The 144,179-nt window shown below is 34.8% G+C and overlaps 10 protein-coding genes and 1 long non-coding RNA gene across 19 annotated transcripts; 5 read left to right on the top strand and 6 right to left on the bottom strand.

The window, feature by feature from the left end:
• Positions 1 to 4,702: 4,702 nt before the first annotated feature.
• Positions 4,703 to 8,292, bottom strand: LOC141392071 (uncharacterized). Its single transcript, XM_073965028.1, has 3 exons — positions 8,285 to 8,292; positions 5,507 to 5,531; positions 4,703 to 5,439 (listed from the first exon to the last, which is right to left on the bottom strand). Exons 1-3 carry the CDS (start codon positions 8,290 to 8,292, stop codon positions 4,804 to 4,806), a joined length of 669 nt encoding a protein of 222 aa, XP_073821129.1. The 3' UTR covers positions 4,703 to 4,803.
• A 56,546-nt stretch (positions 8,293 to 64,838) lies between these two features.
• LOC141392143 (uncharacterized) lies at positions 64,839 to 66,142 on the top strand. The gene is made up of 4 exons (XR_012409786.1): positions 64,839 to 64,970; positions 65,050 to 65,107; positions 65,515 to 65,781; positions 65,845 to 66,142. It is a non-coding gene; the product is annotated as an uncharacterized lncRNA (long non-coding RNA).
• A 13,499-nt stretch (positions 66,143 to 79,641) lies between these two features.
• On the top strand, positions 79,642 to 82,807 carry Fkbp59 (FK506-binding protein 59kD). 2 transcript variants are annotated; one of them, XM_073967040.1, is made up of 8 exons: positions 79,642 to 80,027; positions 80,092 to 80,234; positions 80,304 to 80,424; positions 81,076 to 81,214; positions 81,288 to 81,544; positions 81,732 to 81,826; positions 81,889 to 82,137; positions 82,382 to 82,807. In XM_073967040.1, the coding sequence occupies exons 1-8, from the start codon at positions 79,823 to 79,825 to the stop codon at positions 82,541 to 82,543; spliced, it is 1,371 nt and encodes a 456-aa protein (XP_073823141.1). In that variant the 5' UTR covers positions 79,642 to 79,822; the 3' UTR covers positions 82,544 to 82,807. The 2 variants fall into 2 exon arrangements, with proteins under 2 accessions (XP_073823141.1, XP_073823140.1); XM_073967039.1 differs by having other exon boundaries at positions 82,379 to 82,807.
• LOC141393689 (putative RNA polymerase II subunit B1 CTD phosphatase RPAP2 homolog) lies at positions 82,201 to 84,584 on the bottom strand. Its single transcript, XM_073967044.1, has 4 exons — positions 84,433 to 84,584; positions 84,262 to 84,376; positions 84,082 to 84,179; positions 82,201 to 83,020 (listed from the first exon to the last, which is right to left on the bottom strand). The coding sequence occupies exons 1-4, from the start codon at positions 84,474 to 84,476 to the stop codon at positions 82,828 to 82,830; spliced, it is 450 nt and encodes a 149-aa protein (XP_073823145.1). The 5' UTR covers positions 84,477 to 84,584; the 3' UTR covers positions 82,201 to 82,827.
• Positions 84,585 to 87,065: 2,481 nt separating this feature from the next.
• On the top strand, positions 87,066 to 88,370 carry Polr1F (RNA polymerase I subunit F). The gene is made up of 2 exons (XM_073967043.1): positions 87,066 to 87,738; positions 87,800 to 88,370. Exons 1-2 carry the CDS (start codon positions 87,193 to 87,195, stop codon positions 88,187 to 88,189), a joined length of 936 nt encoding a protein of 311 aa, XP_073823144.1. The 5' UTR covers positions 87,066 to 87,192; the 3' UTR covers positions 88,190 to 88,370.
• Positions 88,371 to 90,486: 2,116 nt separating this feature from the next.
• Positions 90,487 to 96,890, bottom strand: swm (Zinc finger protein swm). Of its 5 annotated transcripts, none has more exons than XM_073967034.1 (5): positions 96,867 to 96,890; positions 95,857 to 96,105; positions 95,349 to 95,787; positions 92,149 to 94,767; positions 90,487 to 92,092 (listed from the first exon to the last, which is right to left on the bottom strand). In XM_073967034.1, exons 2-5 carry the CDS (start codon positions 95,913 to 95,915, stop codon positions 91,691 to 91,693), a joined length of 3,519 nt encoding a protein of 1,172 aa, XP_073823135.1. In that variant the 5' UTR covers positions 95,916 to 96,105; positions 96,867 to 96,890; the 3' UTR covers positions 90,487 to 91,690. The 5 variants fall into 5 exon arrangements, with proteins under 5 accessions (XP_073823135.1, XP_073823138.1, XP_073823136.1 ...); XM_073967037.1 differs by having other exon boundaries at positions 96,547 to 96,886; XM_073967035.1 differs by having other exon boundaries at positions 96,601 to 96,886.
• A 5,097-nt stretch (positions 96,891 to 101,987) lies between these two features.
• On the top strand, positions 101,988 to 103,328 carry Ctu2 (Cytosolic thiouridylase subunit 2). Its single transcript, XM_073967041.1, has one exon. The coding sequence runs from the start codon at positions 101,988 to 101,990 to the stop codon at positions 103,290 to 103,292; it is 1,305 nt and encodes a 434-aa protein (XP_073823142.1). The 3' UTR covers positions 103,293 to 103,328.
• Positions 103,329 to 103,413: 85 nt separating this feature from the next.
• LOC141393690 (zinc finger protein 830-like) lies at positions 103,414 to 104,478 on the bottom strand. Its single transcript, XM_073967045.1, has one exon. The coding sequence runs from the start codon at positions 104,324 to 104,326 to the stop codon at positions 103,505 to 103,507; it is 822 nt and encodes a 273-aa protein (XP_073823146.1). The 5' UTR covers positions 104,327 to 104,478; the 3' UTR covers positions 103,414 to 103,504.
• Positions 104,479 to 106,463: 1,985 nt separating this feature from the next.
• LOC141393683 (acyl-coenzyme A diphosphatase NUDT19-like) lies at positions 106,464 to 115,321 on the bottom strand. Of its 3 annotated transcripts, none has more exons than XM_073967032.1 (5): positions 109,903 to 115,321; positions 107,782 to 108,048; positions 107,158 to 107,718; positions 106,884 to 107,091; positions 106,464 to 106,818 (listed from the first exon to the last, which is right to left on the bottom strand). In XM_073967032.1, exons 2-5 carry the CDS (start codon positions 107,881 to 107,883, stop codon positions 106,604 to 106,606), a joined length of 1,086 nt encoding a protein of 361 aa, XP_073823133.1. In that variant the 5' UTR covers positions 107,884 to 108,048; positions 109,903 to 115,321; the 3' UTR covers positions 106,464 to 106,603. The 3 variants fall into 3 exon arrangements, with proteins under 3 accessions (XP_073823133.1, XP_073823132.1, XP_073823134.1); XM_073967031.1 differs by having other exon boundaries at positions 114,230 to 115,321; XM_073967033.1 differs by lacking the exon at positions 109,903 to 115,321 and adding an exon at positions 108,049 to 108,189 and having other exon boundaries at positions 107,782 to 107,907.
• On the top strand, positions 108,625 to 111,366 carry LOC141393682 (acyl-coenzyme A diphosphatase NUDT19). Of its 2 annotated transcripts, none has more exons than XM_073967029.1 (7): positions 108,625 to 108,793; positions 109,689 to 109,864; positions 109,923 to 110,170; positions 110,234 to 110,494; positions 110,557 to 110,638; positions 110,761 to 110,968; positions 111,034 to 111,366. In XM_073967029.1, the coding sequence occupies exons 2-7, from the start codon at positions 109,757 to 109,759 to the stop codon at positions 111,237 to 111,239; spliced, it is 1,113 nt and encodes a 370-aa protein (XP_073823130.1). In that variant the 5' UTR covers positions 108,625 to 108,793; positions 109,689 to 109,756; the 3' UTR covers positions 111,240 to 111,366. The 2 variants fall into 2 exon arrangements, with proteins under 2 accessions (XP_073823130.1, XP_073823131.1); XM_073967030.1 differs by lacking the exon at positions 108,625 to 108,793 and adding an exon at positions 108,841 to 109,619.
• A 21,751-nt stretch (positions 115,322 to 137,072) lies between the features above and the next one.
• Positions 137,073 to 138,999, bottom strand: GNBP3 (Gram-negative bacteria binding protein 3). Its single transcript, XM_073967027.1, has one exon. The coding sequence runs from the start codon at positions 138,638 to 138,640 to the stop codon at positions 137,138 to 137,140; it is 1,503 nt and encodes a 500-aa protein (XP_073823128.1). The 5' UTR covers positions 138,641 to 138,999; the 3' UTR covers positions 137,073 to 137,137.
• Positions 139,000 to 144,179: the final 5,180 nt, after the last annotated feature.

The following is a 144,179-nucleotide window of genomic DNA, read 5'->3' as shown; positions in this document are numbered from 1 at the left end:
TGTTGTTGGTGGTCGGCTGCTGGTTTCTGATGGTGGTGGCTTCTTCAATGTTGTTGGTGGTCGGCTGCCGGGTCAGTCTAGTATGGGTCGTAGATGTTGTTGTCGACCCATCCGCCCTTACCGTGGTGGTGGTCGTTGTGGTCGACCCATCTGCCCTCTGGATAGTAAAAGTATATTTTTCCTGAAAGTAAAAAAGAAGGAGATAAGGTACTTATCTTAATAAATAAATAAGTCATATTATTACTTACCGAGTTCTTTTTATCCGTAATGAAACTAACACCAATAAAATTAAAAATTTAATTAATTAATAACAACCACCACACGACACAATGACAGACGAGAATCGTATGTATCTAATTTTCTTTCATGGCATGCTTGAAATTTTAAATTTAAAAATTTAAAAAATCACTCACTGGGGAATGGTGCCCTTTTAAAATGTAACGCTAGCATGCCTAAATCCGTTCGTATTCCCAGATCAGGATTAGTTAGTAGTGTGTTAGTAGGTAGTTTTTATACCCTCCACCATAGTATGGAGGGTATATTAAGTTTGTTTTTCCGTTTGTAACGCATTGAAATACTCATTTGCGACCCTATAAAGTATATATATTCTTGATCAGGGTAAAATTCTAAGTCGATCTGAGCACGTCCGTCCGTCCGTCCGTCTGTGGTAATCATCCACAAAAATAGAGATAGGACGCTGAAATTTTGGCAAAATGCGTCTTTTGTTTGCAGGCAGGTCAAGTTCGATGATGGGCTATATCGGTCCACGTTTTGGTATAGCCCCCATATAACGGTACCCCCCGATTTACGGTATTTTGACGTTTTAAGCTACATTTTTAGACCGATTTAGCTATAATTTAAAATTTAGGGTTCTTAAGTGTCAATAAACTTATATAACAAAAGTTGTGGACATAGGTCCACGTTTTGGTATAGCCCCCATATAACGGTACCCCCGAATTTGCGGTATTTTGACGTTTTTAGCTACATTTTTAGACCGATTTAGCTATAATTTGAAATTTAGGGTTCTTAAGTATCAATAAACTTATATAACAAAAGTTGTGGACATAGGTCCACGTTTTGGTATAGCCCCCATATAACGGTACCCCCCGATATACGGTATTTTGACGTTTTTAGCTACATTATCAGACCGATTTAGCTATAAATTGACATTTAGGGTTCTTAAGTGTTAATAAACTTATATAACAAAAGTTGTGAACATAGGTCCACGTTTTGGTATAGCCCCCATATAACGGTACCCCCCGATTTGCGGTATTTTGACGTTTTTAGCTCCATTTTCAGACCGATTTAGCTATAATTTGACATTTAGGGTTCTTAAGTATCAATAAATATATATAACAAAAGTTGTGGACATAGGTCCACGTTTTGGTATAGCCCCCATATAACGGTACCCCCCGATATACGGTATTTTGACGTTTTTAGCTACATTATCAGACCGATGTAGCTATAATTTGACATTTAGGGTTTTTAAGTGTTAATAAACTTATATATTAGAAGTTGTGGACATAGGTCCACGTTTTGGTATAGCCCCCATATAACGGTACCTCCCGATTTACGGTATTTTGACGGTTTTAGCGACTTAGCTATATTTTGACATTTAGGGTTCTTAAGTGTCATTAAACTTATTTAACAAAACTTGTGGACATAGATCCACGTTTTGGTATAAACCCCATATAACTGTACCCCCCGATTTGCGGTATTTTGACGTTTGTAGCTACATTTTCAGACGATTTAGCTATAATTTGACATTTAAGGTTCTTAAATGTCAATAAACTTATATAACAAAAGTTGTGGACATAGGTCAACGTTTTGGTATAGCCCCCATATAACGGTACCTCCCGATTTACGGTATTTTGACGGTTTTAGCTACATTTTCAGACCGATTTATCTATAATTTGACATTTAGTGTTCTTAAGTATCAACAAACTTATACAGTTAGGCAAGAAATGTATTGCAAAAACCAAAATTGTAGAAAATTTCATATTAATTGTTCGTTTATGGCAAAAAATTATGTAAAAACTATACGGTTTTTTGTGCAAATCTTTTGCTATAGGTTCTTACAACAATATTCCGTCAAAATATGCAAAGGTTATTTGCGATTTATAACAAATACGGTCAAAAATAAGAATTAACTACTATTTGGGGGTGACAATAAAAGTATTGCAAAAATTGCCAAATCGAGGGTTTCTTCAAGAATTACCAAAGGTATGTTCCTTAATGCGTAGTCTATCCACTTTGGACATTCATTGGATCATTAATGAGCTTAGTTAAATAAAAAATTAAGGTTCGGTATGTTCCACCCTAAGGATACTGGTTCCCCAATTTTTAGTAAATCTTGATCCTTCGTTGGAGGATATTTTTGGAGTTTTTTGTTAAATTGGACCCAAACATTTTATGAGGATTGATATCAGGATGTTGGCCCGATGTATTTATGAGTTTTGTGTTCTTATATTACATCGGCAATTTACACAAATAAGATTAACATGTCATGATCTGGTCTTTGGAATGGTGGTAGTAGACTTTGTTTGAGCTTTCGGGATCGATTTTTCTGACTTTCAGACTAATGACTATTAAATATTTCTTAATGATGTCAGTGGGGATGTCTTCCCAATCATTATTATATCCGTGAACCCAATTTGGCATACTATTTTCCATGGTAAAGAATATAGTACCCAAATACTCGGTATTCCAGCTTCTCCAGTAGCTGTTTAATTTCCATATTTGATGGGTTTTATTGGATTTGGCGCAATTTCTTGGATTTATTATGATAGCAGAGGATAATATATATCCACTTAGTAAAAATTAAATCATATCAATACCATTGAGAGACGAACTAGTGCTCTGTCGTAGGTTGCTTCAAAATACTACACTGGTGTCATTTTTTTTCATATACTTTCCAGAGGTATTTCGATGTTCTCAAAGCCAAAATCGGACTGTTTTGCATTGTTCCATTATCCTACAATACATATTGAGTCAAATATTCATTCTTGGCATACTTGCCTGTGGCCAATGCGTCATTGTTTATTGTTAATATGGTCCCATGCGTTTTTTACCAGTCTGAAGACCCTCCATGACCGCATTTTTTATCACTGAACTTTATTACATTCAATACTATTAGTCTATTATTAGCCGCAAAAGTCATAAAAATGCATAATGACCGCAAAAAATTGCAAAAATTTTATAGTTTAAAGTTCTGATTTTCCCGTTGCAATACTTTTATTGTCACACCCAAGTAGTAGTTAATTCTTATTTTTGACCGTATTTGTTATAAATCGCAAATAACCTTTGAATTTTTTGATGCAATATTGTTGTAAGGACCTGTAGCAACACATTTGCACAAAAAACCGTAAAGTTTTTACATAATTTGTTGCCGTAAACGAACAATTGATATGAAATTTTCTACAATTTTGGTTTTTGCAATACTTTTCTTGCCTAACTGTATAACAAAAGTTGTGGACATAGGTCCTCATTTTGGTATAGCACCCATATAACGGTGCCCCCCGATTTACGGTATTTTGACGTTTTTAGCTACATTTTCAGACCGATTAAGCTATAATTTGATATTTAGGGTTCTTAAGTCTAAATAAACTTATATAACAAAAGTTGTGGACATTGGTCTACGTTTTGGTATAGCCCCCATATAACGGTACCCCGATTTACGGCATTTTGACGTTTTTATCTACATTTTCAGACCGATTTAGCTATCAGTTGACATTTAGGGTTCTTAAATGTCAATAAACTTATAGTAGGCATAGTTCCATGTTTTGGAATAGCCCCCATATAACGTTACCGCCCGATTTCAGGTATTTTGAGAATTTTACCAACAAGTTTTAACCGAATTATCTGTAATTTGAACATTTGACACCACACACACTTCTCCACCAAAAATTGTCAAGAAAGCCCCCATATAACGGTACCTCCCGATTTTCAGTTATTTGATGATTTTAGCTACAATATTAAACCGAACTAGCAGTAATTTGACACAACACCTCTCCATCAAAAATTGTCAACATAGGTCCATGTTCGGATATAGCTCCCATGTAACGGTATCTCCCAATTTTCAGTAATTTGGCAATTTTAGCTACAATTTTTAACAGAACTAACTGTAATTTGACATTTGAAGGTTGTAGTGGTCACCACACATCTGCATCAACAATTTTCAACATAGCCCCAATATAACGATACTTCCCGATTTTCGGTACTTTGACGATTTAACAAACCTCCCGATTTTCCGTACCTTAGCTTTATTTTTTGGACGAACTTTCTGTAATTTGAAATTTAAAAGTCAACAAAAATTCTGCAATAAAAATTGTTCATTTAAGTTCATATTTTCGTATAGCCCAGATACCTCCGAACTAGCTGTTAATGGCATTTGAAGTTTCCACGTTATGTACCGATTTTCGATATTTTGAGGATTCTAGCTAAATTTTTTAACCGAATTAGGAGTTATTTGACATTAAAAGCTCCCATCAAAAACTGTCAATATAGGCCCATGTTTTATTATAACCCCTATATAACGGTACCTCCCAATTTCTAGCCCACCAAAAATTGTCAACAGTTAGATATGGGCACCATAAAAAAGGGCCTCCCGAATGAAGCATTTTATGTACATTATCTGACATTTTAACGTACTCACTTAAAGTTGGGGACAGGAATGAATATTTTATGGTGGAGGGTATGAAAAGTTCGGCCCGGCCGAACTTAATGCTTTTTTACTTGTTTTAATTAATAAAGTGAACAAACAAAGAATTAATAATAATAAATAATAGTTAAAATTTATAATAATTAATTAATAAAGTAACAATGAATAAATAATAAAATTAATAATAAAAATTTAAATAAATTGTTTAAATTTATTACTGTGCCATCATCATCACTGGCAAAGTTGTCATCTTCCATGAGATCTTTTTCAGGATCAGGAGCACCACCACCAGCAGGGCCAGGAGCATTAGTAGTAGCACCACCAGCAGGACCAGTGGTGGTTTTGGCGATGCTTGAGTTTAGAATTGTAGAATTGTTTGTCACTTTACTGGTGCTCGGTTGCTGCTCCTTTTGGAGACGCTTGGCCGGCTGGGACGACGTTTGGTGGTGGTGGTGGTTCCGTTTTCCATTCCTGATGGCTTTGGTCGGCGGGTTCTGGTGCGGACCTCGAAGTCCACCTTGCATGCCTGCCTGTTGCATTTGCCCATACAACATGCCTTGCTGGTGCTGCTGGTTTCTGCTGGTGGTGGCTTCTTCAATGTTGTTGGTGGTCGGCTGCTGGTTTCTGATGGTGGTGGCTTCTTCAATGTTGTTGGTGGTCGGCTGCCGGGTCGGTCTAGTATGGGTCGTAGATGTTGTTGTCGACCCATCCGCCCTTACCGTGGTGGTGGTCGTTGTGGTCGACCCATCTGCCCTCTGGATAGTAAAAGTATATTTTTCCTGAAAGTAAAAAAGAAGGAGATAAGGTACTTATCTTAATAAATAAATAAGTCATATTATTACTTACCGAGTTCTTTTTATCCGTAATGAAACTAACACCAATAAAATTAAAAATTTAATTAATTAATTAATAACAACCACCACACGACACAATGACAGACGAGAATCGTATGTATCTAATTTAAAAATTTAAAAAATCACTCACTGGGAAATGGTGCCCTTTTAAAATGTAACGCTAGCATGCCTAAATCATAGCCGACCAAGAAGAGCGAGCGCTTAAATTGTTTATGTGTGGGTAAAATTACACTGACAGAACAGAACAGGGTGATGATTTTCATATTGAGTATGAAATGAAAAACACAGGAAAAAAGTTGTCACGGCGTGTTAGCGTTCAGAGCCAAACATAGTGGTGGGTGTGTGGGTTCGAATCGTCGGCTTTCCTTTTTCATTTGCATTATAGATCATAAAAAAAGCTCGATTAATAAATTAAAAAAAATTAATACTAAAAATGATCTTCGCCTAAAAAGGCAACATTTTCAAATTGAAAAAATATGTATATTGTTGGCGCGTTCGCTTTGTATGACTAAAATTAAAAATAATATACAGTGAATCACAGTCAAAAGTATCCACTTCAGTTTCTTTTATTAAAACTGCGATTGCTAAGAGTTAATTAATGATAGCGATTTCGTTCTTTTTTATATTTTTAAATTAGGGTCTTAACTTAAATATAATAAAATAAAATTAACGAAATTCGGGTAAATTTAGATAAAAAAAAATAATTTCTACCTCACAGTGAAAATTATCCACTCATATTATTTTTTTCGCACATTTCCCGTCATTAAATGATATTTTGTATGCGTATTATAATGACGCCTAAGGTAAGATGGATATACATTTTTTATTGTTGCATTGCAGACGAGGCATTCTGCGTCATTTAAAATATTAATAAAAAGCAAAAAATCATTTTCAAATTCTCCCCTCCACATATTTGCTGTACAACTGCAAAATCTTTTCAGTGTACCCAAAAAAAAAAAACAAATAAAGCGGCATCAACCTGCTTGCATGACATTCAGTACAAAACTGAAGTAAAAAAATCAAAACATTTGCTCTCTTACTTTGCGTTCGGGTCGCGTGTGTGTGATTTGCCGAAAAACTTCGTAAGCATATCAATACCAACAAACGGGTTTGATCTAAATGAGCGATATAAAAGAATGAGCTGGATACGGATCCGTTCGTTCTTTTCACGGAATCGTTCCTTTGAGCCGGTTCGCTCATGAACGACACAACTCTACTTAACAATCCTATAAGATAGCATCAGCATACCACAGTGAATTTTATCAACCACCAATCAGCATACCACAGTGAATTTTATCAACCACCAAACGTTTTTGATTTATTCACATGTGTTTAGTACCATTCCGTTTTCTATCTGCTCTTGTGGAGTTGAGTACTTTTCGCTTTTCGTTTTGTTCGCACTCACGAATATAAACAAAACAAAACCAAACAGCGTGCTCGGCCAACGAGGGTTATGTTTCGTTTTGTATTGTTCCTATGGAAAATACGAAACGAAACGATTGGAAATGTTATTTAAAGTATTTTTACGTACTCTGGTTTTCTTAATTGCAATGACAATTGAAAATTGAATTGACAATGCAATGACACAACAATATGGGTTGCTTTGTTTTTTTGAAATAATATAAAATTCTAGTCTGTCATGATGTTCGAAATTAAACTCCTCCGAAACGGGTGGACGTATGTGGAGTTTTTAGGTCTGAGAATAGGTTTGCTACAGTGAATCACAGTCAAAAGTATCCACTTCAGTTTCTTTCATTAAAAATGCGATTGCTAAGAATTGGTTAATGATAGCGAATTCATTATTTTTTATATTTTTACATTAGTGTCTTAACTTCTTAAATATAATAAAATAAAATTAACGAAATTCAAGTAAATTTAGATAAAAAAATAAAAATGGTTAAACATCGATTTGTACCTCACAGTGAAAAGTATCCACTCTAAAAGTTTCATGAAACAAAAAGATTTTTTTAGGGTTTCAGCCCTTGGTATGACATCCGTTGTTATCCTTTACAGCTTTTAGCCTTTTTGGAAAAATTTTACTAAATTTTCGGTGCACGATATCTGAATTTTTCCCCATCCTTCCTGCAAGGCATTTTCAGGGTTCCTATACTTTAGATGTTACGATTTTTTATATTTGTCTCCAAAATACTCCATAAAGAGGGGTTGGAATCACTTTTGGACAGTTACATAGCATCCATTTTGGAAAAATATGTGATTTGTGCTCGGGTTCATATATTCATAAAATTGGAATGTTGTCCCAAATCCCATTTTTCAGCCCCTAAATTTCAAATTATCCTTCAGAATGTTAAAATACATCTTATCCTTAATTCCTTCGATAAAGACACGATTTCCTACACCGGAAGTACTCATACAACGCCATACCACAACAGAGTCTTCTCTGTGCTTTACTTTTGAAATTGTGTGTTTGGGATCCAAGACGGTATTTGCCCTATGACATACCTTAATTGGTCCATGTGACCAAAACAGGCTGCCAATGAAAGCAATGAAGACAACTTTTGGTCATATGGACCAATTAAGGTATGTCATAGGGCAAATACCGCCTTGGATCCCAAACACACAATTCAAAAGTAAAGCACAGATTTAAATTTACCTGAATTTCGTTAATTTTATTTTATTATATTTAAGTTAAGACACTAATGTAACAATATAAAAAAGAATGAAATCGCTATCATTAATTAACTCTTAGAAATCGCAGTTTTAATGAAAGAAAGTGAAGTGGATACTTTTGACTGTGATTCACTGTACATACAGATACATCAATTCAAATCATTCTCAATGTGTCTGGTGAATTTAATTTTCCGGTGTGTTGGTTAATTATGGATTCTAAAAAGAACAACTCGGTAAGTAATAAAAAATTATTTTTTATTTGTCGGATAAGGCACTTACCCTTTCTTTTTGTACTTTCAGGCTGAAAAATATATTTTTACGGTGCAGAGGGCAGATGGTTCGACCACCACCACGGTAAGGGCGGATGGGTCACCAACAACTTCTACGACCCGTACTAGACCGACCCGGCAGCCGACCACCAACTTGATCTCTACAATTGAAGAAGCCACCACCAGCAGCAAACAGCAGTACCAGAACCCGGCAATCCCACGGCAGCGGGTTCTTACGTACCGGATTGACCCGAAACCAAAAGTGTTTCGGCCAGCGGCTGCCAACCCAGCATTATATGCTGCTACAACAACAACAACCAGAACCCGGCGACCAAAGCCAACAACGGAAAACGGAACCACCAAAGGTCGTCCCAGCCGGCCAAACGTTTCTATAAGGAGCAACCGAACACAAGTGAAGGAACCAACAACTCCACCACCACCAACAACTCAAGCACCGCCAAAACCAAAACGCAGGCCATAACCACCACTGGTGCTGGTACTACTGGTGCTGTTGGTACTACAACAAGTAGTACTGCTCCTGGTCCTGCTGGTGGTGCTACTACAACAAGTAGTACTGCTCCTGGTCCTGCTGGTGGTGAACAACTACAAACACTTCAATAAGTAGATGAAGATCTTCTCATGGAAGAAGAGGAGAACTTTGCCAATGATGGTGATGGCACCGTCAATTTAAAAAATTTATTTCAGTTTTAATTATTATTAATTTTAATTTTATTATTTTAAATTTTTATTATTCACTGTATTAATTAAAACAAGTAAAAAAGCATTAAGTTCGGCCGGGCCGAACTTTTCATACCCTCCACCATAAAATATTCATTCCTGTCCCCAACTTTAAGTGAGTACGTTAAAATGTCAGATAATGTACATAAAATGCTTCATTCGGGAGGCCCTTTTTTATGGTGCCTATATCTAACTGTTGACAATTTTTGGTGGGCTAGAAATTGGGAGGTACTGTTATATAGGGGTTATAATAAAACATGGGCCTATGTTGACAGTTTTTGATGGGAGCCTTTAATGTCAAATAACTCCTAATTCGGTTAAAAAATTTAGCTAGAATCCTCAAAATATCGAAAATCGGTACATAACGTGGGAACTTCAAATGTCATTAACAGCTAGTTCGGAGGTATCTGGGCTATACGAAAATATGAACTTAAATGAACAATTTTTGTTGCAGAATTTTTGTTGACTTTTAAATTTTGAATTACAGAAAGTTCGTCCAAAAAATAAAGCTAAGGTACGGAAAATCGGGAGTTTTGTTTTGGGGCTATACAAAAACATGGACCTACGTTCGGTTAAACATTTTAAGTAAAATCCTCAAAGTACCGAAAATGGGGAAGTATCGTTATATTGGGGCTATGTTGAAAATTGTTGCAAATGTCAAATTACAGTTAGTTCTGTTAAAAATTGTAGCTAAAATTGCCAAATTACTGAAAATTGGGAGGTACCGTTACATGGGAGCTATATCCGAACATGGACCTATGTTGACAATTTTTGATGGAGAGGTGTTGTGAATTGTGAATTACTGAAAATCGGGAGGTACCGTTATATGGGGGCTTTCTTGACAATTTTTGGTGGAGAGGTGTGGTGACCACTAAGAATTTCAAATGTCAAATGTTCAAATTACAGATAATTCGGTTAAAACTTGTTGGTAAAATTCTCAAAATACCTGAAATCGGGCGGTAACGTTATATGGGGGCTATTCCAAAACATGGACCTATGTCCACTAGTTATATAAGTTTATTGACATTTAAGAACCCTAAATGTCAATTGATAGCTAAATCGGTCTGAAAATGTGGATAAAAACGTCAAAATGCCGTAAATCGGGGGTACCGTTATATGGGGGCTATACCAAAACTTGGACCTAGGTCCACAACTTTTGTTATATAAGTTTATTTACACTTAAGAACCCTAAATGTCAAATTATAGCTATATCGGTCTGAAAATGTAGCTAAAAACGTCAAAATACCGTAAATCGTTGGGTACCGTTATATGGGGGCTATACCAAAACGTGGACCTATGTCCACAAGTTTTGTCACATAAGTTTATTGACATTTAAGAACTTCAAATGTCAAATTATAGCTAAATCGGTCTGAAAATGTAGCTAAACCGTCAAATACCGTAAATCGGGGGGTACCGTTATATGGGGGCTATACCAATACGTGGACCTATGTCCACAACTTTTGTTATATAAGTTTATTGACTTTTAAGAACCTCAAATGTCAAATTATAGCTACATCGGTCTGAAAATGTAGCTAAAAACGTCAAAATACCGCAAATCGGGGGGTACCGTTATATGGGGGCTATACCAAAACTTGGACCTATGTCCACAATTTCTAATTTATAAGTTTATTAACACTTAAGAACCCTAAATGTCAAATTATAGCTACATCGGTCTGATAATGTAGCTAAAAACGTCAAAATACCGTATATCGGGGGGTACCGTTATATGGGGGCTATACCAAAACGTGGACCTATGTCCACAACTTTTGTTATATAAGTTTATTGATACTAAAGAACCCTAAATTTCAAATTATAGCTAAATCGGTCTAAAAATGTAGCTAAAAACGTCAAAATACCGCAAATCGGGGGGTACCGTTATATGGGGGCTATACCAAAACGTGGACCTATGTCCACAAGTTTTGTTATATATATTTGTTGACACTCAAGAACCCTAAATGTCAAATTATAGCCATATCGGTCTGAAAATGTAGCTAAAAACGTCAAAATACCGTAAATCGGGGGGTACCGTTATATGGGGGCTATACCAAAACGTGGACCGATATAGCCCATCATCGAACTTGACCTGCCTGCAAACAAAAGACGCATTTTCCCAAAATTTCAGCGTCCTATCTCTATTTTTGTGGATGCTAGAGTGATTACCACAGACGGACGGACGGACGTGCTCAGATCGACTTAGAATTTTACCCTGATCAAGAATATATATACTTTATAGGGTCGCAAATGAGTATTTCAATGCGTTACAAACGGAAAAACAAACTTAATATACCCTCCATACTATGGTGGAGGGTATAAAAAAGAGTTACAGTTAGGCAACAAATGTATTGCAAAAACCAAATTTTTAGAAAATTTCATATTAGCTTTGTTCCTTTACTTTTTTAATGGTAAGAGTGGTAAAAGAGAAAAGTGTCAAAATTGCTCTCTCATGAACATTTTTACCAGAAAAGTAAAGGAACGGAAAAATGGTAGATCCGGCAGCAATGTCAGAAAAAAACATAAAAAATCAATTTTCGTCTTTTATTTCACAGTTTTTAATTTAGTGTTGTCAGTGTTCGACTTTTTCTTCGGTTTTTCGTCCATTTTGTGAAATAATCGTCAAACAAAAGTCGAAAAATCAGTTCTGCCATTTTCTGAAGAAATTTTGCTGGTAGCCTTCTACCTGCAGAAAATTTGCTGGTAGCCTGTGGTAGAAGAGAAAGCCATATTCGCTCTCTCTCCCCTCTCACTCTCTTAAAAATTGCATCCAGTTTTGCCACTTTTCGGGGTTAAGGAACGCTTTGCAGGTTAAAAATGGTTAAAATGGTAACCTCAGGTAAGTAAAGGAACACAGCTATTAATTGTTGGTTTATGGCAACAAATTATGTAAAAACTATACGGTTTTTTGTGCAAATCTCTTGCTATAGGTCCTTACAACAATATTCCGTCAAAATATGCAAAGGTTATTTGCGATTTATAACAAATACGGTCAAAAATAAGAATTAACTAATATTTGGGGGTGACAATAAAAGTATTGGAAAAATTACCAAATCGATGGTTTCTTCGAGAATTACCAAAGGTGTGTTCCTTAATGAGTTGTCTATCCACTTTGGACATTCATTGGAGCATTAATAAGCTTAGTTAAACCAAAAAGTAAGGCTCGGTATGTTCCACTCTAAGGATACTGGTTCCCCAATTTTTAGTAAATTTTGATCCTTCGTTGGAGGATGTTTTTGGAGTTTTTTGTTAAATTGGACCCAAACATTTTATGAGGGTTGATATCAGGATGTTGGCCCGATGTATTTAAGAGTTTTGTGTTGTTATATTACATCGGCAATTCACACAAATGAGATTAACATGTCATTATCTGGTCTTTGGAATGTTGGTAGTTGACTTTGTTTGAACTTTCGGGATCGACTTTTCTTTCAGACTAATGACTATTAAATATTTCTTAATGATGTCAGTGGTGATGTCTACCCAATTATTATTATATCCGTGAACCCAATTTCGCATACTATTTTCCGTCGTGAAGAATATAGTACCCAAATATTCGGTATTCCAGTTTCTCCAGTAGCGGTTTAATTTCCATATTTGATGGGTTTTATTGGATTTGGCGCAATTTTTTTGATTTATTATGATAGCAGAGGATAATATCTATCCACTTAGTAAAAATTAAATCATAACAATACCATTGAGAGACGAAATAGTGCTTTGTCCTAGGTCGTTTCAAAATACTAAACTGGTGTCAATTTTTTTTTCTTATACTTTCCAGAGGTATTTCGATGTTCTCAAAGCCAAAATCGGACTGTTTTGCATTATCATACAATACATATTGAGTCAAATATTCATTCTTGGCATACTTGCCTGTGGCCGATTCGTCATTTTTTATTGTTAATATGGTCCCAAGCGTTTTTTACCTGTCTGAAGACCCTCCATTACCGCATTTGTTATCACTGAACTTTATTACATTCAATACTGTTAGTCTATTATCAGCTAAAGTCATAAAAATGCATAATGACCGCAAAAATTTGCAAAAAATTTTATAGTTTTATAGTACTGCAATACTTTTATTGTCATCCCCAAGTAGTAGTTAATTCTTATTTTTGGCCGCATTTGTTATACACATAGCCCAGAAAGTCTGCGTTCACCTTACTAATTTTCAAAAATGATGCTAAAACTTTAATAAATAGGTAAATGAGATCAGTTTTTCTTTCATAAATATGTTATTGGCACTCTTTAGTACCAGAATAAAAAGAACAAGTAAGAAAAGCGTTAAGTTCGGTCGGGCCGAACCTTTTATACCCTCCACCACAAATTTCAGCCATCGGTGGATTAATGTGGCCACAACCTTCAAAATACCGAAATTCGGAAGGTACCGCTCTCTGGGAGCTATATGATGGCGTGGACCTATACCTACAAATTTCTGGGGGAAAGTTTTATACGCCTAAAGAAGACTAAATACCAAATTTCAGCCATACCGGTGTGATAATGAGGCTAAAACTTTCAAAATGTCGAAAATCGGGAGATATTGTATTATGGGGCTATATCAACACGTAGACCTATATTAACATTTTATGGTAGAAATGTTTCTTAGCCTCTGGAAACACAAAATACAAAGTTACAACCGGTTCTTTGGTCAAATGGGTCCAATACATTCAAAATATATTAAAATTACGCGTACTTTATAAGGGGTCTTATGTGGGGACTATACCAAAACGTAGACCTATATAACCCAACTTTGGTAGGAATGTTTTCTGGCCTCTGAAGACACAAAATACCAAATTACAACTAATTCTGTGGTCAAATGGGTCTAATACATTCAAAATATATTAAAATGACGCGTACTTTATATGGGGCCTTATATGGGGGCTATACCAAAACGTGGACCTATATAGCCCAACTTTGGTAGGAATATTTTTTGGCCTCTGGAGACACAAAGTACCAAATTACAACCAATTCGGTGGTAAAATGGGCCAAATATCTTAAAAATTCCTTAAAACGACGACGCGTCACGCGTCATTTTGTATGGGGGCTATACGAAAGCGTGGACCTACATAGCCCGCTTTCAATACCAAAAGTCCTACGTAAATACAACATATTTTCCCAAAATTTCATCAACCTACGTCAATCCGTTCGGACGCTAGAGTGATTTCCACAGACGGACAGACGGACGGACATGGCTATATCGATGTAGAATTGCACGCTGATCAAGAATATATATACTTTGTGGGGTCTACAATGATTATTTCGAGTAGTTACAAACGTAGTGACAAACTTAATATACCCCCACCTATGGTGGAGGGTATAAAAATTCCAGAAAATATATTATTATTACGAAGATAACGGTAAAAAAGTGTTACAACTGCTAAATTAGAGCCCCAAAAAGTCTGCGTTCACTTTGTACGTTGCAGTATGCTTTGAAACGTTATGTTGTTGCAACCAAAATTTCGTAGCTAAGCCAAGTTTTTCTGCATTTTGGTTCAAATAGCGCTTCATGATGTTTAGGTAACCATACTTGTCCATTGTCGATTCAATAAGTACAAGTTGGCCCACTTCAGAAGCTGCTACACACCCCAAACCAAAACAGCACCCTCGCCACTTTTTACTGTTAAAAAACAAGATTTTGTTTTTCATGCGCTGTTCGAGCTTTCTTCAAACAGTTTGAAGTCCTTTCATTGCAAACATATAGAACATGCTTTCGTCCGAAAATATGACTTGATTCCGGAATACTGGAGGCTTGTTTATGTATTCATTAGCAAATTCAATATGCTTCTGCCTGTTCACTAGTGATATGTACGGCTTTCGCCGTGCGACTATACCGTGATATCCAGCTTTATGCAGTATTTTCCTGGCGGTTTGTGCACAAATACTTTTTTTGGATGCCATTTTCACATTTTGAACAATTTTCGAAGTAATTATCGGACTGTTTGTTTTAACTATATTAGTTATGTTACGCTCCTCCCGTTCTGATCATATTTTTGACCGTCCAAAACTAAGCATAGACCATCCAGATCTGGGCTTTGACTTCAAAATTCCGATTTGTTTATAGTTAATTATCACTCTATGTATAGACTAATATGTTCTACCTACAGTTTCGCCAATATTTTGATAGCTTTTTCCATTATTTACCTAGAATTTTCCTTTTATCGATGCCAATTTCTTTGCCCTTGTTTCCCATTATTGAAATACTTTACTTTCTTAAGTTAAGTGTGCAAACGACCTCACAGAATGACCAGTTGCGACAATATTGATTAAAAATGGGAGAAAACTGCAAAAAAAATTAAAAAAAAAAAAAAACGAACGGTATTATTGCAACATACAAAGTGAACGCAGACTTTTTGGGCTCTAATTTAGCAGTTGTAACACTTTTTATACCCTCCACCATAGTATGGAGGGTATATTAAGTTTGTTTTTCCGTTTGTAACGCATTGAAATACTCATTTGCGACCCTATAAAGTATATATATTCTTGATCAGGGTAAAATTCTGAGTCGATCCGTGCACGTCCGTCCGTCCGTCTGTGGTAATCACTCTAGCATCCACAAAAATAGAGATAGGACGCTGAAATTTTGGGAAAAGGCTTCTTTTGTTTGCAGGCAGGTCAAGTTCGATGATGGGCTATATCGGTCCACGTTTTGGTATAGCCCCCATATAACGGTACCCCCCGATTTACGGTATTTTGACGTTTTTAGCTACATTTTAAGACCGATTTAGCTATAATTTGACATTTAGGGTTCTTAAGTGTCAATAAACTTATATAACAAAACTTGTGAACATAGGTCCACGTTTTGGTATATCCCCCATATAACGGTACCCCCCGATTTACGGTATTTTGACGTTTTTAGCTACATTTTCTGACCGATTTAGATATAATTTAACATTTAGGGTTCTTAAGTGTCAGTAAACTTATATAACAAAACTTGTGAACATAGGTCCACGTTTTGGTATAGCCCCCATATAACGGTACTCCCCGATGTACGGTATTTTGACGTTTTTAGCTCTATTTTTAGACCGATTTAGCTATAATTTGACATTGAGGGTTCTTAAGTGTCAGTAAACTTATATAACAAAACTAGTGGACATAGGTCCACGTTTTGGTATAGCCCCCATATAACGGTACCCCCCGATTTACGGTATTTTGACGTTTTTAGCTACATTTTCATACTGATTTAGATATAATTTGACATTTAGGGTTCTCAAGTGTCAATAAACTTATATAACGAAACTTGTGAACATAGGTCCACGTTTTGGTATAGCCCCCATATAACGGTACTCCCCGATGTACGGTATTTTGACGTTTTTAGCTACATTTTCAGACCGATTTAGCTATAATTTGACATTGAGGGTTCTTAAGTGTCAGTAAACTTATATAACAAAACTAGTGGACATAGGTCCACGTTTTGGTATAGCCCCCATATAACGGTACCCCCCGATTTACGGTATTTTGACGTTTTTAGCTACATTTTCAGACTCATTTAGATATAATTTGACATTTAGGGTTCTTAAGTGTCAATAAACTTATATAACGAAACTTGTGAACATAGGTCCACGTTTTGGTATAGCCCCCATATAACGGTACTCCCCGATTTACGGTATTTTGACGTTTTTAGCTCTATTTTTAGACCGATTTAGCTATAATTTGACATTTAGGGTTCTTAAGTGTCAATAAACTTATATAACGAAACTTGTGAACATAGGTCCACGTTTTGGTATAGCCCCCATATAACGGTACTCCCCGATTTACGGTATTTTGACGTTTTTAGCTCTATTTTTAGACCGATTTAGCTATAATTTGACATTTAGGGTTCTTAAGTGTCAATAAACTTATATAACGAAACTTGTGAACATAGGTCCACGTTTTGGTATAGCCCCCATATAACGGTACCCCCCGATTTACGGTATTTTGACGTTTTTAGCTACATTTTCAGACTGATTTAGATATAATTTGACATTTAGGGTTCTTAAGTGTCAATAAACTTATATAACGAAACTTGTGAACATAGGTCCACGTTTTGGTATAGCCCCCATATAACGGTACCCCCCGATTTACGGTATTTTGACGTTTTTAGCTACATTTTCAGACCGATTTAGCTATAATTTGACATTTAGGGTCCTTAAGTGTCAATAAACTTATATAACAACATTTGAAGTTCTTAGTGGTCACAACACCTCTCCATCAAAAATTGTCAACATAGGTCCATGTTTGGGTATAGCTCCCATATAACAGTACCCACCGTTTTTCAGTAATTTGGAAATTTTAGCTACAAGTTTTAACCGAACTAACTGTAATTTGACATTTGAAGGTTGTAGTGGTCACCACACATCTGCATCAACAATTTTCAACATAGCCCCAATATAACGATACCTCCCGATTTTCGGTACTTTGAGCATTTTACTTAAAATGTTTAACCGAACGTAGGTCCAAGTTTTGGTATAGCCTTAAAACAAACATCCCGATTTTCCGTACCTTAGCATTATTTTTGTGGACTAACTTTCTGTAATTTGAAATTTAAGAGCCAACAAAAATTGTTCATTTAAGTTCATATTTTCGTATAGCCCACATATAAGGGTACCTCCGAACTAGCTGTTAATGTAATTCGAAGTTCCCACTTTATGTACCGATTTTCGGTATTTTGAGGATTTTAGCTACAATTTTTAACAGAATTAGGAGTTATTTGACATTAAAGACTCCCATCAAAAACTGTCAACATAGGTCCATGTTTTATTATAACACCTAAATAACGGTACCTCCCAATTTCTAGCTCACCAAAAATTGTCAACATACATAGGCACCATAAAAAAGGGCCTCCCGAATGAATCATTTTATGTACATTATCTGACATTTTAACGTACCCACGTAAAGTTGAAGACAGGAATGAAAACTAAATATTCCATTTTAGTTCAGAATATTTTATGGTGGAGGGTATGAAAAGTTCGGCCCGGCCGAACTTAACGCTTTTTTACTTGTTTACCGTTATCTTCGTAATAATAACATATTTTCTGGAATTTTTCTTGTTATTCTGGTTCTAAAGGGTTCCAATAACATATTTCTGAAAGAAAAACTGATCTCATTTACCTATTTATTAAAATTTTAGCATCGTTTTTGAAAAGTAGTAAGGTGAACGCAGACTTTCTGGGCTATGTGTAAATCGCAAATAACCTTTCATATTTTGAAGGAATATTATTGTGAGGACCTATAGCAAGAGATTTGCATGATTTAAATGTGCGCTTCTTATCAACCAAACACACACCAAACACTGTTTACAAATGAATTGTGCAAAGTGAAGAAAAAAGAGGTTATTTTACCAGAGAATTTTTGAACAAGAAGAAAAAAACTATTTTAAACGGTAGCGCAGTTCGCAGCATACAAGTTGATACAAGTTATTAAAAGGAGACAAAACGTTTATTTTCATTGTGTATTTCGGTATTTAAATTTAAATCGCATTCCGGCAGAAACGTCAAGGGAATGAACGTCACAATGAGGGGGACAGAAGGTTCACCGTCAGACCTGATTCGTTCGATTCGTCGAAATGAGGTCTGACGGAAAGAGACGACCTAACTTTCGTCCCTTACCGTCAGACCTCGATTCGTTCGATTCGTCGAAATGAGGTCTGACGGAAAGAGACGACCTAACTTTCGTCCCTTACCGTCAGACCTCGATTCGTTCGATTCGTCGAAATGAGGTCTGACGGAAAGAGACGACCTAACTTTCGTCCCGTTCCGTCAAACCCCTCCGTAATGGAAGTCCCCACTATCCCCCCGCCCGCCTTGAATAATCCAACCCCGCTGGCTGGATTTGAATAGAAGACCCCAGGAGGCTTCTATAGAGTGAAGACGTCCTTAGGTGGCTTCTATAGAGTAGAAGACCTCCTTCGAGTCTATAAGGCACAAACAAACATACAAATTTCTTCTTTTTTTAGTAGTTTAAGACTATGTCTTATCGGGCTTTTTAGGTCGGGGTATTTTAAATGAAAATAAAAAAAACTATTTATTTCATTTTTTATCCAACGTTTCGTTGGGATTTTCCAACTTCTTCAGGGATAATTTTATTAAATAGATAATTTTTTCGTCAAGTTTTACATTTAGTTTTTGTCAAGTGAAGGTTTTGTAAAAAATATATATAAACACAACAATTAAACTAATGAATAAATGTAAAAATAATTAAAAAATCTTGTAAATATCACAGTGGTTGCTTAAGTGCTAGGGATCACAGATGTTTAGAATATGACTTTATATATATATATATATATATATATATATATATATATATATATATATATATATATATATATATAGATTTATTATAATATTAAAATATTATTAGTAAGTAGTGTGTTAGTAGGTAGTTTTTTTTTAATTAATAAAGTGAACAAACAAAGAATTAATAATAATAAATAATAGTTAAAATTTATAATAATTAATTAATAAAGTAAAAATGAATAAATAATAATAAAATTAATAATAATTAAATAAAATTAAAATTTAAATAAATTGTTTAATTTATTTAATTTATTACAGTGCCATCATCATCACTGGCAAAATTGTCTTCCATGAGATCTTCTTCAGGATCAGGAGCACCACCAGCAGGACCAGGATCAGGAGCACCACCACCAGCAGGACCAGGATCATTAGTAGTACCACCACCAGCAGGACCAGTGGTGGTTTTGGCGTTGCTTGAGTTGTTGGTGGTGGTGGAATTGTTTGTCACTTTACTGCTGCTCGGTTGCTTTTGGAGACGCTTGGCCGGCTGGGACGACGTTTGGTGGTGGTGGTGGTTCCGCTTTCCATTCCTGATGGCTTTGGTCGGCGGGTTGTGGTGCGGACCTTGCATGCCTGCGTGTTGCATTTGCCCATACAACAACATGCCTTGCTGGTGCTGCTGGTGGTGGCTTCTTCAATGTTGTTGGTGAGGTCTTCTTCAGGATCAGGAGCACCACCAGCAGGACCAGGATCAGGAGCACCACCACCAGCAGGACCAGGATCATTAGTAGTACCACCACCAGCAGGACCAGTGGTGGTTTTGGCGTTGCTTGAGTTGTTGGTGGTGGTGGAATTGTTTGTCACTTTACTGCTGCTCGGTTGCTTTTGGAGACGCTTGGCCGGCTGGGACGACGTTTGGTGGTGGTGGTGGTTCCGCTTTCCATTCCTGATGGCTTTGGTCGGCGGGTTGTGGTGCGGACCTTGCATGCCTGCGTGTTGCATTTGCCCATACAACAACATGCCTTGCTGGTGCTGCTGGTTTCTGCTGGCGGTGGCTTCTTCAATGTTGTTGGTGGTCGGATGCTGGTTTCTGCTGGTGGTGGCTTCTTCAATGTTGTTGGTGTTGTTGGTGGTCGGCTGCTGGTGGTGGCTTCTTCAATGTTGTTAATGTTGTTGGTGGTCGGCTGCCGGGTCGGTCTAGTATGGGTCGTTGCTGTTGTTGTCGACCCATCGGCCCTTACCGTGGTGGTGGTCGTTGTGGTCGAACCATCTGCCCTCTGGATAGAAAAAGTATATTTTTCCTGAAAGTAAAAAAGAAGGAGATAAGGTACTTATCTTAATAAATAAATAAGTCCATATTATTACTTACCCAGTTCTTTTTATCCATAATGAAACCAAAAAAAATTTAAAAATTTAATAATTAATTACCACCACACGACACAATGACACGAGAAAGAATGTATGTATGTATCTAATTTTCTTTCATGGCATGCTTGAAATTTTGAAAATTTAAAAAATCACTAGCATGCCTAAATACGTCGTATTCCCAGATCAGGATCAGGATTAAATCTGGTAACTCATTTTTAACACGGTTGCAGTTGACCAATCGAACTAAATCTTTGCACACTTTTAGATTTGGATGACAATACATGAATATGAAATCAAAATCAATATTGGTCCATTCTTACAGTGTTTTACGGTGTCTAACCCAGGGTTTCGGAGTCGAGGTATTTTTTGCTCGACTCCGACGAGTTTTTTTCACGACTCCGGCCCCGACTCCGAGACACTAAAAATTTTCAATTAATTTATCGTTGGAAATCGAGCTTAATGATCAATAATGCATCTGAAAAAGGAAAGCCGACGACTCGAAAGTTTTTTTCGGTTTTCCTTTTTTGCACGAGTATATTCTGGACGGAATTATTCTGCGTAAGAAAATCTTTAAGCATTCAAAATACAGTTAGTCAACTATATTATTGCAAACGATGAATTTTTAAGAATTTAGACGTTTAATTAGGAATTACTACTAGAAATTCTTTCAATAATGTTGGGCTTTTTGTAAATATCTGTTGATTAACCTGTTAATGACAACATCAAGCCAATAAATCCAGAAATCGGTTGGCAATAACAAAAACAACGGGCAAAAAGGATAGGTACCTGGTTTTTGTAGTGTCAACTAAATAATTGCAAAATGAATAAATGTGCAATTAAAATCGTGGAGTTTCCCCCGCGATTTTTTGCATTTAAGGATTTTTAAGATTTTTATGGTATGTGGACATGTAGATCCATAATTTTTGATCATAAATTAATTTTTGTGTGTGTAACATAGACGGTATATTCAGAAAAAGAGAAAGTCAGGTTAACGGTTTCGGAAAATGTGCTACATTTGGTCTATTCCAATTATAATAATGGTAAATCCGAAAGAGAAATCCCTAAAATCACCTCTCGTAAGCTAAGAAGTGTATACAACATCATATACCGCACCGAGAAAGAAGCCAGGTTCAAACTGAGGGCGATACAGGGCAGGTCCAAAATAGTAACCTCACGAATTGACTGTAGAATGATTGAAGAAATTAACGAAATATCTCAAAGCAGCACCAGAAAATAGCTTTTTCTAATTAAAAATGATTTTAAAGTAATGTTTGGTTTACATTCGGCGACATTTCGTGATTTCGAAGGCGTTTCGTGATTTCGCGCGGAATCAAGCTAAATTTATCATGATTTCGCATACAAAAATGAAATCATCTCATTTCGTGATTTCAGCGAAATCAACATCAACAGTACACATGATATACAACCCTGGTTTTGCCTTTTCACGTATCATAATAAATAAGGTAGATGGTCAATTGCTGCAACAAAAAATGTTTGTTAGTATAAAAATTTGTAAACAATGTGACAAAATTATTAAATAACTTTGTTAGTCCCGGTCCACACTAGAGTGATTTCATTGAAAAAATTGCATGAAATTATGCGTCTCTAGATCGACTTCCATAGTAGAGTAAAATCATAAAATTGCTGTAGTGGGGAATTCGATTTAAGAACGCCTAATTTCATGAAATTTTTTAATGAAATTCACGCTAGTGTGGACCGGGACTTACAATCATGGCAGAACTACCAGGTAGTGGTATCACACCAGCTGATCGAATATGAAAAGTCAAATCAAAATTATTTTTGTTGTAATTTCCCCAACAACATAAAGAAAGTTTTGACATAACATATTCAAAATTTTACGATGCCACTACCTGGGTAATTGTTCCATGGTTACAATGCTATTTTTTATTGTGTTCCCGTACTTTTTTAATGGCAATGTTAGAAAAAAGAGCGAATGGTCAAAAATTGCTTCCTCATACAAATTTCTTAAAAAATTCGGGAACGGAAAAATGACGGAAATTGCTATCAAAATTTATTATTATGATGTATCAACGATAAAATCATTTTTTTATTTTTCATTTGTTAGAATTAATACAATATATAGATAATTTTACGACAATTTTCCAAATAAAGTTGTAAAGTTCTATATTTTTATATTTTTGATGATTAATTCAATTTACAACAACTTGTGAAAATTCATGTTCGATCAGCTGCGCATATGCATCTACCTTGATCATTGTGATATGTTTGAAATCAACAAAAAATGAGTGTGAACACCGGGGTGTATTTCAGGATTTCGTGAAATCCAGTGGATTTTGGAGCGCTAGTGTAAACTTGGCATAAGTGTGTCACATGGAAAAGTCAGAAAAGTGGTACATAATAAGAAACACTCATCACGAGAGACTAGGTAAAAACCATTGCCCTCCTATCACAATATATAGAAACTATTCCGACTTGTTATAGACAACTTTTCACGCCATCTTTAGTATTGGGATGGTGTTATATTTTCTGATGAGACTAAAATTATGTTGTCCTATCACAATGAACTTCAATAAGTATTGGGAAAACCCTTGAAAGCCATGGAAAACAAAAATTTAATAAATACCGTAAAGTTCGGAAAACTGTCACTTATGGTATGGGGTTGTATACCAAGTAGTGACCTTGGTAAAATCCTGATTTTGGAAGAAACAATGACATAGGAGGTTTATTTAAATGCTTTAAGAAAATATTTAACCAAAAGCGTCAAGAAATTTGGACATCGACCATAAGCATAAATCTAATTTATGTAAGACTTGGTTGTTATACAACTGTACAAAAGTCATTTACACCCCGCTTACCCTTAACCCCCAGTTATAAAGCTCAAGAAAAGCCATTTTTCATGATTTTTCCGAGAAAACTACGTAACTTTTTGCATGATTTTTTTCTTCATCTGAAAGTGAAAAATATTACGAAGTTTTGAGACCGTCTACGAAACCCTGTTTTTATTATAGCATTTTGCGGCGCCAACCAACTATACCTCGAAAACTGATAAGCCAATTGTCATATATTTTGGTGGCCGATTTCGAGAAAAACTTTATAAATAGGGAAATTTATAAATAGGGATCACCCCTTATAAACCAAAATTCAGCGCTCACATTTTGAACTTTGGTGTGGAGTGGATAATTTTATTGAAATATTTGAGATATATTGTGTAAACAACCCATCACGTAGGCAGACAGATGTTTTCTGGAACTGAACAATTAGCACACGAAAAAATTAGCATGAAAATATTTTACAAAAATATTGCTAGGAAAATTTTATGTAGGGTCGGTCCACTAAGACAAGAAATCGATATTGTCATGTTTCCATTGTCCTTTATCACTTTTACCGGATCCTTTCTCATGGTTATGTATTTCATTGAATTTCGTATATGCCATTGATTGTGTAGAAAACTCGGATACACATGAACTATATCTGCTCCTCGCGGACAGATTCCATTATTTGAATGTCTACATTTAAAGCCCTCATTGAGTATATAATGAATCCTGGAAGAAAGATTCGCCGTTTGTCAGACAACAACAACGAATTTAATCTGAATTTCATATATAGTTAATAGATTATGCGAAATTTACCGAAATACATAAAGACCACAATGTCTTAATAGAGGACAAGGATGATTTCTCATAAAAAACAGGATGAGAATACCAATAGACCTTTGTGAGAAGACCAGTAAGACTTCTGACGAAAGAGGTTAAAGGTCCAATCGTAATTTTATTGTCATAGAACTTTACTTTTGTTTGCAAAAATGTAAAGAATCATTTGGATCAACAAAATAGGGATGAATAGACTACACTTCAGAGGATAGTAAATATCCTATGAATTGTCCTTTAAATTAGTATAAAATACCGTTTGCATATATGTTTTCTTATAATTATCTTTTAAAATAAATAATGATTTAAATGTTCTTGTTCCAAATTTAATCTTATGTTTCTATAACGTAAAAAATTTTGCCCGGAGTCGGAGTCGAGTTATTTTTTCCGACTCCGACTCCAGCAAAATTGCTCGACTCCGACTCGTAGACTCCGACTCCGAAACCCTGGTCTAACCTAAACCCCTTTTAAAATCTGGTAACTGATTTTTAACACGGTTGCAGTTGACCAATCGAACTAAAACTATGCACATTTTTCAGATTTAGATGACAAAACATGAATATGAAACCAAAACCAATATGGGTCCATTTTTTCCAATAGCCCCCATATAACGGTAATATCCGAATATTTTGAGGATTTTGTCTTCATTTTTAGCCCGAATTTGCTGTAACTTGGCATTTGGAGTTCTCAATGGTCCAGGAACTTCCCCATTAAAAATTGTTTGTGGACGTAGATCAAGGTTTAGTATAGCCTCCATATAACGGTACCACCCATTTCATACATTTTAATCTACATTTTCTGCTCAAATGGACTGTAATTATTACTAAAAATTTAAAAATAAAAAATAATTAAAACAAGTAAAAAAGCGTTAAGTTCGGCCGGGCCGAACTTTTCATACCCTCCACCATAAAATATTCTGAACTAAAATGGAATAATTAGTTTTCACTCCTGTCTTCAACTTTACGTGTGAACGTTAAAATGTCAGATAATGTACATAAAATGATTCATTCGGGAGGCCCTTTTTTATGGTGCCTATATCTAACTATGTATGTTGACAATTTTTGGTGAGCTAGAAATTGGGAGGTACCGTTATTTAGGGTTATAATAAAACATGGACCTATGTTGACAGTTTTTGATGGGAGTTTTTAATGTCAAATAACTCCTAATTCTGTTAAAAATTGTAGCTAAAATCCTCAAAATACCGAAAATCGGTACATAAAGTGGGAACTTCAAATTACATTAACAGCTAGTTCGGAGGTACCCTTATATGTGGGCTATACGAAAATATGAACATAAATGAACAATTTTTGTTGGCTCTTAAATTTCAAATTACAGAAAGTTCGTCCACAAAAATAAAGCTAAGGTACGGAAAATCGGGAGGTTTGTTTTGGGGCTATACCAAAACTTGGACCTACGTTCGGTTAAACATTTTAAGTAAAATGCTCAAAGTACCGAAAATCGGGAGGTATCGTTATATTGGGGCTATGTTGAAAATTGTTGATGCAGATGTGTGGTGACCACTACAACCTTCAAATGCAAATTACAGTTAGTTCGGTTAAAACTTGTAGCTAAAATTGCCAAATTACTGAAAATCGGTGGGTACTGTTATATGGGAGCTATATCCAAACATGGACCTATGTTGACAATTATTGATGGAGAGGTGTTGTGACCACTAAGAACTTCAAATGTCAAAATACTGCTAGTTCGGTTTAATATTATAGCTAAAATCATCAAATTACTGAAAATCGGGAGGTACCGTTATATGGGGGCTTTATCCATACATGGACCTTTCTTGACAATTTTTGGTGGAGAGGTGTGGTGACCACTAAGAACTTCAAATGTCAAATCTTCAAATTACAGCTAATTCGGTTAAAACTTGTAGGTAAAATTCTCAAAATACCGAAAATCGGGATGGTACAGTTATATGGGGCTATACCAAAACATGGACCTATGTTCATAATTTTTCGAATATAAGTTTTTTGGTTACCTGAAATCGGGCGTTAACGTTATATGGGGGCTATTCCAAAACATGGACCTATGTCCACTAGTTATACCCTCCACCATATGGAGGGTATAATTAAATTTGTCATTCCGTTTGTAACACATCGAAATATTCGTCGGAGACCCTATAAAGTATATATTATTGATCAGCATAAAATTCTATGTCGATTTGACCATGTCCGTCTGTCCGTCCGTCCGTCCGTCCGTCCGTCTGTCTGTCTGTTGAAATCAAGATACAGCTCGCATTTTTAAAGATAGAAAGTCCAAATTTGGCACAGAAGTTTTTATTACTTGCAGGATGGTTGGTATTGAAAATGGGATATATCGGTCCACGTTTTGATATAGCCCCCATAGAACGGTACCTCCCGATTTTCGGTATTTTTAAGGTTTTATCTTCATTATCCCACCAAAATGGCTGAAATTTGGTACGTAGTCTTCTTTAGGGGTATAAAACTTTTCCCTCGAATTTCGTCGTTATCGGTCCACACCTTCATATAGCCCCCATAGAACGGTACCTCCCGATTTTCGGTATTTTTAAGGTTTTAGCATCATTATCCTACCAAAATGGATGAAATTTGGTACGTAGTCTTCTTTGGGGGTATAAAACTTTTCCCTCGAATTTCGTCGTTATCGGTCCACACCTTCATATAGCCCCCATAGAACGGTACCTCCCGATTTTTGGTATTTTGAAGGTTTTAGCTTCATTATCCTACCAAAATGGCTGAAATTTGGTACGTAGTCTTCTTTGGGGGTATAAAACTTTCCCCCAGAATTTTGTCGGTATCGGTCCACACCTTCATATAGCCCCCATAGAACGGTACCTCCCGATTTTCGGTATTTTGAAGGTTTTAGCTTCATTATCACACCGAAATGGCTGAAATTTGGTACTTAGTCAACGTTGGTGGTATAAAACTTTCTCCCAGAACTTTGTCGGTATCGGTCCATGCCTTCATATAGCCCCCATAGAACGGTACCTCCCGATTTTCGGTATTTTGAACGTTGTGGCCTCAATATTCCACCGAAATGGCTGAAATTTGGTATTTAGACTTCGTTGGGGGTACTCAAGCTTCCCCTTTAAATTTGTCGGTATAGGTCCACGCCTTCATATAGCCCCCATGGAAAGGTACCTCCCAATTTTTCGTATTTTGAAGGTTGTGTCTTCAATATTCCACCAAAATGGCTGAAATTTGGTATTTAGTCTTCAATGTGATATAAAACTGTTCGCCAGAAATATGTCTGTACAGGTCCACGCTTTCATATTGCCCCATTTCTGACTAAAATTCGTCGGTATAGGTCCACGTTTCGATATAGCCCCCATAGAACGGTACCTCCCGATTTTCGTAATACTGAAGATTGTGACGTCAATATCCAACCGAAATGGCTGAAATTCGTTATTTCGTCTTCCAAGAGTTATAAAATATTCCAGAAGAGTATTATCAGTATAGGTCCACGTCTTCCTATATCCGCATAGAAGCTAACTTCTTGATTTTCGGTATTTTTTAAATTTTAGCCACATTCTCTTACCGTAATATAGGAAATTTGGTACTTAGTCTTCTTTGAGCCTAAAAACTTTCCGTCAGAAATTTGTCGGTATTGATCGACGTTTTGAAATAGCCCCCATAGAATGGTGCCTCACATTGTTTTACCGAAATTGCTGAAATTTAGTATTAAGTCTTCTTCATACATGAAAGAAAACTAATTATTCCATTTTATTTCAATACAACTTGTGGTGGAGGGTATAACAAGTTCGGCCCCGCCGAACTTAACGCCGTTCTTACTTGTTTTGTTATATAAGTTTATTGACACTTAAGAACCCTAAATATCAAATTATAGCTAATTTGGTCTAGAAATGTGACTTAAAACGTCAAAATACCTGAAATCGGGCGATAACGTTATATGGGGGCTATTCCAAAACATGGACCTATGTCCACTAGTTTTGTTATATAAGTTTATTGACACTTAAGAACCCTAAATGTCAATTTATAGCTTAATCGGTCTGAAAATGTAGCTAAAAACGTCAAAATACCGTAAATCGGGGGTCCCGTTATATAGGGGCTATACCAAAACGTGGACCTATGTCCACAAGTTTTGTTATATAAGTTTATTGACACTTAAGAACCCTAAATGTTAAATTATATCTAAATCGGTCTGAAAATGTAGCTAAAAACGTCAAAATACCGTAAATCGGGGGGTACCGTTATATGGGGGCTAACCAAAACGTGGACCGATATAGCCCATCATCGAACTTGACCTGCCTGCAAACAAAAGAAGCCTTTTTCCCAAAATTTCAGCGTCCTATCTCTATTTTTGTGGATGCTAGAGTGATTACCACAGACGGACGGACGTGCACAGATCGACTCCGAATTTTACCCTGATCAAGAATATATATACTTTAAAGGGTCGCAAATGAGTATTTCAATGCGTTACAAACGGAAAAACAAACTTAATATACCCTCCATACTATGGTGGAGGGTATAAAAAAGGCACATTGGCTTCAACCCATTTTTACCCATTTCTTAACATAGATATATCCACAGCTTCCACGCAAAACAACTTTGAAGGCCAATATTTTTTGCCAAGTCTAAACACATTTCATTTTATCCAAAAGCATTTAAATTGTACAATATACAACCACAATTCGCGAGTTATAAAGGGGTAAACCTTGGCTTCAACGATGTTAAATTTTCAATAATATTGCCCATATACCCTCGTTAGCATAAATGCTGAGGTTATAAAAAGACCGACTGACCTTTCCCTGATACAAATTGCAATAATGAGTTTGGTAAATAACCGAGCTAGTGTCTAATATAAAATGTGTTTTCTGTGGAGAACCACATTTTCCTACCATGCCATAAATTGTCTCTATCATGTCGCTTCGCCACCGTTTTTTCAAAATATACTCGGTGTCGCTACCGTTAATTTTTTTTAAATATTAATTTTGGTAAATCCTTGTGGGATGTTTGTGGAACAATTATTATACATATTACTATTTAAGCTTGATAAGCGTGATAACATGGCAGAATCCACACAGTTACTTCTAACAATAAGTTTATTTGTTCCATAAAGGAATTTTGATTTGCTGAAAGCTAATTCCCAGGGGGAGTGGTGTAGGGTATCGCATGGTCGGCCCTGTCCGACTATAGCCTTTGCTTACTAGTTTTGAAATGGAAAATACGATTTTAGAAATTTTTCCTAATATATGTATAAATATTTTGGTTTTAACATCGGAATTTTGGAAAACATTCGGGTTTCATGTCACAATGTATCCTTTAATATAATATGCTTTGAAAAACCTTTAAAAACTCAGATCTGAGATACATTTAAAACACGAAATCAAAAGTCGTTTATACGAAGAAGTACGATATTGCATTTATTATTTAAACAAAAGTCAACATATTTATATCCAGAAATCACTTCCTCTTATTAACCCATTTCGTACTTTTCAAAAAAATATTTATGGATGAAAAAGGTTAAATTTTAAACAAGTTTTGGTATATGTATAAAGTCTAATCTGTCAGCAAATAAAAAAAATTGTTCCCTTGAAAATCCCCTCCCCCTGCATGTTAAGGGTAGATTTTTAAAACCTATATTTTTTGATACTTTTTAAATTAATTTTAAAAAATTGTAAAAAAATTAAATTAAAAAAGTAGTCATGGGGAATTATTGCCAATATATGTAGCCGTTTCACAAAATATAGAGAACTTGATTTACATGCGCAAACGCGACGTTACAGATGTGCAAAGTTGACTATTCGAAAGGATATTGCGGCAAAAATCCTAAAATACCCTAAAATCGTTAGGTACCATTCAACGGAGGCAATATAAAACGTGGACCTATGCTGACAAATTTCTGGAGGAACGTTAAGTAGCCTCAAAAAAGACTAAATATGTATTAATTTACAACCATTTCTGTAGGATAATGCAGCTAAATTCTTGAAATCTCCCGAAAATCGGGCGGTACCGTTCTATGGGGGGCAATCCAAAACGTGGACCAGTGCTGACACATTTCGGGTAAAAGTTTTGTAGGTCCAAAAAAGTCTCAATACCAATCTTCAACCATTTTTTCAAACAAATATGGTGAAATAAATCAATAAAACGGCAAATAAAAATTTTATTTTACTTCTATTCATATAGCTTAAGCGCTAGTGTTCGAAATTTCGAACACCACTTTCGGGGAAAACGAAAAATCGGAAAAAATTTTCGAGTTGATTTTTGACATTAATGGATCCTAATTACCCCAAAAAAGTGCTTGGTTTTTAAAAAAATAAATAAAAAATTTGTCTCAGTACGATATGGGTTAATACCGTTTATAACGACTATCGCTTATAATAGTCCTAATTTCGTTGGTCCCTTGGCCGACGTTATAAGCGATATCTACTGTATTCTGAATTTTGGCATAATTATGTTGTTGCTTTAAGAAATGAATGAGTATTGTTGATTTTTCAAGACACGATATCTCTGGAACCGTTAGTTACAAAAAAAAATCTGAATTTTTTTGTAAACCTTACTTATTTTTTTTTCAAATATCATCTTAAAGGATACTAGAAAGTGAGAGTTTTTTGAAAAACACACTTACTTGCATATAATCCTATATAGCCCAGTCAAAACAGACCAATGTCCAAATAGCAAAAATTCCCACAAACAATGCAAAGGACTTTAGAAAACTAACTTTAGATCATTGCCAGGAAGTCTACTTTTAATATGTACAGTACCAATCCCAACATTTAGCACAAATAGCTAGCAAAAAATACCTTCAAATTTGTTCGCTTGACGTAGAGATTTGTCGACGCCATTGCCTACGGCGGCGTGGTCGAAGTCTTGACTATAAACATTTTTTGGAAAACTTCATATTTCCAGAGTAATGTGCCACGGAAATCCCCGAAACCCCGGCAGGCACCAACCACAATTGTGGTAACAATCACTCTAAAAGTTATAATATCACTGTCAACAGAACCACAAACAAAAAGTATAAACGGTATAAATTTCCAATGGATCTTCGAGCAGACTTATATGAAACGTTTTAGAAGTGAAACTAAATTTGGACAAAATATTTATTAGAATATCTAAATTTTGGACCAAATTGGTTGAACCATTTAAAAGATATCGAAGAAGGAAGAATGGTCTTTCCCCTAAAAACTGCGCTGTGGGAGGTAACGGAAGGAGTGGGCTGCATCTACGTCTGGAGAAATTTCACGAACTAAGTTTGAACAAAATATACTACGATACCCACAACTTGGTTCGAATCGGTTGATCCGTTCGCGACTTGTCGTGTTTACCAGCAGACATACAGACAGACGGACGGACATGGGTAAATCGATTCCTTGTCTGAAACATACTCCGTATGAAAGTGTGAGGTGGGTGGTGAGGGTATAAAAACTTAATTTTTTATGAAGTCAAAAACTCATCTTACCTTATGATGGGATGCGGTGATGGCTTTGGGCGACACTTCGACACTTAATAAGAACAAAAACACAAGAGCTGCTGCGGCTTCTTTTTTCTTTTTTTTCGTTTTTCTTTAATTGCAATGACCATTGAAAATTGAATTGACAATGCAATGACACAACAATATGGGTTGCTTTGTTTTTTTTTTTTTTTTTTTTGAAATAATAGAAAATTGTAGTCTGCCATGATGTTCGAAATTAAACTCCTCCGAAACGGGTGGACGTATGTCGATGGTCAGACTAGCACGATTTCAACATGGCGACGTCAAGTTTATGGGCGAGGGGTATGAAGTAGTGAAACCCATGTACATGGTTTTCTGTGTTTGTTGTGTTGCCTCTTCTTGTTATTCTTTGCAAGATTTTTTCTTCCATTTTCTTTCATTTTTATTTTCTCAAGCAAACGTTAACAACAAAACAAACATAAAAATACTTAATAAAAACATTTAATTAATGAAATACATAGTGAAAATTTAACTACTAATATAATTTAATTATTAATGTTAAATATTTTGTGTTGTTTTTGGTTTATTTATGTATTTTTTTGTTTTTATTAGGAGAAGCACAACAAACGCGAATGGTAAAATAAAGAGGACACGCAAAAATCTTAAATTTCACGTTAACGTGTGTAGACACTAACGAAACTTGAAAAGAAACTTTAACGAAATTTGTTTCAAGAAACCTTGCTAGTCTGACCATCGACTATGTGGAGTTTTTAGGTCTGAGAATAGGTTTGCTAGGTTTTATCTGGTCAGTGGTACCAAGGTACCTCCCCCACAAAATTCAATGCCAAACATGCTACGAGTAATAAATAGAAACCTCTGTACCAAATTGGAAAGCTCTATGTTAAATAACGCGAGCCTTAGGCCATGTTTATATTATAGCCTTTTGCAGGGTTAACCTTCTTTATGAGGATTTATTTGAATATTAGCAATGGAATTGATATTTGAAACCGAGTGGGTTTGTTAAATCCGGACGGACTTTAAAACTCAACGAGTTTGAAGACATCTTTGTTGGTGCTTGCTAGTGTGGCCATTATGTTATTTTTATCATTCATCATGCAACAGGCAAAATGTTTTGTGGGTATTGGGGCTGGATTCTTGTTCTATGAAAATTCTAAATGAAAATATTTCCTTTATAATTTTTTTCATTTGACATTTTTTTCCTTTATAAAATATTTCATTTCACATTTTCATAGAAACAGAATTGAGCCCCTGGAGTCCAGGGCCTGGACGGTTAAGTATAGTACACATTGACAAGCAAAACTGACAGTCATCGAGGTCTATTTCGTGAATATCAAAGCCTAACTGAAAAATTTCTTTTGTAATCTCTAAATAATACCGTAAATATTGTATTTCAAACGTTTTTAGCTAAATAAAAGTTGTTATTTGCCGGAAAATCGTCCTAAAAGTACGTTGACTGTCAGTTTTGAATGATAGTGTGTACTCCCCTTTAGACAGTTATCACAGTTATCGATAACTGCGACATTCAAAACTGGCAATGAGTACTGCTCTTTACTACGAGTTTCGCATAATTTCAACACAATAGTTTTTTGAGTTTATGAAGCACCGAAACATTTGAAATCATGCTAACTAATAGCTGTTTGCAAAAATATGGTCCACGTAGTTATTTTTTTAGTTTTTGGGGAAGTCAAATTTCATTCGCTTACTTAAAACGCGTTTTTCTCGAAAGTGGAGTTTTTGAAATGTGTCACTCTTTGAGTAAATGAGCGATATGTACTTTATAGATTTTCCGACGAAGATGCATATGAGTTGCAACAAAATCTTAAAGTTAATTATACCCTCCTCTTATGGTGGAGGTTATAATCAAGTGCTTTTCTATTTTACATGTGGAGATTCCATTGGACGAGGGCCCGATTTATTAGGAATCCCCAAAAAATAAAAAAAATATATTCTCTGATTCATCATACCTCCATGGGAGCTTAAATACCTCGGTAAGCTCATTCAAGTAAAGGAACACTACTAATATGACCTGTTCCAACACTGGTTTACCAATAAGAGATCTATCTCTGTGTAAACCATGGTACAAATACACAGGTAGCCGCATCGGCAATTGTTGGTAACATAAGGTGTCAAAATTTGACATCAATTCAATGCAGTTGACACATTATGTTACCATCAGCTGGCATGATAATGCTACCTGTATTATTGTACCATGTTTAATGGGCACCATTTCTCTCAGTGAAGATTGAAATTTTAAATTTACATTTTACATTACATTTACATTTTTTACATTTTTACATTAGGCGAGTTTACTTGCGGCAATTGTCAATTTGCAGGAGAGGGAGGTGAGGCATATGGTAACCCTTTGCCGCAAGGAAAATTGCCTAATGTAAATATGGAATTAGCAAGCTATGAAAAAGCTGCCGACATTCTATCGGCAGTAATAGGGTCGTTGAAAAACATAAATTTAAAATTTCATGAGTAAACCCTATTACATTTTGAAAACCAAATTTTGGTGGTCATAATGAATTACTCTGTAAAGGGTCTTCTACAACATCAAAGACAACAACGAAGACGCCGACACAATGGTGGAACGAAAAATAGAATTGGATAAAATTTGTCGAGTGTGCATTTGTGAGCGTAAAAGTATGCGACCGCTGTTTAGCGAAAAGGTGGCCGATATGCTAATGGAATGTACCAGTGTTTGTGTGGAGCCCACGGAAGGATGGCCCGATCAAATTTGTTTGCAGTGTGTGCATAATTTGTCGCGCTGTCATGCATTTAAAATGCAAGTGAAACGTTGCGATAAGGAGCTGAGGGAGTATATTGAATCGATTACGGTGAGGGCAATGGTTGATGAGAAGCCACAAATTGAAAGTCGGACAAGAGTACAACCGTCACCGCAGCAGCAACAGCAGTCGCAAATACAGTCACATCAGCAGCAACAGTACGCAGGAATGACCACAACAACGACAGCAAGAGTAGTTTTAGATGAAATGCAAGTTCTGAAGCTGCAACAGAGTCAGGTCAAGTTAATTGAAATGCAGCAGCAACAAAAGTTGCTATTGTTGCATGAGCATCAGGAAGTCTTATCAACAGCAACAACAGTTGTTGTTGTTACAACAGCAGCAGCAAGAAGAAGAAAAGAAAGAACAACAGCAACAATCCCTGCTCATACATAAGGCGGCAACCACCAGTACCACCACCACCTCCAGCTCATTGAAAAATTCGTCGTCCCAGCCAGCGACCAAGCAAGAGCAACTGAATTTAAATGAGACCACCGTCACACTACACCAACCGGATACCAGCAATCAACGTTTAACCAACACCCCGCAATTGGTGCCAATATCCTCCTCGAATACAAATCATCATGTGACCACCCAATCCACCAGCATCACCAATACCCTGCCCCAAGAAATATACTTTCCCGGCAACGTCTCCACAAATGATTTAATCCACACCAAGCCCATCAGCTACAACAACAACGGCGGCAATTCAAGACAGCTACAGGCCACCGCCTGCTCCATTGTCCCAGCAGCTGGTCAGGATGATGATTTTGAAATGAACTCCAAAATCATTTCTAAATTTACTGAGCAAGAATTACTCCTGCAACAACAACAACAAAGATAATTCCAACAACAATTTTATGGATTCCCCATTTTCGCTGAATTCCACCATCAGCTACAACAACAACGGCGGCAACAATCGCTCTGTGGTCAATTCGAGACAGTTACAGGCCACCGCCTGCTCCATTGTCCCAGCAGCTGGTCAGGATGATGATTTTGAAATGAACCCCAACATGAACTCGTACAGGCACATGAAGACCCATCAACCGCCCACCTGTAAGATTTGTAAGATGACTTTCAAATCGAAGGCATTATTTTACCGTCATCGCCAAGCCCATCAGCAGCGTTCATACTGTTGTGCTGTTTGTAGCAAACATTTCTCCACCGCGCTTACGCTCAAGTCCCACGGTAATCGGAAACATCCAAATTGTCCGAATATGCCACTATACAAATGCGGTGAATGTAAAATCGTTTTCAACGATATTGAAAGTTTAGAAGATCATATCCGAATAACTGGGCACAACAAAAATTAAACAATTTACTTGGATCAATTTACATTACAAATGGCGACCATATTAAGCTGAAAACAGATACAACGTTTGATTAAAGTTTTGTGTCGTTTTGGCCGTTTTTACACTGTTGGGCATGATGCCGAAAAATTCAAATTCATTTGAAATATATGCCGACAAACAGATAAACGCTGGACTTTGGTATCGTCGTCGCCCTGTTGTTGTTGTTTTTTCCTCGACGCCCAACGCAAAACTTTAATCAAACGTTGTATCTGTTTTCAGCTTTAAGCGGCAAGCGTTTCATTTGAGAGATTCCATCCTGAAGAATTATTTTTTAGATTTTAGTGTAATTATAAATAAAACACTGTAAATTAATTTTTATACCCTCCACCATAGTATGGAGGGTGTATTAAGTTTGTTTTTCCGTTTGTAACGCATTGAAATACTCATTTGCGACCCTATAAAGTATATATATTCTTGATCAGGGTAAAATTCTGAGTCGATCTGTGCATGTCCGCCCGTCCGTCCGTCTGTGGTAATCACTCTAGCATCCACAAAAATAGAGATAGGACGCTGAAATTTTGGGAAAAGGCTTCTTTTGTTTGCAGGCAGGTCAAGTTCGATGATGGGCTATATCGGTCCACGTTTTGGTATAGCCCCCATATAACGGTACCCCCCGATTTACGATATTTTGACGTTTTTAGCTACATTTTCAGACCGATTTAGATATAATTTAACATTTTCAGACCGATTAAGCTATAAATTGACATTTAGGGTTCTTAAGTGTCAATAAACTTATATAACAAAACTTGTGGACATAGGTCCACGTTTTGGTATAGCCCCCATATAACGGTACCCCCCGATTTACGGTATTTTGACGTTTTTAGCTACATTTTTAGACTGATTTAGATATAATTTGACATTTAGGATTCTTAAGTGTCAATAAACTTATATAACAAAACTAGTGGACATAGGTCCATGTTTTGGAATAGCCCCCATATAACGTTATCGCCCGATTTCAGGTATTTTGACGTTTTAAGTCACATTTCTAGACCAAATTAGCTATAATTTGATATTTAGGGTTCTTAAGTGTCAATAAACTTATATAACAAAACAAGTGGACATAGGTCCATGTTTTGGAATAGCCCCCATATAACGTTAACGCCCGATTTCAGGTAACCAAAAAACTTATATTCGAAAAATTATGAACATAGGTCCATGTTTTGGAATAGCCCCCATATAACGTTATCGCCCGATTTCAGGTATTTTGACGTTTTAAGTCACATTTCTAGACCAAATTAGCTATAATTTGATATTTAGGGTTCTTAAGTGTCAATAAACTTATATAACAAAACAAGTGGACATAGGTCCATGTTTTGGAATAGCCCCCATATAACGTTATCGCCCGATTTCAGGTATTTTGACGTTTTAAGTCACATTTCTAGACCAAATTAGCTATAATTTGATATTTAGGGTTCTTAAGTGTCAATAAACTTATATAACAAAACAAGTGGACATAGGTCCATGTTTTGGAATAGCCCCCATATAACGTTAACGCCCGATTTCAGGTAACCAAAAAACTTATATTCGAAAAATTATGAACATAGGTCCATGTTTTGGTATAGCCCCATATAACGGTACCTCCCGATTTTCAGTAATTTGATGATTTTAGCTATAATATTAAACCGAACTAGCAATATTTTGACATTTGAAGTTCATAGTGGTCACAACACCTCTCCATCAAAAATTGTCAACATAGGTCCATGTTTGGATATAGCTCCCATATAACAGTACCCACCGATTTTCAGTAATTTGGCAATTTTAGCTACAAGTTTTAACCGAACTAACTGTAATTTGCATTTGAAGGTTGTAGTGGTCACCACACATCTGCATCAACAATTTTCAACATAGCCCCAATATAACGATACCTCCCGATTTTCGGTACTTTCAGCATTTTACTTAAAATGTTTAACCGAACGTAGGTCCAAGTTTTGGTATAGCCCCAAAACAAACCTCCCGATTTTCCGTACCTTAGCTTTATTTTTGTGGACGAACTTTCTGTAATTTGAAATTTAAGAGCCAACAAAAATTGTTCATTTAACTTCATATTTTCGTATAGCCCACATATAAGGGTACCTCCGAACTAGCTGTTAATGTAATTTGAAGTTCCCACTTTATGTACCGATTTTCGGTATTTTGAGGATTTTAGCTACAATTTTTAACAGAATTAGGAGTTATTTGACATTAAAGACTCCCATCAAAAACTGTCAACATAGGTCCATGCAGCGTTGTCAGTATTGGGGATTTTTCCCCAAATTGGGGAATATTTATTTGCAATGGGGAAAAAATTTTCGACATGGGGAATTGGGAAAATGTTGAGGAAATCTGAAAAATATTTGGGGATTTTTGGGGAATTTCTTTTTTGTCTAATTACTTCAGATCATCTTTTAATTTCAGTACGTTAATAGTAGCAGCGCACGCGTGACGCACAAATAACATGCATCATATACTAACTGGTCGCAGCTGTAATAATTTATGACAGATTTGAAGTGTTATCATGCGGCTCGACGACTGACAGCGTACTAGAACAGTGGGTTGAATTAAAATAACATTTTCCATCATTTTTACTGATGAAGGGGACTTAACTGCAGAAATGATAACTGTATTGATGGGCAATGATTAAATTAAACTTTATTTAACATTCATGGCTCCAGTTATAAAAGAGATAAATATGCTAAGTCCAAAAAGGATATAATACTTTTTGTAGTTAAATGTTGGCCGATATCGGACAGATAACCCGTTTTTTTATTCCTACAAGTTTGCTTTAATAATAAGTGTCAGATAAATTAAAAGGAACTTTGTGTTTCTTTTATAATTTAAAGTGCGCCCAAAAACAAGAACAATTTGAGAGCAAATTCAAATTAACCAACCCAATTTGAGTAAATTTGATGTATACAGACGGTTTTGCTTGAAATGGAATGTAAGATGTAATAACAAATCCCTGGTAATGCGAACTTTATTCCTTTTTTTTCTTAAAGTAAAGTATAACAAAAAGGGATTTTAAAGAAAAGATGTAAGAATGGGCCTTAATCTAAGTTTTCAAACCGATGCACATTGCTAATATGCATTTTTCCCTGTGCACTCGAATATTGAAACCATTTATAAAAAGGAAGAAGATATTGAAAAAATATTTGCAGCAATTCACTGGGTCAACACAATTTAGCTCTATATAGAACCAGTCAACACAAAAATCTCCACGATTGTTTACGAATCGCAATGGAGATAGTTATCATTCGTAAATTGGAGATGGCATTAAATATGCTTTCCGTTCCAACAAGTGAAGGCCTGGGTACATAAGCTGCCTCGCCTGCTTACCTTGCTTGCTTCTGATAAAAGAATATAAAAGAAAAGGGCAACCCAGTTCGAAATTTGCTCGGCCTTCTTTATTCTCTTATTTTTGTTATGTCAGAAATGAAGTAATAAAGCCAGACAACTAGGCGAGGCAGCTTATGTACACAGGCCTTAATTCTTAAGTAGAAAGAGTCTTCTATTTTGAACCATATTCGGAAATAAAATGCAGTACGAGTTACTAGAATAAATAATCAATTTTCTAACAACTCCATTTGTTGTAGAATTTTTGACCCAGCTAAAGAAATGTTACAACTCTTTCATTATACAAATTTATATAAATCCAATGAGACTAATGATTCTGAATCACTTGAAAGTGAAGTTTTGAATATCGTTAATTTAATTCATATATAAGTGTATAGAATACTTTACAAGTTAAATGATATGAATTTTAATAGTAAAGTAAAACTAATTTTGATTTTTTTGTAATTATTTGTAAAAAAAAAATTGGGGATTTTTTTGAGGAAATTCAATAAAATCTGGGGAATTTTGGGGAAAAGTTTTGGACAAGTTGGGGAAATGAGTCTAAAAAATACTGGCAACGCTGGGTCCATGTTTTATTATAACACCTAAATAACGGTACCTCCCAATTTCTAGCTCACCAAAAATTGTCAACATACATAGTTAGATATAGGCACCATAAAAAAGGGCCTCCCGAATGAATCATTTTATCTACATTATCTGACATTTTAACGTACCCACGTAAAGTTGAAGACAGGAATGAAAACTAATTATTCCATTTTAGTTCAGAATATTTTATGGTGGAGGGTATGAAAAGTTCGGCACGGCCGAACTTAACGCTTTTTTACTTGTTTGTTTTCTCTTGATTTGTGATTAAACCACATTTTTCCCGATTTTCCTGTCAAAGTGAAAGTAGAAGCCAACTAAATAAGGATCATCCCACCAATGTATAACTTTTCAAAATTTGATCTGCATCTACCATTAAATTATGCTGACATTTTGAAGCCAGATTTTAAGTGTTTTTTGAAATTTTCTTATAATTTCGTTCCGCAAACAGGTTTTTGAAAAAATAATATGTAGGAATGAAGAACTCACTATTCTGATTTATTTGATATATGTGTCGTGAATGTAGCCTACACAGCTTCAGAGAAATCTGTATCCAAATACGACATTTTTTTGCGAACAAATTTCTAAAAATCATATATTTCGGGTCTAATTTGTACAATTGGCATTCTATTTACTCGTGTATGATTGCAAATTTTGGATTTTTACGTTGCAGATCTAATATGTAAATCATTATTCGTTAAAATCCATCTACTAAAACGCAAGATAGGAGAAATTCCAAGGTAGGAAAATCACCTAATATTGTTTTTGAAAATATCGCCAATTTTATCGCGTATTCTGTCTGCCGCTTGCACTACTATGAAAAAACTAGTGCAGCATCTTCCCTTTTGCGGAATCAGAGATTTAAAAACTTCACTGATAAGGGAACTACATTAATTTTATCCCAAAAATAGTGTGTGATGCTACATCCACGGTTCTTGACTGATTGCCTTGAAATAGGTATACATATGTATATCGATGCAGATTTTTATGGTGACACTAAAACCAGGTCAGGCAATGTGCGCCTGCTGAGAGCAAGTGAGCGAAAACTTCAATGTAAAATGCATTGAAGTTTTCGCTCACTTGCTCTCAGCAAGCGCACATTGCCTGACCTGGCACTAAAACCGGATGCAGAACGAAATTGTATGAACTTTGCGCAAATTAGCGATGTTTTATAGGTTTTTTTAATGCTAAGATGCAGTCGATGCTACATCTTAGCGTCCAAATTATATTTTGAAAAATATATACAAATTAAAAGATATGGTCTTGCTGTACATGAAAATCACATGCGGACAAAACGATTTTGATAATTACGCGATTTACACATATTTTAATAATGCATATAAGTTAAAGCGGTTTATTTGAACTCTATTTCCGTTTAAGAAGTCTAATGATTTATTTCAACGACCCGATAACTTTCCTTAATGGGAAACCTTCTATGTGAATGTAGATAAAGCAAAATCCGCCAATTTTCTTGTGGGTTTCAAGAAAAATAAAAGAAGTATCCTATAGAATTATTCCAACATTTTCAACTCTAGAATGCATGTGAAAACTATTATTCCAAACCAAAATTTGTTTTTTGTAACACAAATATGTGCTTATTTTGGCTATAATATCCTAACTACTATCCCGATGATTATAAGTTTGGTCTCATTCTTTAAAACTGTTACTTTTTTTGACGGGTAAATGGACCAATATTTTCTAAAAATTCGGATTACATTTAAAATTTTTCCAATTTTCGATTGTTTGAGTGGAGTATTCCCCCATTGGCTCAACTTCATTTATTACTTTCTATTACAGAGAGTAATGTTTTTCAAAACGAACTGACAGTGTTGCAAAATTTTACTGATCGCTACCAATATCATGATTTCATCCCGGCGAAGGGAATTATCAATTGGCTTCTCAGTTTTTGAAATGATGCCTTTTTAGAGAAAAACCGAACTCTTTAAGTGTCTAGTATTCTCATATGAATGAGAATCACACCCACTTTTCGGCTTTTCCAAAGAAACACCAAAATCAAAATATTTTGCAACATGTCAGCACGTATCAACTAAGAATTCTTCGAATTCTGTGAGTTGAAAAGAACACCAACACAGTTGCCTGTGAGGTTGTTATTGGAATTTTGTTTTTTTGTTTTTAACAAAGCTCCATTCATTCGCCCGTGCCTCGGCTGTTTTTTGTTTGTTTTGTTTATTGTTGAAGTTCAATCTCATTTTCGATTGTTTGAGTGGAGTATTCCCCCATTGGCTCAACTTCATTTATTACCCTCTATTTTTCCAATTTTTTGTAAATTCCGCGAATGCTGAGTAACATTTTACAAATATTATGCAATCTACTTAATGACGTCACTTCGTGATAACTTTTTAGTGACAATTGTGCTCAATAAAATAGTTAGCGTTTTTTTTATAAAATAGTTAGCAGAAGTAAAACCACGATAACATTTGTCCGCAACAACCAAAAATTTGCTCGCGAGCGGATTTGTACTGGGGAATTTTTTCTTAACCTATGTACCAAAAATCGTTAATGTAGCGCGAGAAGAAAAAATTCAATTTTTTGGAAATGGAATATGAAATAATTGGCAACATTTCCCATATACACTTTCATACGGGCAAAATGTGCCTCATCGAAATGATGTTTGGACGAAATGTGTTTCAGACAATTTGGAGTCGATTGAGCAATGTCCGTCCGTCTGGCTGGCTGGAGCGCACGATAACTCTCGAACAGATGAACCGATTCGTTTCAAATTTTGGCTTTCGTAATATTTTGTCCAAACTTAGTTTAAGTTCGAAGATGGGCTATATCGGTCCACTACTTCCGGTACCTCCCACACACAATTTCGGATAAGTTCACTTTAAGACCAGATATGGAATCACTTTGGCTTTTGTTGAAGCAACTTGCATTCGCTGCCTCAATAACGTTGGTAAACGATTTTTCAGGGGCAAGTCCATACTTCTTGACCAAACAGCCCGAAGCGTGTAAAAACCCCTATGGCGCCATATGTAGTGGCTGGAGGTCCATTCTTTTTAGCATCTCCTCCGCAAAACTTTTGATCTTTAATCCTAATCAACATTTTTGTCGGTTCAAACGCCCACAATACATACGATTTTTGGGAAAAAATTTTTTCAATATACACAGGCTGAGGGTATATCTCTGTCGGCAAAGCCGACTGATACTTTTTTACTTGTTTCATATGTAGTCCACTTTGGCGGTATATGGCCTCCAGTAATCAAAATATGGGCCAAATATAAAATTTTTATATCTATATATATAAAAGCAAATGGTGTTAGTTACTACGCTTATAACTTAAGAACCGCTGAACTGATTTTGACAATTCACACCAATTCAGAATGGTCTCATGGCAGAAAAGGATAAAACCTAAAAAATCGCTAAAATCTACGAAAATTTTTCAAAAAATATTTTTGAGAAAGTCAGTGTTTCCACACATTTCTCTCGAGCTTTGCATTCGGAGTATATCGTGTCACTTCTGTTTGGACAGTTTTTGGCGAAAATTGTATATGCATCACATTCTATTGACGTTTCCATGGATCTCTATGTCAATTTTTAAAAATTGTTTTATTTAATAATTGTGAGTTTTGATTTTATTCAAACAATTCTTTGTGGAAATTAATTGCGAAAAATAGTTTTATCTTTATTGTAAGAGGTTATTAGCAGCTTCAATTGATATTACCATTCTCTGCATGGTATTTTTGAAACGCTGAAACGATGGAAGAATATATTGGATTTTTTTTAAATGATAGCTTCGATGTCATTCATATTATTGAAGAACGCGGATTGAAAACCAAAATTGATAAATACATAAAAACTGGAAGTTCCTACATGTGGGGTATATACCAAGCTATGAACCTATATTGATCATTTTCTGCGTCGAGGTTTTCTACCCATTGGGAATCCGAAATACCAAGTTACAGTCACTACAATAGAAAAATATATTAAAAACTTCACAACGGGCCAGAAACGCGGACGGCAATTTTTCTAGTTTTTGGAAAAAGAGTTCGTTTTTTAGCGAAAGAAAAATGGGAAAAAGTACTTGGGAACAATTTACGATTCCAGGTTCTGGAATAGAAGTATACGTTTTGAATATCCACATATTTGATTTGAATATACTTTATAGTATTTAGTCTTTTATTCAGTATATACAGACATAAATTGGCAATTTTTATTCTTTGTGGTAAAAAATGCACTATCTGCCGCTTTAATATTGATGACATGGTTTTAGTTTAATGCACTAAAAATACATAATTTTATAATATCGATCTATATTGTACGCATTATTTTGCCACCAATTATTCTTTTTTGTAGGAAGTGACACTCTTTTATGTCTACACTAGTGCAACATATTTTTATTTATTACTTTTTAATTTTCAGATGCCTACTAACAAAGTATGTTGTGTCCCGCAGTGTGACAGTAAAGCACCCAACCCGTATGTGTTATTCCACTCAGTGAGAACTTCTTGGAAACAAATGCTTAAAGAAAAATATGATTTACTTGAAAATCAACTCAAATACATTTGTTCCAAGCATTTTCCCCTCTCAATGCGTTGCGGCGGAAACAACCTTTTTCGTCACGCAATGCCAATATACCACCTTCCAGAAGTTAATGTGGCACGAACAATTGCAGAGGGGGTTGAACCTGTTCAACAAAATGAAGGTCAAGACATGGGTGTAGAAATAATACAAGGGGAACAGATGCCAACCTCAAATGGGATTGTCATATATAATGAAATTGTACCAACCTACAGATGGGAGGAGGTGCAATTAGTTCCACAACAAAACGTTGAAGAGGAACAGATAATACCAACCTCATCTGGGGTTGTGGTATTATCTAACGAACTTATTGTACCAGCCTACCGATCGGAGGAGGCACAGCATATAGTTCCACAACATGACGAATACGTTGAGGTGGTACTTCAACAAAATGAGCCATATCTTCCCCATGACATGGGGTTATAAATAGTAGAAGAAATGGACCAAGGTGTTAATGAAGCTGCAAGTGTATTAAGTAGCAGTTTTCATTCTATCGAAAATAGTAGTAATGAGGGTGCGGGCAGGGAAAGGATGGCTACGCTAGGATCATTTCTAGCAGTGCTACTGGACCCTATTCGCCTGAGGACGAAAATTTACTTATAACGTTGGTACTTTCTTCCAGACTCACTTACAATTATACGAAGAATGAACTAAGTTTCACAATTCCCTCACCAGACATTTTAGAAGCAAAATTTCCGAAATGCCCTATAGATTTCGATGAACCAACAGCAGTAGTTTTGCGCAGAATTTTTAGTGAAATGTCCGAAAATGAACGAATTTGTTTTCTGACATTTGACGCAACGCCCGTTTCTTACAATGGTGATGCTCGTGACGGATTTGCTTTCCAGTTACATGGTCTTTTCTATGACTGGGAATTATTAATATTAATATGACCGAACTTTATACAGCGGACGATATCCGTTGTATTTTGCTGCAAGTATATCAAGCCGCTATTGATATAAATGCGAAGATAGTATTGAATCTTTGTGATGGGACGCCAGTCAATCAAAATGTAATGTCGGACATCTTAAGTACAGGTTTCACATGTGGTGAAATTGTGCCAAGGTACAATTTACCTTGTGCATTTGATTTAGTTCACCTCATGCACAACTTGCTTAAAGATTTCGCTAATAACTGTATAAACTATAAAGGTACAAGCATTGATTTCCAATATGTAAAAGATTTTGTATTTAATCGTAGCAAGTTGAAACTAACTTATGCATATGCAAGTTTCACTTTCGACGCTATGGAAGACATCTTTAATGATGATGTTGAAGAGTTATTGTACGGTACTAATCTTGAGAATGAGCCAGGATTTAAAGAAACAAGAGAGTTTGTCATTCGTTTAATACCTTTTGTTCAACTGTTAACAAATGAGCGTCGGAAATTTTAAAATTTAAGTGACATACGTTTCCCCTGTACTTATTCGTTTAAATTTCTTTAAGAACAGTGCTTCACATATTGGAAAAACATGGAGATGTTTTATAAGTTATTATTTATTTATATATTTATAATAATTTATTATTAGTAGCTTTAATGATTTAATTATTAAACATAAAACTCATTTTTTTAAATTAATAAAGTGAACAATATAATAATAAAATTTAAATGAATAATAATTAAAATTTATAATAATTAATTAATAAAGTGAACAATAGAATAATAAAATTGAAATGAATAATAATTAAAATTTAAATAAATTGTTTAAATTTACGGTGCCATCATCATCACTGGCAAAGTTATTATCTTTTTCCATGAGAAAATCTTCTTCAGGACCAGGAGCTGTAGTACCACCACCAGCAGGCCCAGGAGCAGTAGTACCACCACCACCAGTGGTGGTTTTGACCTGGGTTTTGGCGTTGCTTGAGTTGTTGGTTGTGGTGGAATTGTTTGTCCCTTTACTGATGCTCGGTTGCTCCTTATGGAGACGTTTGGCCCGCTGGGACGACGTTTGGTGGTGGTTCCGTTTTCCATTCTTGCTGTTGGCTTTGGTCGGCGGGTTCTGGTGCGGACCTCGAAGGCCCATAGCAACTTGTATTTCGCCACCTTGCATGCCTGACTGTTGCATTTGCCAATACATTTGACCCTGCATCATGCCTTGCTGCTGCTGCTGGTTTCTGCTGGTGGTGGGTTCTTCAATTGAAGAGAAAAAGTTGTTGGTGGTCGGCTGCCGGGTCGGTCTAGTATGGGTCGTAGAAGTTGCTGTTGACCCATCTGCCCTTACCGTGGTGGTCGTTGTGCTCGACCTATCTGCCCTCTGCACCGCGTAAAAATATATTTTTCAGCCTGAAAGTAACAAAAAGGAAGTAAGTACCTTATCCCGACAAATAAAAAAAAATGTGATGAAAACCGAATCGACTCGATTTTAATATTATAAAATCCATTTTCAATTTCAACCGCAATCGAAACGATTTCGATTTATGGGAAAAACGGAGTCGAATCACATACATATTCACATATACGAGTACATTAATTTAATTAATTTTACTTACCGAGTTCTTTTTAGAATCCATAATGGATAAACAACACACCAGAAATAATAATTTAATAATTAATTAATACAACACACCAGACACAATGAGAGACACGAGAATGATATGGAGATGATTGATTGATTGGTATGTATCTAATTTTCTTTTCATGGCATGCTTGAAATTTTAAATTTAAAAGTTTAAAAACAAAGACATAAAGTAATAAAGACCTGACAAAATGCATGCAACAAAAAAATGTTTACAAAACTATGTATAGAAACATTACCCTTAACAGGTTGCAGTTAATTCAAAATCGCAACCAAGGAGGAACATTTCATGTAATGGTATCAGAAACGAAATTTAAGAATTCAAGGATCTATTCAAGAATAATTCCATGTCAATTGGATCTGTAAATTCGGTTAAATACGTAAAAATGTATAAAAGAAAAAAATGTTATATCACCATATCGTAACATAACATTATGTTAAATTCAAAAGCCATTCACTGAAGTATGATAGCAAAAGAAATGTCTTATCTTGTTGTATTTATGTCTTTGTTAAAAAATCACACTCTCTGGGAAATGGTGCCCTTTTAAAAGGTAACTGCTATGCCTAAATACGTCCGTATTCCCAGGGCGCGTGTATTCTTATGAGAACTACCGAAATACGTATACGTTGAGCAAGTTTTTGTTGCGGTTTTTGTGTGTTTAAATGGGATTTCGGATTCAACGTATTTGGGTAATACGGACGCTCAGAGAGCGTTGTTGTGGTAGGTAGGTGAATATTTTTTGTACGTCACGACTTAAATTAGGTGTAGCTGTAAAGGCCTCGACACATGATTCATATGATTGGTCTGTTCCAGAACTGCAAGAATCTACTAATTTGTTTTTCCGATAACATAAAGAAAAAAATGTTATAGTAGCTTCTTGCATGTTTTGGAAAAGACCAGATTTGTTGCGTGGGATTGGACAGACATGACCAAATTTGACTATTAGAAGATTCAAAGTTTGGACCAAATTGGTTACCGTGTTCATACCATTTCATTGGCCATATGGACCAATTAAGGTATGTCATAGGGCAAATACCGCCTTGGACCCTAAACACACAATTTTAACAGTAAAGAACAGAGGAGACTCCGTTGTGGTATGGCGTTGTATGAGTGCTTCCGGTGTAGGAAATCGTGTCTTTATCGAAGGAATTAAGGATAAGATGTATTATTTAAACATTCTGAAAGGATAATTTGAAATTTAGGCGCTGAAAAAATGGGATTTGGGACAACATTCCAATTTTATCAATATATGAGCCCGAGCACAAATCACATACATATTTTTCCAAAATGGATGCTATGTAACTGTCCAAAACTGATTCAAACACCTGCCCGATCCCCGGATTTGAATCCTATAGATAATTTATCGAGTATTTTGGAGACAAATATAAGAATTTATAACATCTAAAGTATAGGAACCCTGAAATATGCCTTGCAAGAAGAATGGGGAAAATGTCCGATATCTTGCCCCGACAACTTAGTTAAATCTTTGCCAAAAAGGCTAAAAGCTGTAAAGGATAACAAAGGATGTCATACCAAGGGCTGAAACCCCAAAAAATCCTTTTTGTTTCATGAAACTTTTAGAGTGGATACTTTTCACTGTGAGGTAGAAATCGATGTTGTTTAACCATTTTTATTTTTTTATCTAAATTTACCTGAATTTTATTAATTTTATTTTATAATATTTAGGTTAAGACACTAATGTAACAATATAAAACAGAATGAAATCGCTATCATTAATTAACTCTTAGAAATCGCAGTTTTAATGAAAGAAAGTGAAGTGGATACTTTTGACTGTGATTCACTGTATGTATGCACATAACACTTTGATGCATTGAATTGTTCGTAAATAATTAGTACCGAACATAAAACTTACAGCCAAATTCTATTTTTCAGATTGAACATGTGTTTTTATCAAATTGAATGTCGAAACGAAATGTCAAACATGAAGCCAGGCGAAGAATTCGAAAGTCTCAAAAGCCTCGCTTCGTTGTGGTATGTCCTATTGAAAACAGTACAATTTCACTTTTGCGCTTTGAAGCGAGGCGACAAAAATAACTCTTGTGCCAGACACTGAAAATAACACATGAAAATATTTTAGCTTTTAGGAGAGTGGTGGTGAAGGAGCTCCCTTTCTCCCTTCTTACCCATAAGCTCAAAACATTTGCATGAAAATTTTCATAGTCTGGCACAAGACTAAGCAACAAAAACCTATGCCTTTAAAGGGGTGTTTACACAATCTATCAATGTCGTATGATATGTCAAATTTGCTACCTGTGACTGTAGTGTGACCACTATGAAAAATTGCATCTATCAAAAGAATGTGGCAACCCATACAGTGTTGCGCATATCAAAAGCAACAAATCCAGGATTTTGCATTAACTCAATTTTTTTGTGTCCAGTTGTTCTTTGTTATGTAGAGAGAGCTTTCAAAAAGTTGTTTCTGTACTTTGTAGTTGGATGGGATCACAACAACATTATTGACTGATCCTTGAGAATGGGGAGTGCAAAACAAAAGCAACAACGGTATATCATTAAAGATTGTAGTGTTATCGGTTTTATACTACATATGTTTACATTTACGAAATCCACTCGATTTCAACTGTCAATTCCATTGCTCAAACGTCAAATGAAATCCAATCAATTTCAGATGAGTTTTCATTTGACGTATACACAAAGGAATTGACAGATGAAATCGAGTGGATTTCGTAAATGTAAACATAGTATTAATTAGCTGTACTTTTGACTTAAATATGGTTTTTGGGACATGTTAGAGTAATTTTGGGAAGAATTTGGATTTGTTATCCTTAAGGCCTGCGTACATAAGCTGCTCTGCCTGATTGCCTTGCTTTCCTGCTTAATTTTTGACATAATAAAAATAAAAGAATAAAGAAGGCCGAGCAAATTTCGAACTGGGTTGCCCTTTTCTTTTTTAATCTTTTATCAGAAGTAACTAGGCGTTTACACACAGACCGTATTGGCAAGACAATAGCAAAGTTACAAACCATTTTCACCAATACATTCATACTTTTCTCTTTACATACAGTTAGGCAAGAAAAGTATTGCAAAACCAAAATTGTAGAAAATTTCATATTAATTGTTCGTTTATGGCAACAAATTATGTAAAAACTATACGGTTTTTTGTGCAAATATCTTGCTATAGGTCCTTACAACAATATTCCGTCAAAATATGCAAAGATTATTTGCGACTTATAACAAATACGGTCAAAAATAAGAATTAACTACTACTTGGGGGTGACAATAAAAGTATTGCAAAGGGAAAATCAGTACTATAAAACTATAAAATTTTTGCAAATTTTTGCGGTCATTATGCATTTTTATGACTTTTGCGGCTAATAATAGAATAACAGTATTGAATGTAATAAAGTTCAGTGATAAAAAATGCCGTCCTGGAGGGTCTTCAGACAGGTAAAAAACGCATGGGACCATATTAACAATAAACCATGACGAATAGGCCACAGGCAAGTAGGCAAAGAATGAATATTTGACTCAATATGTATTGTAGGATAATGGAACAATGCAAAACAGTCCGATTTTGGCTTTGAGAAAATCGAAATACCTCTGGAAAGTATATGGAAAAAATTTACACCAGTGTAGTATTTTGGAACGACCTACGACAGAGCACTATTTCGTCTCCCAATGGTATTGATATGATTTAATTTTTGCTAAGTTAATAGATATTATCCTCTGCTATCATAATAAATCCAAAAAATTGCGCCAAATCCAATAAAACCCATCAAATATGGAAATTAAGCCGCTACTGGAGAAGCTGGAATACCGAATATTTGCGTACTATATTCTTTAACATGGAAAATAGTATGCAAAATTGGGTTCACGGATATAGTAATGATTGGGAAGGCATTCCTACTGACATTATTAAGAAATATTTAATAGTCATTAGTCTGAAAGTCAGAAAAATCGATCCCGAATGCTCAAACAAAGTCTACTACCACCATTCCAAAGGCCACATAATTACATGTTAATCTTATTTGTGTAAATTGCCGATGTAATATAACGACACAAAACTCTTAAATGCATCGGACCAACATCCTGATATCAACCCTCATAAAATGTTTGGGTCCAATTTAAGAAAAAGCTCCAAAAACATCCTGCAACGAAGGATCAAGATTTACTAAAAATTGGGAACCAGTATCCTTAGAGTGGAACATACCAAGCCTTATTTTTTGGTTTAACTAAGCTCATTAATGCTCAAATGAATGTCCAAAGTGGATAGGCAACTCATTAAAGAACACATCTTTGGTAATTCTCGAAGAAACCATCGATTTGGTAATTTTTGCAATACTTTTATTGTCACCCCCAAATAGTAGTTAATTCTTATTTTTGACCGTATTTGTTATAAATCGCAAATAACCTTTGCATGTTTTGACGGAATATTCTTGTAAGGACCTATAGCAAGAAATTTGCACAAAAAACCGTATAGTTTTTACATAACTTGTTGCCATAAACGAACAAGTAATATGAAATATTCTACAATTTTGGTTTTTGCAATACATTTCTTGCCTAACTGTATTTAAAAATTTATAAATGTATTTGTGAAAAAGGTTTGTATTTTTGCTATTGTCTTGCCAATACTGGCGTTTGTAAACGCAGGGTAAGCAAGGTAAGCAGGCAAGCATGGTACAATAATACAGGTAGCATTATCATGCCAGCTGATGGTAACACAATGTGTCAACTGCATTGAATTGATGTCAAATATTGACACCTTATGTTATCAACAATTGCCGATGCGGCTACCTGTGTATTTGTACCATGCAGGCAAGGCAGGTTATGTCATGTTCACACGAGCGTTTCAATTACGTTGTTCGCCTGTCGAACGACGTACACGAATTAACCCGTTTCCACGACACCATTCGTAATTAACGAAACATAAACAAAATTTCCTTCATATTTGTTTCCTTGTTTTCACGAAAATTTGAACCGAAAACACATAAAATATACATTAAATGAATAGGAAAAACAGTAGACTTTCCTTCAAATGTATCTTTTATATTTATCTACACACATTTCATTCATTTTTTCCATAAATTCTGAATAATTTTGTATTTTCAATATATTTTTACATTTTTCTATTTTCATAATTAAAGAGAGAGAGACATGTCAAAACAATGTTTGTGTATACAGACTTTCAGTTATTTGTTTCCTTTTTGTTTCTGATTTTTTACGCGATTTTGAACAAATGGACAAGAAATGTGTGTGGAATTAAGAAGGAAACACAACCATCTTCCTTCTGCATCTATATAAAACGTTTAGTTCATTAATTTTCATTCATATTATTCCTTTGTTCTAAAAGTTTTTGTGTTTTCAACAAATTTTTCAATTTTGAATTTAGACATGTCATAATTATTATTTTCGATAAATTCTCTCATTTGTTAGGGATGGGACATATTTTATCGTTGTTCGGAGAGTATTTCTACTTGAACAACATAGAAAAATCTTCGTTCGTTCTCAGAATTTTGTATGGGGAATCAAGTAATTTATTCGTATTTGAGGGTCGAACGACGAATAGAGAACGAACGACGTACCGTGGAAACGGGCTATTATGTACGCAGGCCTTAACAGGGTTGTCATCTCCTACCATTTTTGCCATGGTCTGGGAAAAATATAATAATACCATCAAAAATTTTCCCCTTATATAAAAACTTAAATTGTAAAATATTCATTCGAAAACTGGATTAGTATCAACGTGGTTATGTTTGCCGTATAATAAAAAAAGTTAAACAACCGTATATTGGTGAAAGCAATACATCCTGGGGCTCAATTCTGTTTCTATGAAAATGTGAAATGAAAACTTTTATATGTAAAGGAGAAAACTGTCAAATGAAATAATTTATAAAGGAAATACAGCAGAGTGAGGCAGAGAACATTTTTGGGTCTCTCTTGTGCTCTCAATGAGCGTTAATTTGTTGTTGTTCACAACGTGTTAGCATCCACACAGGCTGTGAGCGATAAGAAATTTACGCTCACTTAGAGCACATGGGCTCTCTTGTGAGTCACAATGCCTCCTCCTGAAATACAGTGACACAGAAAAGTTTACATACACCTTACAAAAATGCAGTTTAGGCCAAATCGTTGGGTTTTTTACAGTAACAACTGCACTGTGTGGCTCCTTGGTGACAAAATAACCATAATTACACAAATTTATTTTAATCTAATACGTACATTTAATACAATTAAAGAAATTAAATTTTCACAACACAGAAAAGTATACATACACCCCAAGGAAATACGAGTATTATCGTAAAATTTATGGAATTAGTAGTAAAATTTATACATTTTTTAGTTTTGGCGTATGTCTCTGGTTGTCTGAGATATATTTTAGAGAAAAGAAAATAATTTTTGGTGGTCAAATGCCGTTATTTAGGGTCAAATTTCTTATATACCTCGTTAAAGCTGACCGTTGCTTAATTTTTTGCGTTTTTAGGTATTGTACTTTATAAAAAGCACAAAATTCGTTTCAGATTGCAAATCTTGAGACCCAAGAAAGCTTTGGAGTTGTTATTGAGCAAAATATTCCTTCCTGGACGTCGATTAATGCACGTTTTTCCTCAAATTTCTCAGGAAGTTAATATATTCCGCGGAATTCCTGGCGCAAATTACATACAAAATGCATTGAATTGCCTTGTAATATGGTCTGATACAATCCTTGGGCATTAATTGAATCAGAAATGTGACATCTTTTGTTACAAACCTGTTCCCAAAGCTTCTAAAGCAACAAAATATAAGCACTACCAAAAAAGCATGAAATTTGTACTGTGAACAACGTCGTTTTCGTATTGTGATCATTACCGTTACTATAGGCGCGAAACGTTTCGTATAATTGTACATTTCTGAGTCAATTGTTGCCCAAGGATTGTATCCGACAATATTACAAGGCAATTCAAGGCCATCTATATGTAATTTGCACTAATAATTCCGCGGAATCTATTCACTTCCTGAGAAATCTGAGGGAAAACGTGCATTTATCGACGTTCAGGAAGGTATATTATGCACAAAAACAACTTCAAAGCTTTCTAGGGTCTCAAGATTTGCCATCTGATACGAATTTTGTGCTTTTTATAAAGTACAATACCTAAAAACGCAAAAAATTAAGCAAGGGTCAGCTTTAACGAGGTATGTATATAAGAAATTTGACCCAAAATAACGGCATTTGACCCCCAAAAATTATTTTCTTTTCTCTAAAATATATCTCAGACACCCAGAGACATTCGCCAAAACTAAAAAATGTATAAATTTTGCTACTAATTCCATAAATTTTACGATAATGCTCGTATTTCCTTGGGATGTATGTATACTTTTCTGTGTTGTGAAAATTGAATTTCTTTAATTGTATTAAATATACGTATTACATTAAAATAAATTTGTATTATTATGGTTATTTTGTCACCAAGGAGCCACACAGTGCAGTTGTTGCTGTAAAAAACCCAACGATTTAGCCAAAACTGCGTTTTTGTAGGGTGTATGTATACTTTTCTGTGTCACTGTATGTTTCATTTCAAATTTTCATAGAACAAGAATTCAGCCCCTGGTGTAAACCCCTTGACAGCATTGTCAATATTGGAGATTATTCCCCAAATTGGGTTTTTTTTTTGAAATGGGGAAATATTGTTAGAATTGCGGAACTTTTGGGGAAATCTAAAAAATATTTGGAGATTTTTTCGGACAAATAACATGCGTTATTCCAACTGTGACCATTTAGTATATGAATGGTCACAGTTGGTATAATTTATAACAGCTTTGACGAGTTATCATGCGGTTCGGCATTTGATGGTGTACTAGAACAATGGGTTGAATTGAAATACAATTTCATACAAATCATAATTTCAATTGCTGAATGGGACTTAACTGCCAAATGATTTCTGGATTAATAAGCAATGACGAAATTAAACTTTAGTTAACTTTCATGGTTCTAATTATAAAAGAGATAACTATGCTCAATCTAAGTTTTCAAAGCGATAAAATGGGACCGGGAACAGCTTATAATAAATTGCACTGTCACGATAAAGCGGGCTACAGAGTATTGCTCAAATAATCGGTTACTTGATAGTGTGGTCGTTCATTTTTGACAGTCATCACGTAACCACAAAATATTTTACCATTGGGAGCCATGGATCTAGGCTTTACTTTTGAAAAAAAAAAAATAATGATTGGATTAGTCAACAATTATTAATGTTAAAAAGACCTGTGCGGAATAATACAAATTTCCCCCAATATTTGCTGCAATTCATTAGTTTTATAAGAACCTTTTTAGAAACAGTTGACAACACAAAAACCTCCATGGGTGTTTACAAATCACAATGGATAAAATTACCCTTGTAAACTGAAAAGACGTATTTGGAGATAATTTAAACACATTTTGGTGTAATATTTTTTATATAAAGATGCAGCAGCGTCATCTCCATTTCAAGAAATTACAAATGCATGTGTAGAAAGAGTTTTTTCTATTTTTTATTTTTGATTTTTACATGTATAACAAAGCATATAGGCCAATGAATGGAATACACTATACATAACACGGTGAATTTAACTACTCCAACTAAAGGATATAATGAACTAACAATTACGAACTCTAGCTTTGTTACTTTACTTTTTTAATGGTAAGAGTGGTAAAAGAGAAAGGTGTCAAAATTGCTCTCTCATGAACATTTTTACCAGAAAAGTAAAGGAACGGAAAAATGGTAGATCTGGCAGCAATGTCAAAAGGAAACATAAAAAAATCAATTTTCGTCTTTTATTTCACAGTTTTTAATTTAGTTTTGTCAGCGTTCGACTTTTTCTTCTGTTTTTCGTCCATTTTCTTCTTCATTGTGAAATAATCGTCAAACAAAAGTCGAAAAATCAGTTCTGCAATTTTTTACCTGTAGAAATTTTGCTGGTAGCCTGTGGTAGAAGAGAAAGCCATTTTCGTTCTCTCTCCCCTCTCACTCTCCAGTTTTGCCACTTTTCGGGGTTAAGGAACACTTGGCAGGTTAAAAATGGTAACCTCAGGTAAGTAAAGGAACACAGCTTCTATAAAAAGAATAAAGGCCTGCGTACATAAGCTGCCTTGGCTGATTGCCTTGCTTTCCTGCTTCATTTCTGACATAATAAAAAAAAAGAACAAAGAAGGCCGAGTAAATTTCGAACTGGGTTGCCTGTATCTTTTTTATTCTTTTATCAGAAGCAAGCAAAGGCAGCTTATGTACGCAGGCCTTAAGTACTTTATGAATGTGAAACCAATTTATGGGTCTATCTTGCATTGCCACTTAACTTGAGTTGAGTTGTCAGTTGTCTGCGCGACTGAGATGAAATGTTGTACCATTTAGGGATACGTAAAATCGATTTCGGTTAATCGATTAATCGATTATTAACCGTAAAATTTCCAAAAGTCGTAGTCGACTATTGACTGTGCGAAAACCGCATAATCGATTATTCTTAGTCGACTTTCGGAAGACAGAGTCAACTATTATTCGTAGTCAACCATTAGTCGTAGTCTATTATTATTCGTAGTCGGTTATTAATCGTGGTCGATTATTAGTCGTAGTTGACTATTGGGTCTGCTAAAACCGCATAATCGACGGTATTTTTTATACATATAACCATCACGTATCGCATCAACGAAAATGGTCGATTATATTCGATTATAATCGGTTTTCGGCGGTTAACGATTAATCGAAAGTCGAGTTTTATGTTTTTCACGAAAACCGAATAATCGAAAAATCGATTATTGCAATTCACTGCGTATCCCTAGTACCATTAATAAACATGTTATCGATCAGTGTTTTTTCAAACTTGTGACCTCTATTCGCCAAAAAAAAAAACTTTAAAAAATAATTTGCGCTTTGGATAACTCTTTTGTGTATTCTGGACAATATTTTAATATTTTGGCTGAGTTTTCGAGCAAATTTGGAAAACAACCCAAGATTGGAATATAACCTGGCCATTGAATCTTCGGATCGTCAAGTTTTATTTGCAAAAAATGATAAGTTCGGTGGAATTATTTTTTGATGTTGAAGAAAATGTGCAGGACATTGCATCTATTAGAAGAAATTTGAGGGACAAGTCGAATCCATTGGAATTGCCATCTGCACTGTAAGTTGATGTTCATGTGGAAAGAACTGTATAATCAGTAAATGATTTCAGGTTTAAGGCGTATTTTCGATTGCCAAAGGATGCCGTAGTTTACATTGTGGAAACGTTAAAGGATGACTTCAAAGTTACAGATCAACAGCAATACCCCCACTTTTAAAAGTGTGCGCAGCGTTGAGATTCTTTGCGGACGGAAGTTTCCAAAAGTCCCATGGCAATGATTTCAACAATTGCATGGGTCAATCTACATTGTCGAGCGTATTGAAGGAAGTTGTCCACTTGATAGAGGACAAATTGTGCCAAAATTGGATCTTTCGAAGTTGACGGAGGAGGAAAAAAGACATAATAAACCCCATTTTTATTCAAAAACGAAATTCCCTGGTGTAGTTGGCTGTATAGATGGAGGATGTTCCTCATTTGTACTTAAACTGAACCTACTGTATTTGTCACCAAATTCATTTGCAAAAGATTTGCTGCTGTCCGCACCAAAGGCGATAAATTCACTTATTGTGATGGACCACCACCAGTGTCGTTGAAGTTTATTTTATTTTGAGGCATTTTCTTTTTCAACTTTGCTTTAAAGTGAATCCAGACTCTGCCACTCTTCAGGTGTTCGTGTTGGAGGTTCATGGCTGTTTAAACTGTCCGAAATGGACCTCCACGCTTCATCCGCTGTGGCTTTGGTTTCACCAAAACTCCCGAACTCCTCGGGCTAAGTTTGGATTTTCACTCAGTTTATCAATTAATATTTCGAACGGCTGCTTTGTCGTTATTTTCACCATATTGATACACAAAATTAATTAATGATGCAAAGAATCAATAATTGTTGATAAAATGTTTATTTTTCCTTCTATTTTACTTCTTGTTTCTTCGAAAATGTTCACTGCAACTGAAAATTTGTGGCTGCTGAAAAACAGCCGCTTCGTCAACTGAGATTCGCAACTTCAGTTGAGAGTTGCCATACGTGGATCAATTTTGACAACTGGCAACGCCACTCAACGATAATTGTTATCGATGATCGACCCCTTAATTGAATTTCAATGTACAATTTTGAATGAAGTATTAGCTCTGTTCCTTTAGTCCCGGTCCACACTAGCGTGAATTTCATTACAAAATTTCATGAAATTAGGTGTTCTTAAATCGAATTCCCCACTACAGCAATTTTATGATTTTACTCTACTATGGAAGTCGATCTAGAGACGCATAATTTCATATCAAAATTTCAATGAAATTACTGTAGTGTGGCACGGGACTTACGTTCAAGAATCTTCAAGTTTTACCACTTTTTACTCGAAATTTTGGAGAAGTTGGGGAAAAGAGGCTGAAAATACTGGCACGCTACTTTGAGGCTATCGGCACATTGTGACTAAAAACGTTGGGGAAACTTTAAAAATAATGCAAACAGGATCATCCAAGAATTAGTTTGGGCTCTTAAGCTGAAAACACATCCAACGTTTGGGTAAAGTTTTTTGTCGTTTTGGCCGTTCAAATTCATTTGAAATATATGCCGGCAAACAGATCAAGGCTGGACTTTGGTGTCGGCGTCGCCCTATTGTTGTTGTTTTTTTCTCAACGCCCAACACAAAACTCTACTCAAACGTTGGATGTGTTTCCAGCTTTATTTTCGATATACGCCCTAGACTTGTTCGCAGAAGAAGTCTTGAAAATAATTTGAAGAGTTATACACTGGTCAAGAAACCGTTGTCATACCAAAAGGAAGACAATTTATGAAACTCTGGTATAAAATTCAATGTATTGTATGGTTTACTAGGCGTTTACACCAGACAGTTTGTCTTCAAATACAACTCTGATTTTCTAACACATACATACATTTGTCGGCTGTCTCCCAGCTGCCCCTCAGTTTTTCACAGACAGTATGGTTAACAAATTTTTGACATTTTTTTGTAAAAATGTGTGAGATAATCATTGAAATGTGTTGAGAACAAAAGAAGATGAACAAAAACAAAATTTGTGAACGGGAAACAAAATGAAATCGATGATTTGCATTCATAATTTTACAACTGTTTTTGCAGTTGTCGGGACGCCTACGTCACACAGGCAAGTTGTGGGATTTTGACAATCAATACATAAAGTCAACTGTCCTGTCATTTGTAAACGCAGGGTTAAACGACCCAATATGATTTTTTATTTTTAATAAATTATATTTAACATAAGATTTAATAACAACAATTTTAAAAAACTGATTCATTTAGTCATATGACTTTATGTTACCCACTGTTGTTTGAGTTGGGAGCTGTATAACTTTTCAAATTGTTTTCAAAACTTCATCTGCGAACAAGTCTAGGGCGTATATCGAAAAAAAAAGAGCCCCAACTAAGTCTTGGAAGTTCCTATTCGCATTATTTTTAAAGTTTCCCCAAAGTTTTTAGTCACAATGTGCCGATTGCCTCAAGGGGTTTTCACCAGGATGTATTGTATTCACCAATATACGGTTGTTTAACTTTTTATTATACGCCAAACATTAGAAGGGTTGATACCATGGCAGAACTACCAGGTAGTGGTATCACACCAGCTGATCGAATATGAAAAGTCAAATCCCTTTATAAAAAAAATTTTTTATTGTAATTTCCCCAACAACATAAAGAAAGTTTTGACATAACATATTCAAAATTTTACGATGCCACTACCTGGGTAATTGTGCTATGGTTGATACTAATCCCTTTGATTTTCCCCAGACCATGGCAAAAAGTGGTAGGAGATGGCAACCCTGTAAGGATAACAAATCCAAATTCTTCCCAAAATGACTAATAGTACGGTTAAACTATAGTTTTTTGTCGGGTTAACCCACTTCGAGAGGATTTATTTGACGTTTGCGCTATGGAATTGACATTTTAAATCGAAACCAACTGGGTTAATCCGGTTAAAGTGTAACCGGGGTATAACATGTCCCAAAAAACATATTTAAGTCAAAAGTACAGCCAATTAAAACCGATAGCACTACAGTCTTTAATGCAGGGTCGCGCTGTCTTTGCAAAGAAGTATAGTGAGGGCGCCCACTGAGTTGTTTTTGCATTTGCTTCTCTCTCTCACGTACAGTGTACGTGTAAATAAACAAACGATGAATATCATGTGGTTGTTGTTTTTTTCACCCATGCATACACATATGTTGTAGTATTGATGGAAATATTATGGGCGACGCTGCTTTATGGGTCTATCTTGTATTGCCACTAAACTTGAGTTGCGTTGTCAGTTGTCTGCGCGACTGAGACGAAATGTTGTACCATTAATGTCAACTCAACTGGGTGGTCGATAAACATGTTATCGATCAGTGTTTTTTCAAACTTGTGACCTCTATTCGCCAAAAAAAAAAAACATTTTAAAAATAATTGCGCTTTGGATAACTCTTTTGTGTATTCTGGACAATATTTTAATATTTTGGCTGAGTTTTCGAACAAATTTGGAAAACAACCAAAGATTGGAATATAACCTGCCCATTGAATCTTCGGATCGTCAAGTTTTATTTGCTGTCCCAAAAAATGATAAGTTCGGTGGAATTATTTTTTGATGATGAAGAAAATGTACAGGACATTGCATCTATAAGAAGAAATTTGAGGGACAAGTCGAATCCATTGGAATTGCCATCTGCACTGTAAGCTGATGATAATGTGGGAAGATCTATATAATCAGTTAATTATTTCAGGTTTAAGGCGTATTTTCGATTGCCAAAGGATGCCGTAGTTTACGTTGCGGAAACGTTAAAGGATGACTTCAAAGTAAGTTACAGATCAACAGCAATACCCCCACCCCCCAGGACGGAAGTTTCCAAAAGTCCCATGGCAATGATTTCAACAATTGCATGGCTCAATCTACATTGTCGAGAGTATTGAAGGAAGTTGTCCACTTGATAGAGGACAAATTGTGCCAAAATTGGATCGTTTCGAAGTTGACAGAGGAGGAAAAAAGGCAAAATAAAAACCATTTTTATTCAAAAACGAAATTCCCTGGTGTAGTTGGCTATATAGATGGAGCACATGTGCACATTATAGTCCAAAGGAGGATGTTCGTCATTTGTACTTAAACTGAACCTACTGTATTTGTCACCAAATTCATTTGCAAAAGATTTGCTGATGTCCGCTTCAAAGGCGATAAATTCCCTTATTGTGATGGACCACCACCAGTGTCGTTGAAGTTTATTTTATTTTGAGGCATTTTCTTTTTCAACTTTGCTTTAAAGTGAATCCAGACTCTGCCACTCTTCAGGTATTCGTGTTGGAGGTTCATGGCTGTTTAAACTGTCCGAAATGGACCTCCACGCTTCATCCGCTGTGGCTTTTGTTTCACCAAAACTCCCGAACTCCTCGGGCTAAGTTTGGATTTTCACTCAGTTTATCAATTAATATTTCGGAACTGTTGCTTTGTCGTTATTTTCACCATATTGATACACAAAATTAATTAATGATGCAAAGAATCAATAATTGTTAACAAAATGTTTATTTTTTCCTTCTATTTTACTTCTTGTTTCTTCGAAAATGTTCACTGCAACTGAAAATTGGTGGTTGCTGAAAAACAGCCGCTTCGTCAACTGAGATTCGCAACTTCAGTTGAGAGTTGCCATACGTGGATCAATTTTGACAACTAGCTACGCCACTCAACGATAATTGTTATCGATGATCGACCCCTTAATGATATACCGTTGTTGCTTTTGTTTTGCACTCCCCATTCTCAAGGATCAGTCAATAATGTTGTTGTTGTGCTCCCATCCAACTACAAAGTACAGAAACAGCTTTTTGAAAGCTCTCTCTGCATAACAAAGAACAACGGGACACAAAATAGGTCTGTCTGGTTACCCTAAAATTTGTAACAACTTGTACCAATTGTTGCTGGAAGTCGTCTGTTAACACAAAAAACCAGCAAAAGAGAGCGATTCGAGAGAGACATTTTGACAGTTCATTCACTGAGAGCCTGCAAATTCTTGCTGGACAAATTTCTTCTAGCAAGCACTAGCAAACTCTTCTTCTTCCTGAAAACAGTCAATCATCTGTTTTTAGTTTTTTGTTGATTTATGTTTGTGAACATTAAAAACAATTTTATTGTGGAAATAACATAGTCTAATTGTATTGTTTTATGGAGAACAAATTTGTAAAGTGGAAAAATACTTTTTTGTTTAATTTTCTTTTTTTATTTTCAATAAAATACAACGTGTTTGCTTCCTTTATTGGCGGACATATTGTTCTGTTTTGGCAAGCCAGCTGATTGCTTGCTGGTTTTTGCTGGGAAGGTGTCTGTTTACTTTTTACAATTTTCTAGCAAAAGAGAATAAAAACCCCTTACTCTCTGAGAAAGTTCTTGCTGGGAAAGTAACCAGACAGACTTAATATTACATTCAAAAAAATTGTAACGGATCGAAAAATCGAATTAATGCAAAATCCTGGATTTGTTGATTTTGATATGCGCAACACTGTATGATTTCTACATTTGTTGTCTAGATGTGGTCATAAACAGGTAAATCAACCCATATCTATAAAAACCCCGACATTATTCAAAGAATTGTTGTTGTAATTCCTAATTGAAAATCTAAAATCTTATAAATTCAGCGTATGCAATAATTAAGTTCACTAACTGCATTTACATACATATTTATAAAGTTTTAAAATGTATTTATTTTGGAAATTCCTTTTCGTTACAAAATAAGAAATTGGCTTGTTCGTAGTCAATACGGCACTCAATAGCCGCATCAAACCTCCTCTTGGCGTATAATAAAGTACGTGGAGTTGGAGTCCCCTCTAACACGTTTTCTAATGTAGCTAATAAAACGTTCCACTGAGTGATGAGTTGTCAATTTGTTGACATTTATATTTATATCACGGTTGTTGTTCAGAATTCTTTCCCATGCTGTTAGTGTTGCAAAAAATCTTTTTCTACTGTAAAAGTTAGATTCATTTACAAATTGCTTCAGCTCGTTAATTATATCCATTTTCTCGAAAAAATCTAAATCCGCTATTGTCAGAATTCTGATGAGTCCTGTCATGGCTGAAACAAATATAATTGTTTTATACAAGACCAGTATGTCGTCTGCATCCGCGAACATCTCCGACAGATCAATTAAATCGTCTATAACTTGTTGTGAGATTTGTTCATATCTTTCCATGTAGAAGTTATCGTAGTCATATTTGCATCTAAAGTAATTTCTGTTATCGCTGTAGACATCCACAAAGGCGAAATCCAGAGTAGTTTCTAGGTGGGTTAAGTTTTCATTTTTAAATTGAAAAACAATATTGACAAAATAGTGATATACATCATAGCACCAAAGCATGCATTGACGATAAATGCTACCTTGCCCGTAATTTGGCAACAAATGTAAATGTATTGAATCGGAATCACAAACGTTGAAGATGATGTTAGCGCCGATGGTTGCAGCGGTAGCTTGCATTCTTTCTACCATATCTACGATATGTGGTGAATAATGCCGATGGCCTTCTGTGCCAATGAAAAGGGTCCAGTCTTCATGTAAGCCATATAAGAGGAAACTGTACTGCGTCTTTAGTACTGCGTCGCGGATGTTTTGAGCGTCAAAACTCATGACGCATTCTCTGCCCTTTCTGTTCTTATTTCGAAAAATTCTCTTAGTTTTATTACAGTTGAATTGGGGAATCCCATTGGAGAATTGGGAATACCAACTCTCCACAATACGGATAGCCGGTGTTTTAGATCCTAGGATCAGCTGATCACTTAGGTATGACCTCCTGCCCTCCTGCAATGCTTTGCACATTAGGACCCGTCTGTGTGCTTCATCATATGGAGGACGGGCGATTCCAGCAACAATGTTTGCGTATATTCGGCGATTTTCCATTTTGTGGTTATTTTCTAAAATTGTAATTATCTGTTATTTTTATTTTCAATTTATTTTTAAAACGTTTGATTTAAATGCATGAATTAAAACTACTCCAGTAGTGCGATCTGCCCGTATGGATGTGTATATACCCTCGTTTGCATAAATGCTGAGGGTATAACGAGAATATATGGAGATGATGTTTGATAAAATATAAATAAAAATATGTTCAATCCTTTCAAAATGTATAATTCGGGCCAGTCTGGTTGCAATATATGTCTAAAATTTTCGAAAAAACTTGACTGTACCTCTGTATGGGGGTTGTACAAAAACATTGACCTATATTGACAAATTTTCGCACGATGAATTCTTAGGCATTCGGAACTATAAATCCTAATTTACAGATAGATATACTAAAAGAACAGGAGTAGTTTATTGTAGTTGCTGTTATTTGCTTAACTTAGATAAAATAATTATTATTGAATTATATTTTTCAGAATATTCTACAACCGGCGGCGCCGTCACAACAACAACACAACTTGAAAAACACACTAAGACTGTAAATGTTGAAGTTCAAACTGACTATTCAACCGATACTAGATGTACACAGACACAACCTGATGAAGCTGAGCAACCATTACCTAAAACAACACAACTTGAAAAAACACTAAGACTGTAAATGTTGAAGTTCAAACGGACTATTCAACCGATACTAAATGTACATAGACACAACCTGATGAACCTGAGCAACCATTACCTAAAAAACCTAATGTCGATAAATGTACACAGACACAACCAATATTTGTAAATTACAAACCACCAATACGAATTGTATTAATGCGACCAAATTCAAAAAATCCAGAAATAGAATCGTGAAAATCGTCAAATTCTCCACAGTCACAGTCAAATAAAAGTAGTGAAATCCAATCAACGAATTCTTCACAGCCAGAATAAGAATCGTCAAATTCTCCACAGTCACAGTCAAATAAAAGTAGTGAAATCCAATCAACGAATTCTTCACAGCAAGAAATAGAATCGTCAAATTCTCCACAGTCACAAATTCCTGAAAATGAAATTAGTGAAATTGGAGTAAGTGACGACGAAAAAGGTATTTTAGAAACTTTTGAAGAAGTCGTTAAAGAAAGTGGTGATACGACGGCAATAGTGGCAAAATCAATTAATAATATATGAAAAGCGGAAAAACGAGAAATTTCAATGCCCTACTGTAAGTTTTTTAAACGACTATGACTATTTAAACATAAACAAATCATCGAAATATGTTATTTTATTTTATTCATTTTCAGTGCAGTAAAATGTACTCCTCAAGACATTCATTACAGAGACACCTCAAAATACACACAGGTGAAAAACGATTCAAATGTGCAAAGTGCCTCAAATTATTCTCGAGAAGTAGAGTTGGGCAATCTCGTTCCTTTTACGGTTCGATCTTTTCCGTTCCGTTCCGCAAAAGGAACTAGGTCGTTCAGTTAGTTCCATAGTTCCTTTTAGTACCAACCTTTATATGTATACCCACACTCATACTCGTTCACTCAGTTCATATCGTTCCTGCTTCTTCTACGTCAAAACAAAAGAAAAAAAATTTTTTCGGCTTTCTTCATGGTAGTTTACAAATATTTAAAACAAATTTACAATCGTTTTGTTAATTAAAAATACTTCAATTGCTTTTTTTTAATTCGGCAAAGATCAGTTTAGAAGAAATGGAAAACGAAATGACACTATGAGATTTCTTATTCACTAATAGAAGACAGGGAGAGGAGAGAGAGACAACTGATGTTAAATTGAACTGATGGAACTAACTGAAAGAGAAGAGCAAAAAGAATCGGAGAAAAACGAACGAGGGAGCAAAAGGAACTAGCTGAATCGCATAGTCGGACCTAGTACTGGTCGTTCCTTTGAACTAGTTCGTTCCGGAACGACACAACTCTATCGAGAAGTGATACACTTGTTACACATTTAAAACACACCGAACCTTACGAATGCCCAGATTGTCAAGAAACTTTTATATCCCTTGCGCAGTAAGATAACACATTTTTCTAATTATTAAAATTTATTTATATATAATCTCTTTACTTTTACAGATTTTTTAACCATGTTAAAATATACCACACAAATCAACCAATTTGGAGTCATTAAGAACAAAAGCGGAAAGTCATAATTTGGTCGTCATATGATATATTATAATAAGTGTGTCTGCGTAATTTATCGATATTTTGTCGATAATTTGTAATAATTTAGCCGTAATTTTTCAGGAGTTTCCTCTATCTACCTCCCAGTTCTTGGTTTTGGCTGGCTTATGTGTTTCACAAAATCGATTATTTCCATATTTTCGTAACTTTTGCACATTATTTCCACTATATTCGACTAAATATTCAAAAATAAGCAAAATTTCCTTTTATTTCTGCTGTTTCTATAATGAAATATGACCAGTTTTCTCTTTTCTGGGATAGCGTTCTTCCTTAGCGCTAAATTTTAATAATTTTCTATAAAATACAGTCAACCAAAAAAGTCTACATACACCCTATAAATCTCGAGTTTTAAGGGTAAGGAAGCATTTTTATCGAAATCCAAGTACATAGATCTATTTCATATCTCTAATAAACAATATTACATACAACAAAAATATATTCCATAATATGAATAACGGTAAATTCTATAAAAATTAAAAAAAACTAATAGGGAAAAAGTGTACATACACCCAATGAAATATTAAGATTACCGTAAAATTTATGGAATAAGCAATACAAATTTTACATTTTATTGCTTTATCGAATATCTCTGGTTGCCTATGATATATTTTAGACAAAATATTAACATATTTTTGCATTAATTGCCGTCATTTAATGTCAGACTTCGCGTATAGCTCGTTAAGGCGGACCCTTGCATATTTCTTTGAGTTTTTCAGTCTGGTAGTTTATGAAACCTCAGGAAATACAGTGGGACTAATTATTTTGAGATCCTAGAGCGCTTTGAAGTTGTTCTTATGGATAATATATGCTCCTGAGCTTCGCTAAATATGCGAATTCCTGAGTTTTTTATAACTTTTATAGTTTTCACAGCATTCCAAGGGTCAAATTACAAGAAAGAACCTTGGAATTACCTTGTAATAAATTTTTGGACATTAACTCAATCAGAATTGTACAACATTATTCTACAAACCCGCTCCTAAAGTTTCCAAAGCATCAAAATAAAAGCAACACCAAAGAATGTATGAAATTTGTATGAAATTTGTATGAAATTTACACTGTTAACGAGTATGCCCTCGTATTATAATCATTAGGGTCACTTGAAGCTCTATAAATGTCGGATACTTTTACATTGCTGATTCAGGGGATGCTCGAGGATTGTACCAGACCTTATTACAAGGTAATTCGAAGGCTTCTGCATGTAATTTGCCCCTTGGAATGTTGTGAAAACTATAAAATTTATGAACAACTCAGGAATTCACATATTTAGCAAAGCTCAGGAGCGTATATTATCCATAAGAAAAACTTCAAAGCGCTCTAGGATCTCAAAATAATTAGTCCCACTGTATTTCCTGAGGTTTCATAAAATACCAGACTGAAAAACTCAAAGAAATATGCAAGGGTCCGCCTTAACGAGCTATACGCGAAGTCTGACATTAAATGACGGCAATTAATGCACAAATATGTTAATATTTTGTCTAAAATATATCATAGGCAACCAGAGATATTGGATAAAGCAATAAAATGTAAAATTTGTATTGCTTATTCCATAAATTTTACGGTAATCTTAATATTTCATTGGGTGTATGTACACTTTTTCCCTATTAGTTTTTTAATTTTTATAGAATTTACCGTTATTCATATTATGGAATATATTTTTGTTGTATGTAATATTGTTTATTAGAGATATGAGATAGAACTATGTACTTGGATTTTCATAAAAATGCTTCCTTACCCTTAAAACCCGAGATTTATAGGGTGTATGTAGACTTTTTTGGTTGACTGTATAATATTTTTGCGCACAGGAACAAGGATTCTGTTCGCAATTATTAAAATGTACACTAATATTGCAGAAAAAGTTCGATAATGACCTGTTTTTTGGCAAAATATTTAACAAAAGTCACAAAAACCGAATATTTTTGACGCATAGAAAACAGGGTTAACAACGTTTTCTTTGTTATTCTCGCTTATAGGGTTGCCATGGATCCATGTTACATACACTTTTTAATTGCCATAGGACCAACATATTTTTAAGTATTTGGTTTTATGGATATTGGGCATGGGCTTCTAAAATACTGAAGTGTTATTATTGGTGAAATTTAAAACCGAATATTTTTGACACTCACTGTAATTAATGATAGCGATTTCATTCTTTTTTATATTTTTACATTAGGGTCTTAACTTAAATATAATAAAATAAAATTTACGAAATTCGGGTAAATTTAGATAAAAAAAATTGTTAAACAACATCGATTTCTACCTCACAGTGAAAAGTATCAAGTTTCGCCTTGATGTACCTTTAAAGTTCGATGTACATCTGAAATTTGGTGAAATGGAGTTAGTTTTGAATGCCTAAGCAGGAAAAACAGTATACCACCAAGTTTCCGACCTTTCTGTGTACTCCAACACAAAAAGTACGAAGTAGCTTCCAGGAGACATGTATTTATCAATGAATTATGATGTGTTACAAGGCCATGAAAGGCTTTATCCTTACGATTTTTTTGGAAAGTAAGTGCATATTTTCTATCTTCTGAAAGTTATTTAGGACTCAGTGACCAATTTCAAGAAAATTAAGGGTGGTTTAGCCGTAATTTTTCAGGAGATTCCTCTACCTTCTCTCCCACATCTGGGTTTTGGCTAGCTTATGTGTTTCACGAAATCGATTATTTCTATACTTTCGAGACTTTTGCACATTATTGCAACTATATTCGACTAAATATTCAAAAATAAGCAAAATTTCCTTTTATTTCTACTGTTTTTATAATGAAATACGACCAGTTTTTCCCATTTCTGGGATAGCGTTTTTCCTTAGCCCTAAATTTTAATAATTTGCTATAAAATATAATATTTTTGCACACAGGAACAAATACTCTGTTCGCAGTTATTAAAATTTATACTAATATTGCAGAAAAAGTTCGATAATGACCTGTTTTTTGGCAAAATATTTAACAAAAGTTACAAAAACCGAATATTTTTGACGCATAGAAAACAGGCTTAACAACGTTTTCTTTGTTATTCTCGCTTATAGGGTTGCCATGGATCCATGTTACATACACTTTTTAATTGCCATAGGACCAACATATTTTTAAGTATTTGGTTTTATGGATATTGGGCATGGGCTTCTACAATACTGAAGTGTTATTATTGGTGAAATTTAAAACCGAATTAATTAATGATAGCGATTTCATTCTTTTTTATATTTTTACATTAGGGTCTTAACTTAAATATAATAAAATAAAATTTACGAAATTCGGGTAAATTTAAATAAAAAAATAAAAATTGTTAAACATCGATTTCTACCTCACAGTGAAAAGTATCAACTCTAAAAGTTTTATAAAACAAAAAGGATTTCTTAGGGTTTTAGCACTTGGTATGACATCCTTTGTTATCCTTTATAGCTTTTAGCCTTTTTGGCAAAGATTTAACTAAATTTTCGGTGCAAGATATCTGCATTTTTCCCCATTCTCCTTGCAAGGTATTTTTTAGGGTTCCTGTACGTTAGATGTTATGACTTCTTATATTTGTCTCCAAAATACTCCAAAAATTGCCCATAGGATTCAAATCCGTGGATCGGGGAGGTGTTTGAATCACTTTGGGCAGTTACAGTAAATCACAGTCAAAAGTATCCACTTCAGTTTCTTTCATTAAAACTGCGGTTGCGGTTAATGATAACGATTTCATTCCTTTTTATATTTTTACATTAGTGTCTTAACTTAAATATAATAAAATAAAATTAACGAAATTCAGGTAAATTTAGATAAAAAAAATAAAAATGGATAAGCAACATCGATTTCTACCTCACAGTAAAAAGTATGCAATCTAAAAGTTTCATGAAACAAAAAAGATTTTTTTAGGGTTTCAGCCCTTGGTATGACATCCTTTTGTTATCCTTTACAGCTTTTTGGCAAAGATTTATCTAAGTTTTCGGGGCAAGATATCGGAATTTTTCCCCATTCTTCTTGCAAGGCATATTTCAGGGTTCCTATACTTTAGATGTTACGATTTTTTATATTTGTCTCCAAAATACTCCATACATTATTTATAGAATTCAAATCCTGAATCACTTTTGCACAGTTACATAGCATCCATTTTGGAAAAATATGTGATTTGTGCTCGGGGTCATATATTGATAAAATTGGAATGTTGTCCAAAATCCCATTTTTCAGCGCCTAAATTTCAAATTATCTTTCCAGAATGTTTAAATAATACATCTTAACCTTAATTCCTTCGATAAAGACACGATTTCCTACACCGGAAGCACTCATACAACGCCATACCACAACAGAATCTCATCTGTGCTTTACTGTTGAAATTGTGTGTTTGGGGTCCAAGGCGGTATTCGCCCTATGACATACCTTAATTGGTCCATATGACCAAAACAGGCTGACAATGAAAGCAATTAATTTTATTATTATTTATTCATTGTTACTTTATTAATTAATTATTATAAATTTTAACTATTATTTATTATTATTAATTCTTTGTTTGTTCACTTTATTAATTAAAAAAAACTACCTACTAACACACTACTAACTAATCCTGATCTGGGAATACGGACGGATTTAGGCATGCTAGCGTTACATTTTAAAAGGGCACCATTTCCCAGTGAGTGATTTTTTAAATTTTTAAATTTAAAATTTCAAGCATGCCATGAAAGAAAATTAGATACATACGATTCTCGTCTGTCATTGTATCGTGTGGTGGTTGTTATTAATTAATTAATTAAATTTTTAATTTTATTGGTGTTAGTTTCATTACGGATAAAAAGAACTCGGTAAGTAATAATATGCCCTTTTTGTTTATTAAGATAAGTACCTTATCTCCTTCTTTTTTACTTTCAGGAAAAATATACTTTTACTATCCAGAGGGCAGATGGGTCGACCACAACGACCACCACCACGGTAAGGGCGGATGGGTCGACAACAACATCTACGACCCATACTAGACCGACCCGGCAGCCGACCACCAACAACATTGAAGAAGCCACCACCATCAGAAACCAGCAGCCGACCACCAACAACATTGAAGAAGCCACCACCATCAGAAACCAGCAGCCGACCACCAACAACATTGAAGAAGCCACCACCAGCAGAAACCAGCAGCACCAGCAAGGCATGTTGAATGGGCTAATGCAACAGGCAGGCATGCAAGGTGGGCAAGGTGGCCTTCGAGGTCCGCACCAGAACCCGCCGACCAAAGCCATCAGGAATGGAAAACGGAACCACCACCACCACCAAACGTCGTCCCAGCCGGCCAAGCGTCTCCAAAAGGAGCAGCAACCGAGCACCAGTAAAGTGACAAACAATTCTACAATTCTAAACTCAAGCATCGCCAAAACCACCACTGGTCCTGCTGGTGGTGCTACTACTGGTGCTCCTGATCCTGAAGAAGATCTCATGGAAGATGACAACTTTGCCAGTGATGATGATGGCACAGTAGTAAATTTAAACAATTTATTTAAATTTCTATTATTAATTTTATTATTATTTATTATCATTGTGTCGTGTGGTGGTAATTAATTTATTAAATTTTTAAATTTTTTTGGTTTCATTATGGATAAAAAGAACTGGGTAAGTAATAATATGACTTATTTATTTATTAAGATAAGTACCTTATCTCCTTCTTTTTTACTTTCAGGAAAAATATACTTTTACTATCCAGAGGGCAGATGGGTCGACCACAACGACCACCACCACGGTAAGGGCGGATGGGTCGACAACAACATCTACGACCCATACTAGACCGACCCGGCAGCCGACCACCAACAACATTGAAGAAGCCACCACCATCAGAAACCAGCAGCCGAACACCAACAACATTGAAGAAGCCACCACCAGCAGAAATTAGCAGCACCAGCAAGGCATGTTGAATGGGCAAATGCAACAGGCAGGCATGCAAGGTGGGCAAGGTGGCCTTCGAGGTCCGCACCAGAACCCGCCGACCAAAGCCATCAGGAATGGAAAACGGAACCACCACCAAACGTCGTCCCAGCCGGCCAAGCGTCTCCAAAAGGAGCAGCAACCGAGCACCAGTAAAGTGACAAACAATTCTACAATTCTAAACTCAAGCATCGCCAAAACCACCACTGGTCCTGCTGGTGGTGCTACTACTAATGCTCCTGGCCCTGCTGGTTGTGGTGCTCCTGATCCTGAAGAAGATCTCATGGAAGATGACAACTTTGCCAGTGATGATGATGGCACAGTAGTAAATTTAAACAATTTATTTAAATTTCTATTATTATTTATTATCATTGTGTCGTGTGGTGGTAATTAATTTATTAAATTTTTAAATTTTTTGGTTTCATTATGGATAAAAAGAACTGGGTAAGTAATAATATGACTTTTTTATTTATTAAGATAAGTACCTTATCTCCTTCTTTTTTACTTTCAGGAAAAATATACTTTTACTATCCAGAGGGCAGATGGGTCGACCACAACGACCACCACCACGGTAAGGGCGGATGGGTCGACAACAACATCTACGACCCATACTAGACCGACCCGGCAGCCGACCACCAACAACATTGAAGAAGCCACCACCAGCAGCACCAGCAAGGCATGTTGTATGGGCAAATGCAACAGGCAGGCATGCAAGGTGGGCAAGGTGGCCTTCGAGGTCCGCACCAGAACCCGCCGACCAAAGCCATCAGGAATGGAAAACGGAACCACCACCAAACGTCGTCCCAGCCGGCCAAGCGTCTCCAAAAGGAGCAGCAACCGAGCACCAGTAAAGTGACAAACAATTCTACAATTCTAAACTCAAGCATCGCCAAAACCCAGGTCAAAACCACCACTGGTGGTGGTACTACTGCTCCTGGTCCTGCTGGTGGTGGTACTAATGCTCCTGAAGAAGATCTTCTCATGGAAAAAGATGATAACTTTGCCAGTGATGATGATGGCACCGTAATTTTTTTTATTTTATTCGATTTCAATACATAGAAAGCCTTCATGGCCAATTATACATGTACTATGAGTTTCCAATTAAAATACAGATACTATGATAGAAAGTTATTTTAAAAAGGAATAAGCTCAAAAACCTAACTTCACGGCCCCCAGGCCAAATGAATATTGTAATAATAAGAAGGAAATAATAAGTAGTCCTGTAGCAATTTGTAATAATTGAATTGAAAGCAAAAATACACAATTAAGTAAAATTTAAACAATTTATTTACATTTTAATTATTATTCATTTCAATTTTATTATTCTATTGTTCACTTTATTAAATAATTATTATAAATTTTAATTATTATATTTCAATTTTATTATTCTATTGTTCACTTTATTAATTAAAAAAATGAGTTTTATTATTAATAATTAAATCATTAATACTACTAATAATAAATAATTATAAATACAGTTGAACCTCGATTATCCGTGAATCGATTATCCGGGAACCTCCATTATCCGGGATTGAAAAGAAATGTTGGTCTTTTTTCCATTTCCTATATTTTTCGTTATAAACTTTATTATCCGGAAGTAAAATCACACTTTCCAATAAATTTGATTAAGCAAGCAAAAGGTAAACAAAAGAAAACTGGAAATTCTACCATATTACACAATTTGTATGTTAATGGTACCACAAAAACCATGGGACAAAGTCAGTTCAGATGAATCTGATGATGGTATTATGTATCCTTCTAAAATTTTGTAGATTACCTTTAGAAATATAACAAAAATTACTGACTCTATTATTATTGTACAATACTATGCCATTTTTACTTAAAAATATGTTCAAAAACTGCATAAAAACATTGCCTCCATTATCCGTGAAAATCGATTATCCGTAATGCCTCCGGTCCCGACCATCACGGATAATAGAGGTCTGACTGTATATAAATAAATAATAACTTACAAAACATCTCCATGTTTTTCCAATATGCGAAGCACTGTTTTTAAAGAAATTGAAAACGGATAAGTACAGGGGAAACGTATGTCACTTAAAATTTCCGCACATTCCCTTAAAATTGTCTTTTTTCGTCAAGAGAAAATGGATGCTCATTTGTTAACAATTGAACAAAAGGCATTAAACGAATGACAAACTCTCTTGTTTCTTTAAATCCTGGCCCATTTTCAAGATTAGTACCGTACAGTAACTCTTCAACATCATCATTGAAGATGTCTTCCATAGCGTCAAAAGTGATACATGCATATTCATAAGTTAGTTTCAACTTGCTACGATTAAATGCAAAATCTTTTACATATTGGAAATCAATGCTTGTACCTTTATAGCTTATACAGTTATTAGCGAAATCTTTAAGCAAGTTGTGTATGAGGTGAACTAAATCAAATGCACAAGGTAAATTGTACCCTGGCACAATTTCACCACATATGGAACCTGTACTTATGATGTCCGACATTTCATTTTGATTGACTGACGCCCCATCACAAAGGTTCAATACTATCTCTGCATTTATATCATTAGCGGCTTGGTATACTTGCAACAAAACACAACGGATATCGTCCGCTGTATAAAGTTCGGTCATAGCCTTTACCGCTATTAATAATTCCCAGTCATAGAAAAGAGTATGTAACTGGAAAGCAAATCCGTCGCAAGCATCACCATTGTGAGAAACGGGCGTTGCTTCAAATGTCAGAACACAAATTCGTTCATTTTCTGACATTCACTAAAAATTCTGCGCAAAACTACTCCTGTTGGTTCATCGAAACCTATAGGGCATTTCGGAAATTTTGCTTCTAAAATGTCTGGTGAGGGAATTGTGAAACTTAGTTCATTCTTCGTATAATTGTAAGTGAGTCTGGAAGAAAGTACCAACGTTGTAAGTAAATTTTCGTCTTCAGGCGAATAGGGTCCAGTAGCACTGCTAGAAATAATCCTAGCGTAAGCCATCCTTTCCCTGCTCGCACCCTCATTACTACTATTTTCGATAGAATGAAAACTGCTACCTAATACAATTGCATCTTCATTAACACCTTGGTCCATTTCTTCCACTATTTCTAACCCCATGTCATGGGGAAGATATGGCTCATTTTGTTGAAGTACCTCAACGTATTCATCATTTTGTGGAACTATATACTGTGCCTCCTCCGATCGGTAGGCTGGTACAATAAGTTCGTTAGATAATACCACAACCCCAGATGAGGTTGGTATTATCTGTTCCTCTTCAACGTTTTGTTGTGGAACTAATTGCACCTCCTCCGATCTGTAGGTTGGTACAATTTCATTATACATATGTGACAATCCCATTTGAGGTTGGCATCTGTTCCCCTTGTATTATTTCTACACCCATGTCTTGACCTTCATTTTGTTGAACAGGTTCAACCCCCTCTGCAATTGTTCGTGCCACATGAACTTCTGGAAGGTGGTATATTGGGATTGCAAGACGAAAAAGGTTGTTTCCGCCGGAACGCATTGAGAGGGGAAAATGCTTGGAACAAATGTATTTGAGTTGATTTTCAAGTAAATCATATTTTTCTTTAAGCATTTGTTTCCAAGGAGTTCTCACTGAATGGAATAATGCTTGGTTTACATTTACGAAATCCACTCGATTTCAACTGTCAAATCCTTTGCTTAAACGTCAAATGAAATCCAATCGATTTCAGATGAGTTTTCATTTGACGCATACGCAAAGGAATTGACAGTTGAAATCGAATGGATTTCGTAAGTGTAAACCAAGCATAACACATGCGGGTTGGGTGCTTTACTGTCACACAGCGGGACACAACATACTTTGTTAGTAGGCATCTGAAAATTAAAAAGTAATAATTAAAAATATGTTGCAGGTTAAAGTTTCATTGGCAGCCTGTTTTGGTCATATGGACCAATTAAGGTATGTCATAGGGCAAATACCGCCTTGGACCCTAAACACACAATTTCAACAGTAAAGAACATATGTATGTTCTCTTTATTCTCATCTGTCGTGGTTAAGTAAAGGAAAGACACACTCAGAGAGACTAATGCGCAAAATATTTTGAGCACCACCGACTTACAAGTTTTTGCAAGCAAAATGTTCCTTGTAAGAATTTGCAAGTGTGATCAGCTGATTTAAATTCAAATGTTTTGTGGCGGACTTTGCAATTCTTGCAAAAACATAAACAAACATTTGGTTATTAAAATAATTACAAGATAAAAAAGAGAAGAGATAACTACATAAATAAATTATGGAAAACGACTTATTTTGTAAAATATCTTATTTTGTAGTTTGTGATGATTGTTTTATTTCTAAGGTATCAAATCCCAGCAAAAAGCGGCGCATCCATGGAGTAGGAGGAACACTATGTGGACGGCCAGTCGTTAATTTATGATATGGAAAGATAATTATTTTTGTAGTAATTGATAATCAAACAATTTTCGTAAACAATCTTCGATTGTTAAATTAAATCTTATCCGCCACACTTCTTGTTTGTCAAATCAGCTGACTTCTTTCAAGTTTTTTGCAAATTGTTGTTCTGCAAATTTTTAGCTTCGAGTGAGTTAAATTCATTGAGAGAAGTTACTGAGAATTTGCCGAGTACTTGGAAGTAATTTTTACTTGCGAAGTTATCGTACAGACCAAGATCTATTTAACAGGTCACGTAAGTAGCACAACAACAACTCTATTTTGGCCGAAAATTCTTCAATATGTCAAAATGTTTGTTTACGTTTTCATACAATTTATTCACAATAACATAATATTTGACAGATTGAAACCAATCAGCTGGCCGTTTTACGCCACCTTATAATTTCATCATGGTACAGACCTAATAACAATAAATGTGCCATTTACCATACCAAACGTCAAATTTGTTCACAATAACTCATTACTCTGAATTACTTGTATGTGATTTTATTCACAATAATAAGTCTGTCTGGTTACATTCCCAGCAAGAATTGTCCAGCAAGAACTTTCTCAGAGAGTAAGGGTTTTTATTCTCTTTTGCTAGAAAATTTTAAAAAGTAAACAGACACCTTCCCTGCAAAAACCAGCAAGCAATCAGCTGACTTGCCAAAACAGAACAATTTGTCCGCCAACAAAGGAAGCAACACGTTGTATTTTATTAAAAATAAAAAAGAAAATGAAACAAAAAAGTATTTTTCCACTTTACAAATTTGTTCTCCATAAAACAATGCAATTAGACTATGTTATTTCCACAATAAAATAGTTTTTAATGTTCACAAACATAAATCAACAAAAAACTAAAAACGGCTGATTGATTGTTTTCAGGAAGAAGAAGAGCTTGCAAGTGCTTGCTAGAAGAAATTTGTCCAGCAAGAATTTGCAAGCTCTCAGTGAAAGAACTGTCAAAATGTCTCTCTCGAATCGCTCTCTTTTGCTGGTTTTTTGTGTTAACAGACGACTTCCAGCAACAATTGGTACAAATTGTTACAAATTTTAGGGTAACCAGACACAGCTAATGACAACTAGTGTGATAATCAGCTGTTTTGCCGTTTTACCTGTATTATCGTGCCATGCTGGATAGTGAACTATGAACTAGATTACTGAACTAGTTCAGTTAAAAAAGCTGGGGCTCAATTCTGTTTCTGTGAAAATGTGAAATGAAAACTTTTATAAAGGAGAAAACTGTCAAACGAAAAAATTATATAAATTATATAAATATTTTTCATTTCAAATTTTCATAGAACAAGAATCTAGCCGCTGAGCTATTGAACTAGATCTTTCAAATGAACTAGATTGTATTGCTCACGTCGGAATGAGAAGGTGTTATATCGATAACAATAACCGGGCCATTTACCACACCAAACGTCAACATTTGTTCGCAAATTTTGACGTTTGGTCCGGTAAATGGTCCAATTATTGTTATCGATGTAACACCTTATTATTCCACCGTGGTACAACTCTAAAGCTGGGTACACATTGTCAGTTTTGAATGACAGCTTTGTTGTTGCTTGCTAGTGTGGCCGTTCATTTTTGATCAGGCAACCACAAAATATTTTGTGGTTGCTGGACAGTTTGACATTTATCGATATTTCCAAAAAATCGACAGCCAAAGCTGATCGTGTAAGAGCAGTACACATTACACTATTGGTCTGTTCCTTTACTTTTGAAAATAGTAAAACCGGCAAAAGTAGTAAAAGTTGTAAACAGCTCCCATATGAATTGTATTGTGTCTGAAGTAAAGGAACGCTTTTCGAGTAAAAAGTGGTAAAACTTGAAGATTCTTGCACGTAAAGGAACAGAGCTTATGTTTATATATACGAAATCCACTCGATTTCAACTGTCAATTCCATTGCTCAAACGTCAAATGAAATCTCATCTGAAATCCATTGGATTTCATTTGACGCCACAGCCACATAGGTCTGCAGCGATTTTTACCTTAAAACAGTTGAAATTCCTGCTTAAAAAGTGGTGTTTGTACGTCAGAAATCACCACAAGTAGCGGGAAAACCACCAACTTGGCACCCCTGGTTTTCTGTTTTTCTTTCTAATGTTTAGAAAGAAAAACAGATAAATTACTAAAAATTGCTTTATGGTTTTCAATTATGCTTACAGATGACAACGCTCAAATGAAATCTCATCTGAAATCCATTGGATTTCATTTGACGTTTGAGCAATGGAATTGACAGTTGAAATCGAGTGGATTTCGTAAATGTAAACCAAGCATTAGCTTCGTTCCAGTACTTTTGAATGGTAAAATGTGCAAAAGAGAAAACTGTCAAAAATTAGTTCAACGCACTCATTTTTCCCAAATGTACGGGAACGGAAAAATGGCAGAAACGTCAAAAAATCTGGAACAAATGTCAAAGTCGGCTTATCAGCTAATCAGAAGGCGGCAAACATGTTGCACATTTTTGCTCGCTCAAATTTATCGTGTAAAAAGTTTTTAAAGAGAAACCTATTCCGCGCCATTTTTGTTCAAAGAGATGTGACCATTTTGCAACTTTTTTGGTTTACGGGAACGCATTTCGGGCAAAAATGTGCAAAATGTGTTAAATGTGTAAAAACTTTTTAGTTCTGGAACGAAGCTATTGTCAGTTTGGAATGTCGATATTTCTCAAGCCTTTACCTAATTAACTGCGTGTGCGTTCAAAAACACAAAAACAAAATACATGTACTTGTTGTTGTTTTCAATTTGAAATACATGTATTTTGTTTTTGTATTTTTGAACGCACACGCAACACGCAGTTAATTAGGTAAAGGTTTCAAGAATCGACAATAGAGCTGGGATGGCACTATCGATAATATCGATTGTTTTTTAAAAGTCAATATCGATAGATAGTTTTGCCTATCGATATTATCGGAACAAAAAGACCCAACCTAAAATTCATTGAAATAAATAGAAATTTCGCTGTTTTTCAGTTTTGTGTGTGTGAGAAAGTACGTAGTCACACGTACACATTTTTCGGAAGTAAAATGTAGTTTTTATATTTTTACAAAATAAAAGCAATTGTTTATTCTCCTTTACATTTCTGTGAACTACTTGTGCAAAATGTCAAGAAAAGCATTGACATTTCCGCCATTTTCATCTCCAAAGTAATGGTGTTGATAACTTAACGATAATATCGATAGCAATCGATATTTTAAAATATTATATCGAAAATATCTAATGTTGGGAATATCGATGGTTTGCCAGCTCTAATCGACAACTGTCCAACCATCATGTTGAATGATAAAAATGAACGCCCACACTAGCAAGCAACAACAAAGCTGTCATTCAGAACTGACAATGTGTATCCAGCTTAAACATAATGACGTCAACTACATGAACTTATGGAACTACACAAATGAAACAACTGCACATTGTTCCGATAGTTCACTTCACAGAATGAACGATTTGAACTGCTTCGTTCCGCAAAGAACTCGGTATAGCGAATTCGTTCGACAATTTTTCATCATTTCATTGTGAGTACTTCAAGGAACAAATACAAGTTGATTGCAAAATCTAAAAATCAAATTAAGTTAAAGAAAACACAAAAATGACTGCTGGAGAAGTCTTGGAAAAAATTACCATTACTGAAGATGGTGGTGTACAGAAGGAAATCTTGAAATATGGTACTGGTGATGAAACGCCAGAAAATGGGTGCAAAGTCTCATTGCATTATACGGGGCGTCTTACTGATGGCACAATTTTTGATTCCAGCGTTGATCGAGGAGAACCCTTTGAATTTGAGCTGGGTGCAAGTAAGTACAAGGTTTATTTGTTTGGAAGAATTACCTTTAATCCAATTAATTTCTCCCTGTTTAGGAAGTGTTATAAAAGCCTTCGATTTGGGCGTCTTGACTATGAAACTGGGTGAAAGATGTAATTTAATTTGTGCTCCAGAATATGCATATGGCGAAAGTGGTAGTCCACCAAGTATACCACCTAATGCTACATTAATTTTTGAGGTAAATTAGATGGGATTTATTGTTTGTGTTTTAGATTTTCATTTAAGATTGTTCATTTTTTTCCTTTAGCTTGAAATGTTGGGTTGGATGGGGGCTGACATTAGTCCAAATAAAGATGGTAGCATTGAACGTTTTACCATTGCAAGCAGTGATAAAAGACGTGGTCCCAATGATGGCTCCCTGTGCAAAGGTAGGTTGTGTTTTCCAATACGGATATCACTTAATTTGAATATGCATATCTGTGGGGATATGCGGTTTAGCAAATCTAATTTATGCCGAACCAAAATGTTGGTAGAATAATCGAATTTTCTGGAAGTGTGTGGTTGTTGTTGTTTTTTCGTGGTGGCGTTGTGCGTGTGTGTTTATGGTTTGTTATCGATAATGCTTTTGCGGTGTTTTGTTTTTTAGCAACAGAACAGCATGGAATTCGAAATTTAAAATTCAAATATTTAATTTAAAATTTTAAGTGGAATTGATTTATTTATTTTAGCTTCAAATGCAAAACAAATAAATAAAATAAAACTATTTCTGCTTAAATTTTTATTTAGAACTAGCGGACCCGGCGAACTTCGTTTCGCTATTAAGGAATAAAATTTCATACAAAAACTCAATTTTCGATTTTTCCAATTTTCCGACTTTTCCAGAGAGATTTTCCAAAATTTTCTTCCGTAAAGACCTTCTCCTCGAAAATACGAATAACTGACAAAAAATTTTACGGAAATCGGCCTAGCCGTTCTCATTTTATGAATTACTATACATTTTTTACACCATTTTTATATATATAGATTAAATTTTCCATTTCAATTTTTGTTTAATTAATAAAATTACTTTAATATTCCAGCCCACATTATTGGCAAATACGATGGCAAAGTATTCGAGGAACGTGATGTTGAATTTAATTTGGGTGAAGGCAGCGACATTGGCTTGATTGAAGGCGTTGAAATTGCCATCGAAAAAATGGTAATTGGAGAGGAATCAAGGTGGGTTTAATTTTTTCAGAAAATGTGTTAGGTGCGTATGAAATTTAACTTGAATTCATCATGTCTTTACTAGGTTTAAAATTAAACCCAAATATGCCTTTGGTACCAAGGGAAATGAACAATTCAATATACCACCAAATGCCACTGTAGAATATATCATTAAATTAAATGATTGTGAAAAGGGTATTGAAGATTGGAAGTTCACCGAAGAAGAGCGTATTGAACATTCGAAGATTTACAAAGAAAAGGGCACTAAGTACTTCAAGAAGGAGAACTATGCATTGGCTTTGAAGATGTACAAGAAGTGTGTGGATATTTTGGATAATAATAGTAAGTATTTGATGATAAAAAAAAAAATGGCATAACAAAGTGATAGGACTCACTTTGGTCGTAGGTTTTATTAATGAAGTTTACTCAACTTGTCTAGTTATGGTATCGATCACTGCAAAATTTGCAACTATCATTGCGACATTCTTTTACAAAATTATTTCCAAATTTTTATATTCATTCTTTATAGGTGATGAAGAAAGCAATAAGCTGAAGGCAGCTGCTTACAGTAATCAGGCTTTGTGTCATCAAAAGTTAAATGAACATTTTGAGGCTAAACAAGCCGTAAGTAGACTATTTAAAATTACCGTCTCCGAAGTTGTTCCATGTCGTTTTTCCCCTTCTAGTGTAATGAAACCCTCAAATTGGAACCCAATAACATAAAAGCTCTCTACCGTCGTGGCCAATGTAATGTAACCGTGGCTGAATATGATGAAGCCTTGGTTGACTTCCAGAAAGTACTCGAATTGGAACCTAGCAATAAAGCTGCTCAAAACCAAATTCAGATCTGTAAACACAAAATCAAGGAGGCCAAGGATAAAGAGAAGCGTATCTATGCCAATATGTTTACAAAACTGGCAGCTGCCGATAAAGAGGTATAAGTCCGAACTGTTTTATACAAATTTCACTTTTTTGATATTTGAAGCAATAATTAGAAATTAGTTTAACTGTGACTATTTATTTAACATTTTTTGTTAAATTTTCATTCTATGTAGTTATAATAAAAACGAATAAATTATACCTTAAAATAGTTTGTGTATGTGCGTGTAGTTTTTCACATTTAAACAAAAACCCCTCGTTTACACATTTGAATTTTTGTTGCCACTCTATTCCCAGCAGGATGAGAAACCTGAAGATGATGTCTTAGCCAAATGTGGTGAATGGAAAGATGAAGATGCCCAAGCAGCCAGTGAACGAAAATCTGGTGATGAATGGACAGATGAAGATACCAAACGAGAAGCAGATTATGCCTTAGAAAGGGATAATATTGTTATGATATAAAACAATAACAGCAACAACATAAACCCACAAAAATGCGAAACATCCCAATTTAAACCATAAATTCCTGTTCCTTCAAATCTCACCTTCCCCTATATAACATGTATATCATTGCTTGGATTTGTGTATAATCTGCCATACATTCATTATTAACGATAAATCTCCATATTATGTTTTAGTAATATAAAAAAGAAATAAATATAATTTTATTTGATTTCGAATTGAGCTATAAATATTAAATCACAAATAAATGCCTAAAAAATCATACCGATTTGTGTGTACATCAATCAATCATCCAGTTTTAACAATTTGAATTCAGGTATAATCTCTTGCTGTCTCATCCACAACGGACTGGTTAACATTTGCGATTTGACATATTCGGAAGCCTTAAAACATTTTGTACTGCAGAATTTTTTACGATCTGTAATGTCATAGACTTTGTTGGTCGTTGTGGAGATTTGATACTGTTTTGCGGGGACACTGAAAAGAGAAAAAAAAAAAACAATACGATCAAAAGGACAGTAAACTGACAAATTTGGTGCCACCATGGTATGCACACACGCCTTGCACGCAGAAGGTCGTGGGTTCGATTCCCCGTCTAGGCAACATCAAATTTTCAACGGTGGCAAAATACTCTTCAGTAATGTTGGCAACATTTCCTGAGTATTTCAGACGTGAACAACTTCTCTTAGGACACGCCGTTCGGACTCGGCGATAAACTGTAGGTCCCATATCATTGAGCTAATATGCACTGATTGATATGTGAGAAGTCTCCCTTGTCCCGCCTGGGATGTTTGTAAAATAATTATATATTAAATTGACAATTTCAAACGGCAAAATGTGTATGGAACCATGACGGGCAGTACATCTACATTTAAAAGACTTCGGTAATATTGTTTTTATTACAAAATGTCCGAATATTGGTGACTAACCCTAACTTCGGTGCAGGGATGACAAAACGGCTGCCACATTGCAGAGTAAAACGCTACAGCATTAATGGATTTTCGAGCCCATACTGTACTGGTCAGATATTTGAGCACTTAATTATGAAGTGCTGGTCTTGGAGTAATATTCCTACAGGTAGATCTCGGAATGCTGATTACGGCAATATATCTAGTGGTTATTCTGAATAAAAACTCCCAGAGTTTTATCTTTCTGCCGTTTCAACTTAAAGGGGAAAATGAGAAAACTCACGGGGAGTTGACATTCACCCCTCATTCGGGCTAATGGCTGCGTAAGTTCTAAATGAACATATGATTATGACAAAAATCTAATTTTGGAAAAATTTCTTCCTAACCGAGTTTTGCATCCGTTCATAGGAGAAAGCTTTAAATCGCCATTCAGCTATTTTCTGAGGAAAAATTCAAAAAATCCGAGTTCAGTCACTTTATAGGAGCAGGCGATCCTAATTTCGTTTCTCGCAATACGTCTAGTCTTCATATTACATCTTCTGAGCAATGATCACTATATTGCATGTCATCGTAGTAGAAAATATTAGCTTCTTGCAGGTTCTGGGGGAACAGAGCAATAATTATACTTACTTTTTCAAAACCTTGTCACAAAGTGGATACGAACAAAGTTGCAAAATATTCCTTTCATCCACAATATCGTCGTAGTGACATTGATTTATATCCTTAAGCTAAAGCCGCCGCCGCCCAAAATGAGAAAAGAAAATCAACATTTATTGTAGAGTAATTGGCAGAAAACTTACTGGTGCCCACCTTTCTAAGAAACGCATCTTCATCTATGTTACGTTCCAACAGAGATTCCACAATGGCCTGGGCACGAGCATTACATTCCTTTTTCTTCCGAATAGCTTCAATCAATTGTTCTTTGCTAAAAAATGAACAGTTAAAGGCAATAGATTTGAATGTAAGTCTGTAGATGCTCACCTTAGGTGTTGAGTTTTAGAAGATTTTGTGGTTGTTTTGCTCATGTTTGTTGTATGTTTTGAAAATATGTTTATTTTAATTGTTTATTTCTATAAAAGTCCTCCACGGCCAATTTTATCTTAATAAAAACACTCTGAAAATGGGAACTAGAGTTGTGTAGTTCCGTAACGAACTAGTTCCAAGGAACTATTCCGAACAAGGAACTATTGGAACTATATCCGACTGTTGCATTCATATAGTTCCTTTACTTCATATAGTTCCAGTCGCCCTTTAATGCCACACTCCCAGGTAGTGGCATCCACATATTTGTAATATGTTAATTGCAATTTTTCTTTATGTTGTTGGGGAAATTACAACAATTGCTCTGTTCCAGAACCTGCAAGAAGCTACTACTTTTTACTACGATAACATTTTTTCCTTTATGTTATCGAAAGAAATAGTAAATATTAGTAGATTCTTGCAGTACTGGAACATACCATATAATAATCATTTTTTTATAAAGGGATTTGACATTTCATATTCGAACAACTACCTTGGTAATTGTGCCATGCTCACTTCGTTCTTTCTCGTTCGCTTTGTTCATTATTCAGAAATGGAATTCTGTAACTAATTTTTTGAGGTACCAACAAAAATCGGTAACATTAGGTGTGTTCGTTTACTTACAATTTGTACAAATTGTTACTGGATGTTGTTCGTTTACTCTACAGTACCATGCAAAAGACATTAGTCGATTACAACAAGTTACTGGACTTGTACAAATTTGTACAAATTATTGAGTAAACGAACAGACCTATTGTCAGTTTTGAATGTCGATATTTCTCAAGTATCGATAACTGTCCAACCATCCAGCAACCACAAAACATTTTGCGGTTGCATGATGAATGATAAAAAGCAAGCAACTAGCAAGCAACAACAAAGCTGTCGTTCAGAACTGACAATGTGTACCCAGCTTAAAACGCTAAATTATGAATGTAAAGTATCAATAAAAGTCGACAGCACTGTTGCTATCGGTAGGATTTAGCAACAGCTTTATTTTGGTTGTTAACTTACCAATTTATACACTTGAATAAACCTAATTTACACTACCATCAAAAAAACGAGGTTTAATGCCAAGTTTATACTTGCGCTCCAAAATCCACTGGATTTCGTGAAATCCTGAAATACACAACGGTGTTTACTCTGTTCCAGAACCTGCAAGAATCTACTTTTTTTTACTACGATAACATTTTTTCCTTTATGTTATCGAAGAAAATAGTAAAAACTAGTAGATTCTTGCAGTACTGGAACAAACCAACTTATTTTTTTTTTTTTGTTGATTTCAAACCATGGCACAATTACCCAGGTAGTGGCATCGTAAAATTTTGAATATGTTATGTCAAAACTTTCTTTATGTTGTTGGGGAAATTACAACAAAAATATTTTTTTTATAAAGGGATTTGACTTTTCATATTCGATCAGCTGGTGTGATACCACTACCTGGTAGTTCTGCCATGTTTCAAACATATCACAATAATCAAGGTAGATGCATATGCGCAGCAGATTGAACATGAATTTTCAAAACAAGTTGTTGTAAATTGAATTATTCATCAAAAATATACGACAATATAGGACTTTACAACTTTATTTCGAAAATTATCGTAAAATTATCTATATATCGTATTAATTGTGTATAGTACTAACAAATGAAAAATAAAAAATGATTTTATTCTTTTACTTTTCTTATGTCAGAAACGAAGCAGCAAAGCAAAGCAAGCAGGCTAGGTAGCTATGTACCCAGACCTTAAAAATAATAATACATAATTACTTTAGCTAGACTCCAGAATATTGTTGCTAGAAAAGTGTTTCAAAAATAAAAAAAGTTGTACCCAAACTTATGACAGTAAAAAATGTCATTCTCTTATTTTCTACTTGACAAGTGATTGATGGCGTCCGATTTTCGGCTAGAATTTTTACAATGTTTGTAATTTTTCCATTCCCGTACTTTTGGAACAAATTTCAATTTATATCAATATTTCCTCTATTGCAAGTATTTATTACTATTAAAATTAACAATTTAATTTTGCCATGCAAATAAAAATTGTTTTTAATTTTAAGGTATAGTGTTGCAGAAGTTTTTTGTTGAAGCAATTCACCGATGCATCTTTATTATTGCATAATGTCAACAACAATAAAAAATTTCAACCCTATTTTTTGACAGAATAGGCCGTAATAAGAAAAAAATTGTAACAGCTGGCCTACCTTATAACTATTCTACCATGTCTATAGCTTCGTTCCAGAACTAAAAAGATTTTACACATTTTTCTCCGAAATGCGTTCCGGTACACCAAAAAAGTTGCAAAATGATCACTTCTCTTTGAACAAGAATGGCGCTGAATGGCTCCCTCTTTAGAAACTTTTTATACGACAAATTTGAGCGTGCAAAAAAAAACGCCGACTTTGACATTTGTTCTAGATTTTTTGACGTTTCTGCCATTTTTTCGTTCCCGTACATTTTGGAAAAATGTGTGTGTTTGACTCATTTTCGATTGTTTGCTCTTTTGACACTTTTATCATTAAAAAAGTACTGGAACGAAGCTTATGTCACTAATCGATTTATATTTCCCTACATTTAGTGATAACCATCAGCTGTTCGTTTTTCGACCTGGGAAACCCTGGAAAACTCCACATGCTCTTGTTGTGAGCGTAATTTTTTGATAAACTTTTTTCATTTCACCAATTTAATAATATATTCTGCATGTTATTCAAAGAAATTTATTTATAATGGCTAAAAGACTGCAAGAATATGTTAAATATACCGTTAAAGAATTGGATGAGTACGTTCAGACGGAAGGATCGTGCGTTCATAAAATAAATACCAACTTGCATCTGTCTATGGGACCATTCTGCTTGGCAGACTTTAAGCATGTCCTTATGGCCCACATTGTGAGAAATAAAGTAGGCAGTTATGATGTCCAACTAGATGGCATTGTATTGGATGTAAAGAAGGTGAAAGTACTGGGTCATACAGGTGCCCTACGAGCCGATGATCCGCGAATACATGTAAACATTAATGCTGATGTTTATGTCTTTAAACCCACGGAAGGTGCTGTGCTGACAGGTGTTGTAAAACATATTGCTGCCCAACACGTTGGTGTGGTCCTATACAGAGTTTTCAATGCCAATCTGAGAGTTAGCCACAAAGTTAACAAAGATGAAATACAAATGGAGCAGGAAGTTAAATTTCGCATAAATAAATATAATTTACAAAATGTTTTCCCATACATTGATGGAGAACTGCTGACGGCCGAGGGAGAAGTCATGAAGGGGGTAAGTTTTCGAATGTATTGAATGAGAGATGGATATTAATTTGAGTTCTTTGCCATTGCAGAGGAAAATCAATTTCAAAGATGATTATGAAAACACTGACAATGGTGATTCAGGTATAGAAGAAAAGGAAGGCATACAAGAACTGGATGAGCTCATATCTCTAATAAAAACCGAAGAACCCGGGATTATGGAACAATCGGTGGTGGCTGCAAAGAAATCTTCCAAAAAGTCAAAAAAGGCTGAAAAAGAAAGTACAGAAACACCTGGTAAAAAGTCTTCAAAGAAGCGAAAAATCTCTAACTCAGTAAGCAACTCCTCCACCGCGACCGAATCAAATTCAGAAGAAACACCTGTAATAACACCAAAAAAGATTAAAAAAGAAAAGGTGAAAAGTGAAGATGAAACACCAACCCCAGTAAAATCGTCATCCGTCCACATTAAACATTATTAGTTTTATTTTAACCTTTCTTAAGCAACTTTATTAAGTTTTACAATAACTTGTAAATGTTTTAAATATCAACATATTTTTTTTAGAATTTTTTGCATTGCATTGAGTACAAAAAGAGTTTATAAAATGTATGAATGCCATCATACATATTTGGAATAATAAAGTTAACTCCAAGAACATGTTATGATGACTTCTTTAAAGGGGATATAACACATGGAAGAGTAAGCAGAAATCTATGATCAAGCACTATTATAATCAGCCTTATTACGATTGGCGTAGTCGTATCCAAAATTGCAAGTTGACGTTTCGAAACGACTGATTAGTGTTATGAATATATTCGTATTTAAAAACAAAATTATCAAATTTTAAATATTTCTTTTGCTAACAAAAATTAATAGAAGTGTTAGTAGAACAAAATTAAACTTTTAATCCAGAAGAAAAACCAAACCTACAGTTTTTACAATCCAAATAATTGGTTGGCGTAGACGTTTTTGTAGTCGTCGTAGGGTTATTTTTTGATATCACGAAAAATGTACGACAATTTTGTTGTCTTACAAAATTAAAAAAAAAATATTTTTTAATAGTAAAATATTCGTTTGAAATCATCTTTTGAACAAGAACTAAGAAATTGGCATTGCTTGAATCGTTATACAAGGACTCTAACAGATTTTCAATAGAAAGTTTGTCATCTGATAAAAACACGAAATTTGTCATACGAAAGGAATAAAGGAAGTAAAAGTTTTATTTATTTTAGTTATTTTCCAATAAATTTCATTAATCATTGCCAAAAAATTCGTTTGAAATTGATTTGTTTTTATTTCTATATGCTGTCGTTGGGCACGACTCTTTTATCGTATTTCAACGCCATACGTAAAACCGATTTGTCGTATCAAAAAATAAATGTTATTTATAACCCAAGAAATCCGTCCAGGGAATAATGAATGTGTCTTTCGATATTTTATGGATCTATGATGCAATAAAATAAAAAAAGGTTCGTAGTATAAAATTTTTCATCATATAAAAAATGTAAACTACGCCTACAACACCTGAACGCATGCGACTACGCCAATCGTAATAAGGGTGATTATTTAATAATCCGGGAACAAATTGAATACTTTCCCAACTGCCGGAAAATCTTAGGGGTCGATTATGGATAGCAACCCAACTCCAGTTGCGTTGCCGAAAGCAAATTTAAAAATAAAAATGTCCATTTCCTCATTGAAATTCATACTTTTTTACAATTAGATTAATAGCTGAAGGTTCAAAACACTGACTGAATTTCTGTCGTTTCAGTTATTTTAATTGTATGATTTTCTCATCTGGCAACGCAACTACAGTTGAGTTGCTATCCATAATCGACCCCTTAATTTTTTACCGCGGGTAGATCTTTTCCTCCTGTAGTGCGATTCTCTAACACATTTTTGAGTTACCGACAAAAATCGGTAAAATTAAAACGCAAAATTATGAATGAAAAGCTCAAATAAAATTTGGCAACTCTCTTGCTATCGGTAGAACTTTACGACTACTTTTTTTTCGTCACTATCTTACCGAAAAACATCGTCAATTACCGAAATTATAAGGATTTTAATTTTACCGACAATTGTCGGTAACTCAAAAAATGAGTTAGAGAACCGCACTACTGATTATAAAAAAACATAAATAAAATTCTTTGGGGGCAAGCCCATACTTCCCCAGATATGGGCCTATGAATTTCCAAAAATTCCCTTTTTTATAACTTCGTCATTTTTGAACGGATAATGATGACCAATGTGTCTCAAAAAGCCTTCGGCCAGAGATTTAAGACTTTCTCCTATGGACAGGTGCAAATCTGACACACGGGACCAAATTTTATTTTAAAGTAGCCGGCGTTTAAACAAGGAATTTTAGAAGCTCATATTTCGGGAAATATGGACTTCCCCCAAAGAACTTTATATTTTTGTAATCAGGACAAAAATATCTACCTGTGGTAAGAATTTCAGATTTTTCTGCCAGCTGGGAGAGTATTCAATTTATTTATAATCTCTGCAGTTCCTTTAAATATGTTCTTAAAAAATCGAAGCAGGAAGTTCTAATAAAAAATTGTTTAAAATTATTTGAAAGTCTGTTAAAGTATTTTTTACAATATCTTAGACTTTCGCGCCAAACACCCACCCCAAAAAATCAAAGCTGGAAGTTCTAATAAAAAATGTTTAAAAATTATTTGAAGGTCTGTTAGTTAAACTATTTTTTGCACTATCCCAGACTTTCGCGCCAAACACCCACCCCAACCCCTTCGATATACAAAGTAAAACAACTGGAGATTTATGAGAAATTTTAATAGCAAATAATATTCTATATAGTTTCATTTATTTTTCACTTATTCTTTGCAAATATTAGTGATATTTTTGTTTTGTTCTTCATTTTAAATATTTCTCTTTCGTTTTTTTTGCTTGTTTGTTGTTGTTGGTTGATCATGGTAATTTTTCTTCATTTTTTTTACAATTTTTTACTCTTTTTTTGTTTGAATTTCTTTTTTTATTTTTTTTGCAAAAAATCACTTCATTTTATTTTATTATTAATAATAAGTCTGTGTGTTTTTTGTTTATTATTATTAGTAATGTAGGTGTGTAGTATTCTATTATTATTTTTTAATTAGATTATATTCAATTAATATAAAAAATGTGTAAAATAATTCAACATAAAAACGTTTAACTAAACAACTTGAATTTGATAAAAAAAATAAAAATAAATGAAAGTGCCGCGTAATTTGAAGAAATATAGAAAATACAAATAGTTTGTATAGGGGTAATTAGTTGTAGTAGTAGCGGTTGTAGAAGAAGAGATAAATATTCAAATAATAAAACAAATAAAACATTTAAGCCTAGCATTCATATATATGAAGGAAATATTGTTTTAGGGTTTTAGTTTACAATAAACCATTTGATGTGGTTATCATTAAATGATGCGATTACATATTTTCAAAAATAAATTTTGCAAGAGGATGTGTTTTGTTTGTGTAGTAGTAAAGTTGTGTAAAATCTGAAAACAATAATGAAAACCTGTAACAAATCGCAATATTCATGTTTAAGATTTGTTTTAGAGGTTTTTGTTTTTGTTGTGGTGAGAAACAAAAGCTTTCGTTTCTTTTTCTGCAGAGAAAGAAGCCCCCTTTTAGCTTAGCATATAAAATTAGGATAATTCATTCCTTTCTTTCATCATCTTCCTAGTATACAAAAATTTGCTTATTCGACTACAAAAGTTATGTGCTATTTTATAACAACAATTATCAACGTTTCACATTCTATCTTATGATGCACCGACGACGACGACAACAATCTTGCACCATGGATCCGTTATCCACAATGTAAGACAAGACAAATCCTCTTCTCTCTATTTCTAAGTAAAAGTTTTTTGTTTTTTAGGATTCTAGACTCTACATCTCAGACTCTGATTACGATTGGTATGGCTGCTGTTTGCTGTTCTTGTTGATGGGTTGAGGATATTTTCTTCTTGTTGTACCGCAAATCAACGACGCCAAGAACGATCTTCTGACTCTTCGTCTTCCTCCTCATCTTCGAGTCTTAGCTCGGGTAATGTATCAGTGTTGTTAGCATCTGTTTCACTATTTGTTTGGCTGGGATTTGGTGAGGAAATGGCGGTAGTTGCCTCCTGGGGTTGATTTTTGTTAGCATCGGTACCACTCGTTTTGTTGTCCGCCGACGAGTTGGGTGCTGTCACGGTTTTGTTGCCTGCCGTTGGGGCAATGGATGGTGTGTTTACAACAGGAGCCCAGGCAATTTGTAGGCGGGTATCCTTGAATATTTTACCCCTCACGACAGCTTGTTCGGCATTAATGCGTGTGGCATATGACAATATCAACTGTGGCTTTTCCAAATCCATATCATGTTTAGTAATCTCACCAAAATGCTAAAAACAACAACCATTAACTCTTAAGTACTTTTATTTTACTTAATTTCACTTACCTTAAAGTGACCCAGCACAAAATCTGCTTCTTCACTGGCAAAGCCCGTAACAATAATTGTCTTGGGACGACGATCAACGCGTGTAGATCCCTCTGGATAGCTGGCTCTTCCTCTGGGTATTGGCCTACCGCCTGGTATATAATGTGGCGATTTACCAATACCAGGTGACCCACTCAAGACCGCATTGGCTGCTGCTCCTGGTACAATACCAATACTACGTTGTAATTCTTCCAAGCGTTTTTGTATAGCCGTGGTATCATTACCCTCCTGCTGTTGGGCAAATAGTTCCAACTCAATATCCAGCAATTCTTTCTTTTGCTGCTCCTTGGACTTTTTGATTGGAGTTGGTGGTTGTTGATTTTGTATTTGTGCCTGTATTTGTTCCTGATCTGCAGCAATCTCTTTACGCAATTTATCAATTGTTTCTTGCAGCACTTTAATAGTCTCCAGAGTTTTGCCTCTTTGTGGATCCGTAGGTTCACAACGTTCAACTAGCTCCAGAGCAGATTTCATTTGTTTCACATAGCTTTGTAGGAGTTCTTGTTTACGTTTTCTCAATCCATTGGCTAGTTGGGCTACCGCCTTAACCTGTTCTTCTTGTTTCTTGCGGAACATGGCTGTGTTGACTACGGCACCTGGTGTTCTTGGCGGTATATTGTTTTTCAAACGTAATGATGGTGGCGGAACATGTGTGGCTGCAACTGGAGTTGTGGGTGTAGCTGTGGTGGTGGTGGTCGTTGTGTCCTGTGATGATGTTGTGCTTGTTGTACTGGTATTATTTGTTCCTGCCGTCTGAGATTGACTAGTGTTTGCAGTTTTGGCAGAATCGGCTGTTGGTGTGGGTACTGCGGGTATGTTGTTCAAATGATATTGACTATTTTTACGTATACCAGGCTGTTGTGTGACCATGGGATTTACATCACCAGCTGCATTAGGATCGGGAGTATGCCAAAAGACCTTAATAAATCGATTGTTGAGGACAGCTTCTGTGCTACGATAGGCCACATTCGCCTCGGCATGGGTGGAAAAGGTGATAATAGCTGCTTCTGGATCACCATCGTAGGATATTTGAATGTTGACAATTTTGCCAAATTTGGCAAAGTGATTATTTAAATGAGCAATGGTGTTTAGACCACGTGGAACTTTACGTAGTTCCAAGGAGCAATTTTGTAAACTAGGCACTCGTGGTCCCAAACGGCTATGGGCTGGTATTTTACGTTTTGTTGGACCGTCGGCTATGGCAACAGAATCTTCAAGTTCATAACGCCGTTTACTTTGGGCTTGTAGGGCAGCGCTGACATCACCACCGGCAGCGGGTGCTCCACCACTGGCATCTACTACGGGTATGGGTATCAGTTCACGTTGTAGGGGTGTTGCTACGGCGGCTGGATTGAATGGGAACGGCATCATAGGTGTTGCTGCACGGAAACCTGCTCCAGCAGCGGCAGCAGCAGTACGGGCATATTCGGCAGCTGCTAATGAACCAGCGCCATTACTGCTTTTATCCGCTCCAGGAACATGAGGAAAACCAACGGGTCCTGTTGGTCCACCCATAATTACAGCACCTGGGCGAGCGGTACCAGTAAAAGGATTAATACCCGCTGCACCAGCTATCATAGCTCCAGGTGTGGCAGCGCCCACTATTGGTCCAGCGGCAGGTGCAGAACGGGACCATAGATCAGGAGCATCAGGATTGTATTCACGTATAGACATGCCTATCAATGCAGGGTTATTTAAGCCTTCAAATACAACGGGATTGACACCATGATCCCAAGGACAAGTTTCACCTCTTACGCAGTATCCTTTTTCATCGAAATCACGGCATCTTTGTCTCTTTTCACTGTCATGATGATGACGTTCGGGAGATGAGTTACCACCAGTATTGCTACTATTACCAGCTCCACCACGGTTTTGAGAACGACCAAGTGAGGGAGACTGTTGTTTTCTTCCGCCTCGTTCCAGCGATGGCGAACGACTACGTGGCGAATTCGAAGAGTGATTTGTAGAACGTCCTCCAGAAATGCCACCACTGCCTCTGCGATCATTAAATCTTGGTGAACGATCATCAGGACCACCGCTATTTCCACCACCCATATTATTCGACATCATACGGCGTCTGTCACCGCCACCTCCAATACCACGTCTACGATCATGACGTGTATCGCCACCGCCACCAATTGGTGGGGATTTATTGCGGAATTGACGTTGGGCCTTTTCACGTTCATTAATGCGACGGTCACGCGAGCGAGAACGACGAGACAAACGTTCATTGGAACGAGAGCGGGAACGTGAACGGGATCTGGAGCGTAAGGAGGCACGTCTTCGGCGACTTTCACGTGGTTGATTTTCTTTATCAGCAGGATTTGTACGGGCAGCAGGTGGACTGGCACTACGATGATGATGGCGATCATTATTGAAATGTACGGCACCGCCGCCTCCACCACCACCTCCACCATATGCATGTGTTTCATTGCGATTTGATGACGAATTGTGGTGATGATGATGTGATGATGACACTGAACCAGATTGATGATGATGAGTTGTTGATGAGGTTGATGGTGCTGCTACTGCTGAGGTACGTTCTGTCGTAGTATTGCTGTGGTTATCTTTGGTTTTGCTCTGTGAGAATGAAAAGAAACAATGATTAGAAAACAAGTATTTGTTTCATTTCTAAATTAATAAGTCCTGTGTGGATGGATATTTTACACCCCAGACGTTGCCAGGGCCGCAAACCCCCCGAAATGGTCACTTTTATGATATTTTTTACTCGCAAAAGTTCTAATATTGCACGAAATGGTGTCGAGTTGTATTTCTGTCTACGTCTCTGGCCCAGAGTGATTAACACGTTCGCAGACGTGAATGCCATAGTGTTCATTTTCATGGAGTTGCAAAATAACTATTTGCAAACCATTTTTTATTTCTATGCTTGTATACAATCATACATTTTTGTGAGTAGTATACATAATACGACCTATAAAATAATGAAAGTTTAAAAAATTGGGCGTATTTTTGCACCTATAGTTATTTCCTAAGACTGCACAACATAGTAATTAAGGACAAGTTCTACTCAATTTCAGACTTTAAATCAGTTCAATGTGAAACGCAGGAGGCGAGGCGTAGACAAAAACAGTCCGCAGAGATATTTAAATTTGTAGCATGCAAAATAAAATTACAACTACTATTGAAATCTTTTTACTCACATCATCAATTGGTGGTGTATTAATTCTTTCCGCAGTATACGAGCCACTTGAAGCAGCTGTATCATCTGGTTTGGCGGTTACACTAGTGATTGTATCGTTATCATTTTGATTTATCACATTTGATGATGATGCTGACGACGATGACGTCGGCAATGTTGAAGCATCGCTGGCAGCAGTTTTAGTACCCTCCACTGCAATGGAGGTATCTTCATCCTCATTGTCTGTTGTTGACGACTTTGGATTGGCAGTTGGCGGGGGAGTTTTTAAATATTCCTCACTATTTATGGCCTCAAATAAACGTTCCACAAATGGTTTCGTTTCTTCAGCTAAAAATACATCCAATTGTTCTATCATAACACGTTTTAGTTCTTTTTCGGGTTTATCCTTTTTTAGTAGAGCTAACACATAACGTGCCAAGGCAGAAGAATCAGCATCACATCTAAAAAGAAATACAAAATAACAATTAAATTAATAACTAATAACATTGTATTAAGTAGTTTTTACTTACAATGGCTCTAGTATGACTACCAGCCAACTTTTTAAAGCTTCTGTATTATTTATCAACATCTTTGCGTTGAACGACTGTTTGCTACTGATTAGCTTCACAGAGTAAACGTAGGGGGTTGGTCTGAATTTCGCCTTGCCTTTTGCGCTATACGATACGACCAAATTCGCTGCTTGTTTTTTTCTCGGTGTGTGGTATACAACAACAATTCACGTATTTTCTTTTTTTTTCAATATAATTTCTTCTTAGAATCTGCAAAAGCAAGTGAAATAATTAAATATTGAACATCAGTTCTCTGTGATTTTGTAATTTTTCTTTAAAAACTACATTCAAATTAATTTACAAACAAAATTGCGCAAATTTATGTTTTATGAATAGTAAATTTCTTTGCATGTGACGTCTATACTTGTATCGTAAACGTCAAATCGACTGATTATGGTGTCAAAACCAGCCAGTAAGTAATATCGTAAACAGGAGAAGCAAAAACACTCTCCCCGTCTCTTTTACTCCTGCACACCAAGGGGATAATGCAAGCAATCTTTTATCTCATTCGTGGAACTAAAAAAACAACAATAACTCAATAACTATATGAACCACAAATGAATTTACATCTTTTGGCAAGAATCTTTTCTTTAAAATACTTCAAATTTCATTGATTTTGCAATAAAACATCCACAAAACAAAACCACGCACGATTCATTTTGTTTGTCCAGTGATTTATTGTGTGTTATCAACGAGTTACGCTACCACACGACGAACACTGTTTCACTAAACGAGTAGATTTTCCTCGATCTCTAACTCGTTTTTCGTTGTGTAAATTAACAGTACTGGCGAAAAATACTGGCAATTTTTTAGACACGTTTTTCAGTTTTATAACATGAATTCCGTATGGAATTTCATTAAAATCGTAAAGCCAGCAGTCGATTTAACACGTTTACACATTTTTTAAATAGTTTTTTGCACTTTAAACTCGGAAAATACAACAAATTAACTCTGAACGTCAAGCCACTTACATTGTTCTTCAACGAATAACAAATATAGCGAATTGACATATGGCATGTTGCCAGATTGCTTGTTTATTGTTAGTGATTACTCGATTGTGGTTACTTCTTGTGTGGTTCGTTTGAAAGTACTTGTACTTCAATTTATTAGAGAAAATCATGTGGTTGTAGTAACGCAACGCCCAACGCGCCGTATATGCAGCGGCCTTAAAGCCCGAAACACATCCAACGTTTGAGTAAAGTTTTGTTTCATTTCTGGTAGATGAATAAAAGACAAAGTGCTGCCAAGTTTCATTTTTTCTTTATTCTTCTACCAGGAATGACACAAAACTTTACTCAAACGTTTTACAACAACCACAGGAAAACTTCAGGTACAAACTTGGAATAACTTACATATTTTTTATGTGGTTGTTGTTTTTAAAGCGTGACGCGACTCACAACGGACCGTATGTGCCGCGGCCTTCATAATGCTTGGTTTACATTTACGAAATCCACTCGATTTCAACTGTCAATTCCTTTCAACTGTCAATACGTCAAATGAAAACTCATCTGAAATCCATTGGATTTCGTTTGACGTTTAAGCAATGGAATTGACATATGAAATCGAGTGGATTTCTTAAATGTAAACAAAGCATAATGGTCGTTTTCCTTTACTTCTTACCATTTTTAACCTGCAAAGAATTCCTTAACCCCAAAAAGTGGTAAAAATGATAGCAATTTTTAACAGCGTGTTTTTGTAAAAGGTTTTTGTCCATTCGTTCGTCGATTTCATAAACGAAGACACAATTTGGTTTTCATAGCGGTATACTTTTGTATTCGTGTGACAAACAAATGAAAGCTTTTTATTTTCGTAATTTTTTTGGTTTTCGTATGTCCCTATTTACATTAGGCGAGTTTACTTGCGGCAATTGTCAGTTTGTAGGTGAGAGAGGGTGCTGAGAGGCAAAGGGTTACCATATGCCTCACCTCTCTCTCCTACAAAATGACAATTGCCGCAAGTAAACTCGCCCAATGTAAATTGGGACTAACAAAATCAGACGAACGAATACGTCAAAAATAAACGAATGGAAAAGACCCATCGTTTTGAATGAAAATTAAATAATTTGAGTAATAAATGGCACAAAGCACACGAAAACTGGAGGAGAATGCAATTTTATTTATTTCCATGGAATCACACGCGTATATGCACATCCGTTTCTTCATATTACCGCAATTATTTTTGGAAAATTTGTTTACATTTTTTTTTATTTTTTGTTTGTCATCTGTTTATCGGGGATGCCATCAAGTAACACATTTTATGTGCATATGCCTATGCAAAATTCACAAAATAAGTATGATGGAAACCCTGAAATATAAAAGCTTTTATGAAATAGACGAAAGCTTTTAGATAAAAACGAATGGTTCGTAAAATTTTACAAGGACCAAATTTTGAGCGTATACGTTTTAGTCCGAACGGTTCGTGTGACAGGCAAGCAATTTTACAAAAACACCCTGTAAGAGAGAAGAAAAATGGCGTTGTCTTTTATCACAGGCTACAAGACAAATTTCTTCGGGCAACAAATGGTAGAAATAATTTTTCAACATTGGTTTGACGATTATTTCCCTGTCTAGTCTTCCCTGCTTTACCCTTTGGCGAACAATGTCAAACCTTCTCCACTAATAAATTAAGGCCTGGTTACATAAGCTACCTCGCCTGCTTACCTTGCTTGCTTCTGATAAAAGAATAAAAAAAGAAAGGGGCAACCCAGTTCGAAATTTGCTCGGCCTTCCTTATGGCCCCGGCACATACAGTCCGTTGTGCGTCGCGTCACACGTTGAAAACGACAACCACATTAAAATAGTGTAAGTGGTGCTAAGTTCGTTCTTGAAGTTTTCATGTGGTTGTTGTAACGCATCGCTCGACGGACCGTATGTGCCACGGCCTTTAAGGTGAGAACACAGTCAGCTCTTAGCTTATTTCTTCACTAGGCCGCTTATTTCTTGGTATCACACATCGAAGCGTAAAATTCATGGGCGCTATAACCATAATTATTTCAATAAATCAAATAAAATTCAATTTATTAATATGAATTGTTCGTAAATAATTAGTACCGAACATAAAAATTACAGCCAAATTCTATTTTTCAGAATAAACGCGTGTTTATATCGAATTGAATGTCAAAACGAAATGTCAAAAAATGAAGCCAGGTGAAGAATTCAAAAGTTCAACAATTTTCAACTTGTGGCCTGAAGCCTCGCTTCGTTGTGGTCTGTCCTATTGAAAACAGCACAATTTCACTTTTGCGCTTTGAAGCGAGGCGGAAAAAATAAGCAACAAAAATCCATTGTGTTCTCACCTTTAGTCCATATTTACATTAGGCAATTTTCCTTGCGACAATTGTCAGTTTGTCGATAAGAGAGGATGTTGAGAGGCAAAGGGTTACCACATGCCTCACGTCTCTCTCCTTAAAACTGACAATTGCCGCAAGGAAAATTGCTTAATTTAAATAGCTCTGTTCCTTTACGTTCAAGAATCTTCAAGTTTTTCAGACACAATACAATTCATATGGGAGCATTTTCAACTTTTACTACTTTTGCCGGTTTTACCATTTTTAAAAGTAAAGGAACAGACCAAATATGGACTTACCCCCTGTTTTTGTAACTATTTTTTGTTCGTTCGTCTATATTCGTAATAATTCAGGCATCCATAGCTCAGCCCCCAGATGACATACGAACCTAATTTTTTGTAAACGCGTTCCATATATAGTTAAGAATTCCTCTTTTAAAAATCAGAGCTCTACATTTGCGCTGAGGCGAGTAAATCGATCTACAAATTTTGACAGTTCGTGTGAGAAGAATAAAAACTTTTACAAAAACAGGGGGTTATTCTTTTAAGTTTATTATAGCTCTGTTCCAGAACTAAAAAGTTTTTACAATTTTTACCACTTTTACGTTCCCGTACACAAAATTTATATGAAAATCGTTTACGACTTTTACCACTTTATAAAGTACGGGAACAGGCCATATGTCAGAAATGAAGCAGGAAAGCAAGGCAATCAGGCGAGGTAGCTTATGTACCCAGCCCTTTAGTTGTTTTAAATATTAAAACAACAATGGGATTACGCCAGATTATTTTGAAAAAGAGAAACCAGAAAAAAATTAAAACAGAGAAATAAAAAAGAAAATTGATTTTTTTCTTTTTGACATTGTTACCAGATCTACCATTTTTCCGTTTCTTTAAGCGCTCGGCACATACGATGCGTTGAGCGTCGCGGTACAACAACCACATGAAAACTTTAACTTTAACTTTAATGCGCCAGCCATGTTGTTGTTTTTCAAAAAACTTGGCATCACTTACACATTTTTCATGTGGTTGTTGTAGCGCGACGCACAACGCACCGTATGTGCCGAGCGCTTATGTGCCGAGGGCTTTACTTTTGTGGTAAAACTGGTCATGAGAGGGCAATTTTGACAGTTTACCTTAAAATACCTTAAAAGACAATCCCAAAGGGTTAGTTAAATGCAGTGCTAATGGAGTGCATCTTTCAGTAGTCACGCTCTTGTAAAAATTATGAGTGAAAATGCATAATTTGATGCACTTCCGATTTTACCATTTTCAAAAGTAAAGGGGTATAGCAATTTTTGTGGTGTTCCAGAACTAAAAAGTTTTTATAATTTTTACCACTTTTAAACACTTTTTACCACAAAGCTTTTCCGTACACCAAAAAGTAGTAAAATGTTCAGTTCTATTTTAACAAAAAAGGCACTGAAGTCCTGCGTACATAAGCTGCTCTGCCTGATTGCCTTGCTTTCCTGCTTCATTTTTGACATAATAAAAATAAAAGAATAAAGAAGGCCGAGGAAATTTCGAACTGGGTTGCCCTTTTCTTTTTTAATCTTTTATCAGAAGTAAGCAAGGTAAGCAGGCAAGGCAGCTTATGTACGCAGGCCTTGAAAGACGATCTCTTTAAAAGCTTTTTACTCAACAAATTTGAGCGTGTAAAATATGCTCTGTTCCAGAATCTGCAAAAAGCTACTACTTTTTACTACTATAACGATTTTTCCTTTATGTTATCGAAAAAATAGTAAAAATTAGTAGATTCTTGCAGTACTGGAACAGAGCAAAAGTAACATGGTAGCCGGCTTCTAATTGGCTGGTATGCCGACTTTGATATTTGTTCCAGTTTTTTGACGTTTTTTTCCATTTTTCCGTTCCCGTACATTTTGAATAATGTTGTATGCATATCTCATTTTTCACACTTCTCTCTTTTACTACTTTTACCCATGGTAGAACAAGAAAAGGTAGCAGCAATACCCAGCTGACTGAACTGGGCTATAGTGTTAGTGTCAAATTCCATACGACATTTTATATATTTATTTCTATGTTCGATGTATATTAGGGATATATATTTTTCGAAGAAAAAAATTATTCATCTGAAATAAAAACAATTTCCAATAAAGACTCCTTCATATCATTGACATGTAACCTCCTCCAGGTCCGAACGACATGTCGCACACTAAAACACCACTTATAGAGGCGGTACAATATTTGTTAATATGTGTGGTATTCTGTTAAACTTGAAAATAATAAAGCCCTAATAAACATGTGCTTTTTGTTTTCAAAAACAAAATATTGAAACAGCTTCTCTTTTTTCAATGAATTACGAGCGACCCCAAACATTTTTGCAAGAATTCTACTTCCTGCGTGATATTGTGCATTTAGTGGAATGATATGAAAACATTCAAACTGAAAATCTAACGAGTTTTCATTCATGTTTTTCAAAATAATGAATCAAATGTGAAAAATTATTAGTTTTCTAAATTCCAATAATTTATAGACATTTCCTTATTTTGTTTACATTTATATTTGACACTAACGTTCCAAACAAAAACAAATTCCTATGTGGTTGTTGTTGAGTTGTATTTGTTGTAGTATTAACTTTACCTTATATTTGTTCTACCATGACTTTTACCATTAAAAAAGTACGGGAATACACATTTTGTTTATGTGTGGCCATGTCACTTCATAGATTATCTTTCTATTTAGCGAGTATGGCAACGCTAATACACACTTCATTCAAAAGCATGCTGTAGTTTATTTGTTAGTTATTTCACGATAATTAAATAATTTAATCTAGAAAAATAAAAAACAACATGTGTAGCATTGGAGAAGATGACTTTGGTGATGAGGGAGGAGTCCATTCCATGGTACCTGATGTAAAGCCCACCAATCCCATACTCATTGAAAGTGAAGTAGTTTTGTGCAATAAATGTAAACAACCTGCTGAAGAGGTGTATAAACTTCCATTCCGAGAAGCCGAATGCAAGGAGTGTTTCCTCAATTATGTGCGTCATAAATTCCGTGCTGCATTGGGTTCATCTAAAGTTCTGCCGAAAAATGCAAATATTTTGTTAATATTTGATGGAAGTGTGCAGTCTTTAGTGTTGATGGATATGCTACATAATGCCCAAACTCAAAATACGTTCAAGAGGCTACATTGTAATGCTACAGTTCTTTATATAGATGATCATCAGTTGAACAATGTGAGCGAGTATTCTTCCGCGGAATATAAGAAATTTATACAAGATATACAAAGTGCGTGCAGTAACTATGAACAATTTGAGAGTTACATCCTGCCATTGACGAAAGCTGACAAAGTTAGTGATTTAATATATAATTTGAAGTCACTACCAGGACATTACATTGAGTCTACAAGTAAAATAAAGTCAGACTTTAAGCAAGCTGTTGATTGCATGAAATCTCTGACATCTCGCCAGGATTTCATCAAACACTATCGCAGTAAAATTACATCACTGGCTGCCAAGCATTTTAACAGTCAATTTGCCTTCAAAGCCGATATTAGCTCAGATTTAGCTTCGGATCTGTTGTCGGCCATAGCATTGGGAAGAGGAGGCAGTGCTGCCCTGGACGTTGCCTTAGTGGATAATCGTTTAGACGACAATGTAAAGATTGTGAGACCGCTTAAGGACCTAACAGAAGAAGAAATCAATTTATATGTCAAGGCTCAAAGTTTACAATTGTTGGAAAATCATAATAGCTATGGCAATGATTTTGGATCCACAGCGAGTTTACAAAATCTCACCAAGGCATTTGTAAAAGATTTGCAACAAAATTACTCTTCGACAGTTTCAACAGTCTTTCGTACAGGCTCGAAAATAGCCTCACAAATGGATGGTGATAGTAGTAGGAAATGTGAAAAGTGTTGTGTGTTTTGCAAATCTCCCTTGGATTACAAAGACTCCACCACGTTGTTGGCCATTGAATTTTCTCGTATTGTCTCTGAATGTGGTATTAAAACTGAGGATACCTCAGAGCTAAGTATGGAGGCGCAAAAACATGTTGACGGCGATATTGAGGGATGTGATTTGACACAGGTCTGTCATGGCTGTCGTAATATCTATGCTGATTCCAGTAATAAGGACATTTTGCTACAATAACAAATTTTAATAAAGAAATTGACTTTAGAAAATGTATTTGGTATTTGAATACTTTATCTAATTCTCGGTTCATAAACCATATGAACTCGAAAATGGAAAGGACTACTTTAAGAACTCACCATTTTTGTATCGATTGTAACAAGTATTTTATTTTACACAGTAAACAAATTCATAGTTATCCAAGTACACAAATTCTTTTGATATTGGTGCCGTTATTTAAACCCCTTTGCTCTCCAATCGGTGTATTCATCGAAATCCTCCGTTTCAGATACCTCTTCACTGGATTCATCTGAATCGTGCTGAGATTTATTTTTCTCCATAACTTTACTCAGTTTTTTTCTTTTCTCTTCCAGTTCCAAAACTTTTGACCAATGATGGATTTGTTCATCAATTTCCACAAGTTCCTTTTCCACTGCCAATTCCTTCTGATCGGCAACAAATATCTCATATGAAGCTTCGGCAACTTCTTTTATTTCTTTTTGAAACAATTCCCATTCGGCATCTTTGTTTTCAGCATCCTTGGCTTTGTTTTCTGCAGTGTTGCTATCAAAGAACTCAGCTGGAAGTGGATCATTTGAAGTCTTCTGTTGGGGCTCGGCACTTTTGCTGTTATCCACGACGGCAGGTGTTGCAGTTGGTTTGATGGGATTTGAATCTGCTGCTGATGTGGGCTTTGTTTTATCGGATAATGTTTCCTTTGTTGTTTTAGCTTTAACCGGGCCAACAACTTTTGAAGAGTTTGTGGTGGTGGTGATATTAGGTTTTAATGTTGTCCCAGCATTTAGCAACGTTGTTTTTAGTTCCTTGGCAGCTTGTACATTGTTTTTATGAGCTTTAGAATTAACATGAACTTTCCAAATGTTGGCGGATTTCAGAGGTGTTCGACAAATGACACAAATTAATTGTCCTTTAGAATCAACTTTCATCAGCGGGGACTCAATCTTTTCCGTGGTGCTGCTAGCCTCCTTCATGCCATGTTTAACGGCTAGCGCCCGTAATTGTTTTTGGGTTACATTTGTACTGAGTCTTTTCATTTTACAGAGGAATTTTCTTGAGGAATTTTTTTTCCGATTTATTCGTTCAGCTCTTAAAATTATTGTTTGTTTATAAATGACCAGGGGTGCCAAGTTGGTGGTTTTCCCGCTACTTGTGGTGATTCTTGACGTACAAAAAACACTGTTTAAGCTGGAATGTCAACTGTTATAAGGTAAAAATCGCTACAGACCTAGGCTGCGTATGTGGCTGTAGCGATTTTTGCCTCGGAACAGTTGGCATCCCTGTAAATGACTGCTGTTTGTCTGTCAACATGACACAAACAATGTTGGGTTCTCTTTGGTGAATAAAGAGTTCAACAAACGAAACGAATGAGTGACAAAATACATTAAACGATAAAAAAACAAAATAAAAAACTAGTATGTCCATATTTACATTAGGCAATTTTTCTTGCGGCAACTGTCTGTTTGTTGGTGAGAGAGGGTGTTGAGAGGCAAAGTTCCGGGCCACACTACCGTAATTTCATTGAAATTTTGATATGAAATTATGCGTCTCTAGATCGACGTCCATAGTAGAGTAAAATCATAAAATTGCTGTAGTGGGGAATTCGATTTAAGAACACCTAATTTCATGAAATTTTTAAATGAAATTCACGCTAGTGTGGCCCGGCGCAAAGGGTTGCCATATACCTCGCCTCTCTCCCCCTCAAACTGACAATTGCCGCAAGGAAAATTGCCTAATGTAAATATGGACTAAGAATGAGGTGAAGGCAGATATTTATTGGATATATATGGTATGTTCCTTTACTTTTGAAAATAGTAAAACCGGCAAAAGTAGTAAAAGTTGTAAACTGCTCACATATGAATTGTATGGTGTCAGAAGTAAAGGAACGCTTTTCGAGTAAAAAGTGGCAAAACTTGAAGATTCTTGCACGTAAAGGAACAGTGCTATAAATTTATATCCAACGTTTGAGTAAAGTTTTGTGTCATTTATGGTAGAAGAATAAAGAAAAATTGAAACTTGGCAGCACTTTGTCTTTTATTCATCTACCAGAAATGACACAAAACTTTACTCAAACGTTGGATGTGTTTCAGCTAAGTCTTATGCCAGACTATGAACATTTTCATTGAAAACATTTTGCAATTTTCTTCCAAATTTTCATTGACGTCTACACACATATATGGAATCATATTAAAATTTTGATATTTTCATTGCTTTGCATTGGTTTAAGAGTTACGAATTTAAACACAAAGAATAATTACAGATTACAGAACCTTGTGTACACAGTTTCACCCCCTTCACACCTCTTGCCTATGACCTCATTTTCACGTTAATGAAAATTTTCATAGTCTGGCATAAGACTAATGTAGAAACACAATAGCTCTGTTCCTTTACGTTCAAGAATCTTCAAGTTTTACCACTTTTTACACGAAAAGCGTTCCTTTACTTCAGACACAATACAATACACCTTTGACTCTAAAGCCACACGTTGAAACTTTCATACGAAACTTTCACAGCTTTTAGGAGATGAATGAGCTCCTTCACCTCTCTTCCAAAAGCTGTAAAAGTTTTGTATGAAAGTTTCAAAGAGAGAGAGACGTTATGTAAATATATTTAAAAGACTAATAGGCTGTTTATATTATAGGGTTTTGTCGGGTTAAACTTGCTTACGAGGATTGGTTTGACGTACATATATGCAATGGTATTGACATTTGTTGAATCCGGTTATACATAAACGGACTATTAGGGATGCTCACTGTAGTTGTGTTCCAAAACATGCAATATGCTACTCATTTTTCTTTTTACTCCAAAAATTAGCAGCAATTGAACATTTATTTAAGAGAAAATAAGCAAAAATAGCCTGGACGGGCTTCAACACAAAGCTTTCTAAAATCGTTTATAAATCTGCTCCACAACATACAAGAATGTACTATTTCGAAAAGTGGTAAAAATTTCAAGAATCTAAAATTGTTACTACGATAACAATTTTTCCTTTATGTTATCGAAAATAGAGTAGAAATTAGAAGATTCCTGCAGTTCTGGAATAAACCAATTACATATGTACATATGTATTTACTATATTAGACTCTTGCAGTTTCTGGAACAGATCAAATATTCAGCATAAATGTTTCCAAAATAATACGTCTCACTTCTAGAAATTAAGGAAGAGGATGCTGATTAAGTAAATTGCACTTTATTATAAATATAAAAAAATAAATAAATACAACAATTTTCCCATTAATAGCCTACAACAGGTACCATTTACATATAAGGATATCGAAATACATATGTATTTATACTACAACTCTTTGTGTACTTCACAACTTGCTTTTTTCAATCTCCACTTCTAAACGTTTGTTCGGGCTAAGATGTCCATCTAAGCCAGGAATGTTGCACACAATTGACATCTCGTACATATCTTTGTAGACCAAACGATGGAGGTTTTTAGCTTTGGCATGGAATTCCTCAGGTTCCTCATCCAATTGTACAGTTTCTCGATGATCTATGGCATTTGGAGGATAGAAATCATCATCTAAAATATAGGAGGGGATTTTAGATAAACATTTGATGAAGCTATTCAGATGTGTATTCACATACTTGGCAATGTTCCCACCAGCGTATCATTACAACGATAATAAGCCAACACCAGTAAAGAACTTCCTTTGCTGCTTCTATTTTTAACAAAATCTCTAAGTTCGGACCAATTTAGCGCATTGGTTAAGCGGGAAATTTCATAAAACTGTAGTGGAGGCAACCATATTGTGCGCTCAGCAAATAATTTTAAGGCCAACGATGGAGAAGCCCACTGGAATAAGAACAATGATGGGTTTGAAACACTTTCAAAGAATTTGATGATGCCCGCTGTACTTACCAATTCCTCCTCCACCTCACTGGGTTCCAGTAGCAATTGAGGTTGCTTATCTAATGCCACAAAATATAAAATGGTATCATATTTCTTCATGGCAGCCGGTGGGCTTCTCCATATGCTCCATTCATGTAATGACCACAAGTCAGGAATTACATTTAAATGTTTACACAAATTAAGAAATTCCAGGGAATTGTTATGGACTCTTTTCTGCCAAGTGGCCTTATCGAAGCCATCCAAATATCTTCCATGCCCTAGATTTCCAGCTTTAAATTCCTCCTTTGTCACGCATAGCAATAGACCAACTTCTTCGAATGCCTCTCTAATTGCTGTGATACGCAATGAAATGTCACGGGAAAAGAATTTCTTATTTGTCATCAAAGGTCGCGGTCTGTTTGGTAAATGTTCTAAGCTCAATCTTTGTAAATCACTGGATGTTACACCATTATTTTCGAAGTGGTTTAACCATTCTACATCTTCATCTGCTTTGCGGTCAAAAACTCCACCCGGAAAAACATAATGATCTGGAGCAAAGGCGGTTTTGTAATTCCTTTTGGCAAGTAGAATCTAAAAATGGTTAAATTTGAATATTCCAATTACTTGTTTTGTAGGTATTTAAAAATTACTTACCCTATAATTATATCCTCTCTCCTTGCTGTTACTTTTGGTAGCTATTATAATTGTGGCTGAAGGTCTGTAGGTTTTTTCACATTCGTCTTCCTGGGATGTCATATTTCTTACTGCTATTGGGAATTACTAATAAAATATTAGATTTGGTTTGGTATCAGCTAGCGATGATCAATGGTAGTTTGAACTTTGCACAGTTTCTATTTTTGGTGGTCTAATTTATGATTGAAGCGAAGTGAAGAATTGCAACTCCACTTCCAGTTACAATACCTGCAGTCAAATAGTTAGTATATTGTATTTTTAATCTGATGCTTTAATACACTTAAATGTTATTCGTTTAATAAATTGCAAAATAAAATAAATAAAACAGGTTGTTTTGATGCATTTTGTTGTTGTTTGGCTTTGATAAACAACAGCTGATCATGTACTCTATGAAGAGATTAATAATAACAAGAGACATTGGGTTATTCATTCAGCAGTTTATTAATTATTTATAACTTTTTATTAATATACATAATAACAAAATGTGTTCATATGTATCTATATAATTTCACCCATTAACAGTAGTTTGAAAACAGTTGATAGAATATTTAGTGGAATATTAAGAGAAAGGCCTGAAGAAAACTCTCTGTAGAGAGAGACACAGATTACTCTCAGAAATTGAAATACATACTTTCCAATTGATGCATAGATTTAAATTTTTAAAAATTTGTCAAAACAACTTAATTCTTTATATTAATGCAAAAAATGTAAATAATAGTTATAAAGATTAATTTAAATATTAAGTCTATTGAAATTGAGAGTAGAGTGCCGTCACTTGCCATTCTTATTATTCTTCTAACAATCAGATCAGCTGTTGTGATTGGTGGCAGAGTGCAGAACTCAACGTAGCTTTGGAAGTTAACATACATTACATACATTAATCGTACCCCATATTCCACAATAATGGTCCAAAGGGTACCTAACATCAACTGATTACAGTCTTTTTGACAATTGTCATCAAAACGGAACACAGGTAATATTGTCCACATATCTACGAACCGAGCTTATAATAACAAACAGTTTTCAGTATTATTTAGGGGCTTAATTGTACGGTTACACTAGAGTTTTTTGCCGGGTTAACGCACTTCGAGAGGATTTATTTGACGTTTGCGCTATGGGTTAATCCGGTTAAGTGTAACCGGGGTATAAGTGTTATATTAAATCAGATTGATCTATGACGAGGCCGGTTTTTTAACTTCTTTTTATTAAACCAACTTGTGATACTCTTAGTATACACACTTCTATTAAAAGATATTTTGATCGACTATTAAATGGCATGTACTGCCTGCGAAACTGCATCATTGTCAATGCTATCCAAGCCTGCCTGATAGGCTAGTTGATCAGGAGGTTCTAGTTTGTACCTTCGGACCTCTCTCTCTCTCTTCATCAGGAAGCTGTCTCCTGACGTACCTTCGTTGCGGAAGCCTGTCCACTAGATTCTGGTAGGGATACTCACACCTAAATCCAAATCTCTGCGAAATCGATGAAGTCTTTTTATGAAGACCTCTTTGTGAGGCCTTTCTCTCTAAAACCCTGGTCCTGTTTTGGAGTTTATTTGATCTCTATTTTTTTCCTACTTTTTCTGCTATTAAACTATCTGTTAGCTTCTGCCCTTCATTAACTTAATATCCCCTGATTTTCCAAACGCCTTCTCTAAGTTAGCCATTGAATTTCAAATATTTGTTTATGCCAAAACAAACATGTTCAGATCAAGCGTTTTTGTATTCAGGTGCTTGGCATGTTCCTGATTAAACAAAATAACCTTGTTAATGAGTTATAATCTCTGTTGGCCAACATTGGTTAGTTATCAACTTATCAGTAATAACACTCACTAACCCGCAAAACTCTCTTATCATATTTTGTTTTAGACAAAAATAAACATTTTGGCATTCCGGTCAAAGATTGTACGCTAGAATAACGACAATTATTAAGGAAAATGACAGAAGAAAAGAAAATTGCAGCCAAAGGACCGATTTGGAGGGAGTCGGCAAGTTTAATTATATGTACCAAGAATCCAAAGAAAATCGATGGTTATGATTATGAAGTAAGTACAGAATTGTAAAGAGATTTTGATTTACTTACAAATTTTTGAATATTTTCAGCTACTCCTCATCAAACGTTCCGATAAAACGGCCATAATACAAAACCAAGGTGTTTTCCCTGGCGGCATATATGATGCCTCCGATGAAAGTATTGAGTGGTTGAAATATTTTCAAGAGTTTGGTGTATCTCAAGATGATCTAAAGCAATTAGTTGTGGTTGATACAAAAACCGAAAGACCAAAAATTTTGGCACCTCAAGGAACGGGGTGTTATGATAGATTCTTCAAAAATAGCAAAATATGGGCCAGGTATGGAAAATTGAGCTTCACTTGTTTAATAACAGCATTTGAATTCTTCATCTTTGTTTCCAGAGAAATTTCATTACGCATCAATGCTATTAGAGAAACATTTGAGGAAGTTGGTGTTCTCTTGTGTCGCAATAAGCAGCAATTATATTCCCCGGTTAATGAGGGATTTTGTTTCGAGTTGGGTGATAAGAAGAAATGGCAAAAGGCAGTACATGATGATCCTTTGAATTTCCTGAAAATGTGTCGGGAATTGAAAGTTGTACCTGATTTATGGGGATTGCATGAATGGGCTTGCTGGGCAAGTCCAGCTGTAATAAGAAAGGGGTAATTATTGAGTGAACCTTAAATGGTTTTTGTTTCATACTAATTTTTTCTATATTTGGTAGCTATGAAACAGCATTTTATATAACATTCTTAAGTGAAAAGCCATCCATACTATGCGAGGTGTCTGAAGTAAAAGAACACTTGGTGAGTTAAAGTTATTAAAAAAGTCGGGTCTTATCTTGTTGTTCCAAGTGACCCCCTATATATTTTTTTAGAATATTTTGAGGATTTCTGTTAATAAAAAACTTTCTTAACAATGTTTTCAGTGGCTTCCACCTTCAATTATCCTGGATATGGTGAAGAACGGTGACATGTTCTTCCTCCCACCTCAATTTTATGAAATATCTCGTTTTATGCCTTACAAATCCTATGATTTTCTCAAGAATTTCGCCATAGAGAGAAGGGGTAAGGGTGTAGCTATCAGTCATCCCATTGTTTATACTTGTTCCGATGGCACTGTGTCGATTTTACCAGGTAAAGTATCACGAAGTACCAAATGATTTTCTCAAAATTAAAAATGTCTCAATTTTTCTTTTCAGGTGATGAATTTCATGTTGGTTGTCCTCGTTTGGCGACAACATATCGTTCTGTGGACTTTACGGTAGATGAATTTCGTCGACATTCAAAACGTATTCATCGTATGGAGAATTTGGGTTCACCCGAAGCTGTAATATATATGAATTTTGAACCAGTTGATGGCCATTTAAAACCGTTGTGCGGATTTGAAGGAAAACATAAACTTTAGATTTACACACAAACACACGTATATTTATTCTAAGTGCAATTAGATGTGGTTTTGCGGGTTGTAAATAAGCTATATACTTTTTTATATTAACAAATGGAGGTTTAATAAAATTATGCTTTATAAGAAACTAGTTGAACCTGGTGCGCTTCGCTACCCCGCAGCACATTTACTGTAGGCCAAATTCCGCCACACATTCCAAATTTCATTGAAATCGGACATATACTGTTCAGAGATTGCCTTAGCTCCAGTAAAACACAATTATTCCTCCCTTTTCACTCCATTTGACTTCAACATCTCTGGCGCACACGGTAAACGTGTCCGAACATGCCTACCAAAGAACAACTGCGACGGAGACATCCCCATGCTAGCCAGAGGGGTTGTGTTGTACTCTAGAATTCTGTATTGGAAGTTCTCTACATCATTAGCCCCGTAGCAACGTTTTAAAATATTCTTTGCAATAGCAACCCCTTTCTCCGCCATGCCATTGCTTTGGGGATAACGTGGGCTAGAGAACGCCAGTGTAATGTTGGACTTGATTGCAAACCTACAAAACTCGCCTGAGCCAAACGGGACATTGTCACAGCGAATCACGGACGGATACCCTATTTTACAGAAAATCCCTTCCAGTACTTCTATTACACCTTTGGTAGACTTCTGAGCCAAGAAATCACAAAATACCATTCCAGAATAGGAGTCTATCATGCTAATTAAATCACGACCTGCATATTCGAAAATATCAATACCCACCCTCTGAAGAGGATATGCTGGAACTTCATCCTGAATCAACGGTTCTTTTTGATTATTACGGCTGAACTTTTCGCAAACTACGCAACTTTTTACTACCTCTGTCAAATCGTTCGTCATACCCGGCCAAAAATATAACATCCTACCTCGGGCCAACGTCTTTTCTATACCCAAATGTGGACCATGTAGTCCGTGGCACACGGAAACCTGTAACTTCGTAGGCACAACTAATCGATGATTTCTAAACAATAGACCCTCCTCAAAATGAAGTTCATGCTTATACTTGTAAAACTGCTGACTTAAGTTATCAAGTTGATGGTACGAGGGCCAGCCTTCTTGCACATATCTTGCTAATTTGTTATACTCATTATCCACACTAATAGCGTCCGTGTACACTTTTTTGTTTCCTTCCGACATAATAATCTTTTCTACAACAGAATGTATAACGGTCGACATCTCTTCATCAAACTCCGAGGTTTCCACTAAAGGAGCGCGAGATAAACAGTCGGCGATCAACATTTGTTTACCAGGCTTATATGCTATTGTCAGACCGGGATACTTTAGAATTGACATAAACATTCTTTGAAGACGAGGGGTAACGTCATCTATCTCTCTCTTCAAAAGCGTCTCCAATGGCTTGTGGTCGGAGTGTACTGTAAAGTCACGACCGTACAAATAATAATGAAATTTCTCGCAGGCAAATACTACTGCCAAGAGCTCCTTTTCAATTTGAGCCCATTTCTGCTCACTTTTTGACAACGTCCTTGACACATACCCCACAGGCTTGTCGTCCTGCAAAAGAACACTACCCATTCCGTCTTTAGAGCTGTCAGTTTGAATGACAATAGGTCTATTAGGATCAAATACGGTAAGTACAGGCATGTTTGTGATAGATAATAGCAAATCATCAAGCTCCTTATCGCAATCTGAATTCCAATTCCATTCATTTTGTTTTCCTGTCAACCGTCGCAAGTTTGCAGAACGCTGTGACTAATTTGGAATGAATTTCCCCAAGTACTTAAACATACCCAACAATCGCGAAACGTCTCCCTTATTGGTCGGTCTTGGCATACCCATGATTGCCTCGGTATAGCAACTATCAGGTCTTACAACTCCGCATTCTATAACATGCCCCATGAACTTCATACGTTTCTGTCTATACTGAATCTTATCCGGGTTAAAACGTATATTATTCTCTCTGGCACGCCTCACAACCACCTCCAGAGCCCTATCATGATCTTCGTAATCCTTCCCAGTTATAGCAATATCATCAAAATATACCTCGACACCCGGTATATCCCCGAAAATCATGACCATCCGTTTCTGAAAAACCTCCGGTGCACTATTTATGCCGAAAGGCATTCTATTCCACCGGTATCGGCCAAATGGAGTCATAAATGTCGTCAAATCCGAACTGTCCTTGTCTAGTTCCATATGCCAAAATCCACTACTGAGATCAACTACGGTAAAAACTCTTTTCCCAGACATACGCCCTATTATATCATCCCCCCTAGGAATCAAAAAATGTTCTCGCCTTATACACTTATTAAGAGGTTTTGGATCAAGACATATCCTCAGAGTTCCATTAGTCTTTTCAACTATCTGTATATTATTTACCCAATCTGTTGGATAGTCAACAGGAGTAATAATACCTTTTGCTTCAAGCGTATCCAGTTCTTTCTTTAAAGGTTCATGGAGACTCTGAGGAATACGTTTCCTATAGTGTAACACTGGCACAGATCCTTCCTTTAGAGCAATCGAACAAGTACCTGGACATTTTCCTATACCGTCAAACAAATCTGGATGTGCAGCGACAAACTCAGACGAACTGGTCGGAAAATGATTTTTTACCAAAACTCCATCTATACGTTTTATAAGACCAAAGGAAATACAAGATTCTAAACCCAACAATGGTTCAAACTCATCACTTACAACAACAAATCTCGCAGAGTGTTCTACATTCTTTTCCGGATCGACACACATAAGCACAACACAACCATATGTAACTACTGGATTTGAGTTATAATCAACAACATTGAATTCACTTCCACGCAAAATTGGAACATTAAGAGAATTAACCAAACGCCTTGGCAGACAATTAACATCTGCACCAGTATCCAATTTAAAATTTACAAGGCAATCCTTAATCCAGTATCTCTTAAACCATCTGTTACACAATTTACTCACAACATTTTCAGAACTTAGACTATTTATGCTTGGAATCTTTAATAATGTTTCTGACTTACTACAGCTTGGCTCTTGATTTTCAATATTATGTACCACTGTGTTATTCCTCTTCCCAAATGATTGACTTGAGCGGCAAAATTTCATAAAATGTCCTCTCTTACCACACCGGTGACATACGACATTTGTTGCTGGACAGGACACCCGGTGGCGAAAATTATAAGGCTGGCCACAATTAAAACACTTCTGGGACTTCATAACGTTGACCCGATCAGCTTCCTCTACTGTTCTGTTGACGGTGTTTACCAGATTTAAAGTTTCGGTTTCTAATACACGCTTATCTCCCTCTGCTGCCTCGAACACCTTGCACATGTCAATTACTTTTCCACTAGCGATGCATCTTTTCTGTCCAATATTTTCAGTTGGAGATCTTTGTTGTTTATTCCTATTATGATGCGATCTCGAAGCATACGATCAGCAAGGGATTCTTCGCATTTCGGACAATTAAAATCACAATATTGTACCTGAGTTCTTAAAGCTGTTTCGAACTCTGTAAACTTTTGTCCCTCTTGCTGAGTAATTAGATTGAACTTAAAGGCCTCCATTGCTATATTCTTCCGGGGCATACAATGTTTATCAAAAGCTTCTAAAATTTCCGTCAGCTTAACAGACCCTTCTGCACTCTCCTCTTGGTATACGAGCACATCAACACCAGGAAATAATGAATTAAAAACTTCCAAGCCACGATCACCAATTAGCCACAAGAATGTAGCTATTTTACTATTTTCTCTTTGTGTACTTTTTCCAGTGGCAACAAGGTGGATTTTAAACTGTTGCTTCCACCGTGGCCAATCTTTCTCCAAATTAGAACAATCAAGCTGCAGAATAGAATTGCAAGTATTCGCCATTACGTAATTTGTCTAATTGCACTTGCACACACGTGTTGGGGTTTTCATTTATTTCTTGCTTTTTAAGTTTTTCCTTTTTTTTCAGTTTTTACTTATTGCTATTTTGAAGTTTAACTCCTGACACCATGTTCAGCGATTGCCTGAGCTCCAGTAAAACACAATTATTTGTTTGTAATAAAATATAATTGGTTAACACAATTTATTGGTGATCTAAGCTTCCAGCTTGCTCAACGACTCTCTAGTGATAGATTACACATACATACATACAGCTTTCATCATTTTGACATTTCGTTGCATCTCATTCAACATATGGTTGCCATGTTAACAATAATTGTAATAAATAACTGCTACTCTTATTACATATACAGCGTTTTTGGTGCATCAAATACTTGAACTCGGACGAAAATATATATGAGAGCTATATCCAAATCTGGACCGTATTCGATATATTTTTGCACATATGTATAGTTATAGACCGAATTCTATCACACATTCAACAATTCATTGAAATCTGACATATAAATAGCACTTTTGGTGCATCAAATCCTTGAAATCGGACGAAAATATAATGGGAGCTATATCCAAATCTGAACCGATTTCGATACATTTTGGCACATTTATTTTTAGGACAAATTCCGTCACACATTCCAAATTTCTATTGATATTTGCATACAAAGTTTACATTTTTTTGAGGTACCTCCGATTCTGATGCTATATCTCCGGATCAGAGCGTAATTTCAAAACTTTTTATAGCCTATGTTACTTACAGGCGATGTAGTAATATACCCTGAATATTTCAGCAAGATCGGTTCAGCAGTTTTTGAGTCCATACATTTCAAACAAACACACAAACAAACATTTTTCTACTTTATATACATACTAGCGGACCCGGCGAACTTCGTCTCGCTATTAAGGAATAAAATTTCATACAAAAACTCAATTTTCGATTTTTCCAATTTTCCGACTTTTCCAGAGAGATTTTCCAAAAATTTCTTCCGTAAAGACCTTCTCCTCGAAAATACGAATAACTGACAAAAAATTTTACAGAAATCGGCCTAGCCGTTCTCATTTTATGAATTACTATACATTTTTTACACCATTTTTATATATATAGATATAGATGGATGGGGTCGTCTACGCAAAAACATATTATTCTTCTATAAGCAGCCCACTTAATCTTCAAGGAGTTATGGACCATCAAACGTAGATTTTTTAAAGAATATTATTTCACACGTGAATTTTTTAAAGTATACAAACATGGAACTTAGATACAATGTTTTATGAAAATTGAATTTGTTAAAAATGTTCACGGTGCTCTTGAATCAAATTTAAATGAAAGGTGCTTACACCTGGTTTGCGAATTCTGAAACTACAATGTTTATAGATGAGAAAAATCAAAAAACAAAAAAAATCGCCGGAGCACTTTTTAAATAAATCGCGATTCAAGTTGACATTTTTAGGGCTTGTTTAGGTTTTCACGATTTTGCTTAGAAACCGCAAGTCCTATCAAAATGGGACTGATGAAAATGTTGTAGCTATGAAAATTCTCTACAAGATTGACCTTAACGGTATTTTCGTAGGTTTTACCATTTTGAGAAAGTGAAGTTCAAATTGGGACAATGCACAGTGTCCGATTTTCCAAAAAACCTGGCCAAAAATCGAAAAAAATGTATCAATTTACACTAAAAAGGGTCAGATATTGTTTATAGGATCCCAGTGCGTGTTGTTATGAAAAAATATATACATTTCTTGTTTAATAAGTGGGTATAAAAGCAGGTCGAAGTGACCCTATTTGGAATTTTATTTTTTTTTAATATTTAAGTTGTTTATAAATCTATGATAATATGCAAAATAAACAACGGTTATTAAATATTTTCGTTTTGTAATTGTAATGAAAGGTATGTGAAACGTATTTAAGATGTTCAGTGTCGCCAATGAATTGTGCGTTCTTTAATAATTGATGTCCGTACTTGTTAATTTTTTTTCAAGATCAATTTTCACAATAAATTATGAAAATAGTTATGAGTAAGATCGAGTTGGGCCGTGTAATTTATCATTTCATAAAAAAGGAAGGTTTTTTTTACCAATTTCCATCGAAACATCCTGCACATATTTGCACTTTTCGTTTTTATGTGATATTTTGTCTTGCAGGTATATACAAATTTTCTTTCATTCAGAATGTCAGAATATAGTATAAGGTCACTTTCTGGCGTTTGGGCATAATTTAGAGTTTTGATATATTTTAAGACCTATAGTAAAATTTTATGGCGAACAAATTTCTTGAATATTTTGGTCTGATCCGACCATATTTTATAGGAGATTTTAAAGATTTGTGGAAAAAGGGACCAAAAGGACCCCTTTTATGACTCGTACGAGGGTTAATTTTTTTAAGACAAATATTCCTTGCATTCTTGTCAGTAAAGTTGCCTAAGACATTATACACCTAAAATGCAAGGATTCCAAGTGATCTTAACTCAAATATTTCCAAAACTGTAGAAATTGTGGAAGCTTGCACCCCTAATTTAGTTTCTTGGTTTTTTTTTTGGCAAAATTGATACCGATATTTTCTTGGTATGTAATGCAAATAGAGATTTCATTTCTTTGGTGACTTATAGTGAAATTTAGCTGAGAACATTTTTGTCTTTGACGCCATTCTTCTATAATGATGCTTTGTATGACAATTTTGCCAAAACTTTGATGAAGTACGACATTAACCCTAAAATGTTTTTCTAATTTGCATATTTCTGGAGTTAAGGTAAGATATAGAGTTTTGGTGTATTCTAGGACCTATAGTAAAAATTGATGGCGAAGAAATTTGTAGAATATTTTGATCCGATAAGATCACATTTTATAGGAGGAGGGACCAAAAAATCGGACACTGTGCAATGCACTGACTGTATCGCCCCTTATAAAACAATGTCATGAAGGGTGCGCCTTAACTAACTTTTAATGAAAACCGCTTACACAGGGGAAGTTTCTGTGAATTCTGAAACAGCAATATTCATAGATGAGAAAAATCCAAAAACAAGAAAAAATCGCTATAGGGATTTTTAAATAAATCGCGGACAAAATTCACATTTTTAGGTTTTAACGATTTTGCTTGGAAACCGCAGGTCCTATCGAAATGCAGCTAAGAAAAATGTTGTAGCTGTGAAAATTCTCTACAGGATTGACGTTTATGATTTGTTCTCAGGCTGTACCATTTTTGAGATAAAGAACCTCAGTTTACATTTGTAGGTTTTTTTGTTAGGGTTTCGCGATTTTGCTTGAATACGGCAAGACTTATCGGCATGGGACCTGGGAAAATCTTATAGCTGTGAAAATTCTCTACAAGACTGGCTTATGTAATTTTTCCTAGGTTGTACCATTTTTTAGATATATAAGTTTAAGTTGGAAAATTGCGGTCATGACATGGTTTTATAAGGAGACGATGCAGAATTTAATTGAATTTGAATTGCCCCAATTTCAACTTCTATATCTCAAAAGTTGTAAAACCTACGAAAATATCATTAAGGTTAATATTGTTGAGAATTTTGATAGCTGCAACATTTTTTTATTTCCCATTTTTATAGGACTTGCGGTTTCCAAGCAAAATCGCAAAAACCTAAACAACCTCTAATGCTATGTTTACATTTACGAAATCCACTCGATTTCAACTGTCAATTCCATAGCTCAAACGCCAAATGAAATCCAATTGATTTCAGATGAGTTTTCATTTGACGTATACGCAAAGGAATTGACAGTTGAAATCGAGTGGATTTCGTAGATGTAAACAAAGCATAAGAATGTCAAATTGAATCGCGGTTATTTAAAAAGCGCTCCGGCGATTTTTTTGTTCTTTGATTTTTCTCATCTATGGACATTGTAGTTTCAAAATCCGCAAAAACTTTCCAGGTGTAAGCACCTTCCATTTAAATTTGATACAAGAGCACCGTGTGTTTTCTATTAAACATGGATTTTATAAAACTATTTTCTATGAAACTTGGATTTTTAAAAATATTTTTTATAAAACATAAAACATGGATATTTTAAGAAATGTGGATTTTTTAAAAAATATTTTTTATGAAACGTGGATTTAATAAATAATATTTTCTATGAAACTGGATTTTTAAAGAATATTTTCTATGAAACGGGATTTTTAAAGAATATTTTCTAGGAAACTTGGAGTTTCAAATAATATTTTCTATGAAACTTGGATTTTTAAATAATATTTTCTATAACACTTGGGTTTTTTAAAGCATTTTTTTGTGGGAAACGTGGATTTAAAAAAAAAATTTTTTTGAAACGTGGACTTTTTAAAAAATATTCTTTGTGAAAACTAGATTTTTAAAAAATATATTTTATGCCAATTTTTAAAAAAATACTTTTTATAAGCATTTTTTAAAATATGTTGAAATTTTTTTATGAAACGTGGATTTAAAAAAAATATTTTTAATGAGACGTGGATTTTTTAAAAAATAATTTTTTTCTAAATGTGGATTAAAAAAAAAAAATGTATGAATCTTGCAACAAATATTTTTTTGAAACGTGAACTTTTTAACAAATATTTTTTGTGAAACCAGGGTGTTTCAAAAATATATTTTATGCCAAACTAATTTTTATGAACATTTTTTAAAATATATTTAATTATACCCTACACCACTATGTGGAAAGGGTATTATAAGTTTGTTTTGGTAAAAATTCATGTAATGTGGTATACCAATCTTCATATCTCGGCGAGATAAATCGATTTTGAGATGTGTGTCCGTCCGTCCGTCCGTCCGTCCGTCCGTCCGTGTGTCCGTCTGTCCATTATAAATTGTAATCAAACTACAGGCCGTAATTATGGACCGATCGTCATGAAATTTGGTATGGAGGTCGGTTTCACATCAGAATAGATCGCTATTTTAATTGGTGATGATCGTGAAATATTTAGCGGGTCAAAGGACCAAAAACATAATTTTTATCCGATTTTGTAGCTGCTCTGTAGGTCGCAATAATAGTCAGATCGCCTCGAAATTTTAAATAAGGTAAGAGTATATGACAAAGAAGAAATTTGCAACTTGGGATGGCGATCAGATAATATTTAGAGGGTTAAATGGACCACAACTTTTGTGTAAAAATTGTGAAAATTTTTAATATACAGGTTATATCTTTATTCCTGAAAGACACATTCCGGGCAAGTAAGCTACACTTGGAAGACGATCTCTTGACCTTTCCATTGATGTCAATTATATTGATGTACGTGATCAGATAACAGAGTTACAGCCTTATACATCCAGTTTTTTGTTGGTAGTGTAATCATAAACACGCTAGCAATTATAAGCAATTATAGCTCAATAGGCATGAAATTTCGCACGAGGTAGGAGTTTAGGTTGAAGAAAATTCCTATAATTTTGCTTGAAGATCTGGTATTATTTAGCGGGTGACATAGACCATTACTTTTGTATGAAAAATTTACAAATGTTATTTTTGGTCCATATTTAAATTCCTGGAGGGCATATACCGGCAAAGTAGCGTACATATGGAAAAAGAACTACTGACCTTTCAATTGATCCAAATTGCAATAATTTGTCTGCTAGATAACGGGCCTACTGCATAATATGTAATGGGGTTTCTGTAGAGAATCACAATTTCCTCCCATGCTACAAATTGTCGAAATCATGACAAAGAAATTTTCAGTTAAATTGTCTAATTGGATGTTTTATACAAATTGGGTCGCCTCGCCACTTATTTTAAACCTCAGGATTAACAGTAAAGGGGATACATACAAAATATGACCAAAGATGTGTCTCATCGAAATAATGGTTTTAGACCCCAAGTATGTTTGGACGAAATTTGTTTTAGACAATTTGGAGTCTATTTAGCCCAGTCCGTTCATCTGTCTCTCTTACTGTCTATCTGGTTTAAGTTCGAATATAGGCTTTATAGGTCCACACCTCTCCCACAAAAGTTCAAATTTTTTTTTTCGAAAAATTGTGTGAACTGTAACTGGCGAAGTGAGCTATCGATCGATAGATTGGGTAAGACTATATACCAAATTCGGAAAAGTGAAATTTAAGAGTCCTCTCGAATCGTTTTGAATTTTTTCAGCAGATTGTCCTTGCGGTCCCCTTTTCGATGGTACAATTGTAATAGCAAGTCCATATTTCCTGAGATTATGGCCGAAAAGCTCCAAGAAACCCTGAAAAACAGGCAAGAAACCTGAGGCAGAGGGTATGTCACCGTTAACGCAGTTGTCTGATTCTTTGGTGTGTAATTGAATATGAATAATTTTGGGATTTATACATTTGTTTGCATGCGAATTATTTGAATTTCTATTCATTAGTAGTTATTTCTACCTGTATAAAATATATTTTTGAAATCACAATATATACCCACAATGAACTATTTTCGAAATACCCTGAAAAGCACAAAACTACGTGAGAACGATAGATCTTCAATAAACAATTTTCCGAAATATCAAATATCAGAGATTTAGCAAATTGCATTGTATATATGTATATTTATTTATTTTAGGTTATTCCAAAAAGGAACCTGATATTCAAAGACACTTTGAAGATTTAGCAGGAGAGGCTAATCAATGTGAATTTTCCAATTTTTGAATATATTTTCCACAAACATCCCAGTAGAAACAAGGGAGGCTTCTCTTATATCAATGGATTCATATTATGTTATTGATATGTGACCAAGTTTTTATCGCCGAGTCCGAACGGCGTGTCCGAAGTTGCCACTTGTAGCGACGATTTTCATGGCTGAAATACTCAGGAAATATCGCCAACATTATCAAGGGGTATTTTGCCACCGTTAAAACTTCTATTCAGCGTGCAAGGCGGTTGCACATAGCTGATTCCTAGAGGTTGTGGTGTAGGGTATCACATGGTCGGCCCCGTCCGACTATAGCCTTTGCTTACTTGTTTTTTTATGAAACGTGCAGTTTTTAAGAAATAATTTTTTTGAAACGTGGATTTTATTAAAAATATTTTGTATGTAACGTGGATTTTTTAAAGAATATATTTCTATGAAAACTAGACTTTTAAGAATATTTTTTTATGAAACATGGATTTTTTAAAGAATATTTTTTATGAAACGTGGATTTAAACAAAAAAAAAAATATATTTTTTATGAAATGTGGATTTTTTAAAAAACATTTTTTATGAAACGTGAATTTTTTAAAAAATCCTTTTTATGAAACGTGAATTTTTAAAGAATATTTTTTATCATGAAGCGTGGATTTAAAAAAAAAAAATATTTTTTTATGAAACTTAGTTTTTTTAAAAACTATTTTTTATTGAACGTAGATTTTTTAAAAACTATTTTCTATGGAACGTAGATTTTTTAAAGAATGTTTTTTATGAAAACTGTTTTTTTATTAAAAATGTACTTTTTAAAGAAAATGTTTTATGGAACGTGGATTTTGCAAAGACTATTTTTTTCTGAAACGGAGGGATATGGCATTTTTTAAAAAACAAATTTTATGAAACGTGGATTTTTTAAAAAAATATTTTTTTCAATCGTGGTTTTTTTAAAAAACATCTTCTATGAAACTTGGATTTTTTAAAAAATATTTTTGTATATCGTGGGTTTTATAAAAAATATTTTTTTATGCAACGTGGATTTTTTAAAGAATATTTTTTATGAAACGTGGATTTTTTAAAGAATATTTTTATGCAACGTGGATTTTTTAAAGAATATTTTTTATGAAACGTGGATTTTTTAAAGAATATTTTTATGAAACGTGGATTTTTTAAAGAATATTTTCTATGATTCGTGGATTTTTCAAAGAATTTCTTTATGAAACGTGGATTTTTTAAAAAATATTTTTTATACATCGTGGATTTTTTAAATAATATTTTTTTTATGAAACTTGGATTTGTTAAAAAAATATTTTTTATACATCGTGGATTTTTCAAATAATATGTTTTATGAAACTTGGATTTATTAAAAAAATATTTTTCATTAAACGTAGATATTTTCATGAAACGTGGATTTTTAAAATATTTTCATGAAACGTGGATTTTTAAAATATTTTTTATGAAACGTAGATTTTTTAAAATATATTTTATATGAAACGTGGATTTTTTTAAGAATGCTTTCTATGAATCGTGGATTTTTAAAGAATATTTTTTATGAAACGTGGATTTTTTAAAGAATATTTTTTATGAAACGTGGATTTTTTAAAGAATATTTTTATGCAACGTGGATTTTTTAAAGAATATTTTTTATGAAACGTGGATTTTTTAAAGAATATTTTCTATGACAAGAGGATTTTTTAAAGAATATTTTTTATGAAACGTGAATTTTTTAAAGAATATTTTTTATGAAACGTGGATTTTTTAAAGATTTTTTTTTATGAAACGTGGATTTTTTAAAGAATATTTTTTATGAAACGTGGATTTTTTAAAGAATATTTTTTATGAAACGTGGATTTTTTAAAGAATTTTTTTTATGAAACGCGGATTTTTTAAAAATATTTTTTTATGAAACGTGGTTTTTTTAAAGAATATTTTTTATTAAACGTGGATTCTTTAAAGAATTTTTTTATGAAACGTGGATTCTTTAAAAAATATTTTTTATGAAACGTGGATTTTTTAAAAAATATTTTTTATGAAACGTGGATTTTTAAAAAATATTTTTTATGAAACGTGGATTTTTTAAAAAATATTTTTTATGAAACGTGGATTTTTTAAAAAATATTTTTTATGAAACGTGGATTTTATAAAAAATATTTTTTATGAAACGTGGATTTTTTAAAAAATATTTTTTATGAAACGTCGATTTTTTAAAGAAAATTTTTTTTATCATGAAACGTGGATTTTTTTTAAAAATCTTTTTTTTGAAACGTGGATTTTATAAAAAATGGATTTTTGAAAAAAAATTTTTCTGAAAAATGGATTTTTGAAAAAAAATTTTTCTGAAAAATGGATTTTTTAATTTATTTTTTATGAAACGTGGATTTTTTAAAAAATATTTTTTATGAATCGTGGATTCTTTAAAAAATATTTTTTATGAAACGTGAATTTTTTAAAAAATATTTTTTTTATGAATCGTGGATTTTTTAAAGAATATTTTTTATGAAACGTGGATTTTTTAAAGAATATTTTTCTTTGAAACGTGGATTTTTTAAAAAATATTTTTTATGAAACGTGGATTTTTTAAAAAATATTTTTTATGAAACGTGGATTTTTTAAAAAATATTTTTTTATGAAACGTGGATTTTTTAAAAAATATTTTTTTATGAAACGTGGATTTTTTAAAAAATATTTTTTATGAAACGTGGATTTTTTAAGAATATATTTTATGAAACGTGGATTTTTTAAAAAATATTTTTTATGAAACGTGGATTTTTTAAAAAATATTTTTTTATGAAACGTGGATTTTTTAAAAAATATTTTTATGAAACGTGGATTTTTTAAAGAATATTTTTCTTTGAAACGTGGATTTTTTAAAAAATATTTTTTTATGAAACGTGGATTTTTTAAAGAATATTTTTTATGAAACGTGGATTTTTTAAAGAATATTTTTCTTTGAAACGTGGATTTTTTAAAAAATATTTTTTATTAAACGTGGATTTTTTAAAAAATATTTTTTATGAAACGTGGATTTGTTAAAAAATATTTTTTTATGAAACGTGGATCTTTTAAAAAATATTTTTTATGAAACTTGGATTTTTTAAGAATATATTTTATGAAACGTGGATTTTTTAAAAAATATTTTTTATGAAACGTGGATTTTTTAAAAAATATTTTTTTATGAAACGTGGATTTTTTAAAAAATATTTTTTATGAAACGTGGATTTTTTAAGAATATATTTTATGAAACGTGGATTTTTTAAAGAATATTTTTTATGAAACGTGGATTTTTTAAAGAATATTTTTTATGAAACGTGGATTTTTTAAAAAATATTTTTTATGAAACGTGGATTTTTTAAAAAATATTTTTTATGAAACGTGGATTTTTTAAAAAATATTTTTTTATGAAACGTGGATTTTTTAAAAAATATTTTTTATGAAACTTGGATTTTTTAAGAATATATTTTATGAAACGTGGATTTTTTAAAAAATATTTTTTATGAAACGTGGATTTTTTAAAAAATATTTTTTTATGAAACGTGGATTTTTTAAAAAATATTTTTTATGAAACTTGGATTTTTTAAGAATATATTTTATGAAACGTGGATTTTTTAAAAAATATTTTTTATGAAACGTGGATTTTTTAAAAAATATTTTTTTATGAAACGTGGATTTTTTAAAAAATATTTTTTATGAAACGTGGATTTTTTAAAAAATATTTTTTTATGAAACGTGGATTTTTTAAAAAATATTTTTTATGAAACGTGGATTTTTTAAGAATATATTTTATGAAACGTGGATTTTTTAAAGAATATTTTTTATGAAACGTGGATTTTTTAAAGAATATTTTTCTTTGAAACGTGGATTTTTTAAAAAATATTTTTTATGAAACGTGGATTTTTTAAAAAATATTTTTTATGAAACGTGGATTTTTTAAAAAATATTTTTTTATGAAACGTGGATTTTTTAAAAAATATTTTTTATGAAACTTGGATTTTTTAAGAATATATTTTATGAAACGTGGATTTTTTAAAAAATATTTTTTATGAAACGTGGATTTTTTAAAAAATATTTTTTATGAAACGTGGATTTTTTAAGAATATATTTTATGAAACGTGGATTTTTTAAGAATATATTTTATGAAACGTGGATTTTTTAAGAATATTTTTTATGAAACGAGGATTATAATACCCTCAGCATTTATGAGAGAATTAACCGATTTGGTCCATACTTTGCACATCGTGAAATGTTTACCAGACATAGATAAGGTTCTAATATGGACTTAATCGGTCCATTCCTTCGGGTAGCTCCCACACAAAACTTCGGAAAAGTTCAGTTTAGGGCCTCCTCTCGAATCGCTTTATTGTATTGTATTCACTGTCCCCCATACGACGGTATAAGTTTCATCAGGGGTAAGTCCATACTTCCTGAGAAAATGGCCTGAAAGGTACAAAAAGACCTTATGACACCGTGAGCGCAAGATAACACTCGAACGGATGTGCCCATTCGGTTCAAAATGTGGCCTTCGTAATATTTTGTGCAAACTTAGTTTAAGTTTGGAGATATCGGTCCACTCCTTCAGGTACCTCTCCCACAAAAGTTCAAAAATGTACGGAAAAATTGTGCGCACGATAACTCTTGATGGGAGTGACCGACATCCTAATATATCTACCAGATATAGATCAGGTTCGAATATGGACTAAATTTGTTTTGTTCACTGGGAGGTACTCCCACACAAAATTTTGGATAAATTCACTTTAAAACCTGCTCTCGAATCACGTTGGTTTTTGTTGAAGCAACTTGCATTCACTGCCTCAATTACGACAGTAAAAGTTTTTTCGGGGGCAAGTCCATACTTTTTGAGAAAACAGCCCGAAAGGAGTAAAAAACCCTATGGCACCATATGTAGTGGCTGTAGAGCTTGAACCGAATACTGCGTTGGTAAACACTTTGAATATCGTAATATATCTTCGAATATTATATGAAATTCGAAGGTAGTGCTTATAGATTCTGTTACCTCTCCCACAAAAGTTCAAAAATATTCACGATTTGGTCCAAATTTTCCATCTCGAAATATTTTGTCCAATCTTAGTTTATGTTCAAATTTAGGCCCTATCGTTCCAATCTTTGGGGTACCATACAAATGTTCAACAGTAGTTAAGGGTCTGTTCGAGGATCCTTTTTACGAAACTTAGATTTTTTTAAAAAATAATTTCAGAAGGACATGGAGATTTGAATAAGAATTATTGCCAAGATATATTTTCAATCTTTAGAATTAATTGCCAAAATTCAAAAAGGAAGTTCCATAAAACGTTTACATCCTTCTGCATGACATGTCATGCCACGATATTCACTGTCACTGGCAATAAATTGCAAAGAATATTAATTCCGATAATAATAATGTTCATGTAAAAGTGTTCGTGTCTGATTACCAATACAATATAACAAATAAAGATATTCAACAACACCCCATTCCCATACATTACTGGAGGTAGCGAGGAAGCATGCAATAAATATTTCTTTTCCTAGAAGAACCACTCATACTCACTCACCTCTCATGTCTTCGCCATCGACACTGAATTCTAGTCACGTATTTTCAATAGTACCACGGAGAAAAATACGACCAGAAGATGAGACAAAAGAAATAAAGACGATGACAACCAATTATAGTGATTATTGTCACAGACAGAATGTTTACGAAGCGAGGAAACGGGAAAGCCTTAAGAAGAGTGGGTGGTTGATTTAATAAGGTGTCTTGTTTGAATGAACCTGTCCAGAGTTATGTATCTGGACATTGGGTTAAGTGTAACAGCAGGACATTCAATAAATTGGTTGGTTGGTTGACATGCATAATAAAAAACCCAAACAAACAATTTTTGGATAAAAAAAAACTCGAGAAAATATCCTTTTGACAATGAGCTCTCTTGACATGTTCGATGCAATAATAAAATAACAAATAAAATAAAGTAAACCTGCAATTTATTATTGAAGTCCATCCACACTTCGCTCCTTTCAGAATAATATTGTCAATTGTGAAGTTATGCCATTGTCAGTCAGTAGCTGTTAATAAAGGCCAGGATAAAAAAGAAACAAACAGGTCTGTCAATAAAACCAATGAACTATCCTTTCATCACAATAGGCTGAGTGAGTATCATAAACGCCCAAGGGAGGACTTGATTCGTTTTATAGTAAAACATCATCCCTTGGGTATAATTTAGGAACGAGGTTGACGTGTGACTGCCACGAGTATATGGTAGGAGTATTAAAGGCCAATTGTTGAGAACATATCCCCCTCAACATATCATTTGCATTGTTGCTAATGTTAAATTAACAAAAAATTCTTTTTACTTTCGTGAATTTTTTGGGATTTTTCCCCAGACCCGCTGAATTGCCTGCGGCTGTTTATTAATTTGCAGTCAAAGAGGTCAAAGAGGTGCTCTAGACCTTTTCTGTATCAAGGGTGCTTTTTCCAAAAGAAGGTGCTTCTATAGACCTTTTCTGAAAGAAAGGGTGCTTCTATAGACCTTTTCTGAAAGAAAGGGTGCTTCTATAGACCTTTTCTGAAAGAAAGGGTGCTTCTATAGACCTTTTCTGAAAGAAAGAGTATCCCTATAAACCTTTTCTGAAAGAAAGGGTGCTTCTATAGACCTTTTCTGAAAGAAAGGGTGCTTCTATAGACCTTTTCTTAAAGAAAGGGTGCTTCTATAGACCTTTTCTGAAAGAAAGGGTGCTTCTCAAGACCTTTTCTGAAATAAAGGGTGCTTCTCAAGACCTTTTCTGAAAGAAAGGGTGCTTCTCAAGACCTTTTCTGAAAGAAAGGGTGCTTCTCAAGACCTTTTCTGAAAGAAAGGGTGCTTCTCAAACCCTTTTCCGAAAGAAAGGGTGCTTCTCAAGACCTTTTTTGAAAGAAAGGGTGCTTCTCAAGACCTTTTCTGAAAGAAAGGGTGCTTCTCAAGACCTTTTCTGAAAGAAAGGGTGCTTCTCAAGACCTTTTCTGAAAGAAAGGGTGCTTCTATAGACCTTTTCTGAAAGAAAGGGTGCTTCTATAGACCTTTTCTGAATGAAAGGGTGCTTCTCAAGACCTTTTCTGAAAGAAAGGGTGCTTCTCAAGACCTTTTCTAAAAGAAAGGGTGCATCTATAGACCTTTTCTGAAAGAAAGGGTGCTTCTATAGACCTTTTCTGAAAGAAAGGGTGCTTCTATAGACCTTTTCTGAAAGAAAGGATGCGTCTATAGACCTTTTCTGAAAGAAATGGTGCTTCTATAGACCTTTTCTGAAAGAAATGGTGCTTCTATAGACCTTTTCTCAAATAAAGGGTGCTTCTATAGACCTTTTCTGAAAGAAAGGGTGCTTCTATAGACCTTTTCTGAAAGATGGGGTGCTTCTATAGACCTTTTCTGAAAGAAAGGGTGCTTCTATAGAACTTTTCTGAAAGAAAGGGTGCTTCTATAGACTTTACTGAAAGATAGGGTGCTTCTATAGACCTTTTCTGAAAAAAAGGGTGCTTCTATAGATCTTTTCTGAAAGAAAGGGTGCTTCTATAAATCTTTTCTGAAAGAAAGGGTGCTTCTATAGACCTTTTCTGAAAGAAAGGGTGCTTCTATAGACCTTTTCTCAAAGAAAGGGTGCTTCTATTGACCTTTCCTCAAAGAAAGGGTGCTTCTATTGACCTTTCCTCAAAGAAAGGGTGCTTTTATAGACCTTTCCTGAAAGAAAGGGTACTTCTATAGACCTTTCCTGAAAGAAAGGGTGCTTCTATAGACCTTTCCTGAAAGAAAGGGTGCTTCTATAGACCTTTTCTGAAAGAAAGGGTGCTTCTATAGACCTTTCCTGAAAGAAAGGGTGCTTCTATAGACCTTTTCTCAAAGAAAGGGTGCTTCTATTGACCTTTCCTCAAAGAAAGGGTGCTTCTATAGACCTTTCCTCAAAGAAAGGGTGCTTCTATAGACCTTTCCTCAAAGAAAGGGTGCTTCTATAGACCTTTCCTCAAAGAAAGGGTGCTTCTATAGACCTTTCCTCAAAGAAAGGGTGCTTCTATAGACCTTTCCTCAAAGAAAGGGTGCTTCTATAGACCTTTCCTCAAAGAAAGGGTGCTTCTATAGACCTTTCCTCAAAGAAAGGGTGCTTCTATAGACCTTTCCTCAAAGAAAGGGTGCTTCTATAGACCTTTCCTCAAAGAAAGGGTGCTTCTATAGACCTTTCCTCAAAGAAAGGGTGCTTCTATAGACCTTTCCTCAAAGAAAGGGTGCTTCTATAGACCTTTCCTCAAAGAAAGGGTGCTTCTATAGACCTTTCCTCAAAGAAAGGGTGCTTCTATAGACCTTTCCTCAAAGAAAGGGTGCTTCTATAGACCTTTCCTCAAAGAAAGGGTGCTTCTATAGACCTTTCCTCAAAGAAAGGGTGCTTCTATAGACCTTTCCTCAAAGAAAGGGTGCTTCTATAGACCTTTCCTCAAAGAAAGGGTGCTTCTATAGACCTTTCCTCAAAGAAAGGGTGCTTCTATAGACCTTTCCTCAAAGAAAGGGTGCTTCTATAGACCTTTCCTCAAAGAAAGGGTGCTTCTATAGACCTTTCCTCAAAGAAAGGGTGCTTCTATAGACCTTTCCTCAAAGAAAGGGTGCTTCTATAGACCTTTCCTCAAAGAAAGGGTGCTTCTATAGACCTTTCCTCAAAGAAAGGGTGCTTCTATAGACCTTTCCTCAAAGAAAGGGTGCTTCTATAGACCTTTCCTCAAAGAAAGGGTGCTTCTATAGACCTTTCCTCAAAGAAAGGGTGCTTCTATAGACCTTTCCTCAAAGAAAGGGTGCTTCTATAGACCTTTCCTCAAAGAAAGGGTGCTTCTATAGACCTTTCCTCAAAGAAAGGGTGCTTCTATAGACCTTTCCTCAAAGAAAGGGTGCTTCTATAGACCTTTCCTCAAAGAAAGGGTGCTTCTATAGACCTTTCCTCAAAGAAAGGGTGCTTCTATAGACCTTTCCTCAAAGAAAGGGTGCTTCTATAGACCTTTCCTCAAAGAAAGGGTGCTTCTATAGACCTTTCCTCAAAGAAAGGGTGCTTCTATAGACCTTTCCTCAAAGAAAGGGTGCTTCTATAGACCTTTCCTCAAAGAAAGGGTGCTTCTATAGACCTTTCCTCAAAGAAAGGGTGCTTCTATAGACCTTTCCTCAAAGAAAGGGTGCTTCTATAGACCTTTCCTCAAAGAAAGGGTGCTTCTATAGACCTTTCCTCAAAGAAAGGGTGCTTCTATAGACCTTTCCTCAAAGAAAGGGTGCTTCTATAGACCTTTTCTGAAAGAAAGGGTGCTTCTATAGACCTTTTCTGAAAGAAAGGGTGCTTCTATAGACCTTTTCTGAAAGAAAGGGTGCTTCTATAGACATTTTCTGAAAGAAAGGGTGCTTCTTTAGACCTTTTCTGAAAGAAATGGTGCTTCTATAGACCTTTTCTGAAAGAAAGGGTGCTTCTATAGACATTTTCTGAAAGAAAGGGTGCTTCTATAGACCTTTTCTGAAAGAAAGGGTGCTTCTATAGACCTTTTCTGAAAGAAAGGGTGCTCCTATAGACCTTTTCTGAAAGAAAGGGTGCTTCTATAGACCTTCTCTGAAAGAAAGGGTGCTTCTATAGACCTTTTCTGAAAGAAAGGGTGCTTCTATAGACCTTTTCTGAAAGAAGAGGTGCTTCTATAGACCTTTTCTGAAAGAAAGGGTGCTTCTATAGACCTTTTCTGAAAGAAAGGGTGCTTCTATAGACCTTTTCTGAAAGAAAGGGTGCTTCTATAGACCTTTTCTGAAAGAAAGGGTGCTTCTATAGACCTTTTCTGAAAGAAAGGGTGCTTCTATAGACCTTTTCTGAAAGAAAGGGTGCTTCTATAGACCTTTTCTGAAAGAAAGGGTGCTTCTATAGACCTTTCCCTCCACGGTAATTTATTAAATTAATGCAGTCAATTCGCCAATTTATCCACCGTCCATTCCACTATCCGCAACCTGCAGACTCATTCCGTTATAACTTATCTAATTGAGCAGAGTTGCTGTTTAATATCTCTCTAACATAACCTCTAATCCTAATGAACCATTTCTAAACATTGGTCCATTATATAAATAATTTTTATAACCGCCACAATTTTGGCGGTCAACTTGTGTCCTGTTGTGATAAGAAATTCCATTTACCAAAGAAAAAAGCAACAACTGAATCTAAAATGTGTTTAATAAATCCGCTCCAATTAACTGAATCCCCAGTAAAAAAAATTAATCCCAAAATAATTGGCCACAATTTACTACCAACCAAAAGAAGAAGATGCCATTGAAGGACATTTGAAGGAGACCACACCATATTTCCCATTATAAACAAAAGGGTAATCAAAACAAATTGCCAAAGTTACCAGGCAAGGTCTCTGAACTATTTTCATTATTATTTTAAATTATATTTTATTGTTTCAACATTTTCAGGGTTGAGGGAAAAAGAGGCAATTGTCTTCTTCCCCCTCATTCTAAACCATAACTTCATTTGGAAATTTATGAGGTCCTTTTGTAATAAAAACACGTTAAACAAATCGTTACTTTGTTCTCAGATTTGTAAACTTCTCGCCACTCCACCCTCAATCACTTTCCTTAGACAAAATACCAAGGGGTGACTTTAATAGACTGCTACCACAAGTCACAGTTTAAAAATGGAAAGACCACAAAGTACCCTTGAATGATGTTAAGCGTTTAATGTCTCACCCAGCCAGCCAGCGCCATCATCTGAATACCAGTGAAAATACCAAAAACCAAAAACAACAAAAAATTCGAACAAATCAGGTGGTGTGATATCAATTCTGTTTTCAGTTCTTTTGTTATTCAATTTAAAAAGCCTCACAGCGGCAGGCGGGCTGGAAACTCAGGCTCCTTGCAGTTTTCAATAATCAAGTTAAAGTCATGCCGTAGCATGGCCATGGCAAACTGGCACACAAAAAGTGATTCTAATGCGTCCTTAATGGGATAAAAATCAGTGTCTGTGCTTTGTGGTTTTGGATTTTTTTAACAAAAAACAATGAAAAGGTTTGGGCCCCTGCAGTATGAACAGCAAATGTGGTGAGTTTTGAACATTGGTACTTAAACATGTTGGCTGCAATACCCCTCCTTTATGTTATTTGCGGTCTATCTCTCATTCCCAGTCCTGTCGACTTTTTAATTATTCATTGTGGTGACACGGAAGTTGTTTAATCTGTTGTACAATTCTCGGAAGGAAGTTTATCAAATTCACTTTCAATAGGTTTAGCGTGCACAGAGAAGAAACTGTTCTGATAGAAGGCAAATAGGTTTTCACATAGAAAACCAAAAGGCCTCTCATTAAGACCAATAGGTCTTCTTATAGTAAACCAATATCTTCTCATAGAAAGCCTTTGGGTAATCACATCGAATACTATAAGTACTATTTGTAAAAATATTCTTTGAAACATTCACGTTTCATAAAAAATTTGGTTTAAACATTTCATAAAAAATATTAAAAAAACACTTTCATAAAAAAATATTTCTTAAACAATCCACGTTTCATAAAAAAATATTCTTTAAAAAATCCACGTTTCATAAAAAAATATTTTTAAAAATCCACGCTTCATAAAAAAATATTTTTTTAAAAATCCACGTCCCATAAAAAAATATTTTTTTAAAAATCCACGTTTCATAAAAAAATATTTTTTAAAAACCCACGTTTCGTAAAAAAATATTCTTTAAAAACCCGATTTTTTTTTTTACATAAGAAAATATATATATTTTTTATGAAACGTGGATTTTTTAAAAAAATTTTTTTTATGAAACGTGGATTTTTTAAAAAATATTTTTTATGAAACGTGGATTTTTTAAAAAATATTTTTTATGAAACGTGGATTTTTTAAAAAATATTTTTTAAAAAATATTTTTTATGAAACGTGGATTTTTTAAAAAATATTTTTTATGAAACGTGGATTTTTTAAAAAATATTTTTTATGAAACGTGGATTTTTTAAAAAATATTTTTTATGAAACGTGGATTTTTTAAAAAATATTTTTTATGAAACGTGGATTTTTTAAAAAATATTTTTTATGAAACGTGGATTTTTTAAAAAATATTTTTTATGAAACGTGGATTTTTTAAAAAATATTTTTTATGAAACGTGGATTTTTTAAAAAATATTTTTTATGAAACGTGGATTTTTTAAAAAATATTTTTTATGAAACGTGGATTTTTTAAAAAATATTTTTTATGAAACGTGGATTTTTTAAAAAATATTTTTTATGAAACGTGGATTTTTTAAAAAATATTTTTTATGAAACCTGGATTTTTTAAAAAATATTTTTTATGAAACGTGGATTTTTTAAAAAATATTTTTTATGAAACGTTTCATAGAAAAATATTCTTTAAAAAATCCACGTTTCATAGAAAAATATTCTTTAAAAAATCCACGTTTCATAGAAAAATATTCTTTAAAAAATCCACGTTTCATAGAAAAATATTCTTTAAAAAATCCACGTTTCATAGAAAAATATTCTTTAAAAAATCCACGTTTCATAGAAAAATATTCTTTAAAAAATCCACGTTTCATAGAAAAATATTCTTTAAAAAATCCACGTTTCATAGAAAAATATTCTTTAAAAAATCCACGTTTCATAGAAAAATATTCTTTAAAAAATCCACGTTTCATAGAAAAATATTCTTTAAAAAATCCACGTTTCATAGAAAAATATTCTTTAAAAAATCCACGTTTCATAGAAAAATATTCTTTAAAAAATCCACGTTTCATAGAAAAATATTCTTTAAAAAATCCACGTTTCATAGAAAAATATTGTTTAAAAAATCCACGTTTCATAGAAAAATATTCTTTAAAAAATCCACGTTTCATAGAAAAATATTCTTTAAAAAATCCACGTTTCATAGAAAAATATTGTTTAAAAAATCCACGTTTCATAGAAAAATATTGTTTAAAAAATCCACGTTTCATAGAAAAATATTGTTTAAAAAATCCACGTTTCATAGAAAAATATTCTTTAAAAAATCCAGGTTTCATAGAAAAATATTCTTTAAAAAATCCACGTTTCATAGAAAAATATTCTTTAAAAAATCCACGTTTCATAGAAAAATATTCTTTAAAAAATCCACGTTTCATAGAAAAATATTCTTTAAAAAATCCACGTTTCATAGAAAAATATTCTTTAAAAAATCCACGTTTCATAGAAAAATATTCTTTAAAAAATCCACGTTTCATAGAAAAATATTCTTTAAAAAATCCACGTTTCATAGAAAAATATTCTTTAAAAAATCCACGTTTCATAGAAAAATATTCTTTAAAAAATCCACGTTTCATAGAAAAATATTGTTTAAAAAATCCACGTTTCATAGAAAAATATTGTTTAAAAAATCCACGTTTCATAGAAAAATATTCTTTAAAAAATCCAGGTTTCATAGAAAAATATTCTTTAAAAAATCCACGTTTCATAGAAAAATATTCTTTAAAAAATCCACGTTTCATAGAAAAATATTCTTTAAAAAATCCACGTTTCATAGAAAAATATTCTTTAAAAAATCCACGTTTCATAGAAAAATATTGTTTAAAAAATCCACGTTTCATAGAAAAATATTGTTTAAAAAATCCACGTTTCATAGAAAAATATTGTTTAAAAAATCCACGTTTCATAGAAAAATATTCTTTAAAAAATCCACGTTTCATAGAAAAATATTGTTTAAAAAATCCACGTTTCATAGAAAAATATTGTTTAAAAAATCCACGTTTCATAGAAAAATATTGTTTAAAAAATCCACGTTTCATAGAAAAATATTCTTTAAAAAATCCAGGTTTCATAGAAAAATATTCTTTAAAAAATCCACGTTTCATAGAAAAATATTCTTTAAAAAATCCACGTTTCATAGAAAAATATTCTTTAAAAAATCCACGTTTCATAGAAAAATATTCTTTAAAAAATCCACGTTTCATAGAAAAATATTCTTTAAAAAATCCACGTTTCATAGAAAAATATTCTTTAAAAAATCCACGTTTCATAGAAAAATATTCTTTAAAAAATCCACGTTTCATAGAAAAATATTGTTTAAAAAATCCACGTTTCATAGAAAAATATTGTTTAAAAAATCCACGTTTCATAGAAAAATATTGTTTAAAAAATCCACGTTTCATAGAAAAATATTCTTTAAAAAATCCAGGTTTCATAGAAAAATATTCTTTAAAAAATCCACGTTTCATAGAAAAATATTCTTTAAAAAATCCACGTTTCATAGAAAAATATTCTTTAAAAAATCCACGTTTCATAGAAAAATATTCTTTAAAAAATCCACGTTTCATAGAAAAATATTCTTTAAAAAATCCACGTTTCATAGAAAAATATTCTTTAAAAAATCCACGTTTCATAGAAAAATATTCTTTAAAAAATCCACGTTTCATAGAAAAATATTCTTTAAAAAATCCACGTTTCATAGAAAAATATTCTTTAAAAAATCTACGTTTCATAGAAAAATATTCTTTAAAAAATCCACGTTTCATAGAAAAATATTCTTTAAAAAATCCACGTTTCATAGAAAAATATTCTTTAAAAAATCCACGTTTCATAGAAAAATATTCTTTAAAAAATCCACGTTTCATAGAAAAATATTCTTTAAAAAATCCACGTTTCATAGAAAAATATTCTTTAAAAAATCCACGTTTCATAGAAAAATATTCTTTAAAAAATCCACGTTTCATAGAAAAATATTCTTTAAAAAATCCACGTTTCATAGAAAAATATTCTTTAAAAAATCCACGTTTCATAGAAAAATATTCTTTAAAAAATCCACGTTTCATAGAAAAATATTCTTTAAAAAATCCACGTTTCATAGAAAAATATTCTTTAAAAAATCTACGTTTCATAGAAAAATATTCTTTAAAAAATCCACGTTTCATAGAAAAATATTCTTTAAAAAATCCACGTTTCATAGAAAAATATTCTTTAAAAAATCCACGTTTCATAGAAAAATATTCTTTAAAAAATCCACGTTTCATAGAAAAATATTCTTTAAAAAATCCACGTTTCATAGAAAAATATTCTTTAAAAAATCCACGTTTCATAGAAAAATATTCTTTAAAAAATCCACGTTTCATAGAAAAATATTCTTTAAAAAATCCACGTTTCATAGAAAAATATTCTTTAAAAAATCCACGTTTCATAGAAAAATATTCTTTAAAAAATCCACGTTTCATAGAAAAATATTCTTTAAAAAATCCACGTTTCATAGAAAAATATTCTTTAAAAAATCCACGTTTCATAGAAAAATATTCTTTAAAAAATCCACGTTTCATAGAAAAATATTCTTTAAAAAATCTACACTGCAAATATTGAAAAAAATGTAAATATTTAATCTTTAAAATATTTACGTTTAAAATGTTGAAAAAGTATTCTCTAAAAAATCCACAAATCCCAAAACACCATTCTTAAAAAATATCTACCTAGCTTTTAGGTTATGTTACTCTTTATTAAGTAATGGTTACACTTTATTAGGTTATGTTGAAGTTGTTTTTACACTGAAAATACTTTTATATAATCAATTTGAAAATCTGCATGATTCAACCAGGTATTATTCGAACGATAGGCATGACGGAATTTCTTCATAGCCCATGGATCTGTATCAATCCATGGTTTCTCTGCCGAAATTTTGTCTTTGGGGAAATCATTAAAACCGCCAATTCCCTCACCAATACGCAAATAAAATTCCTCATCAAATGGCGCCCATTTGGAACCAGATTTCAAAAGATTACACTGAGGCAGGTATTTACCGTTGACTTGAAGATTTTGAAAACTTTCTGCAGTGTCTTTAATTTCATGGCGACAATATTCTTTGTTGTTGAGTGAAAAAGTTATCAAATCTGAGGTCCAGAGCATTTGATAGATGTTAAAGTTTTCAGATAATTTCAATTGATGCATTTGGTTGAGGCACAGTTTGAGTGAATACCATGCAGGATCAGTGTCGAAAACCAAACCGGCAATGAGATCTTCTTTATCACCATCAAGCCGTAGTTGGGCTATGCGCATTTGACCGGAATAATAGTTGTTTTCGCCGTATTTGGGATCATTGGGTTCCAACCAAAGCTGAGGAAATACCCACATGGCGTGGGGCATTTTGGCTTTCACCTCCACCATGCCGTACTTAAAGGAGAATTTCTTCTTTGACGAAAATTGGGCCGATACATAAGGTGGTATTATTTTGTAACTGCTTGGTGTGAGACTGCACTCATCCGAATCCAGCTGACCGGTGCAAGATGTTCCTAAAATTAGTGGATTACTTTGGTAGATTGCATGGCCATAATGTTGTTCACTTGATTTTGGTTTAATGTGGACAATGCCATTGCTTAGCTTTAGGACATCTTCGGCATCATTGAGATAAAGACAGAATTCATGGTTCGGAGCACGAGGTATACGCCTTTCCACCGTCCAATAGTTGTTATCCAAAGAGTTACCTTCAAATTCTTCCTTGAACACCAATTGGCCGGCACAACGTATTGGTGCTCCATTTACAGTGGTTGCGGATGGGCTACAACTACCACCCGCTTTGTTGTTTTCATCCGTGGTATGGGTGGGTGATTGTGGTGATTCTGTGGTGCCAGCACTAGTCCGGGTCGTATTAACATATTCCTTGACCACATAGACACCATCATCCTCACGATAACCCAAACCCTTATAGATCACATAGGTCCAGTAGTAAAGGGTATCGCCCAATTGCAGTTGTGTTATGCGATCCCGAAAAATCCATCTACCATTTTTGGGTTTGACAATGTCTCTTGCCCAGGTGCCGGCCTCCAAGCCATCCATCTCTTCATTTAGCTTACCATGGAATGCAAATAGGGTGATGCCCTCTTCATGCGGTATGGAGACTTGAAATCCCTTGGGATAGAAGACTTCTATGGTTGCTGTGGGTACTTCATAGCCCTGCTGGGCCAATGCTGTTGCAATAAAGCTAAAGCTGGACAGGATGACTAATGCAAAATGCATTTTGCTGTTGGTCATTGTGCCGCTGAGAGGCATACGTTTGGTGTTGATGTTTCCGTTGTAAGGCTAAAACTGATTGGAAATGCGCGTTTATATATAAAAAGAAATCCGGTTTTATCAGAACGGCCTGCCTGGCTTCCATCAGCTTGCCATCCGTTCATTCATTCATTGTTTAGGAGGTGATAAATTCTTTGCTTTGTGATTTGGTTGTAAAGAGAACAACAAAAAAAAAATCAAGTGATGAATATCAAGAGCGTGGTTTGGGGGAACTGCAGTATTAAACAGACTAACTGTTTCTTAGACTCATTTAAATTTTTTCCAGCTATTGATCCGATTTTTTAAAGGCTTGCAAGGCTTCTAAAAGTTTGCCAGTTGAAATGTTGACTCCCCTTTGTCAACTGATTTGCCTACGACATTGTCAATCATCAGCTTCAATATTCCTTCCGTAAATATTGTGTGCTGCTCTCCATCCATCCCTGTGGAATTATTTATGTGTGCATAACGAACACTCATCTGCGTTGCTTGGAACTCACTTAACAACTTAAATAATGCTCATATTTAAATAAACAAACAATTATAAATACAGTAAAGTATAGCCTTAGTAGATACTAACTTTATTTTCAATATTAATCTTCAATTTCTTTTTTCAATATTAATCTTCCATATGTGAATACGTTCTAACGTTCCTCAAGAGTTTACTCCCTGGAGATTGTGACAAAGCAGTTCCACTGTACTACGTGACACTGACCCTACCCTGAAACAATAAAAAAACTGTGTTATTAACTCAAGTTGTATCCATGGCACTGACGCTTGTCATTAAAAGTTTCGGATCTACAATAACAACATACGTTCTCTTTATTCTCATCTGGCGTTGTTTAGCAAAGCAAAGATCCTCTTAGAGAGATTAATGGACAACATATATATGGCAGACTTTATAAAACTTTGCAATCGTTTTCTTTTGTATTTGCCATAGGAATTAGGGATGTCGATAGGGACAGGTTTTCAAAAATCCCGGGATTCGGGATTTCCAAATTCCTAAGACCGGGTTTTCGGGATTTTTCGGTGCAATTTCCGGACTGCGGAAGTTTTGGTAGAAAATCTACATAATTAAAACAAGTTACTTAAAATAATAGCGTAGAAAATTAAAATTTAGCAAAGCCACCGCTTCGGAGTGTTATTTTCAATGCCCAGAATTGGTTGATGCACCGGATCACTTTTACTTAACGCTTAGAGGGTATATCACAGTTGTGTTCTCTTTAATTGATTTTAAAATTTATTCTGGAAAACAATATTTCTTAAAACTCTTCATAAGCCTCCTTTAAGGAATATTCTTTGGAACACATATCTTTGTAGAAAAAGTTACGAATTCTTAGAATTTGTTCATTAAAATTTATTTAAAATGAAACTCTTTATGGCGGAATTGATATATTATGTTTCTTCTAATCCATTTTCTTGAGGTTTATTGTTCCATATGTGAATGAAAACCCATTTAAAATAACTTGAAAAAATATCCCGGGACTCCAAAGAATTCAATTCCGGGATTCGGGATTTGAGATATGACCAAAAATCCCGGGTTTTCGAGATTCGGGATTTCGGGATCGCCATCCCTATTAGGAATAAAACAAAACGAAATATTCTCAACATGGATTTTTTAAAGAATATTTTTTATTAAACGTGGATTTTTAAAGAATATGTTTTCGAAACGTGGTTTTTTATTAAAATATTTAAAATCGTGGATTTTTCATTAAAATTGTGGCTTAAAAAAACATTACTTACTTACTTACTTAGCTGGCCCATTACAGAACATTTGTTCCATAGACCGAACTAAGAAAAGATCTCCAATTATCTCTGTTTAGTGCTTCGCTTTTTGGAATACCGCGCCTTGTCATCTCTTCATCCACTTGTTTGCGCCATCTATTCTGTGGCCTGCAATTCTGCGTGCACCGCCATGTGGCTCGAATTTATACGCCTTTTTAGCGGGTTCATCATCGCTCATTCTTATGATATGGCCTAGCCAATGCAATCGCTGCATCTCGATACGTCGTGGTGTAGCAGATACAGCTCGTGGTTCATGCGACGTCGATATTCACCATCAACGCAAATCTGTCCGTAGATCTTTCGAAGATTTTTTCTCTTAAACACGCCAAGCACTGCCTTATCTGCTTGCGCAAGTACCCAGGCTTCGGAACCATACATCAGCACGGGTAGCATCAGTGTTTTGTAAAGCGTTTTTTTTTGTTTGACGAGTTGTGGCTTTGTTTTGGAAGTGCTTACTTAAGCCAAAGTAGCATCTGTTGTCCAAGACAATTCTTCTTTTTATTTCACAACTGATGTCGTTTGTTGTGTTTACGATGGTGCCGAGGTAGACGAAGTCTTTTACTACCTCAAAATTATAGGAAACAACTTCAATAGTTGGTCCGATATCAAAGGACGCATTGCGCGTCGACACTTTATGGTGTCCAAGTTTATGCTTGGTCTTCTCGCCGTTTACCGCCAGACCCACTTTAGCAGATTCTCCTTTGACCTTCATAAAGGTATCGGTTACTACTTTTACTGATCGTTCCATGATGTCTATATCATCAGCATTAGCAAGTAACATGTGGCTATTGGTGTAGATTGAGCCACTTCTTTTGACGTTTGCCTCTCGTATAACCTTTTCTAGCAGGATGTTGAAGAGATCACACGAACGGCTGGCTGTCTCCTTGCCTAAAACCTCTTTTGGTACAAAACTCTTCGGGGAGGTTCTTTCCTATTTTAACTGAAGATCTTGTGTCAGTTAGAGTCATTTTACAAAGCCGAATGAGCTTTGCGGGGACACCAAATTCAGACATTGCTTGGAATACCTTTGAACGTAGCGGGCTGTAAATATCTGATCAATGGTGGACTTGCCAGGTCTAAAGCCGCATTGATATGGTCCAATTATTTCGTTGACCATGGGCTTTAGTCGTTCGCACAATATCCCTGACACTATCTTGTAGGCGATAGGGAGCAGACTTATGCCCCTATAGTTGGAGCATAAAGTCTTATCTCCTTTCTTATGGACGGGACACAGGATGCTCAGGTTCCAATCGTCGGGTACGCGTTCTTCCTGCCAGATGGAGCTAACTAGCTGATACATACAGCTTATCAGCGTGTCGCCTACGGTTTTAAACAGCTCGGCTGCTAGGCCATCAGCTCCTGCTGCCTTATTATTCTTCAGCCCGTTTATTGCTGTCTTTACCTCATCTTGGCCGGGTGGTATACATTCAATACCATCTTCTGGGATTGGATCTGTGGTATCTTCGCCGACTTCGCTACTATTGAATACCAACAGTTTGGAAAAATTCTCTTTCCATATTTCTTAGCACGCTATCTGTATCAGTTACCAAATTACCTTGCTGGTCTCTACAGGAGGATGAGCCAGTGCCAAAACCATCTGTTTGATGTTTCACTCTTTGGTAGAATTTTCGCACTTCATTCTGTCTCCTGTACATCTCGATTTGTTCACACTCCCGCATTTCCATATCTCTATTTTTCCTGCGGAAAATACGTTTCTCCTCTCTCCTTTTCTCCCGATTGTAAAGCAGCATCCGGCAAAAGGGGGCATACGTGCCCTTGATGAGAATAACAGCAGAACTACCACCATTCATTCTTCGTTCATAAGTCAATGAAGAAGGTTCTGTTGTCGCTTGTTTCAATGATTTTTAATTTTAGCAATGCATTAACGCACACGCTGTTTGCGGAGAGAGAGTCGTATGTGTGAGACCGCAAATAATGCGTTTGTGCCGATACCTGTTGTAAAGCATTGATGCTCAAAATAAAAAAGAGTGTAAAGTAGTGAGAGAATCACAAGAAAGTTTGTATCAGCATTCAGTGGTTGTGAGAACTGCGACCAGTAAACATGTGGCGGGCTTTTGTTCGGTGTCCTCGCTAAAATTATGCGTACATCCATGCTCGTGTTTACTTGTCGGCTGCTCAACGACGACTGATTGTTATTCTCATTGTGAGTACACGTATCATGTAGTCACGTTAACGTATATGGATGATCTTGGCTGTTGTAAAGTAGCCCTATTTGCCGCATTTTTCTCTTCGATAGCAGCACGACATTCCTAGTCATACCATGGATTCCTTGGTGGAGGTCTCTGGTATCCAAGTACTGATTTTGCGGCTGTTTGCATGGAGTGGGCAATGTTTTGCCATTGTCCTGATATGTTATCGGGACGAGGAGTGCTTTGATTAAGCAGTTGGCCCAGTTGAGGAGAATATGCTGTGGCTATCTGTTGTGATTGCAGCTTACCGATATCCAACTTCCTTGTGTGTCTGTTCGCACTTTGTTTGCTACGTTTAAGCTGGTACTTACTTTTGCTGCAACAAGGTAGTGCTCCGAGTCCATGTTTGCACCTCGGAACGATCGTACATACAACACGCTTGATGCATGTCTTCCATCTATCACAACGTGATCAATTTGATTTCTTGTTCTTTGATCTGGCGACAGCCAGGTGCCCTTATGAATATCGAGATGCTTAAATCTGGCACTGTTAACCACCATGTTTTTTGCAGCTGCAAAGTCTATCAGCCTCATACCATTGTCAGATGTTTCACAGTGGAGACTGAATTTCCCGACTGTTGGGTCAAAGATATTCACCTTTCCAATTTTGGCATTAAAATCGCCTAGTATAATTTTAATGTCATGGGCAGGACAACGGTCATATGTATCTTCTAAGCGCTCATAAAATATATCTTTGGTCTGTTCGTCCTTGTCTTCAGTGGGAGCATCAGCGCAAATAAAGCTGATGTTGAAGAATTTTGCTTTTAATCGAATAGCAGCGAGTCTTTCACTCACTGGGGTGAAGCTGGAGACAAACTACAAATCCGCAACCTTGTGTCATGGCAGCTATAATACAGTGCGGCACCTTTAGGTGTTGTTGTGACGCCTTTCCCGTTCCATCGTATTTCCTGTATGGCAGTAATGTCGGCCTTGTACTTTTCAAGTACGTCTGCCAATGCGTAAACTGCACCTTCTCTATAAAGAGTGCGAACATTCCAGGTGCAGATTCGCAGATCATGGTCCTTAAAACGTTTGCGGGGTTCGTCAACTTTAGAGGGGTTTGTTTTTCTTTTCTTTTGTTTTTTCATAGTAGGCTGCTTTTTCTAGGGGAGGGTGAACGCGCGGCACTCGTTAGCTCACTACCTTTAACGGGTGTTAAAGGCAGTTGCCCAGGTGACACCACGGGGAGGTCAGTGTCCACTTAGATGAAAGAGGGACCAAGATAAATCCTGGGCTTTGCCATGTTAAAGCCGGTCAGGACCGTTGCTTGGTATCTTCCATCCCCTACATCACAACATTAAATCGTGGAATTTTTAAAGAATTTCTTTAAATCGTGGATTTTTTAAAGAGTTTCTTTAAATCGTGGATTTTTTAAAGAATTTTTTTAAATCGTGGATTTTTTAAAGAATTTCTTCAAATCGTGGGTTTTTTAAAGAATTTCTTCAAATCGTGGGCTTTTTAAAGAATTTCTTCAAATCGTGGGTTTTTTAAAGAATTAAATGATGCATTTTAAAGAATTTTGAATTTTTTAAAGAATTTCTTTGAATT

The sequence above is a fragment of the Musca autumnalis genome, unplaced genomic scaffold (genome assembly GCF_047663935.1).
Source record: "Musca autumnalis isolate F117 unplaced genomic scaffold, ASM4766393v1 scaffold_2, whole genome shotgun sequence".
Lineage (NCBI taxonomy): Eukaryota > Metazoa > Arthropoda > Insecta > Diptera > Muscidae > Musca > Musca autumnalis.
The sequence above is the reverse complement of the archived record's forward strand: the minus strand, read 5'-3'. Positions and strand labels throughout refer to the sequence as shown.

Bases quoted from the DNA above. Each gene is read 5' to 3' on its own strand.
- swm (XM_073967034.1), bottom strand. From the start codon at position 95,915: ATGTTGATAAATAATACAGAAGCTTTAAAAAGTTGGCTGGTAGTCATA. The intron at 95,788-95,856 runs GTAAGTAAAAAC...ATTTCTTTTTAG, and splicing joins GTAGTCATACTAGAGCCATT to ATGTGATGCTGATTCTTCTG. The intron at 94,768-95,348 runs GTGAGTAAAAAG...TCATTCTCACAG, and splicing joins ATACACCACCAATTGATGAT to AGCAAAACCAAAGATAACCA.
- Ctu2 (XM_073967041.1), top strand. From the start codon at position 101,988: ATGTGTAGCATTGGAGAAGATGACTTTGGTGATGAGGGAGGAGTCCAT.
- LOC141392071 (XM_073965028.1), bottom strand. The intron at 5,440-5,506 runs GTAAGTAATAAT...TTTTACTTTCAG, and splicing joins TTACGGATAAAAAGAACTCG to GAAAAATATACTTTTACTAT.
- LOC141393683 (XM_073967032.1), bottom strand. From the start codon at position 107,883: ATGACATCCCAGGAAGACGAATGTGAAAAAACCTACAGACCTTCAGCC. The intron at 107,092-107,157 runs GTAAGTACAGCG...TTCTTATTCCAG, and splicing joins GTGAGGTGGAGGAGGAATTG to TGGGCTTCTCCATCGTTGGC. The intron at 106,819-106,883 runs GTATGTGAATAC...CCTATATTTTAG, and splicing joins GCTGGTGGGAACATTGCCAA to ATGATGATTTCTATCCTCCA.
- GNBP3 (XM_073967027.1), bottom strand. From the start codon at position 138,640: ATGCCTCTCAGCGGCACAATGACCAACAGCAAAATGCATTTTGCATTA.
- Polr1F (XM_073967043.1), top strand. From the start codon at position 87,193: ATGGCTAAAAGACTGCAAGAATATGTTAAATATACCGTTAAAGAATTG. The intron at 87,739-87,799 runs GTAAGTTTTCGA...TTGCCATTGCAG, and splicing joins AGGGAGAAGTCATGAAGGGG to AGGAAAATCAATTTCAAAGA.
- Fkbp59 (XM_073967039.1), top strand. From the start codon at position 79,823: ATGACTGCTGGAGAAGTCTTGGAAAAAATTACCATTACTGAAGATGGT. The intron at 81,827-81,888 runs GTAAGTAGACTA...TTCCCCTTCTAG, and splicing joins ATTTTGAGGCTAAACAAGCC to TGTAATGAAACCCTCAAATT. The intron at 82,138-82,378 runs GTATAAGTCCGA...CTCTATTCCCAG, and splicing joins TGGCAGCTGCCGATAAAGAG to CAGGATGAGAAACCTGAAGA.
- LOC141393689 (XM_073967044.1), bottom strand. From the start codon at position 84,476: ATGAGCAAAACAACCACAAAATCTTCTAAAACTCAACACCTAAG. The intron at 84,180-84,261 runs GTGGGCACCAGT...CGGCGGCTTTAG, and splicing joins AAGATGCGTTTCTTAGAAAG to CTTAAGGATATAAATCAATG. The intron at 83,021-84,081 runs GTAAGTATAATT...TTCTCTTTTCAG, and splicing joins TGTGACAAGGTTTTGAAAAA to TGTCCCCGCAAAACAGTATC.
- LOC141393682 (XM_073967029.1), top strand. From the start codon at position 109,757: ATGACAGAAGAAAAGAAAATTGCAGCCAAAGGACCGATTTGGAGGGAG. The intron at 110,171-110,233 runs GTATGGAAAATT...CTTTGTTTCCAG, and splicing joins AATAGCAAAATATGGGCCAG to AGAAATTTCATTACGCATCA. The intron at 110,495-110,556 runs GTAATTATTGAG...TATATTTGGTAG, and splicing joins CCAGCTGTAATAAGAAAGGG to CTATGAAACAGCATTTTATA.
- LOC141393690 (XM_073967045.1), bottom strand. From the start codon at position 104,326: ATGAAAAGACTCAGTACAAATGTAACCCAAAAACAATTACGGGCGCTA.